This window comes from Phragmites australis, chromosome 19, assembly GCF_958298935.1.
Source record: "Phragmites australis chromosome 19, lpPhrAust1.1, whole genome shotgun sequence".
Classification (NCBI taxonomy): Eukaryota; Viridiplantae; Streptophyta; class Magnoliopsida; order Poales; family Poaceae; genus Phragmites; species Phragmites australis.
In genome coordinates, this window is record NC_084939.1 from 3,414,321 (window position 1) to 3,557,093 (window position 142,773).

The 142,773-nt window shown below is 42.9% G+C and overlaps 9 protein-coding genes, 1 non-coding gene and 1 pseudogene across 18 annotated transcripts; 3 read left to right on the forward strand and 8 right to left on the reverse strand.

Moving 5' to 3' along the window:
* Positions 1–611: 611 nt before the first annotated feature.
* LOC133901052 (GATA transcription factor 19-like) lies at positions 612–3,240 on the reverse strand. Its single transcript, XM_062342351.1, has 6 exons — positions 2,980–3,240; positions 1,884–1,958; positions 1,641–1,771; positions 1,404–1,511; positions 1,199–1,304; positions 612–766 (listed from the first exon to the last, which is right to left on the reverse strand). The coding sequence occupies exons 1-6, from the start codon at positions 3,238–3,240 to the stop codon at positions 713–715; spliced, it is 735 nt and encodes a 244-aa protein (XP_062198335.1). The 3' UTR covers positions 612–712.
* A 1,067-nt stretch (positions 3,241–4,307) lies between these two features.
* LOC133899946 (ubiquitin C-terminal hydrolase 12-like) lies at positions 4,308–19,896 on the reverse strand. Of its 2 annotated transcripts, none has more exons than XM_062340994.1 (32): positions 19,651–19,896; positions 19,368–19,449; positions 19,067–19,217; positions 18,801–18,958; positions 16,628–16,893; positions 16,334–16,552; positions 16,148–16,256; positions 15,954–16,069; positions 15,520–15,618; positions 15,021–15,130; positions 14,234–14,308; positions 11,270–11,348; positions 11,016–11,162; positions 10,849–10,929; positions 10,633–10,752; positions 10,355–10,477; positions 9,510–9,587; positions 9,313–9,398; positions 9,097–9,205; positions 8,857–8,925; positions 8,654–8,764; positions 7,958–8,013; positions 7,684–7,861; positions 7,485–7,586; positions 7,334–7,405; positions 6,613–6,678; positions 6,382–6,447; positions 6,172–6,255; positions 5,965–6,078; positions 5,455–5,529; positions 5,284–5,370; positions 4,308–4,807 (listed from the first exon to the last, which is right to left on the reverse strand). In XM_062340994.1, exons 1-32 carry the CDS (start codon positions 19,669–19,671, stop codon positions 4,766–4,768), a joined length of 3,351 nt encoding a protein of 1,116 aa, XP_062196978.1. In that variant the 5' UTR covers positions 19,672–19,896; the 3' UTR covers positions 4,308–4,765. The 2 variants fall into 2 exon arrangements, with proteins under 2 accessions (XP_062196978.1, XP_062196976.1); XM_062340992.1 differs by having other exon boundaries at positions 5,965–6,081.
* Positions 19,897–21,338: 1,442 nt separating this feature from the next.
* On the forward strand, positions 21,339–25,125 carry LOC133900462 (uncharacterized). Of its 2 annotated transcripts, none has more exons than XM_062341618.1 (7): positions 21,339–21,828; positions 22,363–22,467; positions 22,544–22,702; positions 23,505–23,666; positions 24,132–24,248; positions 24,339–24,446; positions 24,526–25,125. In XM_062341618.1, the coding sequence occupies exons 1-7, from the start codon at positions 21,442–21,444 to the stop codon at positions 24,955–24,957; spliced, it is 1,470 nt and encodes a 489-aa protein (XP_062197602.1). In that variant the 5' UTR covers positions 21,339–21,441; the 3' UTR covers positions 24,958–25,125. The 2 variants fall into 2 exon arrangements, with proteins under 2 accessions (XP_062197602.1, XP_062197603.1); XM_062341619.1 differs by having other exon boundaries at positions 21,340–21,822.
* Positions 25,126–36,851: 11,726 nt separating this feature from the next.
* Positions 36,852–38,658, forward strand: LOC133900432 (uncharacterized). The gene has a single exon (XM_062341578.1). The coding sequence runs from the start codon at positions 37,073–37,075 to the stop codon at positions 38,471–38,473; it is 1,401 nt and encodes a 466-aa protein (XP_062197562.1). The 5' UTR covers positions 36,852–37,072; the 3' UTR covers positions 38,474–38,658.
* A 13,878-nt stretch (positions 38,659–52,536) lies between these two features.
* LOC133900105 (sialyltransferase-like protein 5) lies at positions 52,537–56,593 on the reverse strand. The gene is made up of 11 exons (XM_062341230.1): positions 56,273–56,593; positions 56,108–56,190; positions 55,308–55,394; positions 55,134–55,211; positions 54,972–55,063; positions 54,679–54,880; positions 54,312–54,402; positions 53,842–53,900; positions 53,586–53,734; positions 53,389–53,470; positions 52,537–53,310 (listed from the first exon to the last, which is right to left on the reverse strand). The coding sequence occupies exons 1-11, from the start codon at positions 56,391–56,393 to the stop codon at positions 52,924–52,926; spliced, it is 1,431 nt and encodes a 476-aa protein (XP_062197214.1). The 5' UTR covers positions 56,394–56,593; the 3' UTR covers positions 52,537–52,923.
* A 3,695-nt stretch (positions 56,594–60,288) lies between these two features.
* On the reverse strand, positions 60,289–70,419 carry LOC133900106 (replication factor C subunit 1-like). Its single transcript, XM_062341231.1, has 22 exons — positions 70,090–70,419; positions 69,826–69,963; positions 68,762–69,262; positions 68,609–68,676; positions 68,382–68,457; positions 68,233–68,294; positions 67,997–68,148; positions 67,520–67,680; positions 67,247–67,435; positions 67,037–67,158; positions 66,746–66,953; positions 66,216–66,269; positions 65,846–66,015; positions 65,111–65,201; positions 64,163–64,344; positions 64,023–64,062; positions 63,805–63,929; positions 62,633–62,705; positions 61,989–62,081; positions 61,181–61,427; positions 60,827–60,886; positions 60,289–60,730 (listed from the first exon to the last, which is right to left on the reverse strand). Exons 1-22 carry the CDS (start codon positions 70,090–70,092, stop codon positions 60,597–60,599), a joined length of 2,949 nt encoding a protein of 982 aa, XP_062197215.1. The 5' UTR covers positions 70,093–70,419; the 3' UTR covers positions 60,289–60,596.
* Positions 70,420–72,445: 2,026 nt separating this feature from the next.
* On the reverse strand, positions 72,446–76,910 carry LOC133900107 (protein WVD2-like 4). Its single transcript, XM_062341232.1, has 9 exons — positions 76,484–76,910; positions 76,161–76,404; positions 76,015–76,073; positions 75,853–75,911; positions 75,328–75,405; positions 75,149–75,239; positions 74,977–75,048; positions 74,788–74,895; positions 72,446–73,185 (listed from the first exon to the last, which is right to left on the reverse strand). The coding sequence occupies exons 1-9, from the start codon at positions 76,715–76,717 to the stop codon at positions 72,751–72,753; spliced, it is 1,380 nt and encodes a 459-aa protein (XP_062197216.1). The 5' UTR covers positions 76,718–76,910; the 3' UTR covers positions 72,446–72,750.
* Positions 76,911–89,373: 12,463 nt separating this feature from the next.
* LOC133901054 (receptor kinase-like protein Xa21) lies at positions 89,374–98,635 on the reverse strand (annotated as a pseudogene).
* On the forward strand, positions 92,567–92,705 carry LOC133901118 (small nucleolar RNA Z247). The gene has a single exon (XR_009906653.1). It is a non-coding gene; the product is annotated as a small nucleolar RNA Z247 (small nucleolar RNA).
* A 25,006-nt stretch (positions 98,636–123,641) lies between the features above and the next one.
* Positions 123,642–128,637, reverse strand: LOC133900087 (receptor kinase-like protein Xa21). 6 transcript variants are annotated; one of them, XM_062341197.1, is made up of 5 exons: positions 128,418–128,637; positions 128,188–128,269; positions 128,001–128,107; positions 124,432–127,110; positions 123,642–124,283 (listed from the first exon to the last, which is right to left on the reverse strand). In XM_062341197.1, exons 3-5 carry the CDS (start codon positions 128,038–128,040, stop codon positions 123,922–123,924), a joined length of 3,081 nt encoding a protein of 1,026 aa, XP_062197181.1. In that variant the 5' UTR covers positions 128,041–128,107; positions 128,188–128,269; positions 128,418–128,637; the 3' UTR covers positions 123,642–123,921. The 6 variants fall into 6 exon arrangements, with proteins under 6 accessions (XP_062197181.1, XP_062197179.1, XP_062197183.1 ...); XM_062341195.1 differs by having other exon boundaries at positions 124,432–127,367; XM_062341199.1 differs by having other exon boundaries at positions 128,001–128,122.
* Positions 128,638–129,593: 956 nt separating this feature from the next.
* On the reverse strand, positions 129,594–133,902 carry LOC133900088 (receptor kinase-like protein Xa21). 2 transcript variants are annotated; one of them, XM_062341203.1, is made up of 3 exons: positions 133,476–133,902; positions 131,205–132,314; positions 130,013–130,995 (listed from the first exon to the last, which is right to left on the reverse strand). In XM_062341203.1, the coding sequence occupies exons 1-3, from the start codon at positions 133,885–133,887 to the stop codon at positions 130,628–130,630; spliced, it is 1,890 nt and encodes a 629-aa protein (XP_062197187.1). In that variant the 5' UTR covers positions 133,888–133,902; the 3' UTR covers positions 130,013–130,627. The 2 variants fall into 2 exon arrangements, with proteins under 2 accessions (XP_062197186.1, XP_062197187.1); XM_062341202.1 differs by having other exon boundaries at positions 129,594–130,995; positions 131,205–133,902.
* Between the last annotated feature and the right edge of the window lie 8,871 nt (positions 133,903–142,773).

Below are 142,773 nucleotides of genomic sequence, written 5' to 3' on the forward strand. Positions count from 1 at the left end.
ATCGGATGTCAGACAACGAGAGTTTGCACGGTTGCACCGGATGAAGCGTATGCACAGAAGATTTCGCCGTTTATGTCCGGCACACTGAAGCAGTGATGATCACTTGGACTATCTGAGACGATGCAGCAATGTCCGGCACACAAAAATGGAATAAAAATTTGACGACGACGCGCTAGGTAGGGGTCAAACCTACGGCCTTCTGCTTAGGAAACAGACGCTCTATCCACTGTGAGCTACAGGCGCTTAGTACCTGGTAGTGATAACTAAATTGCTAAATTAGATTCCATCATTAGTCATGGCAATGGCACACCAATTGCCGTGAACATGAACGGCCAGAAATGGTGATATCTGGATCAAGTTAAAAGTGCGCATGGTACTAGTATTAATCAAGTTACAAGAATTTGATGTGTCAAATGCATAAGCTATAATGTAGCACAGAATCATCCGACCACACGACGATAACAAAAGACTAAACCCGCAGTCAGCATCGGTTCATGTTTAACTCGGTCTTGAACAATGGTATTCTGCCTCACTGCATGAACAGAAGTAGAGAACTGCAGCTACAAGATCTCCTGTGTAACTATATTCCATGGTTAATTTCGTCTTCCAAGTTTCTACATGCACTCCAAGAAAGCAAAAACTCAATCAAGCAGTGCCACTGTTATGATGAACCATGAAGCTGTTTGGTTAGATGTCTGGCGCGCAAGCATCTTCACCGACAACTGTTCCCTCCGCGAGTTGGACCCGTGAGATTTCTGATCTTCCTCTGCAGTTGAAGAAAAAAACAGAACGTAAATTGATGTTGTCTCGGATCGCCAGTGATGATGATGCACGACGGCAATGGTCTATGGAAGCACCACTGTTGCAATACTAACATGATTCTCAGCAAAATTGGGTTCTCTAGGCATCATTTTTGTAATTATTCTGCAAGTGACATTTACATATTCTAGTAAAGTATATATAGCATCAGCCAGTTACTAACTAGTTTGCACTGAATTTCGATCAGAAGTAATAATCCATGCATGCATATATTTATTTTTGTTCTAGTTAAGTACTAGTACACAATCCAATTATTATAATTACGTTAAAAAAGGGAAAACATATCATGCATATTGCATAGCCAATAGAAACATTCACGCAAAGAACAACTCAAGAATTTTCAAGACAAATAAGGGAGAGGCATGGAAGGAGCACTAACGGTTTTCGCCCACATCAACCCACAAGCGTTGCAGAGTGTTCTATATCCATCTGGACCGCGGCGCATCATCGGCGTCACCTCGTTGCTCTCTCCGCAGTTGGCGCAGCTGCACGGATAAAATCATGAGAAGTCAACAACGCAGCACTGACATTGCAATTGCAATGTAGCTTCAGAACTAATCCCCATGGAAGCATTGGCCACTCACAATTCAAGCTCAGTTGTCTCCCTTTGGCGGTGGTGTGCAGCGGCGGCAGTAACTGAATTGTCAGTTCCCGTACCTGACGACACAAATTTCCCTCTCCTACGTGCAATCCTGAACCAGCAAATGCGCAAGAAACAGCAGATAAACACCAAACTGCATCTGTGTACTGTGCAACACAGCCGGCACAAAACCAGTCAAGTCACTTGCTGAGCTGCAATCGATCATATGTATATAATATACCTTGAAGCGATTTCCTTTCGGATGGAGTAATCGGCCTTCACGTCGAATTTCAGCAGGCTCTTCCTTTTCTCCCGGTACCGCGTCACGGCCGCCATTCTGTTGAAGTCTTGGGGCACGACAATAGGCTGCACCTGGTGAAATGTTCAGAAGATTATTTCATCGGTTAGGAGGGAAACACCTACAAGGAATGTTGTTTCATGCAATTATTCCCAGATGGGTCAAAGGTGATACAATTTGGTTTACCAGGTGAGTGAGTTGTGGTTTCGCGCTTTGAGGAGCAATTTCATAGCCGTTTAGAAGACAGAGGATGGTGTCAACCTGCGTTACAGGCTAACAGTGTTGTAAGTATTGCAATCTGGCTTTGACCGAAAAAAATTCTCGCGGTCCTATATTTAAAGTAAAACCTTTACCGAGAATGACAATGTAAAGTGCGTGGTTTCAAAGTATGCCATTGGTTGTGATAATGGCATGTAGATTATGGTACCACATGTCAGTGAGACACCTAATGGTGTATATCCAAACCTCGTACTTTGTGGTGTCATATATCAAAATTTTCGGAAAAAAAGAAGAGGCGGAGACATCATACTAGTTGGCAGTTACCAGCGACAAAATGGTTGAAAATGTTGATTACATTCTATTCAGGGACCAATTTTTGCAAGGACAGTGAAGTGCAGGTACTGAACATTGCGATAGTACAACGAACGCAGGAAGAGGTGAGCTCGTTATGATCAGAGAAGACTAATATGACGCGAGAATTAGCACGATCAGTTTCTAACTGGTCATATTCATGCACTCTGCAGTCTGCACATTGCAAGAACAGGAAAACTAACTCGAACTAGCTACGACTGATTAAACGGCAATTTGGTATCTCCAGTACGCAATGCCACAGCCCTCAGGTAGAAGCTGCTTAGATCATAAGCATCCAAACGATGTGAATCAGGCGGGGATACATTTAAAATCCCACTGAAGAAATCAACGTCTAAGACTGACCTGAGTCTCTAATCAATGCTAATTGCCAATGCATGATCAGAGTTCTCGCCTTTCTCAGGTGGCCACGACAATAATGTATTGACAAGAATGTTAGATAACTCGAATAAGATCAACTGATGAAACTTGCCAATTGTCCACGAACAAAAGTTTCTAAAACAATGCTATCTTTCCCCAACACCTGCCGAAACAAATCGATACACTAGCAAAGAATGAAAAAAATTCAAAGGCAGATGGAAAATAATGGAGAAAACATGCCAAGAAACAAGCACAACTGGAGCAGAACCGACTGATCGGTAATTGATCAATCAATTTTGAGCTCTCGCCAAGAAACCAACAACCCGCTCCTCACCTTCTGCGGCGGCACGGAGTCGAACACGTACGTGTGCCCTTGGTAGACCATCGACAGCCGCTCCTCCTCGCCGCAGCCCTCCACCTGCGCCTTGGCCAGCCGCTGCTGCTCATCCTCCTCCGCCTCCACCGCCGCACCGTACGCGCGCAGGCCGCCGTCGTCGTCGAGACCCTGGAGGTAGTCCGGAGGGATCACAATGTCGTAGAAGGGGTCCATCGCCTCGCCTCCGCCGGCAGAGCTCGACGGCGCTGGCTGCTGCATCGGCGGGCGGGTGGGTAGGGGAGCAGCGGCGCGCGCAGCACACTGTAGCTAAGCTAGTGTCGTCAAGCCCCGGAGGAGAGTGAGTGAGTGAGAACTGAGAAGCCGCGGTAGGCTTCAACGCCAAACGCGTGCTGCATGTGAGGTTGTCAGGAGCAAGGACGGCCCTTGGATTACGAGTGGACGGCTGAGATTGGAGGCCCGCGAGAGATGGACAATTTTCGTTTCATATGTCGGGCATGTTTGGACAGAAAAGAGGGGATTGCTAAAGGGGATTTTAGAAGTGTACTAAATTTTAATCCATGCAGACTCTTAGTTTTTAGGTGTGGAAGATATTTTCTCGCCCGAAATATTTTCACTTTAGTTTTTGCCGTACGAGTGGATCCATGTGCATTTCGATACATTATGGAACGGGTATTCCAACGTGAATCGAACATAAGCTCTGCAAAAAGTTGTTGGAGGCGGCAAGAGCCCAAGACATTCACACTTCAAAGCCACGCACCACTGGGCATGGAAGCTGGTCGCAAGTTGCCCGGGCTCGGCTCTAGATCGGCTTGCAAAACTAACAAGCCGAGCCAAGCTGGACTGCGTGCTCGCAGTCACAGGCTTCTTGGGCTTGGCTCGCTACGGGCTCAGCTTGCAAAATTAATGAGTCGAGGAGACAGAGACCAAGCAGACACGAGCAGCTCTCCGGCGAGGCCAGACAACCACGCCCCACCCTTCTTCCACCCACCCCCGCCTCCACCGGCAGCACCCTCCCCACTCTCAACCGCCCAGGCCTGGCATGCGCGTCACCCACTGCGACCATCGCCGCCGCCACCGCCGCCTCCTCTCATCACCAGTAGCTACCCTAGCCGCTCGCCATGCCACCACCGCGGCGCTTCAAAAGAATTGGACAATGGAAATACCGGATCGACAATGACGCAACAGACTACAGGTAATTTGTCAAAGTGAAACCCCTCAAATCAGAAGAATCTGAAGATCAAAGGCACATGTAGAAGGAATGGAGCTCTGGGTTTCACTAGCTGAAACACAAGTTTTGGTCGCATTTCTGAGATGGGAACTGAAAATTGAAACCAAACATCAAACCAATTATACAGCCTCCTTCCATTGTTAACATATTACAAGACAAATATCTGGTTTGTTTTTTTGGGTCGGCAAATATCTGGTCGATCCCAAGATAAAACTATACCCTTGTATACATGCCCCCCTACCAAAATCTTATGTACCCAACTTCGCTCTAAAAATGAAGCAATATCTACCCTGGAGAAGGGGGAGGGGGTGCTTATACGCGACATTGCCCCGAGGGAAAGATGGAAAATCTTGGAAAATTCATTGTCATGGAGCACAAAACCAAGTGAACTGCAACAGATGGCGCCCAGTAGCACGGAATAGAGGGCCATGGGCACCCCAAATGGCCAAAACTTCTGACGATTCCCCCCGCCAGTCTAAATTCCCGATCCTCCCTTTCTGGCAGCGGCTTAGATCAGAGGCCTTCGTCATGAGACCAATCCAATTATAAGAAATTTCAATTGTAAATTCTGACTGGCTTCTCATATGTGTGGCGGTTCTGCATGTAGTTGAAACCATCAAAACAAAGTAAAGTTACATTAAGAGTATGCCTTCGTAATTGTTGGAAAATGAACATAAAAGAACATAGGAATGTTACAGTGAAGTGCATAAAAAAAGTTGAAAGTGCCGATGTGATTATGTGAACATGCATGCAAAAGTTAGACAAATGCTCTCAGCAAAGATCTGCCAAATTTTCTACAGGTGTCATTCTTGGGTGGCAGCAAAGCTATCTATTAGTTGGATATACACTAAATGCCTAATCTTAAACATTTTACAATGTTGACCCATGCTGGGCAAATGAGTTCAAGCATAGATTCAAATAAAAGGGACAGAATGTAAATCCTAAAAATTATCAAGCAAAATATCCTTATCCGTTCAGTGAAAATTGCAATAACTGCAAGGAAGGCCATGATAACATGCAGCTACCAAGACCACAATTTGCTTAAAACATTTCACAACAAGAGAGCTGCGTACCTGATTCACTGTATAGGCCCTTTTTGGTGCAGTGTCAGTGTGTTCCAACCCAAGATATTGCTCCCAAGCTCCATAAACATCTCTCCTCTGTAGTAATTGGAAGAAAAAGGTCAGGGAAAAAACAAGTGCGCGGAAAGAACTAGAGAAGAATGTAGACAATTAATAATTTACCTGAAAACAGGCAGGTACAACATCAGAATCCTGGAGGTAATCTGGGCGATTCATAGATATGAACGCGAATTTCCACTGGTCACATGAATATTAATAATAGGTATATTAGTTCTGTACCTGTATAATATGCAATGCAACTCAAGGTGAAAGAAAAGAAAAGACAAGAAAAGAACCAGAACCCTAATGAAAGATCCAAAACCTTGTCCGGAAGTTACAAAATCAAGATCTACAATTGAATATTACTATGTTATGCTTTTTATCTTGGCTCCAACAATACTTGACAAACGCAAACCATTATATAAGAGATAAAGTATGTGCATCTAATCCTCTAATAATCAATGGGACTTTTTCTGAAGAATGACTGGTAAACTGAGAGTGCAGTATGGCAGGTGAACTCTCTGCTCAGTACAGCAGAACCAAATGATCAGAAAACTTGGTACTGTTTGTGTTTATTAAAATAGTATCACCCATTACTTCATCCATTTAAAGAAACTTCAAGAAATGGATCACCTTGGAAAATTCCTCGTCAGGAACTTGTAGTTTACTCTGTATGCGCTTCTTGACTTCTGTTAAAGTCTCACCTTCATGAATCACAAGCAAAAATGGGTCTCCAAAGTTCTGGATCTGCTGTAGGTCAAAGGAGCACCAACTGCTTGGGTAAGCAAATCATAAATATTAAATAGCTATCTTCCAATACGATTTAGTCAAGTGCACTACCTGATTCTGATTAGGATCTTTCATGAAGTGATAAACATGAACTAGGCGGTCGTTTGGGCCGATATTTTTCTCCTCCTCTGGAATCTAAGACAATAGATAAAAGCATGTATGAGGTTACTTGGAACTTTCCAGATTAAGGAATGACAATCACCGAGTGTAACATAAAAAATTCCCCTTAAAAAAAGTATAGCAGACAAAATCATTACGCACCTCCTCAGCACGTAGCGTCCAGTATTGATCATTTATATTCTCTATCTTCTCGTGAAGCGGAAAGATCTATGGAAAAAACTTAAATTAGCAATAGCCATGACTAATATAGTAAAATAAAATATTCTTTCTAAAAGAAGAATTCATTACTATAGTTCAAAAAAATAGACGTCTAGAAGAATAAAATTGTAAGAACCATAACGCAACCCATATAACATCCAAATGCACAAGTACCTTATAAATCTTGTGGTAAAAGACTTCTAGCAGGCGTAGTTCAGCAGTAGGGCTGGATAATTCAACCTGTTGATTAGAAAAATTAAGATTTAGAAATGGTTCTTCAGGAAATAAACCACAAACTATCCAAAGAAACATAACAAGCCACTTTGCAGTTGCCAGATGCAAGTGATAGTGAAGATAAGAAATAATAAGTATGGCCAATAACATTTTCCTTCTTATTACAGTTTGATAGCAAGGTATAAATGATAATACAACAAGTATGATCGGACTCTTTAACCAACCAAGATTAGCACTCCCTCTGTTCCTTTTTTATTAGATGTTTTAGAAGTTTAAACATGTTCTTTTATTTGATATTGTAAGATTTCAAGAAGAGACAAGCCTACATCTTCCTAGAATGCCCCCACACCTCCTTTAGTGTTTGCTACATTCTACAAGACTCAATCTATATGTTCATTAGTCACAATGGGTGATTGAGGGGGCAAACAAATTTGAGGTGACAAGGAATGCACTTCAGTAGGGGCATACCACATAAAATAATCTTGTGTGCACAATCCGAAACATGAAAGAGAAAAGGAATGGAGGGAGTACTAGGAAGGGTCTATGGATGTATTCAAGTCCAATGCATTCGTGTACCTTAGTTCCAATAAAGCGTATGTGGTCACAATACTAAATCACTCACAAAGGGACTGAAGAGAAAGTAGGAGTAATAAGTAATAACCTTAGTTTTCAAGTCATTAATTACATCAGAAATGGTGCTATTCTTTGGAAGTCTGATGCTATGAATGACAACCTGGAGAAAGGATATCATGTGAAGGTATACATAATACATTAGGCAGCAAATAATTATGCGCTTTGCAGAAAAACAAAACCTCGTCCTTTGTAGCATGGTGGAATGCAACTTTAAGGGTTTTCAAGAACTGCAGTTCTGGCAGTGCAATATCCAGCACTTCATAATACAAGATGTCAGACGTCTGTAACAGACAGATAGTGCTTCAGTAGGAATTCCATTACATTTTAGTTATGCAAAAATCATGCTCATATTGGCCAAAAGAAATGACAAAGGTTAACCTGATTGTAATGGATGAGCATGTCCAATAGATGCTCCACTCCTCGATATTTGATGGGTTGTGGTTTAGGCTGCTGAGAGTAACAATTATGGGATGTAAGCCGAATTTTCGTTGGATCATCCAAACCAAGCTGCCGAGCAACTCTCTCAACAACATCATCATAGGTATGAAGCTTTGACCTTAAGGAATGGAAAATAAAAACCATATACAGGGTGAGATATTTAGTCAATTAAGCAATTTAAATGAATAATCAAGTACAAACTGCAAACCCTCACAATTCTAACGAAAAATCATCATCCTTGGGTTTCTCCAAAGACCGGAAGTGCACAACCTGCAGAAAACATAGCAGTTACTTGAGCAACAGGAAGAGATAAAAAGTATAACAGTGACCAAAAGATAAAAGGTAAAAGAGCCGCATTATCCTGAAAAATAAACCATGTTCTGACAAATGAAAGTAGAGTAAACAAGCATCTAATAAATAACTGATAAAAAAGGAAAAGGGATGTGAGGGCGTTGTGGACAGATGCCCCTGCAGCAGCATATCATTAGGGGGCAATTCAATGGAAAGGCAATATCAGGCTATGGCAGAAGGAGAGGCAGCAGAGGCTCGGTAATGATATAATGCAGCAGAGGCTTGGTAAGGGTATCATCCCTAAGGTAGTTGACCATGGTTATTATTAAGCTGGATACACGTCTTATAAATTAAACATGGTACACTGGATAGATTAGTTCCATTGGAAGAGAAATAAAGCTGCGAGTAACTAAAAATCTTCTCTAAGGATATTCAGAGTGACATAAAACATAGAAGAAATAATGCAAAATAACACCATAAGTAGATATGGAAAAATCACGAGCAATAATAGCTTACAAACAGAAAAATAGAAAAATCATACGAGAATCGGAAGAACAAATAGAAGTCTTATACCAACAGCTAAGTATTGCAATCAAGTTGGGCACACAATATACCATACCTGCCTATTATGAACATACTCCAGAAATGAAGGAACATCTGGATATCGCACTTGTGTATCATAGTCTGCTCTTGGTGATTTTTGGAAACAGACAATGTCCCCATCTTCAAGCTACAATGTTGGGAAATCTTGGTAATAATTCAATAAATAGCAGTTTAATTTGAATTATGCATCTCTTTGGATAGAAGAAGCTTGTTGACAACCTGACTAGAACGGAAAGTGAGTTTCTTGTCAATAATTTCACACATCACATTTGGCTCAAACTTAATTTCCTGCATGTACCAATGGAACAATTTAAGCATAATACTCCTCATAAGGTCATCATGGCCAGATAAATTATTTCCTCACCCCGCCCATCCACAAAAATGCATGTGTAACAGAGAATGCTTCCAGGGTCTGTCGTGTGGACAATAAATATATTAAATCATGAATACAAATATTACCTCATAAAGCTCAATTTCTTCATTTGGAGAAAATCCAGCCATTTCGTTTAGTTTTGCCAGGATTTCTGAAGGTTTGCCCAAGGCCTTCACGAAAAGCCTCCCTACAAAACTACATCATGAAAGAATGCCATGAGTCATACACTGAATGCTAGGAAAGGATGATGAAGTGGTACTTAAGAAATATGATGATAATGTCAATTCAAATAGAAGATGTACCAAAGTTCTTCCTTGTCTGGGTTGTAGAGCTTGAAGAAAAGAAGAATATCTTCCTTGCTCTTCTCACGAGGGAGAGGTCGCATATCCTAAATGAGTAAACAGAGATAGGTAAGCACTTGACAGCTGAACACTACAGCAGATACTAAAACAAGAAACATACAGAAGAGGAAGCAAGAACAAGTACAGCATATCATTACCAGCCCAAGTTCTACTTCCAAAAACAGCTTCAGCTCAGCATTGTGTGCCTTATTTGATACCTCCCTCAGCTGTCCCACCTGTGCAACAGAAAACTTGTGATAAGATTTATTCACATAAAATTGAAGTGTGACCAATACAGAAAGAACAAAAGCAATAAACAACAATGCATTGTTCCACATAAAAAGGTGCAAGGCTCCAATGTAGTAACAATTCTTGCTACAGCATCGTAGCAGTAATGCATAATGGATTATTACAGAGCTGATTTTTCGGAGGCAAAAGACTTTGTATAACCTAAGCGTAACAATTTTTCTGAAAATAAGGGTTCCTTTTCTTAAATATATCCACTCAACCGACTGCTGCCATTATTCTAACCCTTAGTATGAAATATGTGGTATATCCAAATGAGTGTATTTAAAAACTGCATCAATCCTTGAAAATGATGAAAGATTTTCACGTGCTTTGTGCCGCTCCTCTTTTACTATTACTACATCATATCGCAATAGAGCATTGGTAGAATGCATGACATGAATCCTAATACTTTATCGTAGTAATGCCCATCAGATCTATAACAGACTGTATATAAAAATATCTTTTGAGATTTGCACAAGCCAAACTGCATATTTGCAATAATCTGCAACTGTTAAACCTTTCTTCAAGCATTGGTTCTATAGTTAATTAGTTATATAGATATGCACTTTCAACTTACAGGGCCCATTTTCTGTTCTCATTTCATTATTATTAACATTGACATGCAAATAAAAAATGTAAGTTGAAGCACCACTTTCCAAAGTATCTGCAGAATAAACCTATCAGTTCCAACACTTCAAAGCAATGAATAGCTCACAGATTGTGTTTCCTCATGAGGGGCCAATGGACGATTAGGGCGGTATGTATGGTTTTGCCTCTTCGCCCACAACCAGAAGCGCTGAAACTGCACTGGGATACCATATTCCTTGGCAACTTCCTCCTGTTAAACAGTTCATTGAACAACAGTTGAATAACCAATTAATTCCAAATCCAATTCCACAGATGAATAACTAGAACCAATTTATATTCCAAAACTATAATAAGAAATAATTGCAACCAAATAAGAAGTTGTGCAGAGTTCTGGGGGCACATTACCTTGAAAGAACTAAATGGCAATTGCTTCTGTATTCGGAAACTACAGACTTTTTCATGGTCCACCAAGTCAAAATATATATCCTTCCCAATTTGCACCTTTAAATCCTCATCTCGAGCTACCTAGATTATTTTTTCCAAATAGAGCGCTATAAAAAACAAACTCCAGAAGATTCCATATTGTGAGGAGATGAATAGTAAAGAAACATAAATCCGGACCTTAATGATGGTATAGAGATGAGCTTCAGCTTTTTCTTTCTTTTTGTGTTCTTTCTCTTCTTGTTCTTTCTTCAACCTTATCTGCATATTCACAGTTTTCAACCAAACTGTACCAAATGAAATCCATGGTATTAAAATGTAGGGAGAATAATACAGATTTTACATACCCTTAAATGCTCAGCAATGTCTTTCTCATCAACAGTACACATTATTTTCTCCTTGTCACTCTCACGGATATAAACAAGCATATATGCGTTTGAATACTTTGTGAATTTAAATGGGGTGTTGTTGAAACCAGGGTTTATTTGGGGTAACTGTTTAATCCAAAAGTGAGAGAAACATAAACGATGGTGATAAGTAGATGAAACAAAAGACTTTAGCAAACATTTATCCTTGAATAACAAAAATTAACAGAACTTACCTCTTCTTCACCCCCATATTGCTCTTCAAGGGCCCTCTTAGGATCTTCTTTTGTTACACGCTCATCATCAAATTTATACCTGAGAATGACATGCGGCAAAAAAATTCAGAAGTATACCATGAATTGAAATTGTTTACAGGGATGTGCAGATCAGGCAGCATAGATTGCTTGACATGAAAAAGAATAACATTTTAGCAGCAATTAAATAATTAAGTAGAAATTACACTTTTCACCAAATTTCATTGCAGGAAACCCTAGTGTTGCATACCTCTACAATCTGTGGAAGGATTTCAGGGATAGGGATTGGATTCGGAGGGGTATAGGTTGAAAGGGGAAAAGGTCGAGCAGGGCGCCGAGAATGGGGTAGCTAGGGAGCCGCAGAAGAAGGGAGATCCAGGGTGCTGAGGAAGAAGGGGAGATCTAGGGTTCTTGGGAAGGAGGTGAGAGGTAGAGAAGGCCTTGTAATCTGTTCGACCATCCCTCCAGCAAGCTCCCAGTCTTATATTCCGCTTCTTCTATATTGCCTTCAAGTGGGGCAGACCCTGGTATTTTGGGCCATTTGCTCACCAAGCCCAATAGCCCAACTTTTTTCCAGGTTACCCACAGAAAGAGTCATGCAGGTGATATTTCCCTCCTCCTCCCTTAAGTTGCTTACCCAAGCCTACAGTGAGGTCCTGAATTGTGCTTTGTAATGATGCTGCCAGGAGGTTGATGTAGTTAGTCAAAATGATCCATGTCACAAGGACAACTGTCAAGCCACATGCATACCATGCACCTCTGGAAAGGACCAAACTTCAGCAGAAAGAAGTATGGAGCCAAATGATAAGAATAGCAACAACTGGGCTTCCTTAGGTCACTATGCATAGGTTGTGAGAAGCACCATAGTTATTACGGCGGTAAGGCAAGGCGAGGCGCCTGACTACCTTCACACCTTTTAGGCAAGTATGGCATGAGGCGAGGCGAGGCCATACTCACTTCACATGAATGTACAAACACAGTTTTTTAAACAAGAGCAGTGCACAACTAATAGCAGAACACAAGTACACATAATAGCAAGCAGAGCAGAGCAGTACACAAGTAGACAACTAATCCTCCTCCCGACACCTCCGTGACTAGCAGTACACAAGTACACAACTAATAGCAAGCAGAGTAGTAGAGCACGCAAGCAAAGTAGTAGAGCACACAAGCAAAGCAGTACCAGCAGGCATGGAGGAGTGGAGCAAGTCCCAATCCAGTCCAGTGGACAGTAGAAGAGGAGCTGTGCCGGCACCGCTGCGGCCTGCGGAGGAGTCCACGTGCTACAGCAGGGGAGCAGATTACAGATCCGGCGGACTGAGGCACTGAGCAGAGGAGGGCACAGCAGGAGGCAACAGCGGCGGACTGCAGAGGAGGGCAGGAGGCGTGCTGGACTGGAGTGTGGAGCACCGGAGGAGGTGGGGACTAGGGAGGTGACGACAGACCAACGGAGGGCGGACTGAGCAGAGGAGGGCCGAGGGCTGTGGAGGCAACGGCGGCATACTGGGCAACGACGTCGGATCTGGTGATTGGTTTCTAGTGTTCTTTCTAGTCTTCTGGAGCGATGGTGGCGCGTACCCTCCAGAACTTTCCTCGCGCGCTCTCTCTACCTCTTTCTTTTCTTTTTCCCACCCGAGCTCCCTCTTCTTTCCCTGCACACGCTCTCTGCTTCCCTGTGCGCGCTCTCTATTTTCCCATGCGCGCTAGTTCGGCCTTGCTGCGACCGCCTTGAGAAATATGGCATCCCGGCGCACTAAGGCGACGCCACGAGCGGCGAGGCGGACGCCATACCCGAATTAGGCGAGGCGACGGCTGCGGCGAACACCACCGAGCACCTCAACGCCTAGGCGTCGATTAGGCAACGCCTTAATAACTATGAGAAGCACATTGTACTAACTGAAGCACTGCTGCCATTGGGTCACTAAAACAAGAATTTATCAAGAAATTGAAAGTCTCTGAAATTCCATAGTGAAATTTCTTGTGCTGTTCTTGCTTCAAGGGATACGACTAAGTCTACTAGAACATGCACCAAAAGACCCATAATCTGTGCAGGATAAGAAAAAACTATCGGGGGATATCTGTTGTCTTCTACACCAGAAGACAGCATCCCCTCTGACAAGCTCAACAGTCATGCTCCAGTGTTCTTTCTCGACAATATTTTCTTACTCCTTGGGTTTTCTACAACATTTTTCTCACTCCGATGGTTAAGTGAATTTTTTTTAGCAAAATCTGGATTTTTGCAGCTTATGTTGCATTATCTGGGGGAAAGATAATTTCCTAAAAGTATGTATGGTATTCAAGTGGTTCATATGCAAGTGGTCACTAGTGGTGCAGGGTGATTATCCCCTGAATTGACATCCACATCCAGTGCCTGAAAAAATGCACTGACCGAGGACTAACTGAGCATATTACTCTTTTTAGTAGGATATTAGTATTTTACAACATATGATTGACACTGTCAGTGTATGGGGATTTGTGGAGTATATGCAGCCGAGAGTGCAATTATGTAACGTACTGAGTATAATCTTATTCCTAATCATAATACACACCATACATATTGGGATGAGTGTCAAATGTGTATTCTAAACAGTGTAACTAACTCTAGTGGTAGCCAATTGGTTATAGTTGCCAACTGGAAATCTCAGAACCAATTTAATGGGTGGTTTTCCCATAGCCAACTGGTTATGGGAAAACAGGCATGTGGAATGGGGCTTTACTCTATGTGAGATTACCATAATTCAAAATTGCAAAAGAAACCCCCTGTCATTCATTGGTAGAGGGGAATTACCGGCACGTAACAACCACAGATCGCGGGCAGCTAATTTTTGGTCTCCAATTTATACCATTAGGCACAAGTGACAATGAACAAGAAAAATGCAATAAAATTACCTAGCAACTAGTTAAGTAGTAGTGTGCAAAACACAAAAATAAGTCAATACAAAAGCCTACCATTGCTCAGATAGAGTTGGCCGTATGAATGCATAGTAGTGACCACCATGTACCCCACCACTATGAACCAGAACACTGAATAAAAGCAGATAAACAGGATTAGTACACAAGAAAAAATGCAGGAACCAAGTGTTAATTTAGGTGGTGGAGGAGAGAAATGGACAGTGAACTGTATGTTTGTATTGAGCAGAGCACAAAGGGCACATATAGTGTACACGAGATGAAACTCTAGACTAGAGTGAAATACGTAAACCACCCTTAACTCATGCATGGTACTACAAAAGTACCCTTGAGGCCTTGACACATTACATTACCACAATATACTATTACACTTAAGTACTTAACAGCAAGGACCTATAAAGTCTCTAAGCAGAGCACTACTATTACAATGAAAAATGTGTTTGTAACAAACTGCCACTGGCCCTCTACACAACAAAATATGAGAAAATTGTGAATGTGTGCCATGATTATTTGCAAGATTTGCCTAAGTTGTGTACGGAACTCTGCACGTACATGTGGCTGCATTGCACATGATCAGCCAATTTCTTCAAACTTTTGTCCAATTAAGCGTAGCATAGAAGCTTATGCTCAACATAGCATGTCAACGAAACAAATAGATATTTTTTTAGATGGAACAGCTAGTTACTGTTGCTAGGATTCTCTGGTACTCAGAACTCCCAAATACCATAACAAAAAGAACATATGGTATGGTAAAAAAAAATTGATAATAAAGCCACACAAAGATCTTATCTTACAGTGAGTGGAATGAGTAACTGAAAGCCATTACCTGTGAAGAGTATAAAGGTTTCTTGTACTTCGATCTGCATCTGGAGCAAGGTATTTACCATCATCTCTATCCAGATCGAGTTGCAGAGGGAACTCATAGCGATCATTAATCTGCGCAAGCAAGCGTATAACGGACATGACCATCTCAGAACTGGAACAAAGAGTTGATCTTCAAAACAATTTGATTGAAGATAATAGCTATGCACATTGCCGGGGCTACCTAGTGTGTAAATTCTGCAATTTTCTTTTGTGCTTAAAACTTAGGGAAAATTGGTTATAAACCACCGAAAGATCACCACTTTAGAAACATACCACCGAAAGATCACCACTTTAGAAATATACCACCAAGAGATCTCAGTTCATTTATTTACCATTGAAAGGTTCCTCTGTTTAGATTTATACCACTCTGTCCACTTGGGCATAACAGGTCTTACATGTACATGAATAATATAACTAACTGAATAAAGCATTGAAAGTGAAAAGTTATCACCAGAACAAACCTTAACCATGGTATCTCTCATATAATCATACTCAAAGCGCTTCAACTGAAGTTGCAAAACAGGGGGGAAATCGAGGAAGAGAACGCCCTTTTTTGCATCCTGCGATATCAAGATTGAATCCAGTCACCAAGGCAGTTTCAAAATGAACAGCATAAAAAAAAGGTTCAGATACAAACTTAATACATCAAATAGAAAAAAAGAAACTAGATGCTTAAGCAAAAGGTTCAGATACAAACTTAATACATCAAATAGAAAAAAAGAAACTAGATGCTTAAGCCATATGGTATGCAGTCTGCAGATTCCCTATATGGTTATATATTTCCTATCTCCATAAATGAATATATTGAGGATTAACATGTCATGTAAATATCTTAACAAAAACACCAACTCTAGTTTAAGTTTCCATCTTAACGGAAAGCAGGATATTCATTTACCTGTAAACCATGATTTTCTGCGTGATACTTGTTATCACCCTCTAGACGTTCAACTTCAACATATTTATCAAACGACGAATACACGTCGCGACAACCTTTGACATCAAGTTGAAGGTCTGCAAGGCCATACAGCATTAGCTACTCAACAAAGAATGCTACACAACTGTAAACCCAGTATGAAAGACAGCACATACCATAAAAGGACTCCTTCCTGCTAGATTTATAGTCAACATTTATACACTCAATGTAATTGATGTGGTGACCTTCAAATAATTGCTCAATTGTTCCTTCTACAACAGTTCCCTAAGGAGAAGCTAAGTTAATAAAAGCTAATGTGCACTATAATGTCTATACATGCAAATTTCTACAAGATATGCCACCTTCATCTTGTCCTCAAGTTTCTCACACAGAACTCTGTTGAGCTCTTGTACATCATGCTGCATGAAAGAATCATAAGTGTCCCATCCAAAAGATTTGGTCAACTCTTTTGTAGCTACACTGCTGTCACTATACTGGAGCTTGTAGAAAAGGCTCTGCAGCGCCAAGGGAATACTTCCAGATGGCATGTCATTTTCAGTGGTTGGCATATGATACACAGCCTTAAAGCAGAAAAAAAAAATTAGTGAAATGGATTAGGACGAATGTCTAGAATGTAGTAATGCAGGGTCCCACACCTTCCTGAAGTATGGTATGTGGTACAGTGTTTGTAGAAGAGAGTTCATGTAACAGGTAGCTCCTTGGTTTTTCAGACCGACATAACCTGTTTCCTTTTTTGAGTCATATGCCCAATAGTCAACCATTTTGCGGACAGCAACCTCAGCCTCAACAATAACAGTATCATTCACAAGGAAACCTTTGCTTGGATCATAGAGGTCACTCAAAGGCATAAAAGATGTGAAACCCCAATCACTCTCACGAGCATTAAATTGATGTTGGGTATCTGCAGACAGAAACGCAAACAATGTGTCAGTGCTAGAATCATCCAAAGAAACTAGTGAGAAACCATTAGCAAACAAAATAAATCGAGCAGCAGTCATTAGCATCAGTAGACAAGTGGCATTATGCATATTAATTAATCAACTACAAAAATGTAAAAAAAAAAAAAAAACAGTGTCATATGGCACTTGCAAGCATTGGGCTTACGACCCAGATCGCATAGTAGGAAATGAAACAAAAGTTCGTAGCAACAATATCCAAGTAACCACTCCATCATTCATCACGAGACAGCATGCCGTATAAAAAAAAGAAAAAAATTGCAGATGAACTGTTACATAGAGATACTACCCACCAGAACTGTGCATAATTGAACCAAAATTCCAAACAAAGGAAAGGAAAGGACTGCCGTACAGACTCTAGGTTACTAGCACACACATGCAAACTATCATATCCATCCATGAGTTATAGAAGAGTGAATTGCATCGCACGTCCTCAATTGTAACGGAGTACCATTTAAGTCCATAAACTTGACAATTAATCATGTTCCCTAAATTTTTTACGGAGTACCACTGAAGTCCATAAACTTGAAAATTAATCTGGCAGGACAATTAACTTGCAAAACCAAGTCACTTAAGTCGTGTTGGCTTTTAATTTAGCTAAAATGCAGATGCACATTGAAATTAAATTTATGATGATAATGATGCTGTCATCATGTGAACCCAAATTGCAGAACTGGTCACCCCCTAAACAATTGATATTTGTCTAACACACCTATTATTGTAACATACCACCTAATATAGCACTATATCTTTGAATTTCCATATGAATCATCAAATTGAATGACCCCCGTGAACCTTTGTTAAACTGCATGTTGCGAAAAACAGTGTGCGCTCATTGGACAAATGGGATATTGCTAAGTAAGTGATCGGAATTTAACGAACGATTATGTACTCTTTGGAATATATCTATTTATATCCAAACTGATTAAGACAAATCTGTTTATTAAGGTTGTGAAAAAATATCAATACTACGAACATAATTTGCCATAATTAACTATTACGGCTATACTTCATTTTTATGGTATACAATCTCAAACCTCTATGCAACATTACGAACTAACTAATTATCATTAATGAGCAAAAGCATTCTATTTTTAATGATTAAAAGGTAAAGTGGCCGATGAGCCACCCTATACAGCTGATTAATTGTTCAATGTCATTAATAGCCCACCTTTATATAAAATGTGATGATTTGACCAGTTCTACTGAATAATCAACGATCAATCGACTAAGAACGCAATTTTTTACAACAGTTGTTTTATTAGTACGCTAACAATTGTAGTCAACTACAAAGTCTTCTAAGTGGTTGAGGTTGCAAGTTTGGAACTTTATTGGGGCTTCATTACAAATTTAGGGGCACAAATAATTAATTTTGAAATTCAGAGACCTGATACTCGGCTACTAGTTCACAGATCTCGGATGCAATTTACTCTACCAAAATATAATAACAAAGATTAATTCAACTAGATCTCTACTTAAACACACATCGGGATAATTGATGCAACCATGTCAACAAGATTTCCTACACTGGCCATCCAACACGAGACCATAAAGTTGAAGGCAACAAAATTATAAGATATATATGGTTACCTGGCACATTTATCAACCTGGTGCAAGCAAAATCTTTAAAATCGGCAACCTTTTCCATACACTGTCATAATGACAGTTTATAGGGGAATAGCAGTGTGTTCAAACCCCTTTACTCTGATGTTTATATGTGCTGTTTTCTGGATTACCCCCTTTAAACTTATGTTCTTCCCTTTACTTTCTAAAAATTTCTCTTTCCCCCTATATTTAACGGCACATTCATAATGCAGAGCTGTTGACAGCACAGCATGAAGCAAGACTACACCTTTGTGTATCGTATACTTCAGCTGAATCTGGTTTACAACAGCCAGGCTAAACTGAGCATAGCGGCTCCAACCATACGGGAGGTTAGCTGAGTCAGCAACGTCCAAGTACATCGAGAAGTGGTCCACATTGTTCCCCTTGGGGAAAATCAGCACACGCCTGCATGAAAATCAGGTGGTGTTATGAATACTCAAAAACATCGTAGGGAAAGGAAAAAACATTCCAAGGCTGCCACACGTAGAACAAGTGAAGGGATCAAGAACTCACCATTTGTACCCGCCAACGACAAATACCTCGGAGTATTGCTTCTTCCCATTGAACCGGGTGAAGTTCTCAATTGTCCACGTGAACCGCGACGTCTGTGGGTCTTCAGCTGGCTGGCTCTCAGCTGTGCTCGCCACCTCCGTCTGCGCCACCACTGCCAGCAGACACCAAACGTCCTAGTATTAAGAATCAGAATCACACAAACACACAAACTCGCGAGCCTCACACAGCACATTGCCAAACAGCATACCACGAATCTTATAGTGAAGCAAAGCAGCAAACGAGAAATAGTGGGGCACGGTACCTTCCATGGGCTGGGCCTGGGCGGCGTCGGCGTCGGATGCGGCGAGCTCCTGGTGGGGCACGAGCATCTCCACGTCCTCTTGCTGCGAGCACGGGGAGCGAATGGGGGAGGGTCAGATCCGGCGAGGGGGCATAAACCCTAGGGACGGAGACGGAGGAGCGCCACACCGATTGGGGGCTCGCCGGGCGGGTGGCAACGGTGTAGTGCGGCCGCAGGGAGGGGGAGATCGGGGAGCGGAGAGAAGGGGGAGGACGCGCGCGTGCGTGCGGTCGTGCATACGTACCTCAAGAGTAGGAGGAGTCATGGAGACGACGAAGTCGCCTTCGGTGGCGACGGCGGCGGCAGTGGCAGTGGCGGTGTAGAGGTAGGCGGGGCCGGAGACGGCGACGGCGACGGCGACGACGACGGCGACGGCGGCGGCGGCGGCGCGGAGGCGAGTAGGGAGGGGAGTACGGGTACGAGTATGGAGGACTTGGGAGCGTGGAAGGCAGATGGAAGGGGTAATTTGGGGATTCCAAAAATTGAAACAATGATTTTGGGCCTTTTCATTATTTCGTTTGGGTTTTTACTTATTAATTTTTTTCCCATTTCAACTATTTCTGATTCTTTCCAATAAAAAACTAATTCTTTTCTTACCCTATGAAAAATCATTAGCCGCTCTTTGTGATAAGAAACTTGTCTATTTGGTTTAGTAAATTCTTCGCCAGCGTTACACTCGTGACTTGAGTGATTTTAGTAGAGATGGTCATTTTTTAAGATGATTGGGTGCCATCTTTTAATTCATATTTTTGGTGCGCAAAGATGATAATGATCTTTCAATCCAGAAAAGAAAAGATTATGCTATTCTTTCAGAGAAAATAAGAAATATTTGTCCCAAATAGAAAATGCAACATTGTCAAACAAAAATTGTGCACATTAATATGTTGTCTCCTCATCAAACTGAAGCAATTGTCTCAAAGTAGCTTTTACAATATTGTAATTGTACTAGTTTTATAAATACTTACAACATAAGATTTATTTTTATATGTTACAATACAATCGTTTCACTACTACTTACATTACAACATAAAATTGCTTCACGACTACTTATAGATTGAATCAATGTTGCATTCTAGAACCATATTAAGTCCAACATGCACTGTTTTTTTAACGAAGGAGTACATTGGCAATGGTATCGAGTAACCTGCAGATGTAATTGGAAAGTTATATATTATTTATGTAGTCTATAAAGTTAGACAAATCTAGAAAATATGGATACATCGGTTGTGCGGTTAGTGCTATACAGAAACGTGATTGCCATCCCGTGCAGTGTACTCTACCGTAACAGCTCGGAGATATCGATCGCTTCCCTCCCGACGCACGTCGAGCAAAAAGGTAAATGTGGAACAACAGCTCAAAACTACGACACAGTAGTTCCAAGAGAAAGGAAGGAGTGAGAATATCCGTTGAAAACTCTTTTCTCGTGTTCTAGCCTAAACATCCCCAAGTCCTTTTATACGCAGCAATTGCCCCCTGAAAACTGCTGCAATAACATTGAGAAATAGCCATGGTAATTACTGAATTTTAACGCGCAATAATATGATCCAATGCAGCCTCATCAAGTCACCAAACGGACGAAATTAAACACCTAGTAATCGATCAATTAACTACTAGTTAACTCATCAATTAAACATGTTATGGTTGACACAAAAGAGAGAAAAGAAACACTTTCGAATTTTCAGAAATTTGGACCCCTCCGTTAGCCTAATTCCAACAGTTTACATCAGCTGGAGCAGAGTTAATAAACATGAGGCATCCTAGCCGTCGATCGGGCATCCCACGCTAGACTTTTACGTGCTCCCCCCTGTGCTCCATCTTCGCCAACGCTGCTGCCAGCTTGCAGCGCATCGCCCTCTGACGAGGGGGCCCCACCTCCACATAGACACGCGCTCCCGGGCCCGCGCGAACAGGCGAACCCAACCCGGCCCTGGTCCGACGCACGCTGGCGAGGGCTTCACCTCTCCCCGCGCCGCCTCCGGATCGAACGCCCACTAGGGTTTGCTCTGCCTCTCTCGCGCCTCGCCTTCCGCCGCCGATGGCCCAGCGCTGGCGCTCCAGGGTGCGGCGCGACCCGGACCTGGACGAAGACGGAGGCTCCCCGCCTTGGTCCCGGCGGCGGGGCGACGAGGAGGACGAGGAGCTGGGGAACGAGGACCTCAGCCTCGAGATCGTCGCGCGAGCCGCGCAGCAGAACCGGCGGCGGCGCGGGTCGGCGGGATTGGCCGACGTGCTGTTGCTGTCGTCTGGCGACGAGGAGGAGGTCGACGAGGGCGCCGTGGTGGAGCTCGGCGAGGCGGCGGAGCCCCTGAGGAAGCAGAGGAAGAAGCAGCGGCGCAAGCAGAAGAAGAAGCAGCGCAATGAGGCGACCGGGGCGGCGGCGGCCGCCGCGGTCGCCGTCAAGGAGGAGGTGGAGGAGGTAAGCGTGAGTCTTCCCCCTTGCTCTTGCTCTTCCCTTCTCTTGGTCGTTTGATATGACGTCTCTAATTCAGCAGCTGAGTGCATGGAGGGTCCAGAGATCTTTTTTAGACAACTTCGTGTCGAAATTAAGTTGATTCGGGAGCTGTGTGATTGAACTACCAGTCTGCCTGTAATCTAGGCTCAAAGAAAGCTACTGAATCATTTGGATCTAGAGCCAAAAAGTGCACATTGATTAGACTATGCTAGTCCTGCTGTTGCCGGGGGATACTGGCTGAATTTATTTTGAAGTTTGTCGAAAGATAGCTGCATTTTTTGTCCTGTATTAGTAAGAATAACCGGATGAAACCCAAGTAAAAGAACTCACTTTTTATTTTACTTATGAATTGAGTAACGGATTGCAAACCTTGACATGTGAAAATAGTGAATTTTATGTTGGTGACTCAGTAGCTACGTTCTGTGTTCCTTCTTTGGGAACAAAAATGTAAGGTTGATGTCCTGGAGAGGCATTAATAAGTGGATTTGTCCTTTTTGGCTTCAGGTTGGTGGCACCCAGGACGGACCAATTGGGACAGCAGAATCGGTGCTAACTGAAGATGGGGTTGATGTTCCTGCATCCGACAATATGGTTCTGCGGAAGCTTCTTGTAAGTGCCAAGTGAATTTCTTGTATCTGTGCAACTGACATAAACTGTCCGTTATGTTACTTCTGCTTATGATCAGCGTATACCAAGATACTTCGATCCTGGGGAAACTTTGTTGGCGACTTGCTTTAATTGTGGTGAGGAAGGCCATGTAGCTGCAAACTGCCTAATGGAAAAGCGGAAGAAACCTTGCTTTGTTTGTGGATTGTTTGGGCACAACGCAAAGCAATGCACACAGGTTGGTCTCGCTAGATCCGAGGGATTATCGCTTGGTGACTTGGGTATGTCCATTCATGCCCTCGACGAGCTCAGGCTATTTAATTTTCATTGTTTGAGTGTAATGTTTCTGTGTTGCAGCTTTTCCAACTTGTCCTTTTTAACATGTTCACCTTGTTTTGGTTCAAATTCATGCCATCATTGAAATGTGGTATGAGATCATCAAGAAGTGTACCTTAGGCTTGTTATGTGGAACATTATTTGCATTCTGTTTAGCTCCCGCATCCCTATTAACATTCGTATTTAAGCAAGAACAAAATTAAGTACATTTTAGGACAACCATGATCATAGTTAATTACTCATTTATTGTTCAAATTACACTGCATGTGAAATAATTGCAGAGCGTATGTGTCCTTCAAGATTGGTCTACAGTTAAACTTTGGTTTAAACAACTCTATTGTACTCATCATGCTAGTTCATACTTCTGATTCCAGTACTTTATGCTTTCCAGCTCTGTTCGCCCAGTTTGTTGTTCCTATTCTCATACTTGTTCACACCATTGAAAGGGAGTGATACTGTATTTCATGATATATAATTTTCATTATCACGCATGTGATATATCATATTTGTTTATTTTACTATCTCTTGATTTTATGATAATATATTTTTTTCAAAGCTGATTACTTGCTCTAATTTCCTTTGTCATGCCTGTTCTGCTAGTATAAGCTGTATTGTTGCACTTTTCTTGATTTGCACAGTGGTTCTTGCTGGTGGGTGGCATTGTCAAGCATTGTCAAGAATAAAAATGTTAATACTTTTCACAGGGTCAAGACTGTTTTATCTGCAAAAAAGGAGGTCATATGGCAAAAGACTGCCCTGACAAGCACAAGAGGAACAACCAGCAATCCACTTTGTGTTTAAGATGCGGAGAAACAGGTCATGATATGTTTGGATGTGTCAATGATTATCCACCGGATGATATTAAGGTCAGTGCTTATTTTCCTTGTTTTCACGTATTTGTTACCTTGTTGCCATGAATGAATGTTTGTTCGTTCGGTTGCCTGATTAAGCATAAAAGGTACTGTGTTGCCTCTAGTGCTGGTCTGAAGGAAAAAAGGCATATAATGAATTGTATCTGAGCTAGTCTTTTCTTTTCGACTGCAAATTGTATGTGAGCGAGGTGATTATACTGTAGGACACATGTTTTTGTGAACTGGATGAGTATTATACCAGGCCTTCCCTACCATTCAATGGTAATCCGATCCATGAATTCACATGTACAATTTTTCAATTTGCAACGTGTATTACAAGATAAAATAGGTATTTTCTGTACTTATGTAGTGCTACAGTCTCCCAGCTGCAAGTTTAGATTTGCTGAAGTCCTAGACTCCTAGTCATGAAATTGTGTAGAAAAGCTTCCCACCTTGATGCCTGTGTTTTGGATTATGCAGGAAATAAGATGCTATTTGTGTAAGCAGAATGGTCATCTATGTTGTGCCGACTTCTCTGATAATTGTCCTAAAGAAATCACCTGTTACAATTGTGCTCAACCTGGTCACTCTGGTTTGGTAAGTTTTATTGTTTATAAATTATTCCTTCCACTGTTTCCATATGTTGCTTCTCGTGGCTGGTGATTGACATTGAACCTCATCTTATAGGGATGTGCCAAGCAACGCAGGGAAACTATTGCTGTGACAACTCCAACCTTGTGCTACAGATGTGGTGAGGAAGGTCATTTTGCACGTGGCTGCACAAAGATTGCCAAGGTTGTTATACACATCTCACAAATTGTCTGCTATAAGAATTGTTAGTGTATTTAAATTGTGAATGTTTTTTTTCCCGCAGTCCGATCGGTCGAAAGGCGAGTCATCATCACATAGTCAGAGAAAGGATAAAAGGAAAAATGATTTCAGTGCTAGATCAGCTCCTTATGATTCCCGTAAATCAAGTAAAAGGAAAAGCCCCCATTTTGAGGAAAAAATGGATACACCTCGGCATAAATCCAAAGCTAGGGGTGGTTGGAATGGTGGTGATGATCTAGATGATCTACCATTCAAGTACAAATCCAATGGGTGGGCTTCTCCATCTACTCCCAAGAAGCCATACAGTAACCACCAATACTCCTCTAGCCGTGACTACTTCACTCAGTCTTCACGAAGGCACAACCATGGTTATGCGTCACCGGGCTCAAATTATTCATCAGGTGCAAGGAAGCACGGGTTCTCATCGTCAAGATTCACCACCAGCAACACCCATGTCCGTTTCGGAAGAAGTTAGCTGGATGCGTGTTTCTAATTATGTTGTTCCTTCAACAATCGATTATCACCACTTGGGGATGAACTCAACCTGTAGGTTCATTCCCTTCAAGTGTTGTTTGTCTTTGTGATTATACATATTGCGGTTCCATTCTGCTATGACTCTAAGCAAAGCTTTCTTGGTGTTGTACTCCGATGCCTGGCTGCTGCAAACCAGCACCTGTAGACTGTAGCTATCCTTCAGCCTCCAGGGCTATGCATCACAGCATCGGTCAAGTGTTGTCTGAAAGGAAAGGCCAACGCTTCGTCAACACTGATGGCGCATTACATGCGAGTCGCATCTCCTTGGTCACGTTTTTCTCATCCCAATCATTGGGCGTCAGTCCAAGAAGTTTTTAAGTGCAGTATTTTTTCTTTAAAAAAAATCCTTGATCAATATACAGTGTGAAAAAGTAACTTTTTTAGGACTGAAAAAGTAAACTTTTAGAGCAACCCGCCTCTAAGATCATACAAAGTCCTCTGCTGACGCATGGGTAAAAAGGAACTCACATGTAAAAAAAAACCATATTTTTCACTCTGAAATCTTTCGACAGATAAAAAAAAAAAGAAATACTAGACCATACTCTTTTCTTTTCCCCCTTCCTCATTGCTTATTTCCCTCCAAATCCTAGTCATCTTCCCCTCCCAGACAGTAGCGTTCAGCTTTTAGCTCCCTGAGTAGAATCCGTGGAGTGATTCTCTAAAATGAACTAGAAGCTGGTGAGCTAAAGAAAGCAGCTTCTCCTGATTCATTTCCCGCACAGAATCACTTCCTGCATAGAGTTTATTCTAGAGAATCACTTTCAGCCACAGAATCACTTGCCCCAGAGAATTACTCTCTGCAGAGAATTTGAATCAGAGATAGCTCTACCAAACATACCCTTAGTTATGAACAAGTAATTTATATCGTCTAAGACTCCATTTAGTATAACTTCAGAGAGGATCATCACAAAGTACAGTAGAAACTACCGGCCGCATGCCAGAGGCCATCAAACTGAAGGTGCTCGGCGCCACGCATCAGCGCCACGCTGGGAATGAACATTACGGCCAACACTTGCGACACCACCGGCGCCGACGTGCTGGTGCAGCAGGAGGTCACTGACGTTGGAAAGTGGAAGTGGTTGCCGGTGACCGTGGCCCGGTGGTTCTTTTTTTCCCGGGCTTTGTTCTACATAGTCTTGCTCGTCGGCAACAAGAATTAGCCAAAATAAACTAAAAGGAAAGAGATGCTAGTTATTTCGTGCTTGCACTGATCAAAGTAAATGTATAAATAGCTCGTCGACAGCAAGAGTAGGCCTGGGGCTTCTTGTGCAGAGCACTGTTTTATGTTGTCATGCTCCTCGGCAGCAAGAACAAGAGGAGGGTGAACTAAAAGATGGACAGATGCACTGGAGTTTAGATACGTCGCGGTCGTGTAACAATGGAGCGATTAATGCTTTTTTCTTATAGAAAGATTTCTACAAACTCCTATTGATATGTATAGTGTACGTCCATGTACCACAATTCTACTCCGTCGTAGAGCTTCAAGAGATGTCCCGTGCCTTCCCCGCAGCTCGCTGTGCTTCTCCACGACGTCCTCCGCGAGGTCGCCCCTCCCGAGCCCGACGAGGGTCAGCGCGAGCGCACTGCGACCCAGGAAAACTCGGCTCTCTTCGATGGCGTTGGGGTTTTCCAGCGACATAGGCATGGCCACACCCGCCGCGTCCGCGGCCACGTCCATGTCCCCGCGCTGCTGCCAATCCGACATGACGAAGTGCACGCCCAGCATCTCTAACTCTGCATGCAGCCACGACGACGTACACATCGTATTCGCCCGCAATCCATCTTGAACACGTGGTGCTGAACGCGGCCCATGTGTGGTCGGCGTGCTGATCGTGCGGTGATGCCTTGCTTGCACCACCGACTGCGCGACCTGGCCAGAGCCGACCTTAAGGTTGAAAAGCCTGGACACGGCGTGCACAACGATGTTGTTACGTCTTGGGACATTCTTGAGGTAGTTTTGGGCCTCTGGTAGATCTGGAAGGGAGGGAGAGGAGTTCGGAATGCGGTGGCACTCCAGCGAGCCACGGCGTGCAGTGGAGGCGGCGTTGTAGCGACGACTAGGAGTGGTCGGTATGTTAAACCGTGACCTGCTACGGACGGTATTTGAAATACTGACCACCCTAGGTCCCTCATGACCATTTGTTCTGACCTGTATAGCCCAGATCAGGTGTGGGTTGCACTCGAGCTAGTTGTCAGGGCATGTACAACGAGGGGACATCAGCTGTCTAAAAAAGGAACACCTAGAATTTTATTTGATACGAAGGAAAGAGAAATAAGACAGAGAAATATGTCGTCTATTAATTAATAGACGGTCTAAAAGACTAGACAACCAGTCTCATAGACAGTATTTCTCTCATTGTATGGATGTCGTCTGTTATTTGTGGTAACTTTTCACGTGTCATTTAATAATTGATTATTATTTAGATTACTTACAACCAACCCACACAATGACTTATTATATTATCTATATATGATATAGAATCGTATTACAGACAACAGCCATCTGTACCACTGCACATGCCCTCAAGTAGATGCGGAAGTTGGACGATGCCACCTCGTTCCCCCCAAACAAGGGCTTCCTCGGCCGACAGAAGGTCATCATTCCTCAACATGGAAGCCATGTTGAGAGGCGTGCGTGCCCATGACAAGGCTACCGGGAAGAGGACGATGCATCTGGACGAGATGACTGTCGACAAGGGGCCGTTCCTGAAAGGCATGGTGTGTATCTCGTGTTCTTGCACAAACAGCAAGAAGGTGTTGTGGGTGCACAGCGAGGCGCAGTACCTGCGCCGGAGCTACCTCAAGCTTCTTCGTGGCCCCATGCTGCGTGATAATCCAAGCCTGGTGTAGCTCGACGCGTGCTTCGCTCTGATAGATTGGGAGACGACCAGGAGCCCAGGCTCGGCACGGTGGCGACAAGGCTGCTTAAGGCCAGAAAGTTTCTTTGTGTGATGGCCGATTCCAATGCGATGCTCGCGTGTGCTGCCGATTCCAAGGTTGATGCAGACGTTGCAGCTCTCCTGCACCTGGCCACGCGCGCCAACTAGCACTGGATGGGAGCATCTCGTGATGCATGCCATGTTCAGGCTTTTCAGAGCTTGATGGCCGCCGATCAAGCCACCACGACGTCAGGCAAAGTTGCTTTCGCGAATGCGTTGTGGCCATGGAGACGACCATGACATAGGAGAAGGCGAAGGCGAACATGTCCATATGCAGCACGCCTTGCGTTGCGCGCAACCTCGCAAGTAGGTCGACAGGTACTCGTCACCAGCACAGCCTCTACATGGTGGGTGTGGTTTAGAGATTGCACTCGAGAAGGCTGCCAGGTTGGGCGCGAGTGCTAGGACGGACTCCCACCAAAGGAGCACGAGCACCTGACCACGTGTTAAGTAAAACCTGCTCGCGTTTAGCTAGAGTATAGTGTCTCATTTTAATTAAGAGCACAATCAATATGTTGCTCATCATGCGCGTCGTGGACCGAGACATGCATGTTCATGCCGAGTTTTAAGTTCAGTTCAGAGTCTCCGTCAGGCGAGCTGGTTAGTGGCGGAAATAGCGTGGGGGATGGCACACGTCTGGCCCTAGTCATGGCATGAATGTCAGCTAAATTAGTTGTGTAATCAGTCAATAAATAGATGGAGAAAACCCCCGCAAAGGCTACAGCTTCAAGCAGCGCAAAATCGCTCTCTGAATTACACTTGGTGTCCTGTTAGTTCATCAGATACGGTAGCAACTAAAAAATATTCAAGCTTTTGTCAAACATTCAGTTAGCAAGCGCAATGCGAGCGTGAGAGATTTTCCAACAATTAGTATCAGAGCATGCCCACCCACCACCCAACCTACGCGATGTCCTCCTCGTGGGTTCCGACAGGTGCCGGGTCTCGAACTGCCCCATGCCAACAACACCAATGATCTCCATCCCTGCGTCGATTACGACACCGTGACGGCAGAGAACGGGAGGTCATCATCCAGCGTGTCGTGAAAGAAGTCGATGAGTCTGCGTCATATCCACTCCTCACAAAGACGACTTACGATGACTGGGTGTTGATGATGAAAGTCATGCTCCAGGCGCATGGTTTGTGGGATGCAAGGCTGAGCCGCAAGAGATGATTTCGATGCTGGCCATAAAGAGGATTGCGAAGGAAGCTTGGAACTCGATGAAGACAATGCACATCGGCTTGGATTGAGTGCGCAAGGCAAGTGCTCAGAAGCTCCGCAAGGAATTCGAGAGCATTGCCTTCCGCGATGGTGAGTCAGTGGATGACTTCGCCATGCAGCTCACCGGCGTCGTCAATCAACTGGAGATATTGGGGGATCCGGAGCATCAGCACTAGATCGTTGAGAAGTATCTATGCATCGTGCCATCCAAGTTCTCCCAACTCATGTAGTCAATTGAAACCTTGCTTGACTTATCGAAATTGACAGTGGAGGAGGTGATCGGCCAACTAAAAGCAGCTGAAGACTACTTTGAACCACCGTCGACTATTGGCACCAGTGGCAAACTCCTGCTCAACAAAGAGGAGTGGGTCGCGCAGATGTAAGAACGACAACAAGGAGAAGGAACATCAGGTAATAGGTGTCGTAAGCCTCCTCGGAGGAAAGCGGCCGAGAACAACAACACCAACTCGGTCACTAGTGTCGTGTGGGACACTTCAAAGGATAAGTGTGGAAATTGTGGGAAGATCAGTCACTGGGAAAGGCAACCGCCATCACCATCAACAACACGTCAGCTCCAACCATCGCCATCAATGGTGCGTCGTCACCGTCGCAAGCTCCGCTCAAGCTGGTGGGGGCCAAGGTGCTCACATACCTGAACAGCGAGGAGGAGCGTGCCAAACCACATGACAAGAACTTGATGCGCGTTCACCGAACTAGACGTGGGAGTTTGTGGGATGGTTACATTTGGTGACAGGTCAGTGGTTGACATCGAGGGCTGTAGAACAATCATGTTCAAAGGGAAGGGCGATGAACACCACACACTCACGGGGTGTATTACATCCCAAGGCTCACTACAAACATTGTGAGTCTTGGCCAGCTGGACAAAGGAGGATGTGAGATCCTCATCGACGGAGGAATTTTGCATGTTTGTGACTAGCAACGTCGACTCATCATCCGTGTGCAATGATCAATCAACCGGCTGTGCAAGCTGTGGCTCACGATCGCCTAGTCAGTGTGCATGTCAGCTCACAGCAATGATTTGCAATGGTTGTGGCATGAGCGTTTCGGGCATCTACACTTCAACGGCCATCGCAAGCTAGCGCACCATTGCATGGAACGAGGTCTGCCCCAAATTGACCATGTGGCACAACTCTGTGAATGATGCATCATCACCAAACAATGTCGAGCTCCCTTTCCCGCGAAGGCCAACTATCGCACTGAAGGACTCCTGGACCTCGTCCATGGAGATTTGTGTGTGCCTATCACGCCCGTCACCCCCCCGGTGGATGCTACTACATCCTCCTACTCGTTGATGACTGGAGTCGGTACATATGGGCGACGCTCCTTATCGCGAAGAGTGAAGCACCAACAAATTCGACAGATCCAGGCTATTGTGGAAGTGGAGATCGGTCAAAAATTGTGCGCACTCCAAACCGATCATGGTGGAGAGTTCACCTTCGTAGACTTCGCATAATATTGTGTGGACCTCGGTGTGCAGCACCAACATTCAGCGTCGTATACTCCACAGCAGAATGACATCATCGAGAGGAGAAATGAAACAGTGTTAGCCACGACACGAAGAATGTTGAAAGCTTGAGGTGTGCTGGCTGAATTTTGGGGAGAGGCAGTCGCTACAGCTGTATTTCTCCTCAATCGGTCAACATTTGGTATTCAGGGCCAAGGAGAGGATGCCGAGGGAAGCAAAGAGTTTGTCTTCATCATCCGGCGAGCGACGCCTGCTGCGAGCTGATCATCTACGTCACCGGTGGTGAAGAGGGAGAGTGCGGTGACGATGTCATACTTGTAGCTCACCCACATGAACTACACAGTTTGGGCAATGAATATGTGTGTTGCTCTTCAGACTCAGAACGTGTGGGAAGCTATGGAGTCAAGTGTCGCGGAGTACTAGAATGATCGGATAATATTGTATGCCATCTACTAGCCCATGCTAGAGCAAGTGATGCCTTCCCTTGTCGGGAAGGACACGACAAAGGCAGCGTGGGAGGCGATCAAGCCGGCGCATATGGGACACATGCGTGTGCACGAGGCCAACTTGCAAACCCTCAAGAAGGAGTTTTAGGGGCTGAAGATGGAGGAAGGAGAGACCATGGACGACTTCGTTGGTCAAGTGACGTCGGTCGTCACTGGCATCCGTGTGTTGGGCGTCACCACGGTGGAGAAATTGATGTTGTTCACAGGTTTCTCCGTGTTGCCCCAGCGTGCTACATCTACATGCAACTCATCATCTCCATCGAGCAGAGTGTGGATTTGAAGACCCTCACCGTTGAAGACCTCATCGGGCGGTACAAGGCCTACGACAAGCTTGTTTGAATTAGTTTCGATAACCTGAGGGAGAATGAGCATTTGTTGCTCACGTGCACGCAGTGGGAGACTCTTGACAAAGAGAAGAAAAGGTAGAGAAGGAACGAAAGGGAATCATGACCGTGGTGGTGGCCGTGGCAAAGCTAGAGACGACCTTGGTGGTGGCCATGACGATGACAACAACGATGGCACCAGCCACTCCGACAATAGTGAGCGTAAGTCGGATGGAAAGGAAGATAAATACTATAACTGCAGAGTTCATGGACATTTTACCAAGGAATGCCGTAAGCCAAGGAAGGAAGATACGCTCCTCGCGATGGCAGCCGATGAGTCGTGTCTTCTATCATAAAGTTTAGAGAATCAAGTCAAGATTAGAGGAAAATTGTTAGCACTAATCTTGAGTAGTTTGTGATCACGGCATGTTAGCTTTTGGTTAGCACGTCATGTTACTTGCATGTAGGCTTCTTTGCACGGGGGCTTTTTGCATGGCTCAGACGTGCGGTAGTGCAGCGCCCATGCCGTTAGTTGGCTGACGTGCGAGAAAATGCCGGTAGCAGTTCGCATGGCACAAAGCCTATCTTTCCCTGCGCGAGTTCTCGAGTCCAGGTGTTTCGCGTGACTAGTAGAGCTCCAGCGGAACCAAGTACCCACATATCTCGCCGTTGATGTGGTTCACCGACACGTCCAGGCGTTGCAGTGCAGGCAGGGTCGCAGGGATGCCGACCGTGTCGTTGCCCTGGAGGCCGGTCATGTTGCCGAGGGCGTCGGGATATGTTAGCACAAAAAATACATATTATTCTATATTTCTGTTTAGGGACACTAGAATATCCAATGCGAAAATCGTCTAACTGTACTGAACCGGAGTCTCAGCAAATTTAGAAATATAATCTGACAAAACACAAAGGCTATGTGTATTAGTCTAAAACTTCTTATTCATGAGAGAGATAAAACATATATCAAGAGACAAGAGAGGCATATATAAAACGAGACACAAGAGAGAGACAGAGAGAGATAAAAACAGACCCGTTTGCAAAGATAGATTAACATATACAAAGAAACAAGAGAGATAGAAAGCAAGATAGAGAGGAAAAGAGAGAAACAGAGATAGAGATAATTTTTATATACAGAGAGAGAGACACAGCTAAGAAGCATAACTAGTCAACAATAACAAAATTCAGTAACACCATGTAACTCTACGTAACTCACAAGAAGCACAACTAGACAACAATAACAATATTAAGTAACACCACGTAACTCTACGTAACTACCAAGAAGACATATTACGTAAACTAACAAGTACACTACGTAATTGAAGACACACAATGTAACTCACACTACATAACTGGAAGCCCACAAAAGCTACGTGGGCATTTTACAAGTAGCTCATTTTTCTTCTTCTTCTAGGCTTGTTGCATTCAACTTTGGCTACCTTCCAGTAGGAGATAAAACAACAATCACAATAAGTGTTTTTTTTGTCTATATTGGGCATTCAGGTGAAAGGTAAATGCCAATAGCTGATATTGTGCCCATGTACTGTAAGCTCTGCTGTGATGACCTTGCTGTTAATTTTATGCTTGTTTCTAGCGATTATTCATGCAGGTTTGTTGAGCTGGTTGATTCCGAGTGGGATAGGCGGGCTCCCTATACACCATACACAAGCAATGGATATACGCAGAGATGCTTGAAGGTAGCCACGCAGCTGTGTTCGGTCAGCAGAATACCCTGGAGGAAGCAGTGTCAAATGAGCTTGCTCGCTAATGCCGAAGAGGAAGTGTCTTGCAATGCACATGCCCTTTTTGTTTCTTGCTGCTATTGTAGCATGATGTTTAGGTCTCTGTTTTGCAACAGAACTCACTGAAATTCACATGCTTAGGTAGCACAAATGTGGGAGCTGGCATATTTTTGTATGAAAATGAGGTGATCTCTTTAGATAGTCTGTTGCTCTTGTGTGATTATGTGCTGGTGAAAAACCCTTTTGTCGGACGGCCAGCAGTGCAGGTCAGTGCCGTCCTGCTGCATTCTGAAGCCTAGATCAACAGCCTCCAGCGTCATGTGCCGCACCGTCACAACGATTTCAGAGCCGATGCCTCCTAAAGCTTCATCAGTACAGGTGGTGGTTTTTTCGACCGGTTTTGCACCGTGAAACCAAACCAAACAACGGTGACCTGGCAGTCCAACTTGCTCTCAGAGAAACATCTTTATATATATATATATATACAGTATCACTGTCGGTTCACAAGCTCTAACTATAGATCAATCAGTGAGTTGTTAAGAACCATCAGTGATACAACACTGTTGGTTGGTATTATATGGACCAGCAGTGATAGTTCTTTGTCACTACCGGTTTTGTTATTGGTCGCCATCAATAGTTCTTTGTCACTGCTGGTTTGTGACACAAACCGGCAACGATACTTCTTTATCGGTTGGTGTCATAGATCAGCAATGATATTTCTTTATCACTGCTGTTTCATAAGCTCAATTGATAGATCAATGATTTATATGATGGACAAGTACAATAGCACTATAATGTTGGATCATATGTAACTGAGTAATTCATTACATTGTATTCGTATTATCTAAAAACATAGATGGTCTACATATGTGCTGCATTTTTACACTGTTTGTTAACTCTTGGAGTTGTATTGTTGCCTTTCGTACAATGACTCAATCAGCTTCTACCCCCTGTTCAACTCGAAGATAATCTCCCTGTTAAAATAAATAGAACAAAGAACAACGACCAAGATATAAAATGAGATGAAACTCTTCTATACTTCGAAAAACAAAATCTCCAAAGAAATAAGTGGAAAACAAATCTTTGTATAGAAGTCTATAACACTAATATCAAAGATATTGTTCTCGCTGAAAACTAGATCATTGACAATTTGAATTATGATGTTTGGTATATCATCTTACGGAAATTTAGAGTGAATCATGTAAGTGGAAGCACAACTATGTAATTGAAAGCATAACTAGATAGAGAGAATCAAAGGAGGGGAGAGACACATACAAAGAGAGAAATAGAGAGAGAGGGAGGAGAGAAAGATAGAGATGGAAATAGAGAGAGAAATAGAGAAATAGATAGTGAGGGAGAGGAAAAGATAGTGAGAGAGAGGAAAAGATAGAGATAGAGAGAGCGACGGAGATACAGAGAGACATAAAGACAGAGAAAAAGTTACAGAGAGAAAGGGAAAACAAAGAGATAGAGAGGGAAATATGGAGATCGAGAGACATATAAATAATATTTTTTATGTAGCTTTCTTCTTATAGATAATTGTCAGATCATTTATCTTTCTTGATCATTTAACTAAAACAGTGAAAGATCTTTTAAAACATATAGTTAGATGAAAAAGAAAGAAGATGTCACCAGTTTTCTTCATACAAAAATTTGATAATCACCATCCTTGCAATACAGATAATCAAGGAAAAGAAACCAACTGAACTTCAGATAAAGATAAAGAAACCAGTGGTGGCCATGCCATATAGGGAAAATCAACTATAGAAAAATTAGCCATTAGCAACTTACAATTGAAATATTAGAAAATAAATATTAAATTATGAGAAAAAGAAATTAACCATAGCAGCTTTATGCAGCGCAACAACACCGTGACTCAATCAAAACATTTATTCACATAGAAGTAATTAGTGGTCTCGCTCATTAGCACAACCTTAAAAAAAGTCATATCTGAATATCAAAAAAAAAACTGAATAAGTATTATAGTATTGCAGGGATTGGTTCATTAACACAAAAAGCAAAAAACTCATATAAACATGCAGTTTGCCTAGGCATATAGAGATACACTACACTAAAGATGCAGATACAAAGATGAAAAATGGGAAATACATGCAGCACCTTTTCACGAGTATACATGTTTATCTCTATTACCATGGGATTTGCCAGTGCAAATCATGTTTTCTACTACACATCAAACCATGAAAAAATGCCCATAATTATAGAGAGCTATGACTAAATTGAACATACTACGTGCAACACGCAGCGGCACATGGCGGCATCGCAAACAGAGGCTGTACCGAGGCAAAAGTAGGAGGGAGGTGCATCACCGGAACAAGTAGCGAAACACAACTACAGAGGCGGCGTGCTGTAGTGGCAGTGGCAACCAAACAGCAACCGGTCAAGACACAGATGCCTTGCGATGGCCAAACAACACAAATTTGGTAAATTTAGCTCTACTAGCAATAGAACAGGCAAAATCACCTCACATATTTGAGGACAACACTGATCACACAGGGTCTCAATTTGGGATAGAGTGGAAGAGGAGGAAATAGGGTTAGGGATTAACTTGACGGATTGCAGTAGGAGGGAGGTGGGTGTGGAGGGCAGAATTCCGATTGGCTTGCTATTCCATGAAGAATGTTCCTCACCTAAACTCACTAGTCCCATCGCCACCATAAAAAATCACACAAATTAGAAGAGTAGAAAACACTAATTATATTAACAAAGTAAGTAAATGAACTTACTGAAATGCAGAAACAACTTGTTGCATCTCCCATGCCTCACTACTCGCAACAAACAAAAACCCTAACAACGAAATTAACCAAAAATATAAAGAAACCATATGAGAATGGATGGGGGAGACGGGGATGAGATGAAATCAACTATAAACATGCTTTGAGCTGCTCTCTACCGGCACACACTACGACATTGTAGCCAGTTCTCGCTCGAGAAATGTGACGAGTACAAAGCCAACCCATACAGAAATTATAATTAGGTCTACTGGACTAGGTTAAATCGAGCTATTTTTTTCCTCAGCTTTGTTATGGGTCTCTAACCCAAGCCAAATAACCATGGTTTTCTACTAAACTGCTAAATCGCGCGTCCTTCTCTACTAACCATGTCCCCTTCTAGCCTCCCGACTCGCCTTGCTGTAGCCATCAGAACTTCCGCCAAATAGATTTCTCAATCTCTAGATTTATTTATTTATTTAAGGGAAAATTAAGACAAATCAGAACTCAATCACGATGTGTCACATCATTATTTGTAAAGTATTTGTAATAAAAAATTAAGTACTGACTCAAAAGTCTATACTGCGGGTTTCCACTAAACTGCCTAACCAACCACACGAGGTCTGGTCGAATAGAACCATGTCCCACTCCCTATCGTTCTTGCGAATCCCATTCCCCGCTTCTAGCCGCCGGAGACGGTGAGTCCTCATCGACTCAACCGCCGGCAGCCTGACCCTATGTCCCGTCCGCCTACACTGCCGCCGGTGAGTGCCCTTGTTTTCAGTTTCAGTGCCTGCGGAATCAGAGCCGGGATTTTCGCACGCGGGGGAGCACTCGGAGTCTCATCTCTTTCGGCGCAAATTTGGTACGAGCTGATTGGAAGGTCCGAACCTTTTTCGGGGTAAGTCCGTGTTCCAAACAACCGTTCTTCGATTCGGATTTCAGTCACTAGTTGAATTCGGAGTTAGGGACCCGTTGATTCGGTTGTTGATCTATAAATATAGAGCCACGAGGCTGCCCTCGGTGTGCTTCTCCCAAAGATCGAGTTTTGGCCCCCGCGGCAGGAAGCGACTCATTCATCTTCCGCTAGAGAGATCCTATTTTGGTTTGCCCCAATGGAGATGTTTAGCAGAGACGGGGTGATGAGCCTAGGCTTCCTGTGCCGTCTGGTCTTGCGAGCTTTGCCCAAGATCTTTGCTTTTTCTCCCACTTTACTGAAGAAAATCCATAAAGTTGATGAATATGTTCATCCACCTCTCATGGAAGAGGCTACGGCGAACAGCGAATCGCCGGAACTGCCTGAGGATATCCTGATGGACATCTTTGCCCTGTTGGAGATCCCTGACCTGGTGCGCGTGGGCTCTGTATGCTCCTCGTGGCGCGCCGCGTACATCAGCCTACATAGCTTTGGGAGGTACAGGCGGCCGCAGACACCGTGCCTCCTCTACACCTCTCAAGCTGATGGTGACAACGTTGCCTGCCTCTACAGCCTGTCAGAGAAAAGAGTCTACAAGTTAACACTCCCGGAGCCACCCATCCGCAGTAGGTATATTATTGGGTCCTCCCAGGGCTGGGTGGTTACTGCCGACGAGAGGTCTGAGTTGCACCTCGTCAATCCGATCACTGGTGAGCAGATCGCCCTCCCGTCCGTGACCACCATCGAGCAGGTGAAGCCCATCTATGACGATGCAGGTGTGATTCAGCAGTATGAGTTGTTACAATACTATGGAGAAGAGGTTATTGGAGACCCATCAATCCATGCTCTCGACAATCTGCGTGACAAACTTTACACCAAGGCTTTTGTGTTTTCTGATTCCTCCACTGGAAGCTACATTGTGGTCCTAATCCACAATCCTATTTATCAGCTTTCATTTGCAAGGGCAGGAGATTCTAAATGGACCTGGCTGCCGCCAAATGCGGAGTATGACGATTGCATCTATATGGATGGCCTATTGTATGCATTAACATCTATGTGTGGGATCGATGCTTTTGATCTTACTGGCCCTACTATCGTAAGGAAGGTGGTTATGGATGACACGAAGTACTATATTTATGAACACTTGTACATGGCTCAGGCACCATCAGGCGATGTTTTGCTAGTCTCGAGGGAACAGGATGTCGCAGTTGGGGATGATGAGGGTGAGGATGCTCCAGAGCGTGACATTTCAGAGATCATAATGGAAACTAGGAAAATCATGTTATATAAAGTTGACATTGCAGCAAAAGAACTTGTGGAAATTAATAGCATTCTTGACCATGTGTTGTTTCTTGGGCTTAGCCAGTCGCATTGTCTAAGTGCTGAAGAATATCCACAATTGAAGTCAAATCATGTTTACTTGACCGACAACGAAAGAGGCATTGCATTTCGGAAGAGCAATTGCCGTGATATGTGTGTTTTCAACTTGGAAAGTAACAGCATCGAAGAAATTGTGTCTCCTGAGAGTTGGTGCAGCTGGCCAGCTCCCATATGGATTACACCCAATCTGACGAAGATGTGCTCAGGATTGAATGAATAATTATCTGTACTATAATTATGTAGCTGTTTCCTGGGATGTGGTATCTTTTGTTCAAATATAATTGTATGTCTATGATCAGCAGAATAAAATAGGAACGAATAGGTACCGAGTCTGGGAAACGTTGTCCCATTATGATTCAATTACTGTATGTTGAGTTTATTGAAGGATATTTCTTGTTTCAAAAATCTGAATTTCCATAGAGTTATCAATATGTAACACTTAGATGTCATGTTTGTTTTGAATATGTTTCGTTGATGAATTGGCTTTGTTTTGGTGTGTTTGTAGCAACTGGTGGCAGAGCACTACTGAAACATGTTTCCTGTTTTGTGGGATGGTGGCTGATGAAAGAGGTAAAGGACGTGTTTATGGGATGGGCATTCAAGATTCTGCTATAGGAAGCAGCTCCTCTGTTATGGCAGAGCAATACTGATTTTTTATTTTAATTTGCATTGCAATTTGATTACTGCACGCGACATGTTCAATGAAAGGCCTCGTATTTGTCCTTCCTATAGAATGACTGCTGTGTCAGAAGATCTTGGTTGATTTTGCTCATGTAAGAAACAATCTTTGCTTTCTGCAGATTCTGCATCATTATTTAAACTAATTGAATAGAGGTTTAAGTTTGCAAGGAAGACGCAATTTCTTGTAGGGAGCTCCCTGGGTACGCTTGTTATGTTTCGACACTACATGTGTTACAGATATGAGCTATGCATATTTTATTTCTTAGTGAACTTCATGCTTTGGCATAAGTAGTTTTGAGTCTGATGTCCTAGCCAAAGTAACAGTCAAGTCTGAATTGTGCAACATTATTTTTGCTTTTGAGGCATCTAGTATCTAGGTAAAATATCTTTGCTTCATGTTTTGTTCTATATACGTCATGAGCTATGAAGTCCAATCAATAATTTTTCTAGGTTGTTATCCTGATAGCTTGTAGATATATATTCTACACCTGAAGAGTAATTAAGGTAAGCCCATAACTAATTCACGAGAGAAATATTTTGCTATCTCACTACGAGTATATCACATAGTTTCTGAGAAATGAGACATTGCACATCAAGAGGACATTATTACAGATTTATTCACATTACAGCACACAATGTCAGTTTAAGACTTTTCCCTCCATGTTTAGTTCAGTTTATGATGGAGTCTAGTCTGTTTAATTCTTGATATGTGCTGTTTTATGATAATATCCTTGGAGTTGATCTATTGTTTCACATGTTCTGGAAAGAAAATATTCGCTCTGCTATTCTTCTCATGTTTAGCCTCCTTTGGAAGGTGCTAGTTCAATACCCATTCCATTTTGCTTAGAAACAGTGACAAAAGCTTTAGTTTATTGTGCTCCTCTTTTGTTTAGTAGCGCAAAGTGGTATACTCGTTTATTTCTGAACAACTTCAGTTGAATTTGTATATCATGATTTTTTTTAGCTATTTTCATCCTTACTCTAATAAGTTTATTTATCTCTTTGTTTTGCAGGACCTTATTTGCAGTGTCTGATGGCTACAGTATGACAGCTCTCGATGGCGACTAAGGTTGTGAGCAGCGACCCAAGTTTTTCGGCACTTTTGGTGACCACTTCCTCATGCTCAGTGATGGGCGAAATGGTAGCACTTCTAGTAGAGATGCTATAACTGTGTTGAATTGTTAAAGCTTGGTAGCTTGAAACAATTTCTGCTGATCTGCTAGGCTTGAAATTGATCTTTGGTGACAACATTTGATCGAGCAATTCCACTCACAGAGCTTACAATAAGTGCAGATTATAGTGCTTGATAGTCAACTACTCAGCTTGGGCAACATCAATCTTAGCTGACTGGTTATTTTGGATGTTTGCCGTCTGCTTCAACTTGCAGAAGTATTCTTTCAAGATGATTTATGTTGTCAAAATTGACTAGGTTTGGTGAGTACGTGTGGTGTTTATACCAGTCTGATTGCTCTTTATGATCTTTTATTACTTGACACGTTAACTTGTAAAAGATTTGCTAAATGCCTAGCCATGTAAGGGTCACATGCTTAGTTTTTTATATTTGTTTTTGTCATTTGCGTACCAGAATAGCAGGAGACAAGGGCATGCCTACCAGTGGAGACAAAAATACACGTTTAACCCATGCAAATCAAGTCAATCCAAGCCAATCCCAAATATGCAATCAAACAAGGGATTAATTCCAAGGTGAGTGGGAGGAAATTGGGTGGTGGGAAGGTATCACCCAAACCCCTTTGGATTATTTCTCCAAGAAATTATACCCCCAACTTGCCAAAGAAGCCCCGGGGGGGGGGGGGGGATATCGCAGGCTGTATGTGTGGATAGTGTGTTTATAAGTCGCCACAGATTGAACCAAGAAAGGGGACGAACTGATATGAATGCGATACGAACCCTTCATCCCAAATTCCTCTAATTCTACCTCGATTTCTACCTGCTTCCTATCCCAAACTCTGTCTATGATCTTATGATCGTAACACTTGAGCACCAGGAAGAATATTTTTATCACAATGAAGCCAAAAGGCAAGTTTGTCATACTGCTTTCTAATGACTGTGTCGTCCTCTGTTGCCTCCACTTGGACAATAGCATACAAGTTCAAGTTTCCATTGATCTTTGCCTCTGCTGCACAACAAACTTCACAGATAGTTAACAATTGTGATAGTCCTTCCTAACTAATTTACACAAAAGAACTCACTCTCTGTGCACAAAAGCTGCCTAGGGAGCCACTATGTAACGAAGGGAATCGGGAGAGAGAGGTGTGAGGAATGACAATATCTCTGTACTCCTAAATCCTGTGTACTCCTCCCCAGAACCTCTGTTATGCTTAAACCCTCCCTCCTATATTCACAATTACTTCCTCGGATTGTTCTTGTGTTCGTGCTTAATTGGGATCGTAACATTCTCCACTTTTGTGACCATCATACCATAAACCCTAGCAGCATACCGACACCAATTCCTCATATCCAGACCAATGTGAATCGTTCTTCTACTGAATGAAGCGCTCACCCTTCACGCATCATGACTAAAATTTGAATGTTTGATCCTATGACTCACGCCCACACGCGAATCGAAGAACAGGGGGAACCCAGCGGGGTGAGCATTCAAGTTCCATGGTACCGGTGCCCGTCAACCTAGACAAGTAGGGAGCAATCCAAGAAAGAAAGGGAAATGATGTGTAATGGTGTGGGAATAGGGTGACTACCTGGAGCATGATGGTGCTGGGTAGAGATGGAAACGAGTAAAATACCCGCGGGTAGATGATGTCCAGACCCGTACCCGCGAGTGGATTTCTAAACCCGTGCTTGCGCCCGTTACCCGTCACGGGTAAGAAATGTTACCCGTGCCCGCCACTCGCGGGCATCTCATACCCGCGGTTGCACCCGTAACCTGCATGCTAGGATAATTGGAGCGGGTTTGTAAGTAATTAGAGCGGGTTTATGGGTAATTAGAGCGGGTTTATATACCTAGTGATGACTTGGGTCTACATATAAGATGATTGAAGCGGGTTTACGGGCACATGTATGTATTTTTCTTGCCCGTGACCTTTTGTCCATCGGGTTTATTATCAAACCCGTACCTGTACCCGTGGGGAAACGTTGAAACCCAAACCCGTACCCGTCGGGTTTCTTATCCGCGGGCACGTGGATAATTCCTACCCGTTGCCATCCCTAGTGCTAGGTGTTGTTAGTTGACTGGAGTGATCAGCGGTGGCCGGAGGCCGAGGGGGGGGGGGGTGGCGGCTGGGGCGTGGGAGTGATCGGTGGAGGGTGGGCCGTGGAAGGTAGTTAATAGTATTCTTTTTCTTAGAGCTCTTTTACGATGGTCCATACTATATAGCGGTAGGAGGTAATATAAATATAATCCGACGATCCACGTAATTGAATATTTTGGTGATTGTGACAATTTTGTTAAAATAATCCACCGTGCTTTTGCTAATAGGAAGATCGACGCCGCAAACGTCGGATCGCTAACCCTAGTCGATGAATAGCAAATGAACTCTGATATCGAATGCAGATTAAAATATTAAAACGGTAATAAAATATTACTCTATTTAGAGACATATAACTGTAATTAATTACTTTTATGGTACGTATTTTTCTCCTCAAAGTAACCCTAATACTCACATATACTACCAGTGAGAAATGAGTAGTATCATGACTAATCTAGACCATTAGATTCTAAAAATAGATGGCTCACATTAATTTTAGACTACCGTAAAATTTCTCTTTTCTTATTAACTCAACAGTCAACTATCTAAGGTAAGGAGACTTCCATCTTGGAGAAGAAGCAAAGTCTTTGGACAGGAGGAGTTTCTACACATGATCAGGAGCCGCCGCGAGACATGGAATTGCGCAAAGCCGAGCTCATCCTCCTGGACCAAAGCTGAGGGGATACAATACAATCTCCGCGCCTGGGCCGTGCGCAGCATGTTGGGCCGCACAGAAAAGAAAAAGAAAAGAAAAGGGACACTGGGCCGTACGCAGCATGTTGGGCCGCACAGTCCGTCAGCCCGCAACCTCCTATTTCTTTTCCCCCCAATTCCCGTCCTCTTCCTCTCCTCCCTCCCTCAGTCCCTCCCTCCCTCCCTCCAGTTCCGTCCCGTCTCGAACCCAACGGCCGAGGCAAGAACCCCGCCACCACCACCTCGCCGCGAACCAGAAAGATCACCGCCAACGCCTACTCGTCGAAACCCCTTGTGCCCCGCCGAAGAACATCCCCGGCAGCGCCCGTCCCCGCCGCACCAAGAACCACCGCCTTGCGCAAGGTCGGTTCTTGACTGTCCGGGATGGCCCAGAGCCCTCGCCATCGCCGACGTGTGCCGTGGTGGTTTCGCCCTGACCTGAGGAGGCTGGCGTGCCTCGTACCAAAATTTCTTTTGTCGGGAGGGGGATGGCTCCTTTCGACAGGACGGGGGTGCGTGCATCGGGTTGCCGCGGAGCTGCACCGGGCTGCCGCGGCGCTGCGCCGGGCTGCCGCGGTGCTGCGCCAGGCTGCCGCGGCGCTTCGCTGCCGGGCTGCACTGGGCGACGTGGGGGCACGCGTGATCGAAGCGCCGCCCGCAGGACCAAAGAAACGCAGGAAGAACCGGCGCGGACGGCACAATCGGACCGCGCGACCCCAAGAAAAAGGGCCCTCGTCGCCGGGTGGCGACGCCGCACCAAGAAAGGAGGGCCTCCAAGAAGAAGGAGAGGGCTCAACATCGCCGAGGGGAGAGCCCGCGGGCCCCACAGAGCCCAGCGCCGACCACGCCGCGCTGCTCGAGTGCTCCTCGTCGCTTGCTGAAGTCAGCTGTGGCCCCGCGTCCCCCAAGTCCTCCATGCTACTCCAAGAAGCTTCATCTTCATCCCCCCTGCATGACGAGGAAGGATGGGAATTGGTTCGAAGCAAGAAGAAGAAGAAGAAGAAGCTACAGCTTGAAAAGGGCATGGGCAAGAGGAAGCTCCACTCCGAGGTCTCCGCATTCATTCCTCCTCAGGTCGAAATCATACCCCCGCTCACTTCTGACCATACTCAATTGCTCCTTTGCTGTATGTCTACACTGAATGTGGAACAAAACATTCTGTCTCCTATCGATGGAGATTTCTTATGCTAACTAGAACAGGCATGATGTCTGTATTCTAAGCCAAACTTTAAGGCAAGAGTGCTATTGTTGCAATGTAGATTCCATGAATACAGTTTCTAAGTTGCAGGCATGAAAATTTGTGATGACAAAATAGGGCGATCTGGGGAAGTTAGGGCTGTTCTGTACTGTCGATATGACGATGAGATCTTTTAGTTGGCGTTTCGGTGGCACTCATTGGAGGCACCTAGGGGACATTTGGGGATTAATCCATGTACCTTTCTGCCTCATTCTCAGATCAATGTGCTTGCTTATCTTAGTTGGTCTTTTGGATTGATCCATGTTGTCTCTGCAACTTTATTTTATTATCTTTTTATTTATGTGCGATTGTTGATGTATAAATCATTGCAATGTTATACCTGCGTGTACTAGAAGCGGTCACTCAAGAATTGTTCATTGAAATCTATGTGTTTCTTATGCAGTGTTGTTATTTAGCACCACCTGAGATAGCACATCTCAATCCTTGAGCTATTATTTGTCCATGTGTGTGCAACAATAGTTCATAAAGGTAACATGTATCAACCTCCTTTAATCTGCTATATATGTGTTGTTGTGGAACCTGTTATCTCTGAATATAATTGGGTATGCTGGTATAATTAGGTGACTGATAATCTGATTGAATCATGCATATCTACTTAAATAAAGTATTTTAATGCAGAACAGTTACTATGCTCTTATGAAAAATTAATACTCTATCAAGTTGCAGAGGATTATTTGTAGGCCCAAGTCACATGTATCTTGCTTTTTGTTAATTCTCTTTCCTTTGTTTTTTTTCAAAACATTAGCAATCAATTGGTGTTTTGGGGTAATTGATGTTTAAATGCAACTAATTTAACATACAAATAAAATATTTTCAGTTTTTAAGTTCAATTAACTCAGTCCTTGGTGTCAAGATCCCCCATCTCCTCCTTTGCAAAGGAGTGAGCACATGTTTAAGTAGAAATGCTTCAAATGTGCTTCACATTTGGTTATTGTTCATTTTTTTTCTTTGAGTTAGTTCAGTTAAGTGGCTGTTCAATTAACTTTGGGCTATCCATATCTATTTGCTCAGTTAGTAGAGATTTCCATATCTATTCACTTAGGTAATACTTTCCACAGGGTAAATATTGTTTCATATGCAAAAAAAAATGTCATATGGCTAATTAGAACTAGGCATGATGTCTCAATTCTAAACCAAACTTTAAGGCAAGAATGCTATTGTTGCAATGTAGCCTCCATGAATACAGTTTCTAAGTTGCAGGCATGAAAAATGGTGATGGGAAAAAGAAAGTTTTTTTTGAGGAAATTAGGACTGTTCTGTTCTGTTAATATGGTGATGGGTTCTTTTAGTTGGCTTATCAGTGAGATTCATTTGAGACATCTGGGGGACATTTCGGGATTAATCCATGTGTCTTTTTTGCCTCGTTCTTGGATCATTGTGCTTGCTTATCATGTCTGGTCTTTTGGCTTGATTCATGTTGTCTCTGCAAGTTTCCTTTGTTATCATTTTGTTTTTGTGTGATTGTTAATGTATGAATTATTGCAATGTTATACCTGCACGCACTTGAAGCGTGGAGGGGTGATCTTCGTGCATTCCAAGTCGTTTTTCCTAATACTAGTATATTGAGGGTGAGTTCAGTTAGTTGTGTTTTCCATGTCTGTTCACTTAGTTAATACTTTGCACAGGGTAAAGACTTTCTAGGAAAGAGAAGGTGGAATACTCAGCAGCCCAAATTAACTTTAAGATGTGAAGGAACAAGCCGAGGTCATCCAAAGAAGGTTAAGGTCAGTCCTTGTTTGTTTTGCCTGTTAAATTCTCATCTTTCTCTCCGATTCCGGTTTGTATGTTGGCTTCCTTGTTGATTAATTACAAAGAATGGAAGAATTTATAATTTGACTATTTGGAAATGTGTTAATGCTCCCCCCCCCCCCCCCCTGATACGTAGTTGATAAAGGATGAGGGGTATGGTATTGATCTCTTATTTGCCGAGGAAGCGGGTGACCCGGAGATGGAGCGGCATGGATTATATTCCAGGGATGTTTCAAGATGCAAAGGCTTCACACTCTGTCTAATCTGCTATCTCAGTGGTAGTAAGAAAAAAATTGAAAATGACAATGAAAAGGTAATACACTCAAACTGAAGCATTGTTTAGCTATAATGTAATTAGCATATTAACTACATTGTCAATTGTATTATTTAGATGAAAGGTCATTGCAACACTGCTCACCAAGGCTATGGAATTATGTGCAACAAGAGTGGCTGCATTGCTAGAGCAAAAACCAAGCGCGACATCGGCTTGCATGAATATGTGTGTCACAGGTTGAAAAAAAGGTAAATAAAGTTCTCTGGTTAAAAATAAGTCATTATTCAACACTATTAAAGTACTAACCTAAACATGCTGTAAATCTTTCAGATTGGCGGCTGGTGGACCTTGGATTGCTTAGCTGATGCGTCCAAGGGATGCAGTCTGATGAGAGTTAATCATTCAAGCTATGCTGAGTTAACAGTTTGCCTTACTCAGAAGATCATTCCTTTTCGCTTCAGTCGTTGCTTCTGCATCGTGATTTGATTGGCTCCTGCTGTGGAGCCTGAACAAACTCTTGTGAATCGTGTTACTGTTTGCTTGGTATAACTGTATATAACAAACATATGATTGTTACAGTGCAACTGTGCAGAATCTCGAATGCACATTCTGAACGTTGTAGACTGTCGTGTGTGGCGACTGAAACTCAGTTCTTTGCTTTGCTTTAGTAGACTTTACTGATGAGCGTAATTGAATGAACTCTAACAAAGCATGCTTTTCTTTGTTTGATTGATCAACTGCACATTGGTTAAAGAAATCCCTATTGCAAAGGTTGCAAGGGCTGTTTTCAGTCTGTCAGGAAGTGTGCTTGGGGATTATCCTGTCAGGTTCTGGCATCCAGTCAGTTGAGCATTTCTGCTGAGGGTAATCAACATTTCAGGAGTCCACATGTCTGTAGTCTGATCATGGGCGTGAAGCGTCTGTGCTAGGCAGCCTAGCATTGTACTCTCTGTACTGTCTGCAGTTGCATTTCTTTTGTGACTAAAATGCACTTTATATCTCATATTTTGCTGAAATGCTGCTACGCGGTTGGTTTACTTGAAAGCATTCTGTTTTCCCAATTATTATGCTGGGGTTTCATGGTACCTCATAGCTATGCAAAGGCATCAAGTGCCAATTACAAAAAACTAGTCGTCTAGGCATCTACCTTTTTTAATTTATAGCTAACAATTGGAATGAAAATATAAAAAAATAGAATGGAAATTAATCTCGTACTCCATGCCGAAACTACAATTCATAACTAGTAATTTCATGGAATTAGATCTGTTTTAACATGCTTGTGCATGTCAGCATGTGCTATCCTTTCAATGCAATATATCACAACTTTGTCCTACTGAATGAATGTGTACGATAATGAGACAATATCCTATTTTTCACAAATTTATTATTTGAGTATCCTGAACAGGGTTTACGTTACCTAACCGAGCTCCGGCGGTAACCGAAAATGCGCGATAACCGCGGTTACCGGTCAAAAATTCAAAAAAATCGGAGAAAATTCATTTGGCAAAATTTGAATTTTGGAAAAAAAAATCGCGATTTTAGCTGTTCGGTAACCGCTCGGTTTTGATCGGTTACCGAGTGGTTTGGATCGGTTACCGAGCGATTTTCTCGTATTTTTGAATTGGTCGGTTCCCGAGCGGTTTGGGTCGGTAACTACTCGGTTTTCTCGATTTATCGAGCGGTTTTATCGAATTTCAGTGCAGTTCAACAAAAAACCCAAAAAGGGCTCAACCTTGTAAAATCAATAACTAATTCATCTGAGCTTCAAATCAAGTGAATTTTTTTTGGCTTCCTTGTAACATGATCTACATGATAAAAGTATTTATACTCATAAAAAAGTTCAAAATTTTCTGTGAGAAATTGTATTTGTTAAACCAAGTTAAATGCATAGTTTACTCTTTGCTAATCCAAAAATCATGAAACTAATTTTTTTAGTCTTCTTACATGATCCTATGTCTTTTAAAAATACATGAACTCATGAATTAGTTATTGTAACATGCATGATTGTGTAAATGTGTTGCGACTAGATTAATTCATAACTGACCCATCACACCTCAAAAATTAGTGAAACCACTTTCATTAGCTTATTTGTACTATGATTTACGTAGAAAAAATAATATTAGACATGAAAAAGTTAATTACAGTGCTGTTTCTTAACATATTCACTTTATGCTTGTGAACTTTGTAAAAATCATAGAGAATTTAATAAAACTCTAAATAAAGTGAAATCAATTTTAAAGATTATCTTAAAATACGTTTTATACAAGAAAAATATGTGTTTGCATGTTACACTTTTCCTTAACGTGAGTTAATAACTGAGCCGCACACTTCAATTTTTTTCATTTTTTTAAAACTTTCTCCCTATAGAATATGATGCAAACGACATTATTTTTGAATTTTTTTTCACAGAAGGTCTTAAAATTGTGTCTAGTTTTTTGTAAGATTTTTTTGAATTTTTGAATTTTTTTATTTTTTCGAATTTTTCGAATTCAAATTTCGATTACCGTTCGGTTTCTGAAACCGGACCGGACCGAGAAGGACGGTAACCGCGATTTTTGGGCGGTTACCGAAGGTTTTTTGAACCCTGATCCTGAATCACAACCTTTAAGAAATTTGTACCACAAATTCGTATACAGTTAGACCTTACACAAATTAAATTTCTATTATTGTAGTAGTCTATTAGACATTGAGTCTAGATTTATGCTCCAAAAAATCGTAATCTTTTCCAGAGAGTCATTTTATGGATTTATTCTTCATTTTTTTAATAGTAATAGAAATAAATATATATGTATATTTGTGCTTGACATGAAGCCTTTTTACTTATCTTCTAAAATATAAGTAGGTATTCATGATTCATGTTCAAATCGGTTGCTAAAGCTAAATTTGACATGAATCCTTTAATCATGTTTCCTATACGTCACACGATTGAAAATCGCCCAACACACAGTCGATAGTGTTGGCATAGATTTCAGTGATGGATGATTCAGGGAGAGAAAGTTTTAGGGTTTGGGATATGATGTGAACCCGGGCTTAAAGGGAAGCCCGGGGTAGCGGGCCGGCCGAGCGTTGGTGTAGTGGAGGACACGGGATGGGGCGGCGAGGTGTGTTAGCAATCCAGAGCAGAAACATAATCAGAGGTAGATGAGGAAGGGATAGGTCCGAAGCCGCGGCAACCAGTCGTGCTTGAGTTCACCATTCTTCTTACAAGCATGTTCTTTCTTGTCTTACATGCACGGTTCTCCTCTCCTTTTAATTCACTCCACTGTAAGTAAAACAAAAATAACTAACCCTATTACATGGGCTGACAGACTTAGCAAACCTATTCAGTGTTGGTGATATGCCCTAGAGGCGATCGAGTTTACGGATTGGATCTGCTAATGGGATTTAATGCTGATTAAAGGTCCATTAGGGTTTAGAGTCATAATAGGCTTTAATGTTGATTAAAGGTCTATTGGCGTGCTCTATATAAGAATAGGCAGGAGCCAAGGCGCATTGAGTTTTTTCCGAAAACAGATCTTGCCACCAAAACCCTCGCTGCCTCCTATTCCCGAACTCCCTTCGAAACCCTAGCCGGGCGTGCGGTGCTAGCACACCGGCGCACGGTGATTCCATCCTTGTACGTGTGGATACCGTAGAGGCGCTGCTACTATTGCGGTGCTGATCTGCTCGGGACGTGCTCGGGGGTACTCGGGTCCTGCTCAGAGGTACTCGGGTTGTGCTCGGGAGTACTCGGGACGTACTCGCGAGTACTCAGAAGGTGCTCGGGACGTGCTTGGGACGAGGTTGACGATCGACTGCTTGACGCGCACGATGTTGGTCTGCTCCAACTCTTCTTCCGCTGCACTGCTCGTCAAGTGGTAACGATTCATGACCCCCTACTCGCATGGCTTCCTGGTTGAACGCGGTAGAGAAAATTTATTTTGTGCTAGCGTAACCTACCCATTACCCAACAGTGGTATCAGAGCCATCCTGCGTAGTTTTCGATCTGGATCAGTCACATATAGAAGATATGTGATAGAAATAGATTAGATCTATTGTTTTCTGATCAATTCATTTGATGGATTGATCAATGCACGGTTGGTTTGGTGAATTAGAGATCGGATGAGATGCCAGTCGATGAAACCACATAGCCAAAAAGATTAGCTCGATCTCCCACCTGGTTTTGCGTGCGACTTGCCCCTACCGGCTGGAATCACCATCGGGGCTAACTGCGTGCATCGCGACATGGTCGGGAGAACAGCAGATCGAGGTCGTGTGTGCTGTCATCGTTTCTGGAAAAACCTCACGCGATGATCAATGGGATTGATCTAATGGAAATTGAGGCATTATGAATGACTCAGAATTGGCTCGATACGATCGATCCGATGAGATTTTCATAGCTATTTCATAATTTCATAGATGCGATCTATGTATTTCTGAGAGGTTGTAATAACATGATCCCATCACGACATTAGAATTCGATTCTACGCTTAACTCGTTTTTGCAGAGAATGTTGTGACTGGTATGGCCTTGTGATATGTGATGCATGCGTGTAATTTTCATGGCCTGCGTGTCATGTTTAATTGCAGCCCAAGGCTGTCACATTATTGTATAACGGCCTGCGTGTCGACTTGTGATGCTTCTTCTCATGTAATTTATCTAGTGCTATTAGGTGTAATAGACTAGAAGAAGATCATGGAGATTTGAAGCATGATGACCCGGAGGACAGGAACCGTGGCGATGGAGATCACCATGTGAAGGGTCATACTATGTCACAGTTAATATGATTGCCTGTGATGTTTTTATGTTCCTGTCATACTATTATTTCATGTTTTATATGTGGTGGATATGATTTTCATGATAGAGTAGTTTCCTTCAGAAAAATGAAGAGTAATTGATGCCCTTCCAATAGCTGCACCTACAAAGGTTTTGATCATTGTGTGGTAGGTCTGCCAAAGCAGGGTGCCATCATTTATCTCAACCAGTTAGAGTGGATGTCGGACATCCACACGCATAGTATTGGTTTACTTGATAAAGCTATCAAAACGATTTTGGGCTTTGGGGCATGGTGTTGGGCGCCGGGGCATTCGATGCCACCCAACAAACAAGAGTCACATAGGGATGTGATTAGCAAGGCGTTGCTTACCTATGTCACTGATTTTCTAGCAGTGATGCCAAAGCTCACTAGAACTTAGTTGAATATGGATCTTGATCCTCTATATGTTGTTAGAGGGAAAACACATATAGTGGAGTATCTTTTGTTAAATTGTTTAATAGAAGATTCACATAGGCATAGTGTTGAACCTGCATTTTCTGTTGTAAATTATGGCACCAGCCGCTAGTAACACTTTCAGTTTTAATTTGCGATCGATTCTTGAAAAAGAGAAGCTTTCTGGAACAACTTGGGGTTTTCTAGGGAGGTAGACCCATTATTTTCATTTTCACAAGAACAGCCAGGTGATATTACTGCCAATGAGAAAGGAATTATTCTATGAAATTTCAGATTTGCATTACAACTTACAAGTTCCTGACTATCTTTTTATTGATGTTCATCCAGACAACTGTTTTGATGATACCCTTAGATGTTAGAAGCAGTTCATTTGATATTGTTTAAGCTTCTAGTAACTTCAGGCTTGAATCTTAGCCAACATTTCCCAAACAAGTTCTTATAAATACTATTCATGTATAACTCTCTTATGTTGTTTAATAAGTTGGTAGCATATAATGCCTCGTAAACAGATGGTACCTAAGAGTTTAAATTGGACTAAAACTAAAGGCATATTCATTATCTGGTTTAGAAAAGTGTCCATATAAATAGGAATATGTAACACAAATCACACTTCAGTTTTTAACGGTTGTTAGGCCAATTTCAACGGAGTCGGCAAACCATCCGTAAAACACTGTGTTTGTTACTTTTGCCGATTATGGTTCCCGTATTATACTCCAACAGCTACTTTGTGAATTCAATTACCTCTATCTTTTGAAAAAGAAACAAACTTTGCTAGAGAAATACCAGGCACTCTATTCGGTTAATGATTATTTTTGTTTCGTTTTAATATTGATATAATCTTTAAAATGCAACCTTTTGACCACCAATTTACACTGCATTATAAACTTAATAATAGTGTAATATCAATTAACTATTTTTTAAGACATTTATCTGGCTAATCTATAAATATTCACGAATATACAATTAGTAAAATATTGCTAACTTTGACGGCACACATTTCAAAACTGCTCTTATTTTTGCCGAGACGATTACATTTTTTCACTTAAAAGTGGGCCACACTTGTCAGTCACCTCTATCCTATCCCTCTTCCTCGTCCTTGCTTCGCCCCAAGAAACTCTCCACTGCAGCAGACGCGGCAGTGGCACCAAGGACGCAGCCGCGAGGACCGGCCACCGGCGGAGGCTCCGTACGATGGTATCGAAGCGGCTTATACATTCAAAACTACACTTCAGGATTGAGAAATGGCATGTTGTCTCAACATCTAGTTACAGCTATGTCAAAAGTGAGAACGTCTAATGTAGTGTCCACATAACATCCTATTTGACAGCTTAAGCTGCTGTGCCTAGAACAGTAGAACTAGCTTAACAACCAATAAAAGAATGTTTCCCGCTCCAGGTATGATGAATCCTTAGCCGTGCTTTGGAGTTGATGCTTCCCGAGATTTTACAAATCTGTAAACTAAATTCTGCAGATTCAAACAGCCGATGCGGTTCTTGCTATGAAGCGTCCATTCCATACCACTGTGAAACGAATCCTACAAGGGTCAGAGTGCCATCTTCAGTCCAGTTTTGGTGCCGCTGTCTTAACTAGATGAACGCTGGTGCCTCACGCAGACAAGATCATCCAACTTGTTTCCGTCCATCTTGTAGAGCGATACACCACCCATCTGGATATGGTGTTCCTGAGCCTCCCTTCTTAGCCTCTCGAATGGGAGCAACTCCCACTTGCTGTAGTTTGAATTCCTTCGCGTTTTGCTCATATCTGAAGTCCCTGATACTGGTCCATAGTCAGGGTCAACTGTTCCCCATACCTTGCAATTGCTAAATGGCCCTAGTTCATCTGGCTGGCCAGTTTCATGCTTTTTTAGACGAAAAGCTGCAGCATGCGCTCTTCTGATCTCTTCCTTGCTTGGTATGTCTGACCAATCTTCCACCCTTTGAGCTCTCATAGGGGAATGGATTCGAATCACCTGCATACAGGTAATTCGTATTTAAGTCAAGATAAATCTACTCATATAAATCAGAATGAGGACATGGTTGAGGTTTACTCCAAGGCACTCCAGCAGTTGATAATAAGCACGGCCTTGCAGTGGATTGTGCCCTTTCCTAGGGGCTGAGAAGTACCGTGTCCTGAAATAATGGAGTGGGCAGAATATACATTTGTACAAAATAGCATTGGAAAAGATAGTGCCAACTGCCATGTCAATCTAGAAATGCTCAGCAATATAGCCATGCATTAACTCACCATTCTGTGTAGCCAGGATCAACTGTAAAACCATACATATCAATAATATCGCACATGGAAAGGGCCAGTTCTATAGACTTCATGCCTGTTCCTTTAGCGCCTCTTCTTAGGACTATACCTTGAAAAAGGTAGACAGGATTTGGAAGTTCCTGCAAGTAAAAAGAAGTCTTATTGTGACCTTCCATGAGTCATAACTAAGTAAAATATAGTTCATATGACAAACTCGGCTCAATGAAACAATATGCAAATCTGCTACCTTTATCACCGCATTGATTTCTTTGTGAGTCAAACTTTTAATAATAAGCGCCTCATCAGCTGCAAGGGCAAGCGAGACAGTCACACATCTTGTTTCAATACCAGCCCTCGAATGGTAGACAAAAATGCCATTCCACTGGTGTAAACTCTATTTGATAACATCAACTTCAAAACTATAATTTGGACTTGTGGCAGAGCATCCTTTCGAAAAAAATTGTGGTAGAGCTATTAGGTGCATTTTTATTACAGTTTGCAGACATTTGTTAAAACAAATGCACTTGTATATTATATAGGTCTACGATCAATATTTGTTCACATAGCTCAACAAGATCACTCTTCAAATTTTGAAACTAGAGATGATAAAAATATGATTATTTCCTGTTGCTCCCTTTTTTTAATTGAATAAACTAAAACCCTATTAAGGGAAAGAGGCAAATAGTCAATTGGAAGAAATCAGGATTACAGCATTACAGGAGCCCTTCAGTATTGCTGCCATATTTCGAGCAGCACCCCTGACAACCAGTCGAAAGTCCCTTTTCAACCCGACATGTTTTGCATATTTCTGCAGATGGAAACATAACGAATATCAGTAAAAGACAGTTATGCCACATCGATACGCGAAAAATATATAATTGCCAAGATGGAGCTCTTAGATGACACATAGCTAACAAGAAAAGCAAGGTGCTGAGCTCAGTAAATAAGAATAAGAACAGATTGGCAGCATAATATGAATCAAGGAACTCTGAGGCAACATGATGCCAAGAACAGCATAACGAAAACAAGCTGGTCAGCATAAGTTAAGCTTGAATGAATTTCGTGAATTGCCCAATGTGGTTACCTTATTAACAGGTGCCTCATTGTCCCGAAACACAGCATCATGCGCATCAATTTCTTGTCCAAACTCCGTTTTCAAGAGATCCCCTGAGTTACCAACAACTGCACATGTTGCAAACTGGCGTGGATGGAAAGGGGGTTTAGCGGGCAGCAAAATACTAAGAAGCTCATCACAGAGAGTATGATTGTAGCATTTGTCAGCACCACTGCACATTTTGAAAAACAAAAGAACTTTTACCAGTATGCCGATTAATTTCACTTTAAAAGGAAGAAAAATGCAACAAAGATCAAGCTTACAGCTGTGCGATCCTTTTAGCTGCATAGTCCAACCATCCATCAGGTCTCACATCCAAGTATTCCCTTGTCAATACAGTTGTCATGTTGCGGTACTGCAATCATTTTATTATTAACACAAGCATATATAGTAACAAACAAGTTACTCAAGAAGAATGATCTAACCTGTTCCCACAGTAGGATAGTTTCGCAGACATCATATTTGTATTCTAGAGGTTCAAAAATTTTGAACTGGGCATTATACTGCAAAAAAGTTAAAAAAAATATTATCACAAATGAATCTTTGTCACATGATTCTGGGTGAGGAACAGTTGGCCATGAACATGGAGGAATACTGACCCAGGTGCTGTTGGTTCCTCCAGGAAATTTAAGGACCAGCTTGCAATGATCAATAATATCTGCTGTGAGGCCAAGTCCCCTGCTTGCCTAAACAAGTATGAGACTTTAGAAGAAGCTAGAAGATGATCAAACAACGGGAGGCAAAAAAAAAAAAGCAAACAAAGTTTGCACTTCCGATCTGGGAAAATGTTGCATAGTAGTCAGACGACTTTTATTTCTTGAGAAGGTTTTAAATGAGCTTAAAGTGGTTGCACAGGGTGGCCATTTTTCCGTTTGTACTTATGTAGAAACAAAAACACCAAACAATAACATATCAATAAATCTCAGGCGTGTTTCTAATCGAGGTAGTAGTTCGCTAATTATGTTTGCAACAGAATGAACACAAATCTGCCAACGTACAACAGTCTCTACCAGGTATACCAAAAGCATCCAGACTACCAACATGGACCTTGCAGCAACAATTACAAAAGGTAAATACTCATAGCCATACTCAAGGAACACTCTTCGCTTATCACAAGAGACACATGAAACCATAATAACTTATACGAATAGCGTGAATCTATGGTAGAGAGATCCACGAAGATTTCCTGACAATATCTGTGTCACTCCAGCCCGCTGGATACCGACAAATGATTTCTTGTTCCAACGAACGTGCCTTACCGCGATTAGAACATAGTAGCTAGAGCACCGCAGCATAGAAGTGAAACACTTAGCAGTTAAAATGCGCAGGAATGAGATCAAGAATTTGACGGCCCGTGTGGAACCCTGAAAGGCTAAGACGATTGGGTGCACGTACGTACCACGCACTGCTGGACGCGGGACTGGAACCCCGCGAGCGCGCGCACGTCGCCGGCGTCCAGATCCAGCTTCCTGCCCGGCGCCCCTGCGGAAGAGCCGTACCCGTTAGGGGAAGGGAGCTAACTAGGGTCCGGGAATGCGGGAGGGGAGGGAAGTGGGGGACGCACCCGGAGCGGCGAAGAAGGAGGACTGGATGGAGAGGACGGCGAGGCAGAAGGCGAGCGCCAGCCCCAGCAGCAGAGCCACCGTCGGCCGCCGCTGCGCCGCCGCAGCCGACATCCTCGTCATCGGCGGATCGGAGGCGGCGCTCCGGTCGAATCTGGGTTGCGAGAGAGTGAAGGCTCGCCCAGTTCGTTAATTAGTTATACTATGCACGGAGGCTAAATTTCAAAAAGTTGTAGATTTTAAAAATCTACAAATTTAAGAGTAGATTTAAAAACCACACGGAATATAATTATAACGGTAGGAGAATGCACAACTAGATCAAAAGTTTGTGAAACCCCGGTCTAACCAAGTCATGGATGATGAAGGGGAGGAGCTCTATGGCAGGTGCTTTATGAGTTGGGAAATTTGGATTTTTGGATTTAGGGTATGTTTGGATGAATACTTAGAGTCACCCTGCTAAAAAAAATAGTGTTGATCAAGTAAGTGTGCAGGTGTTTAGATTAAGGCTAAAATAAATAGTTAGATGGTAAAAGCTGAATTATGATTATAATTTAAAACTAAAACAAACAGTAAGTTGTAAAAATTAGATTGTTACAATCTAATATTCAGATTGTACCAATCTATCAATCTATTTTACATTAGCTTATTAAAGTCCACAATTTAGCTTCTACAATCTAACTTCTTAGAATCTACAAACTGTTTTTCACAATCTTCAGCTGAAACAAACAGACCTCAACACCCAAGCTTTGGCTCGCCCAGGCTAGCATGTGCTCTTATATTTATTTTCACACCCATACGATGGTGAAACGGTAGCGGCAAAATACTCCACCAAAATATTGGCCGATCAACGTTTGGCTAAGCTGACACAGACACCATCCAAACGTGCCTTTAATGTGTTGTTTGGTTTGAGGAGTGATGATCAATCATCGTCCGACTCCAATCTAGCTTGCTAGTTTGGTTTGAGGAATAGAATAAACCGAGTTATCACCATATCATTTCTTATTTTTACTATTTAAAAAATACATAGTAGTTTCAGCATCACATAGGATGTCCTGCCACCCATCCATCTCTTTTCCTCCGACAGATGAGCCCCACGGCCTCATCCCCGCTCTCGCCCCCCATCCTTCCTCACCACACCACATCGTCCATGGTACCCGCACTCCAAACCTTAGCCCCCATCGTCGGTGAAGCAGAGGAGAACGATGAAGCGGAGGAGGGCAGGACGTTCTAACCCCAACAATTTGTCGTTCGCAGTCGCGCCCGCGTCCTTCCTTCCCACGCTGCCTCCCCCAGGCACGCCCCCGCCCGGCTGCGTGCATGCCTCCGCCTCCCTTCCCTCCTCCCCTCTTCCGCCGCCACACCGACAACCTCCTCCCCTCCCTCCTCACCTCCTCCGCTCGATCTGGTCATGCCGGATCCGCTCAATTCGAAGGGAGGCATTGGAAGAAAGATAGGCGATGGCAGCGGCAAAGGCGAACGACAAATCGTTGGGGAGGATAGCGTTGGCATACAACGAGGTGCAGACGAGCTGCTTCCACCACACGCTCCCGCTCCCCTCCGTCCTCTACTCCTTCTTCTCCCTCGTCGACGGGCCACCCAGCTCTGCTACCAAAAATCCCGGTTATGACCCCCTCTCCCTCCCAATCTTGCCTCACTCATTGATCCTTCTATCTGCTCATTTTGGCCTTACGTTTGGTTTCGATCTGATCCACATAGATGAGATCGCAAAGCTGTTCCCAAACTAGTTCGGGTAGCCGTCGGCGGCGCTGATGCTGGCCAAGGAGACGGTGGAGGGGAAGCCACTGAAGGTTGGGGTGATGCTTTCCGGCGGACAGGCGCTTGGTGGGCATAATGTGATCTGCGGTATCTTTGGTGAGGGCTATTTGATCCGTTCTAAGTGCCATGAATTGTTTTCAGAATTGTGATGAACAGTAGCAGGATAAAATTCATCATTTATGGGTGGCTAATCTAAATGTGGTTAGAGAATAGGATTTTCTAAGAGTTTATTTACCTTTCATTATCAACTCCATTATTTGTAGGGATATTTTCACTGTTTCCTAGCAAAGGTATATATATATTGACATATATCTCGTGGGATCATCTGGGCTGGGAATGGGATTCTTGTTTCAACTTTTGGATTTGGAACTGATGATGATTAGCTGATAAGTTTTTACTATTGAGTATTGACTAGGCGAGTTATGTTAAGTAGGTTAAGATGAAATGTGCCATTATTCTGATATATTCTCGTCGATGGCTATGTTTGTCTTGGTTTAGATTTCTTGCAGGATCGTGCAAAGGGTAGCATAATGTATGGATTAAGGGAGGTCTGGCAAAGGTGATGAAGTGCAAGTACATCGAAATCAATACGGACTTCATATATCCCTATAGAAACCAGGTTATCCGCGCTCTTCATGACCTTAGCTCAATGATATGCTTTTAGTTGTGGTTGGTTTGCAAAGTCAAATTTGGTTTAGGTGGGAAAGTAGGTTGTGTTCAATTGTTGCATGTAGGTATCTTTCTAATGTTCACTACAAATCTCATAAACCATACTCTTTAGTTTGCTATCAATGCAGACCATTGCCTTGAAGATGCTAGGCGACATAGTGTTCTTGATCATTAGGTATATTTAAGTTCGTTAGCATTGAGAAACGAGTTAAGAGCAGTTTTCTTTTATGTTTACAATATGGTGGATTTGATATGATCTGCAATGGAAGGGATAAGATTAAAACACCAGAGCAGGTATGTCCTTTATGTCCAAGCTTCTTGTGTATATGCTTGCCAGATATCTTTTGTTGTAGACTAAAGAACTCTCAACCATGGACATATCACGCTGGTAATCGCTACATAAACCATCTCGGATTTGTTATGCAATTTAAGCAAGCTGAACATACAACCAACAAACTTGACTTAGATGAACTTATTGTTATTGGAGGTGATGATTCAAATACTAATACGTGTCTTATCGCTGAATACTTCAGTTTGGCTGCTAAGAATGCAAATCACTTTGGTGCTCCATTCATAATGTTCTTTATTTATCACTTTTATTGCTGTGAAATAAGTTTTGGCAGGTTGTTGATTTTTTTCTTACAATACTACATTGAATTATTACACGATACTATTATTGTTTATGTTACATATATTCCTATTATGCAACTAGTAATAATTATATTGAAAATTCTCTTCTTCACAAGTAAATTTAGTAATATGCAGCCCTTGCTTAGTGAAAGGCATCCTTGTGTAGGGCAAAGAACTTGAAGACTCCTGCTATTAGGTGTCCAAAGACTATTGATGGAGATCTAAAATGCAAGTAGGTTTCAACAAGTTTTAGATTTGACACTACTTGCAAGGTACATGTTCCTGGTCCATATAATTCAGTGTCAGATTTGTTTTTTTTTTAAGTCACAAAATTTCTCGTATCATTTCATACCAAATTACGAATTATTGAGCTAAGAGGTAGTTACAACATAGAACCACTCATACATCTATTGATATAAGTAATAGTTTTTACATATGTTTAATGTCATCTTGTATAATTTTTGTTTCTATTACAACACACATGTACTAACTAGTAAGCATATAATTAGTGTAAATACGACGGATTTAGAGTCATCCACCGCCAAATTCATAATGACAGTGCAACATGTGCACTCGTGTTCGCGTGGAAACCATCCTCGGCTAAGTGCCAATAGCCAAGCAACCTTGGAACCTAGGTATTCCCTGTTTTTTCTGATGTTATCTCTCAGTTTTGATGCTTTCTACTGCATAAAAAATCCTGAGTACCAGCATGCTAAGGTAGCAAGCAGTAGAAGCAATTATTCTGAAGACAGGTAAGTTCCCAAATCCAAACCAAGAGCCCCGTTTGCTGATCAATCATCATGCACAGAGCTAAACACAATACCTAACGCATGCCACGCATTTTTGTTAGTCTTCCTTGATCCAGTTACGACTCAGCAATTGCAATTTACAGTGAGTAAACAAGAAGCATGCAAAGACACAAAAGAAGAAAAACTGCATCATATCGAGGGAAAGCCGATGGCTCGTAATCTTGTTGGCACACAAATTCTCAACAGAAACCAGCACACACACCACATTAGGTTCTCACTTGTCAGCCTGGAAGTCGCCTACGTGCGTACAAATATCGGTAACAAAGCATGGACGCCCCTGGAACATACAAAAGGAGCTGATACCGTTGCCTAGCGCCCACAGAGGGTGTTGGATGGGCATATATACACGGTACTACAATCAAAACTTTGAACCTCACCCTGCTCCTTATTACCAAGGGATCCCTGTCCAAACTAGTCGCCAGTTACTGGCGGCGGATGTCACTTACCTATTCCTCTTCCCACCTGAACCTCCCGCGGCCTTCCTACCAGACCCAGACGCTCTTGGTCTGCCGACAGGCGCCTTCTTTGCACCGGAGCCATTCCCGTTGCTCTTCAGGTCCAGCTGGACTTGAATTCCTGGGAGGACAAGGTTACAACATGGTTACTCAAAGGTTCGGTGCAGCGTCCACAGAGGGATGGATAGGCCGGCAGTAAATGCCCAAGTATGAGAACCTTTCTTCTTATCACTCTGCAGGTCCAGCTTCGGCTTCAAGTCACCAGGCAGAAGTTCATCTGAAAGAAGATAAAAAAACAGCAGTGATTAAACAACAATTCCTATACTGCAAAGAGATTATTTTTTTGGATGCGAGTTCCTATAGCATGCTACTGAATAACACTACTAGTAGCACAACTAGCTATTCAGCGGCTATATGGCTTCTCTAAACGATTGAAGTACATATGTACGTGAAGATGGTATGGCACGACACAGTTGCCTCAACAGATTCATTTGATCCTAATACCCGACACATTACTCAAACACAAAGGCCTTAATCTGATTTATTGGTTTAATGGGAAAGGAACACATACCATTATTTTCAGTATCAGATAAATCCTCCTCATCAGCTTCAGGTGATGCTAATCCATTTTCTTCAGGCAGACTCTCTTCCACTGGCTCCAAGATTGCTGCCACCCGTTTCTTCAAAGGTTTTTTAATGCCTGGAATATTTATCAGATCTGCTGATCGAACAACACGAGAACTACTTCCTTGTTTGTATGCCTTTGTCAAGGCACTTTTAACAGCAGGTTGAATACCATCCATAGGATTTGGATGACCCTACAGAAAGAAAAGGTATTCAGAGCCACCATGACAGAATAAGTAAAACAAGTTGACTTGACTAGGGACCACCCAGCATGAATACTTCCAATACATTATTTTCAGCATTGCATTTAGCTAACAAGTAGATAGTACCCTGTTTTTGCTGTATTTCATATTTCCCTCTGCATTCTCCTTATTCTATTCCAAGTTTTTTTTTTTTTTTGCTGTTTTCTTCTATTTCATATTCAAACTACCACATGCTTGCCAATTCCACATAAAAACTCTCATGAAATATTTAGGGTTCACATAACACGCTGACTCTATGGGAGCAAAGCGCACAGGATAAATACAATAGTTGAACAGGCTACCGTCTAGAACACGTTACTGAAACCAATTTAAAAATGATAAATTGTCATCAGCGCAGTGGATCACACAGAATTACCGGCCAACTACCATCTAGAGTGAACATTGTCAATGCAAATGCAAACCTTGTAAACTTGTCACCATTAAAAGGAATGGTCAAATGAACATGACATTCGAAGGAATAAATACCAGACTGCTTTTAGAATAATTGCCAACCTTAAATTTGGATACTTCAACAATTGTGTCAAAGTCTTCCTGGCTTAAAGAGTAGGTGTCCATAAACTCCACCACTTTTTGAACAGCTTCATCCTGGATGTAATTGCAAATATAAGATTTCCAGTAGATTGCTCAAATAAAAATATCTACATCGGAAATAGTATTTGAGATTACTGCATTACGAAATAAGAGATAAAAATGGTAGGTTAATGACTCAGGAATCAAGCAACTTCATGTTTATGCAAAGTGTAGACAACAGTTCTGCAGATTTTTCCTAACAAAAGAAACAAAAAAAGAGTCCTAACTTCAAAATATTATACGAGAGACAGTTCTTCCAAACTATGCAGCTCAGAGTTCAGATAATATGTAACAGTGTGCTTGAACCAGTGCCGAAGGTGTCATATAATATTTTATTGGTTAATCTTAAATTCTTGGTTCAGTGGGAGTTCTTAACGAAATTTGGTCTCATGATTCATCAGGTTCATGGCATTTCAAGACAAGTCCGAAAATACATGACAAAGATGGCACCAATTCTGTAATGCCTAATAATGCCCTGGAGATTATTATCATCATGAAATGGTCAAGAATGATGAAATACGAGGAAAGGGGAGTTCATTCATAAAGCACAAGATGAAAAATAATACCTTCGGCATTGTCTTCAGCGGGTCAGTCAGCTGTCTCAAGAGCAGAGTAAGGTAATCGAGCCTCAATGTCTCCCTGCAGTCCTCAAAAGAAAACATTCATGTGACGAAGGTTGAACATCATTCAACTATTCAAATTTACAACACTGATGAAAAAACATGCACGGATTTGTCTATGTTAACCACACCAAAGGTCCACGAACCAGTGGTTATTATTTCAGATCTCATGGTTTGGAATGGAAAATTGTAATCTTTTATCTTGAAGATCTTATCCAGGCAGGTTAAGCAAAGCAAGGCCTATTTAATTTGATCACTGTGATGGGCACTTGTTTACAAAGCAGTTATATCAGAAAAGAAACATGATACGTCCAGCAACTTATAATTGGCTGCTAGCTGAACAAAATTCCATGAAAGTTTCAGCGCCCATAAAATTTTCTAGCATAGCGAAGATAGAAGGTAGCATTAAGGCCCTTCTCCTATATCACACTGAGTGTTCGGTACCATTTTGGTTGTCATGGATTCCAAGTGCTAAGCAACTAGTCAAAAAGCTGTTGAAGAGCTGAAAAGGCTTGGATAGAGTTTATTATGCTCAAGAAAATGTAAGACACCATTCCGTACCATGTTCCTGCAGGGCCACAAGTACCAGCGTCAACATGGTTCCCTTTTTTTTGAGACCAAGTGTTAACATGGTTCCTGATGGTTTCAGAGCATATATGGCTTTTACTCTAACCTCGAAACTTAACTAAATAAAATCCAGCAGGAAACAATCCGGTTTTGGAGTAACACACCACCAAATTTACCAAGCTATTCTGTTCATCTTCACTCAAATCACTCAAAATGGCACTGTGAAACAATGTGTTCTATCCAAAGACTCAAATGAATGCTTTTGGACTGGCTAATAAACAGTTCAGCTCAGGTCAATTCAACCTGGTTAGCCAAACCAGTACCCCATAGATGGAATAGAAGTCATATTACGAAAATATATTTCCCTACGATAAAATAATATCCAGATCCTAAACTAGAAAAGATAGCTGGGGTTCGCCCAAAAATAAATATATGCAATGAGGAAAAATCACCAAAGAAAGCTTAGTATATTGCTAATGTCAGGAATTGGCTAGGCATAAGCCACCAAAGAAGGCATAGGATAGATCTCAAGAATGTGTAAAAGAAACTACCTGTCTAAGTTTGCATGCTGGGAGGCAAGAATATGACTATGGACATCTTCCAGTAGCCTTTTGTTTTTGTTAGTGGTTGAGTACTTTCCCAACCATCCACCAAACCTATTAAAGTTTCGCTCACCCTGAAAAATTATTTGTTACCCAATTCAATTTAGCCCAATAAACAGAAGTAAACTAGACACTAAAAGAATCTATAGTTAAGGTTTGAACTTTACTGCTTCAAGGATTTCTCTGTTCCCATGCATCAAAGCAGCACTGGAAAATGTGAAAGAGGTTAGAAAACCAGGTCGGCAAATTCAAAGTAAATCAATAATTATACCACCATATATTAACCATATGCCTAATCAATACTTACGGTACTATAGATGATGCAAAACAAGCAGCTTGGGACAACTGCCACTGTCGATATCTTCTTATTTGTACATTAACAATATCACCGTCCGCTATAGACTCAGCGGCCCGGGCAAGAGCATTCATTCTTTTAACTCCACTTTCATCCTTCCCAATGGTGTTAGGCCGATAATTGATATAATTTTCCTATAATGGGGCACATTTTACATGTAAGTTTCACAGGCATTCTAATTTCCAAGACATTTAAGCGTGCAAGAGAAGAAAAAAACGAGAATTTGTAGGATCCAGGAGCAGAATGCAATACTAAACTGAAACAAATAGAACTTAACAACATTGGACTAAAATCACAACAGTAAAGATCGTAGCAAAAAAAAAACTATATGATACATGTTTACACAGTTCTAATACCCACTGATTCAGCAAACAGCTGGATTTCTCTTCGTATGATAGCTGAAAATGTATAGAAAATATGAATGCGAGCATCCCAGCTTTCAAGGAAAATGGCACTGCCATAGGCTTAGATATAATACTACATTTATTATGAATAATGCCTTATCATCTCAGTTCACAAAAAAAAAGCCTTATCATCAACAAACTTAGATTATTAACAATAAGTTATCTGATGCACAAAATTAACTAAAATACCATTTCAACAAACAAACAAAAATAAGTAGCTGATAGAAATACAGGGACTGCTAGTAAGATGCTTGTCAAAATTGAACCAAGATAGGATACACATAAAATTAATCAAGCTGGGGACTTGACAACACAAATGAGGTTTCAGATTTAAAAAACTATGTTGCAAGCTGTGACATGTTATTATTAGCATAAGAATAGGTAGCTAGCATACGGTATATGGAAAATAAATTTGTAGTACTCAAAAAAGGATCTCGGAACAGAGAATACATAAGGATTAACATTCATACAGAGAATTGGCATCAGTATTCCAAACCTGGATAATCAGGGGAACTAAATCAGGATCGCTCATGCCAAAATCAATTCTCTCATCCATCCGTAATCTCCCACCATTGAAACCAAACAGCCTAAAAGTTTGATTAATATCCGTGAACAATATCAGGACAGTAGTCAAAGATGCCAAAAGAAAAAAGAAGCATAAGTCATTCAAAAACTCATGTAATTGTGACCCCACTGACATTAATTTGACAGCAGAGAGCATGTAGTTAAGTGGAAAAAAAGTTGATTGTGCTCAAATCCCAAGTCAAAGGTATAAAGAGTGAACTAGCAGTTTAAAGGAAGTAAAACAGTTCCAACTTCCACGTGAAATAAAAGCATTGTGGTTGTGAATTGCCCAGTCTAGTTGACAGTACTGCACGTACTTAAGAAACATGTACTTTTTTCAATCTAAAATCACTTAATCCTCTAGGGCAGATAACTAGTACAGACACAAACTTTTTCCTTTAAAAACCATCAAGTGAAGATTACTATGTGCCTTTCAAGTGATAATACAGTGGAGAAACCATGGAATTTGGTTGTAAAATCAACACAAATTTTAATATACTTACTTAGCTAAAACTCTCATCCTTCACATCTGAAACTAAATGACTTGCTTGCATATTAATGAATAAAAACACGGGGAGATCCAAGAAAAGTATAACAAGAAAAAGAAAGAAAATAACTCCACAATGATATTTTGATATCGAAGAAACTACTAAAGAAGGTACAATACTTGTCAACAGCTGTAAAAGGAGAAATATCTTCATCTTTTGCACTGCTATTAAGTCGCTCTCTTATATCATCATATTTGACCACAGACTGAGAGAGGCTCATATACTGCAAATGGTTTAGTGCCATGCGAATATCCCCATGCACTCTTTCTGCAAGCTCTTCCATTGCATTCTAGCAGATAAGGAAACCACATATTATTATCATGGTAAGTCCACCAAACAGAGAACCACAAGTAGAAAACAATGCTAGAAACACAAGGAAGAGAAACTATAAGCGCCACTTTTCCTTTATTTAATTGTCTTTTTTTCTGCTTATTTCTTTTTCAAAGTTTTGATGAAAGTTTAGAAGCAAGGAACTGTAGAGGAGCATACCTCTTGAGCTTGAATACCTTCCTTTTTGGCAATTTCCATCAATCTCTTACCCATCTGTTGAGTAAAGAAGTTAGAACCAAGAAAAAAAGAACATTCAAGTCACAAGTAGAAAATTGATAATTCTTCCCCTTCTTAGTAATGATGCATTTGTATATGTAGTGTAAGCAGATGAGAAAATTACAATAGCAAGATCGTACTAGTCAATGTGCAACTTCCGACAGATAATGGTCAGGTTTTCTATCAATTAGAGCAACTGTACACAAACAGCTATGTCAGTTTAGAAGTTTACAGTATCCACAATAAGTGGCATGATCAACCTAGTGGATAACCAGTCCTTGTTAGATTCAGAAAGACACCAACTACAGACTTGTTTCCTAGATAACATGAATAGCAGCACTGCAGCAGGCTAAAATACATTGCACATGCCTAGATATAACAAGAAATAATAAGGAATAGGGTGCTAGTTTTCAGTCATTCAAGGGAATATTAATACTCTGAAGGTTAGTAGACCGAATGTGGCAAGAGATAACCTGTTGTTTTGTTGGTTTTCTGAAGTTGAGCAGCAGGCAGTAATTCACAAGGCTCTTCAATTTCTGGCTGTAACGGTCATTACAGATGCATATTATAGGAATCTTGGATATCTTGATGCTAGCAATAAGATCAGCAACACCACCTCTATCTCCAGCAGACATACCATCAACTTCATCCATGATTAGTACAGCTTTAGGATGTTTTGACCTGTGGAATTGTTGCCCAATTAATATAGAAAAAACAAAATACAGAGTCCACAAAAAGTTCATGATCCATAATGTGGTACCAACCGATTGTCACTATAATTCAGAGTCGCGTTGCTGATAAGCTCTTTGATAGAATTTGATGTACTCCCCCCAACACCTTTCTCGATCTTGGAGTCTGCTTTACCACGGCTATCACTTGCATTAACCTGTTTACGAAGTTTACAAAAATTATTGTTTGAATTCATGCCTGAAAGGTTAAATAAGGAACAAACAGTGCAAAGAATATAAAAATACCTCAATGGCCTGCAACCCAAGCATCTGACTGACTACTTTTGCGGTTGTAGTCTTACCAATACCCGGAGGTCCACTCAACAACACAGCCTTTTTAGCTCCACCATCAGCCTGCTTCCTTCCCTTACCCTTTTGGCCAGAATGAAGGAATTGTGCGTCCCAACTTTTCAACCAATCATGAAGTTGTTTGACCTATATATGAAAGTACATACTAAGATACTGGTGCATTGGTGCATGTAAGATGTAACCAACATAACCAAAAGCAGAACCACTCACCATTGATTGGTTGCCAACTATGTCATTTGGAACTTTTGGCCGGTACTTTTCTGTCCATTGCATAGAACCACGGTCAACATTCTTGGACTTTTGCTTGTCCGTGGAGGCACTTGCAACATCACTCTTTGGAGCAGTACTGTTGTCCACAGCACTTACTTCAGCTGAATATTCCAAAACAAAGATACTGATAAGTATAACCATAAGAAATGTTAAAATCGGGAAAATAAGTATGAATGCGGGTTGATTTACTAGAGGATGCGAACATAACAGCAGGCATCAGAATTGCAGGATTAAGTTAACATCCAGTCATCCACAATGATAAACTTAGAAGATACAATGAAGACACAAGCCATGTCTCAGATAATCAGATTCAAGCAACTGTCCTTGACAAAAAATAAAGTATTAGATTATACTGAGCAGGATCCTGCACGTGCTATCTAACTATAGAAGCATTAGAATTTAGAAGTTTCAGTCCACCTCGTTTTTCAACTTTAACTGGAGAGCTCTTTGACGGTGATTTCTGTAGCTTTTCAGAATTGTTGTTGCTTTGATGTTTATTTACAGGAGCCTTTGTAGGCTTCGATTTCCGAATCATATCAAATAGACCATCTTCAGTCAAGATCGGGACACTGCAAAATGTGTAAGCACATGTGAAAAATGACAGCTAAAGCGATTTCACAACATACTTTTTAAATAAAACTAGAAAGCAATACCCCAGCTCTTTTGCTTTGTTAGATTTTACTCCACCAATGTCTTCATCAGCCAATAAGTAACTCTGTCAACAAGCAATTTCGGCAAATAAATATATAAATAAATAGGGCATTAATAATTTCATAAACAGGTATTCTACTAATATACATACCGTCTTTTTACTAATCGAGCCAGTCACACGGCCCCCATAACGCTTAATTAGATCAGCTGCTTCCTCACGTTCAAGACTGAAAGTATATAGAAACTTATGATGATTTTCTGGCAGCATCATCTCAATCAGGAAAGTTTAAAGTACTTAAATACTTGTATGCATAGGCCATTACATAATCATAAAACATAACACTAAATACAATCGAATGAAAAAAAAAATCAAAGCACCTGTCAAGAGTACCACTTATGACAAATGTCAGACCAGATAAACAGTCAGGGGCACCTTCTGGGACCTCCTACAAATTGCAGAAGATGAAATTAATAGTTTAGGATTGAGTTTTTGAGTTTTTCAGACAACAATGATAATAATAACAAAGTTACCTTTTCTCCTTTGTGAGGAGGATCCTTCCTCTCACCAAAATTCATGAAACCTCTCCCACCCCCTCCTCTACCTCTTCCCCCAGGGGCTGCTCCTGCTCCTCTTCCCCCCCTTCCCCTTCCCCTTCCAGCTGCTTTGGATGGAGTCTTGGCATCTTCATCCATCCTGTCCTCCTCGCCATCATCGACACCAATGGTCTTTGCAGAGGCTTCAATAATAGATTCAACCTTAGGCTTCTTTGATGGCGGTGGCTTCACTGGAGTTTTCTTTTTTGAAGGTGCCACGAAGTCATCGTCGTCTTCTTCATCCTTAGAAATTTTCTTTGCTGGCAAAGGCTTGCTGTCTTCCTCGACTTCATTGCTGCTTTTCTGAATTTTTCTTTTAGCCGTACTCCTCTCGGTACTTTTTCCCACAACAGCATTGGCCATTTCAACATCCAAGTCTTTTTCTGTTTTGGACGCAAAGTAATTGCTTGTCTTTCTTCTAGCAGAAGGATCAGGCACCTGGTTGATCCAGTATGCGATATTAATAATGTAAGAAACTTGTGCACCGTCAAATAGTGTATATAAATGAAAATTAGAGAAAAAACTGTAGTCATTGGCCAAACCAACCAACCGGGATCATGCAATGACACAACCAACATAAAAGTGGATAAATAGTTTCCTTCTATTATATTATGGAGCAGATACAAGAGATGAAATGTTGAAGGTAATTCATGAGCCTTGTCAGTTGTCACCAGTGTAACCTAACTTCTAGACCAAAACCAAAACCATAACTTCCACATAGTTTGAAAGAGCCAGGACTATCATCATTTATCATTGGTTTGGACAAAAAAATTACAATTTTAATTAGCACAAGAATTATGAATCACCACAGGGTACAACACGTCCATCGGTCGCAAGAAACACATTTGACCAAAACTGAGTCGCTGAGCCAATCCACAACATCAAGCATTACACAGATATGTCTACATGTCTCCAAGAAACAAACCAATCTAAAGCAGCCATAAGAGGGCAAAAATTACGAACAGAGGTCAAAATAAATAATAAAGGGGCCAGCATTCTACCGAAGAAGAAGGCGCTGGCTTTTTCTCTGGAATGCTGAGCACCGGCTTCTTCTTCTCCCCCGCCCCAGAGGGCTTCGCGGCGGCCGAGGCGGCATTCTTGTCGTGCGGCTTCATGAACCATTTCCTGATGTCCGACGACTGCACCAAGAAACCAAGAAGAGAAAGGCTCAGCCGCCCAAGGACATCAACACAAATCAACCCTTCCCTCGTCGAATCAAGAACCCGCGAAGGAAACCAGGCGCGAGAAGCCAAGAACTCACTCACCATCTCCTACCAGGAAAAAGGCCGGATCTTTCCGGACCCGGAAGACCGCAAGGCTCGAGATTTCAAGATTCTTGGCGCGATTAGGGATCGTGTGGGGAGGAGCGGGCTAGGTCATTGCTTCCCCCGCCCTTATCTAGCCGTGGCGCCACCACTGACCGGATGCGGGGGAGGTGAGGGGAGGGGGAAGAGGAGACGGGGAGGAGAGGAGGCGACGGGGGACGCTGTTGTGCGCCGGAAGACTCGTCTGCGGCGCCGTTTGGCGGAGGTTTTGGTTTGGGGTTGGGTGCCGGCGTGCGGCGGTGAGGTGGATGGGTTTGGGGAAAAAGGGTAACCAGCGCGCGGTTCTCTCCAGGTGGGTCCACTCTAAAATAACGTAATCTTAACACGTGGTCAGTGATCATATCACGACGTTGTTACGTCAGAGGATATTTTTAGTATGATAGAATAAAGGTGTGGCAAAAAAAAAAATTGCAGCATTAAGATTTGCTCTTTGCATTAGCATCTTCTCTGACAAAATTTAGGGTTAGTTAGAATTTAATTGTAACTTGTCAAATATTTTTTATGGACGGCTAGCTCTTCAGAGACGTCGTCGGCATCAAGATAGTTTGATGGGTAACAATAGTGACGGTAGAGTAAGGAATATTCTGAATTAGCGATAGAAGAAATGGCAGTGTCGCTGGAATATAAGGAGGAGAATAAAAGGGAAACGACTAATTAAGACCACACATATATAAATAAATATAGAGGTTAGATAACCTTATGTTTAGGTAGGCTTGTACGTATAGTCAATGGTCAAACCAATTTCCTTCCCATTCATTAACAAAATACATTTAGATGAGTAGGAAACTAGTTTATTTTCACACCATCCGAAAACAATTTGGATCAAATTCACAAACTAGAATGAGCCTCTAAAGAAGTTTAACATGTTGGTGCTCGCTCTCCAAATTAAGAGCCTGTTTGTTTGGGTTTCTGCTTCTGATTTTTCTGAAAAATTGTGCTTTTGGTTTTTCTGAAAAGCTGCTTTTGAATTTTAGTTGTTGGGTTTTACAATAATTTTTTGTCTTCTCAGCACACTACTTCTCAAAAAAGCTACTCTCAGTTAGCTTCTCAGCTTCTAGTTCCTCAAAAGCAAATTTCTGGTTTCTCCAGAAGTCACTTTTTAGCAAACTCGTTTGTTTGGGTTTCTAACTTCTGAGCTTCTGACAGAAGCAGAAAACAGAAACAACCTAAAACAAAGAGGCCTTTAACTAAACTTGTGACTCCTTTCCACCTATGCTCTATGTCTCTTATCCTTGCTAATATAAACATCAACAAATGTCAAGAATCCATTGACATGAGGTTGTATATTATTTGTCAAGCTTTTTTATTAGGTTTACTAGTCCCTTTAATCTTGATGGTCAACTAGATAAATGATGGGTACATGCTACATAGTAGGAACAGGATCACCACTTGTGTTTCTTTAGCGAATGGTGAACTAAGTAGAAGGTGTGCGCTTGAAATCAATAAGGTTTTAGGAGCACAACGGAAGAGAAACTAAGAAAAGTATAATGGGACAATTTGAAGTAGCATTCAACTATGTATGACAGTGTTAACACTAGTGACAATATTGGAGGCTATGGAGATTGGCGGGTCTTATGGCGAGGGGAATTGTGATGACCTAAAAATATTAAAAATGGTTGAAACAACACAACTAGAATATCTCTTTAAACTCTCTAGCTTCGAGTGGATACTAATGTATCACTGGCTGCCCACAGGCGAGCTGCCACAGCCCGATCTCCTTCTTGATCATAGTGAAGACCTGTAGAGGTTACATCAAAAGTATATTTAGGTCCCATTTGACATTGCCGTGGCTTTTATAAAGCACCTATTGAGGTTATTTTTTCATGTAGCAATTAGAGAAACACGTTTCATATGGTTGTATTTAGCGTAATCTTCTGACTAAATTTCACTGTGGAGCATAGCAAGTCAACAACCAAACGCTAGGCCCTTTGATCTTGTATCTCTAACATCAATTCTGCGAAGTTATATTCCTAAACATGCATAATAATTTAGCACCAAAAATTCAATGGCGAGACATTTGACAGCTTAAACTTTTAAAAAAAATATGTATTGTCTTTAAATGTTACTGCAACAATATGGTAAAACAAATTGCCAGCCAACGCTAATCCAATATAAATGATGGCATGTCTTGTGGTTAACAGCCACTTGAGAACTAGTTACTACTAGTGTAATTTCCAGAAAAGAGAAATGGATTGAAATATGACGATTCCATGTCAGACACCAGTCAAATGGGAGAGCTCATGTTAAACCAACAACAGTGATCAAGACAGTCCCCACAGAAAAAAAAAAAGAAGGGTAAAAAGGGACAAAGAACACCAACTTATAGCACAAAATAATCCACATGTTGCATTGACGTCCTGCAACCAATCCTAGGATGTCCATTGACATACAAATCCAATATACACAAGACTGAGAAATTTAAACATGAACAAATTATCAAGCAATATACAGGGCATGCTCAATGACAAGCTGAAAAAAAGGATGTCTACTCCGGAAACGATTACCCCGCGTCATTTTGAGCGATTCAACTTTCAATGAAGCGCACACCCTCACTATTCACAGAACTGCAAGGAGGAAATAAATAGCAAAATGCGCAATCAATCAACCATGGACTGGAACTTCATTTGAAGCAACCAAAGGGGCAGCCAGATCAGGTCTTGTTGCTTCTCCGACATTGTGTTCGACAGTGAGCTCTTCTGGAGCAGGGGGTTCTGAAGGGTTGTCTTGCACTTGTGCAACCTTTGCTCTTGAAACCTTAGGTTTTGAGTTCGAGGTTTTTGTCTTTGTAACCACGGGTCTTGTTTCAGCCTCTGTGGTGGAAGACACTTGGGATGGGATTTTTGTGACTGATCTCTGAACAGGTTTCCTAGCAGGAAGCCGAGGTTTGTTGCTTTCCACAACTTCAGTTACCTTGGCCAAATTTGCTGTGCTCCATGGGCTTTCACATGATACAGAACCATTTGCAGAAGCAGCAGTAGCAGAACTGGCTGGCTTGTGCCGACCAAGCTTTGGTGACCTAGCACGCGTTGGGGGGATCTGCAAAAGACCACAACATCAGCAACTTTATTTAGGGGTGCCGAATTTTTAATGTGACAAGATAAATGTGTACAATGTAAGAAGCTCATCAACATTTTCTATACAAACTAATACATAAATGCACAAGGAAAAACACTCAAACATCAATAAATAAGAAACTGAATTTTAACAAAATGTGAACCCACATATCAGCCGAGGAATGAGAAATTGTGTACTAGATCCTGAAACATGTATGGCTTTCTAAACTAGTAGGAAGAAATAAATTTGACAGATGACAACTTCCTGTGAAATGGCAGGACTGATTTTGCTAATATACGTATTATGGAAAAGAATATGGCTCGGTTTGAACTTTGAAGTCCCATATTAAGGGGCTTCATTAAATGCATATCTTACTAATAATCCAATCACAAATTCCATCTCAATGGGAAAATTGAAATTGACACACAAAATAATTCAGGCAATCAAATATATGAATAGAGATGGGAAACATATATTGGCTACGTGGAACTTGTAAGAACTACTTATTATCCAAATAGTTTGCCAGACAAAACACCAAGACCTATAATAGAAGCTCTAGTTATATACTACTAATGTAAGAGCCGCACTTGATACATTTATCCAGATCCAGCAACACACATGCAGCACCATGCTAACTGGCTCATAGTAAGAACCTGTCGCATATTTATAGGCACTCAGCAAAATTCAAGTTTACAATTTCACAACAGGATCATCCAGTGGACCAATAAAGGTTTAGGATCACAAATGAAACCTGTAGTGTTGATGTTGTATTGAAATTTGTAAAAGAAACAGTACAAAGTGAAGAAGAACATAAGACAGTGGACATAACTTTGATTACGTAGAACCACAGTAAAGGGTTAAAAAGTGAAAGTAATTTTCATACAGATAGAGAATACCACCATACTTAGCAAGCAATTTAATTGTTATATTCAATATTCCGTAATTCAAGTAAGCTGAACTTTTGAACTACATATCTACATCCCTAATGTAATAGTGCATAGGAGTATGACTCAAATCATACAACTCTGATGAACAAAATGCAAAGGTATGTTTACTAAACATACAACTCTGTCGAACTCAAAGCACAACTCAAATCACCTAAGCACAGAGAATCAATCAAAATGAATGGAGAGATTATGTCAGCAAATAAAATTGAGCTCAAAATGCAGCTGAACATCATGGAATAAATTTAATCATGCTAGTTTTCCTTCAATTTATTCCGAATCACCACCTCTAACGAAAATCTATTTCAGTTTCTCCACTCTTCAGTCTTCACAAGTGTACATGAAACCTAAGCATGTCGCAACTAAAACATATTTTCATAGAAATTCTGGTAATGTAAGGCACAGAGAGACAGTTGGCAATGCCTCTTTCATCAATGTAGCAACAAGAACAAGAATTTTACAGATTATTTTTTATCTTGTGACAAACAGACCATTCACAATGCACATGGAAACTAATTAAACCATGCTCAATGTAAATCTTGCTATTCAAAGAGAAATATAGGATGTACTTGAATCACATGGAACCATTTATTTTGAATGTACCAGCAACCTCACTACATCAAGTGAATCAACTTGGTACCTTTTTCAACTCAACTTTAGGAGGCTGCTCCTTGTAAAAACTTGGCATAGGTGTTGCTTTAAATGTCAGGCTCTTCCTAAGCAGTTTGATCTCAGCCTCTTGGCTCTCCTGTGTATAGATTAAATTTAAGAACTGAAACATACAAATATCCCAAAGATTTTACATAAATAATATGAAAGCAACTCTCACCTTAGATTTTTCCTGCAAATTTGTTTGTTCAAGCTCCTTTGCATGGATTTTCTCTTCAAGTTTTTGGAAGAACTGGGAGTAAGGAACAACGGCAGCCCTTTAGTACAAGAAAAGGAAAACCAGACAAAAATATTCATTACTCCACAATGCAACTGAGGAAATTAGTGCCCACCTCCTTCCGCTTCTCAGCACGCTCCTCCAATCTGAAACTAAAACCAGCAGCGGCACTCGTGCGAGCTGCTGTACGGGGAGTATTGGTACTTCTGCAACACAACGCCAAACGATAGCATTTTGCATTGATGTCACGGGGAAGAATTAAGCAAATATTACTATATCATGATGAAATCTTACGATGTGGTGGAGCGCACATCATCCTCTATTTTCCCTGGTTGCGTTTGTTTCAATGGTTTGGCAGTATTCTCCTGTGAACTGTTATCAAATATCAAACATGTCAGAAAAAGAAAACACTAGGCTGTGTGAGTTTGAGAGTTCAAGTGCATATGTCCCGGTCTCATTTGTATCACAAAACGGACCAAAATTTAGGCATTACAATTTAGACGGCTTGAAGCCTAATTACATCTCATCGAGAATTTAACCAACTACAGACAGGTCAGACAGAACATAAAATGAAAATAACATCTTGATCCTGAGATGTTAAACTGCAGTAATATCAGTACCTATCCTTGTGATAAAAAGTATAATGTTTCTTATCAATCAACAAGCGTAACATATATTGATCTATTGATTAAATCATTTTTTGCAAGCTTCAAAATGGAATGAAGACCCAAACATTGGTAATTTGACAACAATCGAAATTGGCATCCAAAGGCAAGAAAACACAATCTAAATCTAGATTGGCAGGAGTCCAGCACTTACTCTTGGACTGCAGGAGAAGCACCATTTGAAGCCACATCCACTGATCCAGACTTGACAGGCTAGGCCAAAGAAATTTGAACCAAGTCATACCACAATGCAACTAAAAACAGACAACGAAAATATCAAGTTTACGTAACATATCACTCAAGGATTGTGCTTTACCATCGACCGGCGAGCAACAGGTGTCCTAGCCGAATTCACCTTCTTCTCCACTGCCCGGCCTGCAAGCAATTCAATTCCACCCCCAATTCAGTAAAACCTGAGACCACCCTATCAGTACCCAACCTAAGAACAAACACAACGCTGACCAGCTGCTGCTTCCGATCCATTGGGCACGTCGCCCTTCCCCTCCGGCTTCGCCTGCTTCGGCGCTGCTGCTACTGCAGCAGCAACGCCTTTCTTGGCGCCTGCCGCTTTTGTCGCCGGGAAGGAGGCGCTCTGCGAGAGAAACCCGGGCTTCTTCCCCTTCGCTGAGGCGGTGGCAGCCACCTTGCCGTTCTGTACCTTCCCTTTCCGCGCCCCGCCGCCGGCCGCGTCCCCGGATCCACCCTTCTGCGGAAGGAACCACCACTATCAGTAACGGATCACCACTCAGTACCGCAGAGGAACCAGAGTTCAGCAACCGCCGTACCTTGGTCGGCGCCTTGGCCTTGGCCGGCTCCTCCTCCCCCACCGTTACGGCTGGCGCCACCGCCTCAGATCCGCCCGCCGCTGCCGCCGCCGCTTCCCCGCCGGCGAGATCCCCCTGATCGCCGCCTTCCGCCGCCGCGCCGTCGCCGGGCTTCACGACGACGTAGTCCTCCCCCTCCATCCCATTCTCCGCCTCGGCCGCGGCAGCGGCGCCCTCGCGATCGCCGTCCTCCATCCCCGCGTGCGGCCCAGATCCGCTCCGAGATCCGCCTCCCCCGGCTGCCGCTACCTACCACGGGCGGGCGTCAGTGCGGGAGGATGGAGACGTCCCCGTTGGCCTGAGGATGGAGACGTCTGGTCGGAGGCGGCGCGCGAGGGAGGTGGAGGCGACCACCCACCCACCCACCCACTGATGGCGCCGGGCTGGCAGCAGCCGCGGCCACGGGGCAGGAGTGTAGCGATGGAAGGAAGTTGGCGAGAGGGGGAGGGGTTGGACCTGTGGAGACGGCCAGACGGGACGTCGTGGGGGGTCCACGTGCCAGAAGGGTTCCGAGTAAAGGGCGCCGCATGGACGGTTCTGCCCCTCGCGTGATGAAAATTTCATTAGCTCATGTGGACCCACGTCTTATTTATATTTTGATTCATACCAGAGTAGTGATGAAAAAAATATACGAATTAGACAAGAGAATTAATAAATAGATAGATATCAGATAAAAGATGAACGATCGAGATATATCGTACATCAGTACGGATACTAAGTTGCATTTCCTCTACGTCTCGCACGGACAATAGCTATAGTACTGTTGCAAAACTGGCAGGCTGACTCGTATTCGAACGAACGGATGACGTACCCATAGTACCCGTAGAGATTTATGAACTAATAAAAAATTCGTACTCAAGATTTGTGCTGTTTAAAAAAAATCCGTACTCAAGAATTGTAATAGTAGAAATTTCGTATGAAATGAACTATGTGGGCGGGTTTATTTTCATGGCCTAGTGTTGTATTTCGGTTGTGCAGTTTATTTTACTGAACATATATGCTAACCCACGGTGGAAACCGGTTTCAATTGTCCCCTTCAAGTCTAAGGCCAATGCAAAGTGAAGACGGAACACAAGAGGATGGAGACAGAGCAAGAAAGGGTTGAAGAGTTTAGTTCTCATTCTTCATTTTCTGCTCGAGCCTACCCTTGATATTGAAGGCAAGAGAATCGGTGTCTAGAGACCGAGTTTTTCTACCCAACAGCCTAGCTAAAAAAACTATATTTGTTCATGTTTGACAGAGCTCTGATTCTAAAAATTTTAGAAGCTGTGTATCCATAGCTTTTATAAATTATTGAAGCTGGAGTCAGTGTAAACTTAGAATATTAAGTAAAAAAATCATGTTTATATTTTTAGATTAAAAACAAATATTAAATTATTTTATTTTAATTTATAAACTCTAGATACAATATAAACACGGAAGTTATGGCTCTACTATACGGCTCTAAAATGAATACTGAAGTTATGACTCTACTAAACAGCTCCAAAATATTGCTAAGGATCCAAAGTCCAATTATCACCACCGTCGTCCTCCGAGCAATAAATCCGGGAGGCCGGGCAGGGGACAATTGTCGCTCCATCGCCGTCACCGGTGGCCAGGGGCAGTCTCGTCCACACCGAGCCGGCCACGTCGCCGCCGCCCGCACCACCGTCGCCGCGGTCGTTTCCACCCTCACCTGCAAGCGAGTGAGCTGGATGTGGACGGCCGGCCGGACAGGCCTTGTCAGCCCATCAGCGCCGGCTGTCATCTTGTCCGGACGCTCGCCGATCCGATTCTTCCCCGTTTCTTTTCCCCCCCTGCACGATGAGGGCCGATGCATGCGTGCGTTGCCTGGTGACGCCGGCGTGCGCCGACGAGGAGCTTGCGGTTGTCCGGATCCGGGGCTCGGCCGATCGAGCAGCTGACACCGGTGGTCCAACCAGTGGAGGCATCCGATCTCCGGCTCCCTGTTCCTGCGTGTCATCTGCCTTCCTGTTCAAATGCTGCCGTTGGTTCTTGCTCAAATTCTTGTCGGTTTCGGGTTGTGTCTCTGTAGTTTCATGACAAGGTAAAAAGGGCTCATGTGTTATCCAATTACTGTATCAAGTGAAATTTCGATCTAGGTTTTTACTTAACCGAAAGGAAAAGAGATAAGGAAAAGTCGACAACACAGACACGCGGGACCTCCTGCAATCTTTTTTAAAAATAAATATTAATGTATGGGAACTAATGTAATGATTCATAGTTTTATGGCGATGCAAAATCTATAGGAATTGACCAGAGAAATATAATCAGATGAGGGTATGTATCTAGCTGCTAGAATATTTAAGGCATCAGGAATGTTTTAGAAGAAAGACATAATAACTATTTAAATCCGGCCAAGCGTTATTAAGTATGCGAATACAACTAAAATCGACTTTGACGATTGGTAAGAGCAATAAAAAGATAAAGATGAATTTTGGTGGCTTGGTCGACTCTAACCATCTCGTTTAAGTGCACGCTTTGGATTTTGGAAAACATTTTCACTAGCCACAAATTTCAAAGGTGACCATTAACTTGCCGGCCTGTCAAGCTGACGGTGTTGGATCGCTATCAAATTTCCAAGGTGAACCATATCCTCAATCCAAATCCATTTGGAGCTTCTCGTAGAAGCTACTAGCTAGCAAATAGCAATACACACGAGATGCAATTGTTTTTTCTTACCATTTCCAGCTTCGCACGGCCGGCCAGCCGGGGAGAGAGGGAGAATGCGACGTGAAGTGGAACATCACTTTATTATATTAAAAATGTATAATCAAGGTGTGAAACGAACCCGGCAGGTGCATGTTATATTAATAAAAAGAAAGCTCAATGAGCTAATATAATCAAGGTGTGATTCGCGCGTACTGTTGCTTCCTACGAAAGAATTAATCATCTGTTGAATAATACTCCATCCCCCTCTCATCCTAAGAGCAAAATTCAAAATTACATAATATATGCGATCGTATTTATCAAAATAGACAACATATCACCATATTTATAATTTTAGCATTCGTATTCAGTATCTTATTTACTGAAAACTAACTTTCGATACACCGTATGAAAAAAATACAGATCCGACCATATTTGGGACATGAGGTGCCGAATATGCCATATTCGGTAACTCATATGCCGAAAATCAGGTGTATTCGGCACATGAGGTGCCGAATATGGTCGGGAACCTCATGTACCAGTTGCGGACACTTTGATGCTATCATTTTATGTCAGGAACCTCATGTACCGGTACATGCCATATTTGGCATATTCGGCATCTCGTGTGTCGAATACACCTAATTTTTGACATATGATGTGATGAATATGGACTACAGTGCTATATTCGGTATCTTATGTGCTGAATACACCTGATTTACGGCATATAAGATGCCGAATATGGGCTACAATACCATATTCTACACCTCGTGTACTGAATATAGTCGGATCCGTGTTTTTTTGGTATACAGTATACCGAAAGTTAGTTTTCAGTAAATACGGTGCCGAATACGGATGCTAAAATTATAAATACAACGATATATTATCTATTTCGATAAATACAGTCACATATGTTATCTAATTCTGAATTTTAGCCTATATCCTAAATATAAATTTATTAGAGCATCGATACGATCTCCGATATGGCAGTTTAACTAATAATATCTATCGGATAATGTCTAAGGAAACTAATGTAATGGTCCATGACGATGCGAATTTTATAGGAATTAATCCATAAAAATATAATCAGATAAGCATATCCACCTCACCGCTCGAATATTTAAAGCATTAGGAATGTTTTAGAAAAAAAGACCGAACAACATAATTAAATCTGGCCAAGCGTTATCAAGTATGCGAATACAACCAATACCAACTTTGATGATTGGTAAGAGCAAGAAATATTATAGGATCGAGAACAATGACTAGAAAAAATGAATAGATGTCTTAACAATTTCTTTTAAAATAGATGATCTTCTCATATTTTATCATCCAACGCACCTCAAAAATGAATCACAATAAAGCTTAACACAAAATGCAAAAACAACAGTGGAAACAGATGAATTCGGAAGTTCCGAGTTGGATCCAAAAATTCCGGCCTATCGAAAGTTCTGGATTGAGACAGGAAGAATAGCCTTGGGATGAAAATTTGAAATAATCTGAAAGTTCCAGTAAGCATTTGGAAGTTCCGGATTGAACAGTTCTAGAGGAAAAGCTATAGCACGAGAACCCAAAATCCAAACTCGAAATCCAATCAAATGTGGTTCAAATCCAATGAATTTAGTCATAGCTTAGCATGTCCGTGGTGAATTTTTTCCCAAAAGTTCTTTTTCAAGAAGATCAAGATTTCACCCTTGATTTTGTGGATTTAGCAAAGAACACAAAAGTGAATCAAGAACACCGGGTGAAAAAATACTTCAAATTGATGATCTAAGAGGTAAAGGAATGTAAGACCCACTTGTATATATTTGTATGTGAATTTTATGCCTCTAGAAATAAGAAAAAAGACTTCACAAGGTGGAAAAAAAATTCATATTTCAACCAAAAACGAAAATCGCAACAAAACACTGAAAACTTGCATCAAAGCAAGAGAGTCAAGAGAAAGAAACTAGAAGAAGAAAAACACAATTATAAAAGGAAACATAAATTCTATTACTTGTAGAGGTCAACCATATTTTAGGTGAATTACAAAGTTTTTCCTCATAAAAGGCTCTCACCTATTACAAAGGCTAAACTCTTATCTCTCTTCTCCTCTAAAACACTAGCATACAAACACAAGGAGCTTACTTAGATGCTAAGTTTCGTTATTCCTAAAATACCCCTTTCTTTTAGTATACTTTTACATACCACCAAAGATATTTTTGTCTATTTTCTCCTCTATTCATCGGACGACCGTGACACCTCCACAACTTAGCTCCGTCCAACCTCCTTGATCGTCCGGCACCGAGCAACCCGCTTAGTCCCAATCATCCCACTGTCAACCGCCAACTTGCATCTATTACATACACATTATGAGACAAGCAAACACATTTCTCCAACTCCATCTCCAGTTAGTCCAAAATCAAAATTCTCAGTTGAAATCACATCCAAAAAGAATCGTGAACATTGAACATCTGAACTTTAACTAAGGTACCCGAAAGTTTCGGATCAAAACCGGAAGTTCTGGTACCTGAAAGTTTTAGGTTCAATCTGGACAGGGGCTCTCTGTTTGAGTTTTCCCATGACGCCGGAAGTTCTGATTTTGGACTGAAAGTTCCTGGTTGGTTGCTGAAACTGAACACCGGAAGCTCCATCGAGACAAAAACTCTGAACACCGAATATTCAACCGAAAGTTCCGGATTTGGACCAGAAGTTCCGAGTTCACCAGAATTAGCACATCAAAGCTCATGCAAAATCAAATATTATCACCAAATAAATACTAATACCAATCACTTATCACATATAAACCAAGATATATTTTAACTTGGTTTCTCAAAGATAAAGATGAAGTTTGGTGGCCTTGGTCGACTTTAACTATCTCCTTCAAGTTTAAGCGCACGCTTTGGATTTTCGAAAACAACATTCAGTAGCCACAAATTTCAAAGGTAATCGTTAACTTGTCGGCCTGTCAAGCTGACAGTATTCGATAGTTAAGCTAGGCTCCTTCATCCAAATCCATTTGTATCTTCTTGTAGAAGCTACTTCCTCTAGTCACAAATACTTGATATTTTGGACAAGATTTGTTCAAATTTTTGAAACTTTGGTCGTCAGTAACTTTTAAAATATTTTATTTGGAAAAAAAATAATATGTGTAGATTTGTTTTGAAAAGTACTTTCATAATCTCATAATTTATTAGAGTTATAATATATTCTAATAGTAAATAACAGTCAAAATCACACCTCCAAGACCACGAAAAGTAGAAAATGTTAAGTATTTTTTTACCAGAGAAGTAATACATGTTAAATGATGAGGACATCCCAGCACTGACCACCAAGTTCCTATCACTAGAGACCAACTCATGGTCAGTGACCAAGAATCTCTAGAACGAAAAGTCAAAAATGTTAAGTATTTTTTTAGCAAAGAAGTAATACATGTTAAATGATGAGGACATCCCAGCACCGACCACCAAGTTCCTATTACTGGAGACCAACTCATGGTCAGTGACCAAGAATCTCTAGCTTTAGAAGACTAGATTCTGGCTTCTGAATACCAGTTTCAAGAATCTACGGTCACACCTTGGCCCCCTGAGCAGAGCTAAAGTCCGACTATTAGAACAATAGGTGAATCTGTTCTTAGGTACTTTGATTAATCTTGATGAGAGCTTTATACTACCTAATGTTAGTACCTTGCTTGTGCTCAGATTTACATGTAAAGAAGATGGTCAAAGATATGATGAGAATGCTGCAAAGAATGAAGCTGCTGCTGCTGATGCATGTTTTTGCTTGTTGGCGAAAGGATGTGTCACAATAACATTGAGAGAGGAGAGGGAGGCCGAGTTATGCACCACAAGTATATTGGAAGATCTTTCAAGACTTCTGGAGACTTTCTTCAATGGTTCTCTATGAAATTAGATCAGTCCTAGCATGGAAAAGGAAGATAGGAAGATTCTTGTTCGATTCAGAATCGATTTAAGTAGCTAGGTAGACTCAGAGGAAAAATTCCATAACTCTTGCATACGGAGTTTGATTGGGCTATATAAATATTCATTGGAAAGCTTATTTCATATCCTTTCCAACGGATCTGGCGCCATTGTTAGGTCGGTTCCAAGTCGATGCCAGTCATCAAAACAATATGTCGGTGAATCTTAAGTTTCCTTGTTAAGGTCTTAGAGAGTCCTAGTCGGTTTTTATTGTCATAGGGACTATATATAGTTGAGTCCACGACCTATGAGGGACATACCATGTTTATTGTAATTGCTTATTGCATCTAAGACAACCATAGCGCTTGTTCTTCCTGTTGATTCGGTTTCTGCCGCAACAAAGGGGAATCGGGTGCTCGTCTTATCAAGATCGTGCTTGCTTTTTTGCTGGGAATTGAGGGTTCGATATCATCCACTTGTGGCCTCGTGGATTGTTCTGCAAGCGTGTGGTTGGGCTAATTCAAAGAGGTGCAAATTCTTGCATTGGCACGGGTGATCACCTATGGTTCATCAGGTCTCACGAGCTATCTTCAATCCTACATCGAGAAGATCGGGCACCCCGTATTATTAAATCTCTATTATATAAAGTACGAGTTGATCCATACGTGCCCCTCCCCTCCCCTTCCCCACCTGGCCTATCTCCATCTCTCGACCACACCAGTCACCTCCTTCGCCTCGCGCTTCACGCATGAACCCATCTCTCTCACTCATTCCATGTGCTTGCGTCTTTGATCCAGCCGCCGCCATGCAACAATGCTCGTTGGCGGTCGCGTCAGCCTTCGCATCCCTGGCGGTGGTTGCGGCGGCTTTGGCATCAGCCGTTGGCGGGGCGGAGCTGGCCTTGATGATGGACCAAGTCACGTGCTGGAGCGACCCCGAGCAGCACATCTGCTCGTTGTCCCCCCCCCCCCCCACTGTCTGATCGGAGGCTCCCACCTCATCCTTCCTCTACTTCTCCGATCCGCTCACTGGTAACGACATGGCCGCCTGGGCTAGGGAACACGATGTGTCCTGGTTCCCCCTTGACCATGAGATCAACTCGAAGATCTACCTCTGGTGAGGCCACCCGTGGAACCTTGAAGTCGACGCCGTCATCAATTCCACCAACGAGGTCTGAGTTTCAAAGGTGCATGAAATTTTGATGCTTGTGTTCCGATCTATGTGGTTTGACTTCTGATTTGTTGATTTTGTAGTAAATTTTCCATTTTTGTTCAGTGATTAGGTTCCAAGCATACAATTTGGTGTTGTCAATTACCAATAATGGTAGTGGTGAAGTAGGGATTGAAACACTTTGCATCAGGGGCATTTGGAGAGTTCCGAAGCATATATGTCCTTGTTCTTGTTGATCTTTTTTCCTGGGGTACTACTGCAGGTAGGGAGCCCCTATCAATTGTATCATTGAAATTTATGATCTGAGGTCATGTTTGTCAATATATCATTATTTTAACTAGAACTGCATTGGTAACCATACATTTATAAGATAATTGACGTGATGAATTATTTCCTGGAAGTTTCAGCTTACTCTGCAGGCTCCACGCTAGACACACGTTGATAAGGTTTTCTCACAATAGTATATGTGGAGATGAAAAAAAGAACATTCATGGTGACCTATGACAAGTAAGAAAATTCCTTTTTACTATATTTGTGATACGGCAGCCTGATATATGCTTCTGATTTTTTTAGTGATATTATGAGAGCAGTTTTGTTTTTTTTTAGTAATATAACATACATGCGGTGAGGTGGACATTGTAAAGTAGTTTTGTTTTTGTACATTGGTGGGAGAAGAATTCAATTTAGTCTTCACCGTCATGTTTTGCACAACAATAATCCTATGTTCCCATTTGAATGGACATAGAACTATGATAATCAATACTAGCTTATATACGCACAACATCTTTTTGATTAGCTGGCCCATTTTTATGGGAGACACATAATAGATATTTATTATATAATTTAAAAACCGTTGCAACGCAAGTGCACTATACTAGTTCTTATTGGTATAGGACTAGAAGTCCTAGTAGACTACTTTACCAACTCCTACACTCCCTCTAGTAGAAGGGGCTATCCGGACGATATAAACGGTAAGAGACACTCCCATTTTAACCTGAATTACTCATTGGAATAAAGCAGTGAAGCCACCACCATACATTGTGTCACTTGTTCTTATTTTACTTGGGATTATCGGGCCATATTGGAGAGTCAGATAGGGAGAGGTCCTAACCTCTGATAACATTATTCAACATGGTATCAGCTTGCTCTACCTGCCGCCGTCATCGACTATGCCATCGTCATCGACCTCACCGACATCTACATGTTGTTGGCACGATCAGATCGTCTGCTTGCTTCCGATATGCACGACATCGAGCATCTACCTGCATCACGCGATCTACCGGAGGCACGCCCTACAATATGTGTATTCGCATCTCATAGAATCACTGTGTCCTGGCCATTGAGCAAGGTAGTTGCCCTAATTTTTCTATACATGCAATACATACATGAACGATATGTTGCTTGCATGCAAAAATACACGATGGGTCCACTAGATTCTATCAAAACCCTAGCCGTCGGCAGAGAACACGTGTGGTGGCTCAAAGGCCACCGCTAGATCCACACACAAACGCATAACCAACGACATCAAAGCCGACAATCTTCCCGATCTCATCGAGGTCGACGAGCGTCGTCTCAAAGAAGACATCATCGTTGAGTCCTCCGCGACCATGGCCTGAACGTGCCGCTACCTCCATCCAAAGTCGCCATCACTAAATCGATGGGTCCGGTGACCCCCCGTCACCCTTTGCGTCCTCCTCACGAGTGACGCCATGAAGCCACACTCCCATGGCTCCAGCACATGCCACCACCTATGCATGCTGCACATGACCACTGTAAGGGCCGCCAAATTCACCTCCCACTCCGACGTGCATGCTTGCATGCGCGCTGTCATCCTCCATGGCGGGCATGAAGACCCGCTGCCAGCCATCACCAACAAAAAGGTGGCCAAGCCCCGATTCGAGGCGGATCTGGCGACATCCACCTCGTCCTCCTTCTTCATCGCCTCCGGCATCGTACTTCGTTGCCTCCTCCTTCAATCCCGCGACCATGCTGCAACACAGCTTGGCCATGACCCTCTTTAGAGGATGTAGATGCCGACGATGTCGCCGATGATGGAGGGTAAAGCGTGCTGATAACGAGTTGAATAATGTTATCGACGGTTAGAACCTCTTCCTCTTCGACTCTCGAACACAGCTTGATAATTCCAAGTAGAACAAGAACAAGAGAAGCAATATATGTTAGAGAGTTCTTTGCTTTATTCCAATCTGTAATATATATAGTTCAAGTAGTCTTCCAATAGGAGTTTAACAAGACCGAGTCCTGACTCCCACCCGCCAACTCAACGAGCTGCTTCTGTGCAGAGGCTTTAGTAGTATACTTCAGCTAGCCGCAAGTCACCTATAGCTGTCACGTGCAGGAAATATGCTGGTTACTGTTCACGCGAACAGTAACCGAGTCCTGCAGCAGTACAGTGGTAGGGCTCCAACGCCGTGATTTAGAAGGAAGGTTTAGGAATTAAAAAATAAAAGAGGTTTTGTAGGAGATGAAATTATTTGAGAAAGAAGATATTTGGTCAGAAAGGAGATAGAATTAGTTTATGAATTGAATAGTAGTCGGTTTAGAAAAGTAATATTTAAAATATGGTATAGATTATCTAGGTTGGTCATATACCCGCTCTATTTATAGAGGGCACATCCAAGAGATAATCAAATAATAAGAATAGTCTAGTCTTTCTTAATATTCTATCTCTTAATCTATAGTATAATCCCTTTTTTAATAGTTAATGCCATCCAACTACTATCTTTCTGATGGATATTTATTCTTATACGATCATAACATTTGCTATAACAATAACAGTTGCCATAACTTATATGAATGATATATTAAAACTCTTACTATATTGACTAAGATTCCACTACATTATGATATTAAGCATTCTGTGCAGACATCTTCAATTACAGACATACGCACAATGATAGGCAAGTTCCTGCAGGCAAAGCTCTCTTCCCGTGGAGCTCTTCTCCATTGCTCTCAAAGCCATGCAGCACCTCCCGTGCCGTCTGAAGCCAGGTACCGGATGCTACGTAGTGCATGCACAGCTTGCAGCACCTCCCGCGCGCCCTTCCTCGCCTCAGTCTCCGCCTCGCTCGTGGACAGGGACGGCGCAGCCGAGCCTGCACCCGCGCATGCGGGCGTGGACGGCGACGGGCGGACATGGACGACGACTAGATGTCGCGGAAGAGTGGACGTGGCCAAAGAGTCAAGAGAGGGAGGCGTTCGTGGTCTAACTCGACCAAGCGATACCAGCCAACCCAAGTGGCACAACGTCATTTAAGGGAAAGGCAACTCCCTACACACGGGTTATCTCGTCCATCTATTATTTTTATATAATAATTATCTATTGATTTTCTTATTTATATTATAATTTTTTCATTTACTTCTTAAGTATGAATCTCATCTTAATATAAATAAACGATTCTGATAGTCTATACGTTTACAAGTGCTAGTGGAATTTTCTCTTCTCATTTCAGGTGGGCTATTGGAGCGTGATTGGTTGTCTGTACGAACGGATTCTAGCTCGGTGAATGCGTATAATCTCAGAGATATACGTGTTTAGCTGTCTGCACGTACTGTTTCAGCCTGTATGAGCGGATGCAACTATACGCCCGCAGCCTGGCTCGGGAGATTCGCGCTTCCCTCCGTAGCTTGGCCGGACGGAGGCAACAGCTTGCATCCGCTCATGCATACGGACCCACTTGTTAGTGTCACAAAATCATTTCCATGTGAGCAACCAATCATAATTTTAACTTTTGCATCCGCTTATATGATCTCATATTTAGTCAACCAAACAGAAACTCAGCTCAATCTGTCAAGACAGATATAACCAACCAAACATTCTTCTTTTCAATACCTTTGCATCCGCTCAGTCTACTTTTTCTTAGCCTGCATATACAGTTCATATGAATAAAAGGACATATGAACAACCAATCATACTCTTATTAAACCCAAATGACACAACCCAATAGCCGTGTAAAACAACCCACTATAGCAACTGATCCATATAACAGTAGCAACTCACAAGCAAGACCAAAAGCGACTCCCTAGCAACTCGCAAGTTGACATGAACAATGCACTAGCAACTTGCACATATAACCGTACCAACTCATATGCATGAACAGTAGCAAATTGCAATGGAAGGAAATGGAGCGGTCGATCGTGGCCTACTGGCATGGCGTCGTTGCTTTGCAGTCTAATAGACTCATCGATTGGTTTTTCCAAACTGCTACTTAGCATAACAGTTGCAGATCATTTTCAAGACTTAACGGTGTCACATGGACTTAAAGATCAGTTTTGCGTCTCAAAGGAAATGGATTGTTCTCGCCGAAAGCCTATTTGAAGAAGTAGGAAATCATGTTCGTAGCTTACAACGCAACTCCAAGATGAATGCAACAAAATTCCCGAGGTCCAAAGGAGCGAGTAACCTTTGAGCAGTGCTGTTACTGTTCTCAAATCGATCATGAGTTGATTTGACTGACAAAAACAATAAAATAGAACAACTGGTCTACCTAACTGGCTTGGCATTAAAAGAGTACGATTGTGTCACCAAATTAACCGATATGGAAAGGTAGAAACCGATTCTTATGAAAAACAAGTTAGACAGCAATATCACCAACATGCTAACAATATGCATGAGGCAACTAGAATTCAAATCGATAACCTTAATCATCGAGTCGTTCTGCTCTACCGCAAAGTTCAATACAAAGTTACAGTGAATTCAATTTCTCAGTTGACTGAACAAGACTTCAGTAGTGAAGGAGACTGAGAAAAAAAAGTTGATACTTTTAAAATTCTAAGTTCTTATCCCTTAAGTTGCTGAACATCTCTACGAGCCCCTCAACAGTTTTGTTAGATAGGTGCTCTGCAATGTACACCAGCTTAGATTCTTCAGAAGTGGCAAGACAAACAACAAACATGAACCTTCAAGATCATCAGAAAGCAAGGAACTGCTGGACAGAAACACTAGACAGCAATACGCTCAAGCAAATACTGTACTTAACAATTGCTCTAGCTAGCGCGTGCTTGCAATTCCTAAGCTAACTGGGGATGCGAACCGGTCTTCGTCTTTTTGCCGCCGAGAGTCACTTCAAGGGAGAAGGAACTGTGGATTGTGGAGTGTGCCATATCCGTATTGTGCATTCCCTACAAGAGAGATTCTTTGATGGCAAGCAGCTCCTTGATGATATCTCCAGTTGGCATCCTACCGGTCGGCATTTCCTCAGAGCAGGACAGTCCAAGTCTAAGTAGTGAAATCAGGAAATCAATCTTTCTATTGTATGAAGGACTTGCATCATGAAGTTCATTATTGAGGCTCAAAGACAGACGCGTGTCAACAATGTCCATCAGTCCATTATGTAGGGCCATCTCAACGTATTCATGAAGGCTCATTCCTTGTGTGAATATGTTATCAGTGGGCCTCTTTCCAGTTACCGATTCTAACACAAGAATTCCATAACTGTAAATGTCTCCATTTGTTGACACCACATTTCCAGCACTATACTCTGCAGCATTAAATGTTTGGAAAATATAAGATATCTTAGGATGCACACAGTTCTAAGTTTAAGGTACTGCTGTAAATTATAGCAGAAAGCAAAGGTTGCATGGCATAATTTTTTTAAAAAAGTTCCTTCTGAAAGTGATCCATAAGTTTCTCCATCAGCATGCTTTATTTGATAATACAGTAATGAACAATAAAGGCAAATAAGCCAAGTCATAAACATAGACAAGACAAAACAGTTCGCTAACCTGGGGCAGCATAACCAATTGTCCCTCTAAATCCCATCGAGCTCGCTGAATGTTGGACAATGGAGCTTCCTTCAACAATAATCTTGGCGAGTCCGAAGTCTCCAACATGGGTTACCATATCAGCATCCAAAAACACATTGCTTGGCTTAAGATCACAATGTATAACAGGTGCTTGGCCACCAGAATGAAGATAATCCAACGCGTAAGCCACATCTAGCAGTATGGTCACTCTTTCTGCGAGATCCAAGTACCTTCTCTGTTTGCTCATTTGCGTCAGGATGTAGCCAGTTATCTAAATTGCCATTAGGCATAAAGTCATACACAATTGCTTTGAAGTCATTTCCTCTGGCATCGACGCTTGCACGAGCTGTAACTATCTTGACGAGATTCCGGTGTCGCATGTTTCGGAGTGCTTCACATTCAGCTATGAAACTCTTGAGTGCCCCAGGAGTTTGAAGCTTTAATACCTTCACAACAACAAGATCGTTACTTTCACCATCTTGACCGTCTAACTCTCCTTTGTACACAGACCCAAATGATCCAGAGCCAGCAAATATGGAGAAGAGAAACCATCTGTTGCTTTCATCAACTGAGAGTATGAGATCAATGGGTGGCCTTGCACGAGTGTTGTTGAAGGGGTTTTGGTTTTGCTTCTCTTGCGCCAGGTTAGAAGTATGTAGAGTGATGAAAGGATGACCAGTGTTGCGACAAGAGAAATAACAATAGGTACCACCACAAGTTTGTGGTTTTTTCTTTGGTGTAGTTGTAACGAACAAGGAGGCAAATGTAGATCAGGTATGCCATTGCAAAGTTTGCCATTGCCTTGGATTGAAACTCCAGAAACATTTGCAAATACACCTACAGTTGGTACTTCTCCGACAAAGTCGTTGAATGATAAGTTCAGAGAATACAGAAATGTAAGGTCCCCTAAGAACGTTGGTATTTGACCTGACAAATTGTTGCTTGAAAGATCAAGAGTTTCAAGACCTTTCAGCTGACTCAGGGCCGATGGGATTCCACCAGTTAAAAAATTATTTTGGAGATAGAGATTCTGGAGAAGTTGGCATTCACCAAGGGATTCACCAAGGGAATTAGGGATTTCACCTGATAATTTGTTCGACTCAGCATGGAATTCTACAATATTTTTCAAATTTCCAATATCTAGAGGTATCGATGCCTCCAACTTGTTATTGGATAGATTCAAACATCTAGAGAGATTGGGAATGCTGAATACCTCGCTTGGAATTTGGTGTGTAAAGTTATTACTATCTAGGCTTAGGTACAGCAAGTTTGTAAGGTTTCCAATAATGCTTGCTATACTACCGCTAAAAACATTTGATCCGAGATCTAAAATATTTAGTTCTGTTAGATTTCCTAATGTCTGTGGGATTGATCCACCAAGTTTGTTGTTTGCTATGAAGAGAAGTTGCAGATTTTGAAACCCACCGATGGAGGAGGGAAGATCTCCTGTGAAATAGTTGTTACCGAGATCAAGAGCTTGTAAGTTGACCAGATTATCAATATCTTTAGGTATGCTTCCCGAAATTTTGTTTGTGTCAACGGCATGACGCATCAGCGAGGTGGACAGATTGGAAAGTGAAGCAGGAAGAACTCCTCCAAAGTTAGAATTACTCAAGTACAACATTTTTAACTGGGAACAATTTGTTAATGCAGTTATGAATTTCCAATCATTGGGTTCTTTAGCTTCAAGCAATGTCTCTGCAAGCAGTACTAGAAATTGGATATTACTTAAGCTTCCAATCTCAGGAGGAATGATGCCACTTATGGGGTTGGCACCAAGCTGAACAGCCAACAGATTGGAAGCATTAGCAATGGACGCGGGGATACTGCCATGTGTTAAACATAGAAGTATATATCTAGATAGAAGGTGATCCCTATTCTTTGGAGCTGCGCCTCCTTGATTTATGTAAGCCCGTTGGCCACAGTTGTGATCTCCCCGATGTACATCATCTATATATATGAGAGATCAAGACCCTAAGGGATTATCCTGCACCAATTACTTCAACATGGTAACAGAGCCACGGATTTTTCTTTGAAGATGTCGGTCACGTCATCTTCTTCCTCCTCCACCACCTCCTCCACCATCTCCAACTCAGCCGCAACATCCACTTTTGCTGCTATCCTGATCCACCACGCCGTTACCATTCGCCTCAACAAAACCAATTTCATCCTATGGCGCACCCAACTCCTCCCGTATTTGCAGAGTACAAAGCTTATGGGCTTTATAGATGGATCCACCCCGGCACCACCAAAGCACGTCGCCTCATCGTCCAATGCGGGTGTCGATCTCGTGCCCAATCTGGCATACGACCGGTGGTATGATCAAGATCAGCAGGTCCTTAGCGGCCTTCTCTCCTCGCTCACCGAGGAAATTCTCCAAGATGTGGTGTCCGCAACGACCTCTAAAGAGGCATGGGACACCCTGCAGTGCATGTTCTCCTCCGCTACGCATGCTCGCACCATCCAGATCAGGGTTGATCTCGTCACCACCAAGAAGCGCGATCTCTCTACCGCCGACTACTTTCGCAAGGTGAAGGGCCTCGCCTCCGAGCTGGCCGCTGCTGGTGTTCCTCTTCGCGATGATGAAGTCATCGCCTACCTCTTGGCTGGCCTCAGCTCGGACTAAGATCTGTTCGTTACGTCCATGACCACCAAGAGTGAAGCACTCACCCTCGATGATGTGTATTCGCATCTGATGTCCTTTGAGGCGCGCCAACTCCAACATCAGGCTGAGATGCGCCTCAATGTTGGCGCTTCGGCCGACTTCGCCGGGTGTGGCGGTCAACAACGCAACCGTGGACGTGGCCGTTCTCGCGGTCGCGATCAGCTTGGCAGAGCCGTGGTCCTCCTACCTCTGGTGGCCATGATCAGCCTGGTCGCCCGAGGCGCCAGATCTGTGACCGTGTTGGTCATACCGCCATCAAATGCTGGTATCGTATGGATGAGTCCTATCAGGACGAACATCCCTCTGCTGTGGTGGCTGCCACATCCTCCTACAAGGTTGATCCGAATTGGTACAGCGACACGGGGGCTACTGATCACATCACTAGTGATCTTGATCATCTCGCCTTGAGAGAGAAATATCATGGTGGGGAAACGGTTCAAGTCGGCAATGGAGCAAGTTTGCCAATTATGCATCTCGGTTCTTGTTCTATTAACACTGCTACTCGCCCTCTTGCATTAAATAATGTTCTTCATGTTCTTGAAATCTCTAAACACCTCCTTTCCGTTCATAAGCTTTCCCGTGATAATAATGTTTTCTTTGAATTTCATCCCTTTCATTTTCTTATAAAGGACCAAGCAATGAAGAAGTTACTCCTGGAAGGAAGGTGTGAGTCCGGCCTTTACCCCATTAAGCCATCTGATGTCGAGTTTCTCAAACAAGCCCTTGTGAGTGTCACTGCACGCCCGGACCAGTGGCATGCTCGGTTCGGCCACCCCTCTACCCAAGTCGTCAAGTCTGTTTTGAGTCTTCAGAGTCTTCCATGTGTCAAGGAGTCGAGTTCTTCAGTTTGTAATGCATGTCAATCAGCCAAGAGTCATCAATTACCCTATAATAATTCGATTCATCATTCTACTTCACCACTCGAACTTGTTTTCTCTGATGTATGGGGTCCTGCCCCTCCATCTGTTGGTGGTTATAAGTATTACATCAGTTTTATTGATGACTTTAGTAAGTTCACCTGGATTTATTTGATGCATGATAGAACTGATGCCCAACACATATTCTTGCAATTCCAGGCTCATGTAGAACGACTCCTTGATACAAAAATTAAGTGCGTTCAGTCAGATTGGGGTGGGGAGTACCAGAAGTTTCATAATCAATTTTTTCGGTCTCTTGGTATAGCACATCACGTTTCCTACCCTCATACCCATCAACAAAATGGCTCGGCCGAGCGTAAGCATCGTCACATAGTCGAAACGGGTCTTGCACTTTTAGCTCATGCGTCTATGCCCATTAAATTTTGGGATGAAGCCTTTTTGACAGCTACCTATCTTATTAATAGACTTCCCACCAGAGTCATTGACAATTTGTCCCCCTTAGAACGCCTCCTCAAAGTCCCACCCAACTATTCTATGCTAAAATTTTTTGTTGTGCCTGTTGGCCTCACCTTCGACCCTATAACAAACACAAACTCTCTTTTCGCTCCAAAGCCTGTGTTTTTATTGGGTATAGCTCTCTTCATAAGGGGTACAAATGTCTTGATATGGATTCCGGACGCGTCTATATTTCGCGCGATGTTATTTTTGATGAATCGATATTTCCTTTCTCCACTAGTCCTTCATCTGACATTGCTAACCAACCTATCTCGTCACCCTCATTCCAGGACAATGGCAGTTTTAATTTGAACATTAACCCTATGCATATTTTGCCTCATGCTAATTTTGTGGATGCAGCACATCCGGACGCAGAAAATCCGGTTGGCTTGGCGCAAGAATCGCCTCCGGGATCGATGCCGACATTCTCTTCTGCAGGTGCTCTGGATTTGCCGCCAGGAATTGATTCGGTTGCCTCGAGGCCTCCGCCGCTCTCCCCATGTGGTGCGCCTCAGCCTCGGGATCCCACATCTCTTGTCGTGCGGACACCGGCTGGCGCTGCCGCCTGCTTGCCCGGCACCTTCCTCGGCTGTTCGGCCCGAGACAGGTTCGCCTGCGCGCTAGGTTGCTGCTGGCCAATCAGATGCAAGTGCACCAGCTCCTCCCGCTCACCCGTACGGAACACGCCTTCAACACAATATTAAGCGCCCAAAAATTCGTACTAATGGGACGGTCACCTATTCTGCTGTCCGGGCTTCTGCTACAGAACCTTCCTCTTATGTTGTTGCTATGGAGCATCCCCTCTGGCGTAGTGCAATGAATGATGAATTTCAGGCTCTTGTCAAAAACAAGACATGGCACCTTGTTCCTCCTCGTGATGGTCTTAATGTCATTGACTGCAAGTGGGTCTTCAAACTCAAGCACAAACCAGATGGATCTTTTGATCGATATAAGGCACGCTTGGTTGCAAAAGGTTTTAAACAGCAGTATGGGGTTGATTATGATGATACCTTCAGCCCAGTGGTCAAGCCTACCACTATTCGATTATTATTGTCTCTTGCAGTATCTCGTGGTTGGTCTCTTCGGCAGATTGATATTCAGAATGCCTTTTTGCATGGTCTTCTCCATGAGGATGTTTATATAAAACAACCACCAGGTTTTGTGGATTCGGGTCATCCTAATCATCTTTGCAAGTTGAACAAGTCTCTTTATGGCCTCAAACAGGCTCCGCGTGCTTGGTTTTCTCGCTTAAGCTCCACACTTTTGCAGTTGGGATTTCAAGCTTCTAAGGCCGATGTTTCTCTCTTCATTTTCAATAAAGGGGGAATTCAGATGTATATTATCGTCTATGTTGATGATATTATAATTATTAGCTCTTCATCATCAGCCACAGATAGGCTTCTTACTCAACTTCAAGATGATTTTGCAGTGAAAGATCTTGGCATTCTTGGCTATTTTCTTGGAATAGAAGTGCATCATACTTCTACTGGGCTTGTTTTGACGCAACATAAATATATTCAAGACCTTCTGTCACACACCAATATGGTCGCCTCTAAAGAAGTTCCCACTCCTATGCTTCCTACTGACAAATTGTCTCTGCACAGTGGTGATCCTCTCTCCGCTGAAGATGCCACAAGGTACCGGAGTGTGGTTGGTGCTCTCCAATACTTATAATTGACACGGCCTGATATCTTGTTCTGTGTCAACCGAGTTTGTCAATTTCTCTCTGCCCCGACCACTGTGCATTGGGCGGCAGTGACGCGCATATTGCGCTATCTACATGCGACCTCCGATCTGGGCTTGTGCCTCACTAAGTCCGGTTCCTCCTTACTGAGTGCCTTCTCGGATGCTGATTGGGCTAGGAATCCAGATGATTGTCGCAGCACAGGCGGTTATGCCATCTTCTTTGGTGGCAACCTCGTTTCTTGGAGCTCTCGCAAACAGCCGACTGTCTCTCGTTCTAGTACAGAGGCTTAATACAAAGCTGTTACCAATGCTACTGCTGAATTGATATGGATCCAAGTTCTATTGCGTGAGCTCGGGATTCCTCAGATACGACCGCCTAGCTTATGGTCTGACAACATTGGCACCACTTACTTGTCGGCTAATCCCATCTTTCATCGTCGCACGAAGCATGTTGAGGTAGACTATCACTTTGTTCGAGAGCGTGTTTCGTCTCGTCAACTTGATGTTCAGTTCATATCCTCCAAAGATCAAGTAGCCGACATCATGACCAAGCCATTGGCGACTACTCCTTTTAGTCAATTTCGGCGCAATCTGAACTTAGTTTCCCACCGTCCAGATTGAGGGGGGTGTTAAACATAGAAGTATATATCTACAGATAGAAGGTGATGCCTATTCTTTGGAGCTGCGCCTCCTTGATTTATGTAAGCCCGTTGGCCACAGTTGTGATCTCCCCGATGTACATCATCTATATATATGAGAGATCAAGACCTAAGGGATTATCCTGCGCCAATTACTTCAACACCATGAAATTTGTTGTGGTCTATTCCTATAAGCTGGAGATTCGGAAAAGCACCAAATGCAGTTGGAGGAATGCTTCCACTTCAAGAATTTTGCTGGACAGTGAATTCTCGTAAAGAGGAAATGTTCCAAATGGAACTGGGGATCAGTCCAGTCAAATTGTTAAAGCCTAAAGTGAGAATAGATAAACTGGACAACTGGCCTAAAGATGAAGGGATAGTGCCAGATAGCTCGTTGTCATCGAGAGAAAGAACCCTGAGGTTTGTAAGGTTGCCCAAAGGAGGGGGTACCTCACCGGAGAACTTATTGTCTTGCAAGTTCAATAGTTCAATCAAAGACAAATTTGCCAAAGATGAAGGGATCTCTCCCGAGAAACCATTGTTCTCATCAACGTTCAAAAGGACAAGTTTTTTCAGGCTGGCACCTATCTCGGTAGGGAACTGACCTTGGAGTTGGTTATCGCTTAGGTGAAGCATCGAGAGATTGGTGCATCCTACCACAGCCACAGGAATTCCACCTTGGAGAGAATTTGTGCTCAGATTAAGCACCTGAAGCCTGCTGAGACGACCGAGCTATTCCGGAGGTATCTGCCCGACGAGGTGGTTGTCATGAAGGTCCAGAATCCTGAGAAAGGATAGGTTGCCCAATAACGGTGAGAGGAGCCCAAGCTCAGCGAGACGACCTTCTCGGGGTGCCGACGGCTGCAAACAACTCCTGGCCATCTGCAGTAGTGGCTGGACGTGTTCCAAGCTGCCAACAAGCCCTCAGAAGGGAACATCGACTTGAAGGAGGGTAGCGCGACCTCATCGGCTGTGGCATTGCTGCTCCCTGGAGACACCAGAGCATAGGAACAGAAGAGCAACAATGAGAAGCAGAACAATGTTATTACTCCACAGACATGACCATAAGGTAGTGGCTACAAGTGCACGCTAGAACATACTCAAGGAGATATCATTCATATTTATATGCTGGTGCCTGAATTAGAGAGTTGTCAAGTCACTGGTCACCTAGCCGCCATTCTTTGGTCAATGTTTCTTCTACATGGATGCATCCAAGAACCACTATCTTTCATCTAGCACCTAGCACTTATATACTGCATAATGGCAAGTGGGAGGACACAGGTTGAGAACCAACCAACCACTTGCAAACGGATGTTCATTCGGTTAAGCAATCAGGTCCGGCAGTACTGTTTTGAATGATAGGATTCCTTTTTTCGTTTTACAAAGTATTGATCAAATTGGCCTACTAGATTAGTCCGTTCAAGCTGAATATGGTCAGACAGTCCCAGCAAGTTGCAGGCCATAAGCCTATCTCCAACAAAGACTTTAAAAATTTATCCTCTACAATACTATTACATTATCATCTAACATTATTACAGCATCTTTTATTTTTTCATCTCCAATAGTTACACTATTTCCTACCTTTCATTACTCTTCTCCTCTTTTTACCCCCACATTCATACTCTACAAACAGTAGTCCGCAAATAACTGTAGCACTGGATTTCTGAATTTTGCAGCTTTCGTTGGAGATGGTCTAAATTGTAGCAGCCTAAATTTTCTGAGTCACAAAAGTCACAAGACATTGCAAAGAAACATCTTTGCGAGTCAAATCCCCCCTAAAGATTCTTCAGAAAACCGTGGTATTTGACATTTCTATTGCAGCACAACCGAAATCACCTTAGTTGAAACAAAGCACCCAAGGAGTACAATAATGCAGTGAAAATAAAGGATACCCAACTGCTTGGATGGAAAGCGAGAGCATAAACAAGGTGTGCCAAGTTTTAGAAGCGGTAGCCATGGAGTTTTTTTTTTTTGGGTCAAGAATCAATAATTTACATTCATGTGGTCTTTTATATTTTTATTTTCTTTCAACATTCAGTTATGAAATGTGATGGTATAATAATGGACAAGAGGTGTATACATCAGAATGCAAAAAACCGAAACTCTTTTTCCATTGTCTAAAAAAACCCAAGTGCTTGGATTACCTTGCCTTGGTTTCTCTTCGTTCCTGAGAGTCCGGACGCCCCCGTCGGCCGCGACACGCAGGCTGACGGCGCCGCCACCTTGCGGGGATCCCAGAGACGTCGCTGGTCTTCTCCTCCTCCGTCCCACATCATCCTGTGGGTGTTTTCTTTCTTTTTTTTTTGGGTGGGGGTGGGGGCTCCCCCGCCGCCGCCCCCGTCGGCGTTCGGCGCGCCACGCCTGGCACGGCTATTGTGAGAAGAAGCACGAAAAGAGAAAGGAAGAAAACTGACAAGCGGGCCCTGGTTGATTCTATGTCATTTACCTTTTACCTTTTACCTTTTACTAGTCAGCGAGGGCGTTGATCAAAGATTTCCCAAACAGCTACTTACGTTAACGTTTGCAGATCAATTTTACTATTTAGCTAGTGTCACATGTTTAATTTGATCATTTTTCATATGAATATGATTTTTTTCTTATAACTTTAAGGGACTAGCAACCACGTACGTGTTTACGCACGTGAATCAATAATACTATGACGGGGACAAAAAGATTTCACGAGAAAAATAATTGAAAAACAAAAAAGCTGGGATTATGAATGTCAATTTATCCCGATTACCTGTTTACCCGTGGGTAAATACACAAATATAATAGGGTATGTGTAGCATTTGATACCCACTAATACGTTCGTGGATAGAAAATACTACATAACGGGTCAACGAGTATGGATATAGGTAAGACGTACCCATACTAACGAAACCTATTTACCCGTGAAACAAGTTTGATATGTGGGCCAACCCAATCCTCCAAATTTTGATTCCTTTCCTAGCACGCCGCTCCCTCTCTCGAGCTCCCACCATGCCCCGCCGCCTCCTCCCAGTCCCAGCCCCACCGATGCCAGCTCCTCTCTGCTCCGCCCCGACCGGCCCTACGCCGCCCCAACCCGTGACACGCCACTTGCCCTGCCCTGCACCGTCGCCGCTAGCGTTGCCCATTCAATCATACCTGTCGCCCCTAGCGGGTGACAGGTTTGGTGCCCGTTCTTCGCCCGTAGGCATTCGCGGGTATACCCATGGGCAAGTAAAAACTAGCAGATACGGGTATATGTGAGCACTACCCGTATCCGTCACATTAGATTGTCATCCCTAGCTAGAATACATCTCTAAAACTTCTCAATTTAAGATAGCGAAAGAAAATAATGGAGTATTAATATCTTTGCATAAGAAAAGTAACTGACACATTAAGGAAAGGAAATGATATGAAATAATGGTGTATTAAATTTTTTAAATACTGATAGCGCTTATTAATTACAGGTATTTGACCTGAAAAATTGTTGCTTGAAAGATCAAGAGTTTCAAGACCTTTCAGCTGACTCAGGGCTGATGGGATACCACCAGTTATAAAATTATTTTGGAGATAGATATTCTGGAGAAGTATAGATACAGACGGTTTAGAGTTGTATTGCCAACCTTCTAACAAAGGATATATCATAGGGGTGTTCAACCTTTCTAAGTCGATATTAGAAAACCTTACAAGACTTACCTAGAATTTCTGGTGAGGCGTGGAGAACGGAAAAATGAAAACTCATTGGATTGTATGGGATAAGCCAACTCGATAAAAAAATAGAGGAGGTATGTGATTCAGAAATATGAAGCTATTCAATCAGGCATTGTTGGTGCGTCAAGCATTGAGGCTTATTCAAAAGCCAGATAGCCTTTGTGCGAGGGTATTAAAGGCACGCTATTATCCGAATGGCTGTTTGGGTGATACTGTGTTCACAGGGAATGCCTCGCCCACATGGCGTGCCATTGAACACGTCTTAGAACTCTTGAAGCAAGGACTGATTTGGCGAGTAGGTAATGGACATTTGATCAAAGTTTGGAGAGATCCTTGGATTCCAAGGAATACATCACACAGGGTAATTAGCAAATAAGGAAATTGAAGAATTAAGCGTGTTTTGGCATTCCTAAATGCGAATGGTGCTTGAGATATACAGAAACTCAAACATTCTTGAAGGTGGATGTAAATGACATTGTAAACATCAAAACTTCATGTAGAGGTGGTGATTATTTTTTAGCTTGGCACCCAGAGAAAAATGGTATGTTCATAGTGCAGAGCGCATACAGATTAGCAGTGGATATTCAGAGGTGAGATAATGGGGGCGAGGCTGCTAGTTTACAACCGGATGGTTGCAACCCATTATGGAATCACATCTGGAAGTGTCCTGTTTCGCAGAAGGTACGCATCTTTGCTTGGAAAGTTGCTACCAATAGCATGGCTACTTGGGATAATAAACGTCGTCGTCTTCTTGAACTAGATGATACTTGTTGTGTTTGTGGAATGGAAAAAAGAAGATGTCTACCATGCTCTATGTCACGGCCCAAATGCTCAAGCCCTATGGAATGCCATGCGCCAAGTATGGCATATGCTGTCGGCCGAGGAGTCGCGAGTCATAGGTACGCAATTGTTGTTAATTCTATTAGATAACATTCCTCAGACTGATCGCATGATGTTACTTATGTTGTTATGACATGTCTGGCATATGCGAAATGAGGTGGTGCACCATAAACTGGCATCACCGGTGGAGGCTTCCCGACGCTTCTTGGAAAGCTATGTCCAATCCTTGTTACTGATCATGTAGGACCCAAATCTTGATGTGGAAAAAGGCAAGCAAATCATTGGATTTTCTTTGGAAGAGCTACAGAAACAATGGCGTGGCACTACATCGATATCCTCAGTGCCCAAACTTTGGTCACGCCCCCTTCCTGATTGGCATAAACTAAAAGTTGATGGTTCTTTTTTCCTGCAGGATGGGGGGCATTGGGATAGTGTTACGGCATAGCTAAGGAAAGGGAATAGTCACTGCATGCATACCAATACTGCATTGTTTATATGCTCTGGAGGCTGAAGAAGTGGCTTGCAAGGAGGGTATTGAATTGGCGTTCCAATATACATTAACACCAATAATTGTGGAAACTGATTGTACCACTATTATTCATCTAGCCACAACTCGAGAAGAATACTGCTCAACCCTGGCCCATGCGGTCAGGGAGGTGAAACTTTTATTCACCGGACAAAGGATACTGGAGATCAAAAAAGTCGACCGAAGCCAGAACATAATTAGTCACGAGTTAGCAAATCACGCTCGTATCCATGGTGCCTCCGGAACTTGGATAGGGCGGGAAGAGAATATTGTTGCTCGTCTAATTCATGACAATTGTATATCTTCTGGTTTCGATTAATATATCCTTTTCCACGCAAAAAAACAAAGGATACATGTTTTGGAGATATAGATTGGAGAGAAAAGGAAGAAAAGGCTGGGTATAGCAAGCATTAGACTGGGGACTAGAGAATTGGACTTTTAGCCTTTTAGAGGAGAGGTGACGGAGGAAGAAGAAGGGTGCCACTGCCATCTTTGTTCTGTTCTTTGATGCCCTTTGCTGCGGTTTTGTTCTCCTTTTGTATTACTTCCTCTTGTCATAAATACATATTGTTTTGAAAAATGTTCGATCAAACTTTTAAAACTTGACTAACAATAACTTTCAAAATATTTAGTTTGGAAACCTTAAAATCACATGTGTAGATTTATCTTGAAAAATACTTTCATAATATCACAAATTTAATGAATTTTATAAATATATTCTAATAAAAAATAGTGATTAAATTTATGTATTGGAGACCGTATCTTATCTAAAATAACATGTATTTATGACCGAATGAGTACTTCTCTTCCCAACTAACCTATGTCAAGTCCTAGCATCAAGGCCCACATACATGACATCATGGGCTCAACTTGAATTTTTAATTTCTGATGTTAACAAGTTGTTATTAGGTCCCCTTGGAACGTAGAAATTCTATTAGCAGAAATGGTGCAATTCCCAATTGATTGCCGTAAAACTCATGAGGTCCACCGGGGCTAAGTAACCCTGCCTACTAGAACTATTCTTGTATCTATTAAGAGTTGTTTTTTTTAGATACCCCAATATAACACGCACACATTTACATCACCACATGCACACACTCACACATCGCCTATTAAAAACCGGAGATCAAGAGTTGGTTTGAGTTACATGTAACACCCCGGGGATCGTCATAAGCCCGGAGTGCTATGAACCTACCTACAAGTCCGTCGAACCTTAGAAAAATTCGACAACTCATTCTTTAAAAAGTGAGATTTAACTGATCATCACCATAGAGATAGACAAATATATATATCATCAACACACTAACCATATATCTAACATTCTAGCAAGGAGGGACATGCCTCCAACATACCACCATGCTCCGGCGATACAAACGTACATCAAAACGACTAAGAGTCATTAGATCAGCATCACAACATAATTAAACAAAAAGGTAGAGGTGTTCATGCAAAAGTCATGCTGCTACCCATCCCGCATGCTGGCCATCGTCTCAAGGCATACTTGGAAAGGTAGCAAGAGTGATATTAAAAAATCTCAGCAAGTGAATTGCTTTAATAAGCTATTTAGTTACAGTTGATTAGACATCCATCTTTAATGAGATAAAAAGTAAAAAAAATAACAATATTTGAAAAACATAACTAAGCATGATAATATAACAACAACCACATGCTATCATCCACTAGCTATGATTCACCACAGCAATATCATGTAAAACAATATTAAAGACTTCTTTGCAATATGAAGAGACAATATCAATGTAATTAAAGTGAAGATATACATTGAATGCATATGTATGCACATGTCATGCTCTTCCTCATCCTTACCCCTTCTTCGGTAATGTAAGGGTGTGCACCATACCCCTTCTTAGGCAACATACAATATTGTACCGATACGGTCGTGAACGTTGCACGGCATAACTTCCAATGTATGACATGCTTCATGGATAAAATGAAAACACAACTTCTAGGAAATGCATATACTTCAAGATTGTATATGATGATACTAAACATCCACAAAGTGACATAACCCGCTTCCTGCACCTCATGAATCAAGAGTCATGTAAACTTCGAAAAAGTAAACAATAAGGCAACATACTCATACTCAGTTTGTTAGAATAATCGTATGTGTTGCAATTAGAAGAGTGGAGGCAACCAAATAACAAGTTGAAGCGTAGAATATCCACTACATTCAATTGTTTTCACCGGTGATGAAGGTGGGCACTAGCTATGTCCTGAAGCGGCATCACCTGAACAATGGCATAATTAGCACCAAAACACCGCAACAACACACAAAACAAAATACACGCTTCCTACATATGATAACCCCCACATACAAGGCATTACTGAAGTCTACGAAAAAAGATCTACCACTTTGCTTGCATGATGTTGGGCGGGGACTTTTTCTAGTTAGGTCAAAGACCGAAGAACAAAAATAAATGCCCGAACTAAAACACATCAGTCAACAACACTATCTATCAATTTCTCCTAAACTGCTTATCTAACATGAACAAGACCAACGCCATTAGAATGATATCGACGAGACCTATGAATTTCATTTTAACCTTATGGTCAAATTCAATTTCATTTTAACCTTATCTCAATTTTACTTTAAGCCACCACACGTGAACGGATCGACCAAACACCCACTCTAACAACAAAATCGATCGTCCTCCACTCAACTACATGCATCTAAGAACTAATTAGATGTCACATTTGTGGCGAAGAAGTTGAATCGACGACGGATTCGGCGTTTTCCCAAAAAAAAAACCTCATCTTTCCTTCTCCTTCTTCTCTTTTTTCTTCTCTTCTTCCCCCTTCCTTCCTTCCTTCCTTCTTTCTTTGTTATTGTTGTTGTTGTTGTTCTTCTTCTTCTTCTTATTCTTCTTCTTCTTCTTCTTCTTCTTCTTGTTCTTGTTCTTATTTCTTTCTTTCTTTCTTTCTCCTCTCTCCCTTGCCCCTTGCCTTCGGTTCCCCTTTGGGCCTTGGCCAGCTGGCGGTGTATAGGTGAGCGGCCAGGCACGGTGCAGTTGGGCGACGTGGGCGATGGTGGTGCCGATGGCGCGGCACAGTGGCTGGGCGGCGTCGAGCCGACGACGGTGAGCTACGGCGGGCGGTGTGGAGGCAGCGATGTTTGGGTGACGATGGGGAGTCGAGCGGCTGCTAGGGCTACAGAGAGCGGCAGGTGAGTGGATGAGGCCGTGTCGGTGTCGTGACCGGCTCAGTCTCAGTTATATCATCGTTTGTTTTCTCTTTTTTTTTTCTCTAAACAACGGTCTAAATTTATTGGGCTCACCATAGGTTCATCAGTGTCCAAACAGGACGTTTAGATAGCAAAACAAAATCGTTTCGACGAGATCTATGCATCTGCGGTTTTCAATCGTCCATCTGAGCCACGGAATCAAAAGTCAAATTTTTGCCACTTCTATGGGTCCTACAGTCAACATCTTTTTTTTTTTCATAAATAATCCGGTATTACATTAGCCTTCAAGGCTAAAAGAGTGCAACTGTTGCCAAAATTGGTGGATATACAACCGAAGAAAGTGAGAAATTTTAAACAGGTCGGACATTCTTTTTCGAGAGCCTGGAGATCTGCACATCTTATATTAAGAAGAACAAGTTGGACATTCGCATTTTTAAAGGGGAAACTTGGAAAAATATCACTTCACAGTGAAAATGCCACTTCGTCAGTACACATGAACAATGGTATTTTTTTTGGTGCAGTGACATTTTTCCAATTTTCCTTTTTTAAAGTGTTGGGAATATCCCTCGCCATTTCTTTTGGGGGGCAATTGGAAAAATGTCACTGCAGTGCACAGTGACATTTTCACTGTGCAGTGACATTTTTCCAATTTTCCTTTTCTTTTGGGATATGCATGAGGAATGCGTTCGTGAAGGAGTGGCTAGATGTGCTGATGATGACCTTCCTGTGCTTTACATTGCTATTGTACAAGGAAGCTAGGTTGTATTGGAACGCAAATTTTTGATAGCAGAAACAAGTAACGAATATGGATCAAGTACTACAGGATTATAACTCGCCAAAAGAAAGTACTAATGGATAATGCTAGTTGCCACCACGGTTCACAAATGCGACGGTAATCGCTCAAAAATCACGGTTACCGACCTTCTCGGTCCGGTCCGGTTTCAGAAACCGAACGGTAACCGAATTTGAATTCAAAAAATTAAAAAATTAAAAAAAATCTTAAAAAAACTAGACACAATTATAAGACCTTCTGTGAAAAAAATTTCAAAAATAATATCGTTTGCATCATATTCTATAGGGAGGAAGTTTAAAAAAAATGAAAAAAAATTGAAGCGTGCGGCTCAGTTATTAACTCATGTTAAGGAAAAGTGTAACATGCAAACACATATTTTTTTGTGTGTAAATCGTATTTTAAGAGAATCTTTAAAAATGATTTCACTTTATTTAGAGTTTTATTAATTTCTCTATGATTTTTACAAGTTCACAAGCATAAAGTGAATATGTTAAGAAACAGCACTGTAATTAACTTTTTCATGTCTACTATTATTTTTCCTACGTAAATCATAGTATAAATAAGCTAATGAAAGTGGTTTCACTAATTTTTGAGGTGTGATGGGTCAGTTATGAATTAATCTAGCCGCAACACATTTACACAATCATGCATGTTACAATAACTAATTCATGAGTTCATGTATTTTTAAAAGACATAGGATCATGTAAGAAGACTAAAAAAATTAGTTTCATGATTTTTGGATTAGCAAAGAGTAAACTATGCATTTAACTTGGTTTAACAAATACAATTTCTCACAGAAAATTTTGAACTTTTTTATGAGTATAAATACTTTTATCATGTAGATCATGTCACAAGAAAACCAAAAAAAAATTGTTTCACTTGATTTGAAGCTCAGATGAATTAGTTATTGATTTTAGAAGATTGAGATAATTTTTGGGTTTTTTTGTTGAACTTCACTGAAAATCGAGAAAACCGCTTAATAAATCGAGAAAACTGAGCGGTTACCGAGAAAACCGAACGGTTATCGACAATGCAGAAAATTTGAGAAAACCGCTCGATAAATCGCAAAAACCGCTCGATAACCGGTCCAAACCGACCGGTTACCGAACGGCTAAAATCACGATTTTTTTTCTTCCAAATTTCAAATTTTGCCAAATGAATTTTCTCCGAATTTTTGAATTTTTGACCGGTAACCACGGTTATCACAAATTTTCAGTTACCGCCGGAGCTCGGTTAGCTCCGGTTGGTAACTTTAATCCTGGTTGCAACTTGCCAGTTAGTAGTGAAACAAAGAACCAGAGAGTATGGAGAGCCTCTGAATTCTGGCACCACAGTGTTACCATGAACATCCCCTGCATTCTCGTGCTCCGATAGGTCTTGCTGCAAGCCTGCAATCAGTGGCCTTCAAAGCACAGAAGAACTTAGCTCGCTTGGGTTTTTCCGATGATGCAAATCTGGCTAACAAAACGTCACTGAATTCGGAAAACAGGGTACTGTGTAGCAAATATGACCTTTTTACGATATATATATATATATATATATATATATATATATATATATATATATATATATATATATGGGGTTTTAGTGATTAATGACAATATAGTCAATAAGACTATATATTTATCAAGTATATGCTTTGGTAGATTTTATTGATGTAATACATGAAGAAGTCGTTGCAGTCGGGATAAAGATTGATTGAATTGAAGAAGTCCCAAGAAAAATGACATCACCGGATGGTCCGGTGTTCAGCATAGTGCACACACCGGAGCATTTTGACTTAGAAGAGTTTCGACAGTTCAATACACTAGATAGTCCGGTGTTAAAGAGAAGTACACACCGAAGCATTTTCTAGGAGCGAGTTTTTCAGTGCTAAAGAGCTTTGAACTCACCGGATGGTCCGGTGATAAAGAGAAGAATACACCGGAGGCTTTACCGGAGGATTTTCTAGAAGATTTTCAGAGGTTTGAGAAGTTTTACACACCAGATGTTCCATGATCAGAGGGTTATACACACCGGATAATTGAACAGTGAGAAGTGGCTTGGTTATGCTCAAGCATACTCACCGGATAGTCCGGTGATGGAGTTGAAGATTACATCGGAACATCCGCTGTTCACAAATGAGTTTGAGTAGAGTTCCAACGGCTAGTTTGTACTACTTGACACATTGGATGGTCCGGTGTTTGTGCTGCTGTTGATGCTAGATCATCCAGTGTTCACAGTATGTTTGAGTCGTTAGAACAATGGCTAGTTCATAGGGTTGAGGCTATAAATACCCCCTAACTCGGTCATTTCAATGCGCTGGAGTCCAAAGAATCTCATATACACCTGAGAAGACATCCAAACCACCAAAATACTTAAAGTGATCATCAAAGCTAATTAAGGACAAGATTAGTGAGGGATTAGTGGTATTAGGCCTAGAGAGAAGTGTTGCTGCCTAGAGAATGGATCAAGGAGTGATGCTATATTGTATTGAGTGGTACGTCGGCACCTTGAGTCTTGGTGACTCGCCGTCACCTTGAGTCTTGATGGCTCCAGCTTGTTGACCCTCTGACTTGGTGTAGAGCGGCGACAACATGCTTGTACGGGGATGCAGAGATCCTTACCTTAGTGGCTCAAACTTCGAAGTGAAGATGACGGCAAGTAACCGGAAGAGAGACTTGTGGATAGGTTTTGCCTTGGTGGCTTAGTGGCTCATCTTGCTTGAGACCTTGGTGGCTCAAGAGTCATGACTGAAAGAATCTTGGTGACCGGGGGCTATAACCTAGGTGACTGCTCCAGCGTGAACTTAGCAAAAAAAAAAAAAAAAAACCAAGGTGGAATTCAACATTTTGAAAAGTTTTCAATTTTGATTTTTTTTTGAAAAAGGTTTAATAGAGTATTCAAATGTTGTATTGATGTTGGATATTTAAATTCAACATTACAAAAATCAAAACTTAAAGAAAACAAAAATTCAATAATTTGAATCTTAAATTTCAGACTTTGGTTACGAATTTCAAAACATGAGTTAATATTTCATATTCAAATGTTCATATTTGTTTTTAAAGTTATTTTTTACATTTATTTGCTAAGTCGGTGCCGCTTCATCGGTGGCAAAACCACTTCTAAAACCATCGCAAAGGATTATTTAGATGACATTGAATAGTTTAGAGACCGATACCTGATTTCATACTTCGGGGTTATCCAGACGAGCCTCGGTACTTCAGGGCTAAGTATATTTATTCCTTAACCAACAAACCAAACTCGAGCAAGCCCAGCCCAAGTAGGCTCGGCCCAAGAATGGTACAAGCATGGAGCTTGGCCCAGAGTAAGAGTAACGCATGTAACCATCCTGGACGTCACCAAAATGTATTGCAAGAAGTTCGTGCATCATGTCTCAAAAAAAGTTCGTGCATTATCGTCTCAAAAAAAAAAAAAAAATCGCGCATCATTCCGCATGTTACGAATGCTATAAAGTGGTCGAGGATGTATTCATTGGTATCCATCAAAATACCGATATGTAAGATACTGCAATTGAGTATAAACTTAAGAGAAATTTAGTAACAATTTTATACAAGAACAGAACACCTGTGGCTGCAAGTGCCGTCGACGAGAACACGCCCTGGTGAATGAGACTGTTCTCTCTCTCGGTGAATGAGACAATTGATTGTAAGGATGACAATTTACCCTGTCGAGTCAGGTCCGTACGGATTTCAGACTTGGTGGGAGCAGGTTCGAATGGTAAAATGACCCCGTGAGGCTATCGAATCGAGTTCCGATCTGAGTCGGATTCAGAGCCGGGCAAATGTTGCACCCGCAGGTTCCCTATGGACTCCAAAGATGACCAAAAAATGACCCAATCAAACAGTCTCTCCCCGACTCCCCCCGCAGGCTCGCACGGCCAGCTCGCTCGCACGCCCTCTGCCCGTCCGCTCCGCCTTGCCCGCAGCCCCACACACCCTTCACCGGTCCGCGTCACCTCGCCCACGCATGCTCCGCCGCCGTGCCGCTGTGCCGCCTTGCCCACCTGTCTGTCAGCTCCACCGTGCCACCTCGCCCACGTAGCTCTGTGGCCGTCGTCTCGCCCGCTCTCATCCGCCGTCGCCGTACCACCTCGCCCGCCCGTCCTCTGCCTCGTCCCTGCCCTCTGCGGCTCTTCCACTGCGCCGCCTTGCGCCCTCGCTCAAGCCCTCCGCTGCTCCCGCTCCGTTGCAGTACACCGCCAGGTCCCCCGTTGGGTGCCCTCGCTCGAGCCCTCCATCGTCCTCTTGATCCTCTGATGTACGCTGCCGTGTCCCCGACAGGTCTCGGGTCCCTGCTGTGGCTGGGGCCAGAGGGAGTTTTACATCCAATAGCTATTTCAGGGCCAGATCAGATTTAAGATCGCAGGTTTTAGATCGAGTACGTTCTCGCTCCATCCGGTTTTGATTCTATCCGTTGCCACCTTTAGTTGTTTGTGTAGGGTGACGCGGTAGCAGAAGTGCTGGATACGACACGAAGAGCCAAGGACCAAGGAATAAAAGGAATAGGACGACCAGCTAGCCCATGAAGCCCAAGCCGGAACACGTGGCAAGAAGACTGCCACCAGCGACGACGACGACGACGACTCGCTGCTGATCCAGACGCGAGTTGGGGGAGAGAGAGTACACACAGACACCCAACCTGCCATACAGATTCTAGAGTAGAGTACCCAACACGGCCAGGAAAAGGACGCATCGATCGGGTCTCGCACGCATATAGTGGTGATTAGATGTGTATCAGTGGAACTTCCATGATAACTAAGATATCAGTTGAGCTAGATATTTTTGACCAAACACTAATTATTCTTACTCATATTCAATGAAGAGCTGAAGATACGTATATCGTTCCTACATGACACCCTGATGAGACGAACCACGAGAGATTACTAAGTGATAGTCGGAGGATAATAATAGATATAAATACGCTTAGCTTAGCAATGATAAAACTATCTTTTAGCTAAAACTATAACCAGTACTATCGGGTTTGAGCGTTATTGAATATTTGGCTAAGATTTGTAATTTCGGTTGTAGGTTAAGGGAGATTGGGCCTCAGTCATTATCACTACTACAGAACCGACCTTTTATACCGATTCATCACTGTCAGCTCCTAATGGACATGCAGTGACAGTACATCACTGTTGGTTCATAAGCCGCGCGGGAAGAATCAGTCATCGTGGCTTATGAAGCGATAGTGATAAGGGTCATCACTGCAGGCCGATGGCTTAAGTCGGTAGTAATGTCTAGTTCTATCATCATTGCCGGTTTAAGCCACCGATCGGCACTGCAAGCAGGGCATCACGGCCGGCTGGCTATATGAGCCAGCAGTGATGTCTCGGCTATATAAAAGTTACCCTCTCCTTCTCCAAGCTCAAGCACAACAGAGAGGAGCTCTGTTCTTGCTCGGTGGCAGCCATTTTTGGTCTCCAAGTTCTCAGGGGCTTCAAAATTTTGATGAATCTCATGTCTTAGGTGTTCCAAGGTATGTAACTTCATCTCTAATAACTTCATCTCTAATTTATTTCTAGTTAAATTTTATTTGTTAAATTGCTCTAGATTTTGAAATGATGAAGATAAACATATGGCCATGATGTTTTAAGACAATAGGGATGCAATTATACCTCATTTATGATATGGAAGCTTCAATTAGTATTTTATGGTGGAAAGTGTCTTTATTATTGATTTACATTAGCTATAGGTATGAGCATATTTTTTTTTTGATTTTTAATAAATTAGGAAAATTAACCATAAAATTAAGGTATATAGCAAGTTTCAATTATATTTTTATATTTTAATTAATTAGCAAGCTTCAATTTAGAAATTTTAGGTATGAGTATATTTATTTTTGATTTTTAACGAATTAGAAAAATTAGCTATGATATTTAGGTATGTAGCAACCTCCAATTATATTTTTATATTTTAATTAATTAACATGCTCCATTATGAAAACTTTAGGCATGAGCGTATTTATTTTGATTTTTAATGAATTAAAAAATTTCGTCATGCTATTTAGGTATGTAGTAAGATCCAATTATATTTTTTATATTTTATTTAATTAGAAGGCTCTAATATAGAAATTTTATGTATGATTGTATTTATTTTTCATATTTACTTAATTAGTCCTGTATAAGGGTTGAATAATAATGAAAATTTCTACGGATGGCACCAACAAACACTCATCGGAAGCAGACACGAAAGCATACAAAAGACGACTTTTCTAACCCGGGCTAATTGCCGATAGGAGATGGCGAGATATTTTATTTATTGGTGATTGTAAAACCTTATAGATATTTTGAATATGGATTTACAATAATGATATAATTATAGATGATCAGAAGATGGATGTACGATACGAGTCGTGTGAGCGCAGAGTACAAGAACGGCGTGGAGTATTTCCTGGTAGAAGCTGCGACGCACAAGTTAAATACACAGGCTCAATACATATGTTGTTCATACGTTGATTGCAAAAATAAGAAGCAATCTTCTACCACCCAGCAGATACATTTACAAAATATGGATTAGAGGTAAACTTTCGTATATGGTGGCGATGCGTGCACTTAGTTTCCATTGAACAATTAAAAAAAAGTACCTTTCCCTTTACAAACGTGGGCAAATCACGATTTTATATGAGTAAATTTCACTAAAACTATAACTATTTATATCATTGTAACATAAATAACAATTTCTGAAGTCTATTTTATAAAACTACAACTACTTCGACTCTTAGTAACAAAAAACTACAACTTTTTAGTCTAGTCCCACCTATCAGCCACACATATGTCATATGACTTGGTCCCACCTGTCAACCACATATGTGCTAAAAAGTTGTAGTTCCTTGTTACCAAGGGTTTAAATAGTTGTAGTTTTATAAAATAGACTTCAAAAGTTATAGTTATGTTTTACAATGATACATATAGTTGTAATTTTATAAAATTTACTTATTTTATATAGATGACCACATGGCGAGAGAGCTGAAATCAAAGAGAAAGACTGAGGTACAGGATAATGACTTACAAATATCAAAGATCGGTGCTTCTATGATGTTGTGTCCGAGGTGACTGATAAAAGAGAAAATGTTGCCTAAACAAAGAAGTGAGAATAATTTTTGAAACAAGAGATAGATTGATCGAGGCTAAACACTATATAAGAAAACAATGCTACGTTTAACCATGTAGTTTTGACATGTCTAATAGACACTACAATACTTAACCAATTCATACCATCTATCTACTACTAAAAAAACATTTACCTACACCGTTATTGCCACAGAAGAAGGTATGTTTCCGATATGCAAGACTACAATTTACATTCCTATTTGCAAACCGTTATAAACTGTAATTCTAAAATAATACTATGTACTTTTTATCATAAATTTTGAATATATGGCCAATCCTTTTATGACTTTCACTATTTTATATGTCTTACTCCCTCCAGTAACAACTAAGCATCGGTTTGAATTGCGTGCAGTTAATATTTTTAAACATTTTATGTATTGTGTTTGGATATTTTAAAATGATACGGGTAAATTTATTTTGAGAAACAGTTTGATAATAGTATGACTTTGCTATATTTTATAAATATAAAGTTTTTTTTTCTCTAAATGATCAATGCAACAGAGTATGGTGCTGGGAACATGGTGTCGACACATGGAGACATTTACAGCTATGGAATTTTAGTCCTGGAAACAGTAACCGGGAAGAGGCCCACCGACAGCGAATCAAGACAAGGATTGAGCCTTCGTGAATATGTCGAGAGAGCCCTACATAATACAGTGATGGACGCTGTTGACACAAAGCTCTCTATGGACCATGAAAATGAGCTGCATACCATGGGTGATTCTTCATACAAGAGAATGAATGATTGTGTTGTTTCACTGCTTAGACTTGGAGTGTCCTGCACTCAGGAATCGCCGTCGAGCAGGATGCAAACCGGAGGTATCATCAAGGAGCTGCATGCCATCAAGGATTCTCTCCAGTGAGAACACAGAGCATGAATATGGAAGTTGTGGCGATACAAAAACGTTTCATGGGCGAAACGATGTTTTCCTTTACTTGTGTATGGAGCTGATTCCTGCGGTGGCAATGTGGCACTTTCAGTTTTAGCTATGTACTGATATGCACATCGAGGTACAGTTTCTTTTGTGTTCCTTCCAGACCTACGATAGCTGAGTTCACTAGCGTCTGATGATGCATCCCTGGTTGTATATGGTTTCTTTTTTCAGCGATTTGAACAAATAATTGTCCCATTTTGCTATGGGACAAAATTCAGCACTTTGTCAAATAGGTAATATATCGATGGGTGTTTACTAGACTGATGGAAACTCTCCTGGTGGAAGCCACTGTGTTCCTACATCCTATGGTGAAGTTCTCATGGTTAAATTGTCATGTTCCTATGGATAAACTTTCAAATAATTTTTCAGGGTTTCAAGAAATCTAATTTTCAGGCAACTACTTTTCCACGAAACAAGCAAAATTGACCAATCTTTTTTTTGTCTCTACAAAACAACAATTCTAGTAGTATCCGGCAAAACATCCTGCTTAGATAAATGCTATACATATGGCGAACAATGGGACAATACTATAAATAACTCTGCTACATACCAAGGAGCACATAATTGACATCACAAATTGACCACACTGTCAGCATATATAAGCTGAATCGGGGAGCGATCGGCACATCAAACATTCCAACATTGGAATATGATCCGGCCTACATGAGAGATTCTTTGATGGAATGCAGTTCCTTGATTATTACCCGGGTCAGCATCCTACTCGACAGCATTTCTTCAGAGCAGAACATTCTGGATCTGAGCAGCGAAACAAATCAGTCAATCTTTCTCCTGTATGAAGAATCATTCGCGGTCCGGAGCTCATTCTCAAGGTCTGAAGACAGCCGGATGTTGACAACGTCTATCACTCCGTTGTGTGGACCCAGCTCAACGTATTCACGAGAGCTCAATCTTTTCTTCGCCCTGTTCATCGCCAAGAACCGCTAGATCCCTCAAAGATTCGAGGAGCAGAGCGCGCCGCGACGCTCTCGCCGGACCGCGAGAAACGTCGCCTGCAGTCCGATCGCTGGCCGTATCCTACGCTTCGCACCTCGGCGGGCACCGGTGGCGGAGACCCTCGTCGGCGCCAGGGGCAGTGCGAGAAAGGTAGGTAGAACGAATCAGCCACTGACAGTTCGGTCCCACATTGCAGTGACGGTAACAGAGTGAGGAGCCTGATTGCATCAACCGCCCAGAACTAACGCAGGAAATAAAAAGGCTTCTTCCAGAAAAGTGTTCTTTTCTTTCTAAACTGAAAGTAATGAGCATATATATATATAAAAATTTTATGACAAATATAAATTCTAATGAAGATATTGCCGATCCAATTTAAAGCTGGTCGATTACACGCTATCCAAAATGCCACGTTTTGTGACCGGATGAGTACCCTTTAGTCTTTAGTTCTCTCTACGATGAATGGGTGGAGCTGACATCCGCAAAAAAGGTTCTTCTTCGGCATGTTTTTTTTTTCGGAACGAGTAATTGTCCACGAAGCATTGTATGCTACGAACGGACTAAACTGATTTTCTAAAGAAAGGAATATTTATTGACTCTTATCGTTATATTAAGATAATATAAATATATAAGAGTTTACTCTCGATTTCTGCATAGCTCGGATATACACATCTAATAAAAGAAAAATAAACAAAGCAAGTAGCAAAATACAAAAACTAGAAAAATCAAACGATGCAACTAGCGGGCTATGACGAAGCATCAATCCGAAGTCTAGACTGTCATCCAAACCGGGTAAAGATATCCCTGACCACCCATTCTAGAAGAGTGTATGCCGATGCCACCTATGTTGATGCTCCTGCCACTGTAATACGATTAATGTATAGAGCTATCGTGTACATATATAAATAACTTGTAAATGAGAATTAATTTTTTTCTTATTAAAGATAATATCATTTCTGTATAGCCATATTAATCAACAAAAAATTATTGTCACTACCATTACTTTGCCTTTCCATTGCTTACTAAGACCACGAGGTTAGTTTCCAAACATATATGGAATACTACTCGATGGGTAAAGATTTGAAGCCACTTAAATCATAAACCATGCAGATCTCGCAAAACAACAATAAAAAAAAATTGTACTTGATTGTCTTATTTTTTTTTGACAAAATCAACACTTATGACTACCTTCATTATATTTTGATTAGATTATGTTTTGTTAGAATTATACCTTTGCGTAGGTACCATAAGAATACTTATATTTTTAAAGGTGCCTTTAATTTCTATAGTTGCATGTTTATTCTTGGTACATCACGATGTATAAGTGCACGATATAGTGAATTAATTGATAATTTTTCAGATTTATTTAAATTCCAACGAAATTCATCATGCTCATGTGTTTATAAGGCGAGGGAGCAACTCGTTCCACGATGTTGATAAGGCGAGGGAGCAACTCATTCCACACTATCAATTTTAGTCCGATCAGGTCCCGCCGGAAAAAGATATTTAGTGGGTAAGATTGTAATACCTTGGTAACTGTGTCTTATTTATTTTGTACTATATTATATAAGTAAGGATATTGGTTGCTCAAAGGCGAATTTCTCAGTTAGATATCTTTTCAGAATCTGATTTGTGAGACAACTTTTATGTTAAAGGTACCAAAATAAAGAAAATATTGCTTCACCTTAATCAATATTGCTCACAAATGAGAATCACTTGGCTTCCAGCTGATTTAGGATAGGGCTTTTGATTTCAAATATTTATTTCGTATGAGGTTCTACCAGACCCTCTCTCCGGTCAATATTTTATATAGCCATTTAAATAGTATGGATTTAATTTGAACATCGAGGTCTTATATTCTTAAGCTACTCTGATCTTTAGGTTGACATATGATACTCTATTTTGTTAGATAATTTTTTTTAACTAACACTTTGCCAGTAAAATCTGGGACGAGAGTGCACGTGAAAAATATTGAGAAGCACAGAGACATTTGTTGAAGAACTTGTTTGGAGTGTCTAGGCTCTAGTTTAGAGCCTGAAGCTGCTTTAGGTCCAGGAATTTCATAGAATTGCTGCGATATTTGTACTGATTCTTGTAAAAATTTCTGCCTTGGTTCTTGTGAAATTTCTGCACTCCAAACGAGACTTAGATCTTAAACCATATAAAAATGAACCGCCTCTGAAGCAGCTAGATAAGCATTATTGCCCTATCTAACATCTACAAGGGTGTCATGCAAACAGGTGCATGGATGAACGTCGACAAAATGGTTAGGGACTTGTAATAATTAAAACAATGATAAAGGAAAGTACATAGAGCAATTCCTTTCTCACTGACAAGAAACATATTAGGTTTTACCTCCCTAGAACCCCAAATTTGAATCCTCAAAAAGAAAAATGTTGCAACTGTTATGCATATACCAAAGGAAAAAGTTTTGGCTCATTTAACTCTCCCGAACTATTTAAATTGGGACAATTCACCTCTAAGGAAATTTATCTTTTTTGTTTCTCCCCGTACAATTTATGTTTTAGGTTCTAAACTATTTAGCCACAGTTGAATGTGCTAACAATTCTAAATAGAAACTAGTAATGAAACAGACCACCAATACTAGGAGAAACAATTATGACTAAGCAAGTCCAACGATAACATTAAACATTTTAATATTCGGTTGATATAAGCCTTCAGAGCCATATATATATCTATATACAAGCTAACTAAAGGAAATAAAATTTGATGTGAATGATTCATTGAATTTCATAAGAAGATATAACCATGCACATGACATGCTCTTCTCACCCTTACCCCTCCTCGGGTAACGTAAGGGTGTGCACCGTACCCCTCCTCGGGTGACATACGGTACTGTACCGATACGGTCGCGGCCAGAAGACGACGACAAACTTCCAATGCATGAGATGTATATGTATGACGTGCTTCAAGTATAACCAACATAACTTCCGGAATATGCTTGAGACTTCAAAAAAAAAAACATTGCATACAACACTAATGAACAACTGCAGAATGGCATATCGTGCCTACTGCACTTCATAAATCAATCATCGAGTAAACTTCTGGAAACGTAAACAACATAGTACTCAGCTCAGAATCAGTCATTCAGATTAGATGAATGCACTGCAATTAAAGAATGTAGGCAACCTAATATTAGGTTAAAGCATAGTCATACAATACATTCACTTGCCTTTATCGACGATGAAGCCGGGCACTAGTCGTGACGTGAGGTCACACCACCTGAACAAACACACCATTAGCACAACGACGCCGCAACGACGAAATAAAAGAGGATGCACGCTAATACGCCAAAAGCACCTAAACCAATTACCGAAAAAGAATAACGTCCACGCCATCGGTACGCCTATATTTCGGAAAACTAAACAGAAAACTGTATCACATAAAATGATACACTATTTCCAATTCAGAGTCGAACCAAAGTTCTCACTAATTAGACTTCGCTCCGATGAACGAAAAGAAATACTTCAACTCGGATGTCGTATCTTCGAATCAACAACGATTATAAAAAAGAATCAGACTATTGATCACATGAAATAATACGACAAGAATTGCTTGATTTGATTTAATTCAACCACAAACGTCCAGAAATTACCGAGAAATCGCCTTCGAAAGATTGACGACGAATCCGACGAAATTCCGAAATTTCCAACTTTCCCTTTTTTTTTTCTTTTCTCTTTTTTTTCTTCCCTTTTTTTTCTTCTTCTTTTTCTTTTCTTTTCTTTTCTTTCTTTCTCTTTCCTGGCTTCTTCCTGCGCTGGCTGCTTGCTTCTTCGATCGGTCAGCTGGCTGCTTCGGCCGGCTGGCTAGCGGCTGCTGCTGCTCCTTCACACAGCGATTAGCACAGAGGCACGGTAGCGCGTGTCAGAGTACGCCGGAGTAACGACGGTGAGCGTCGCCGGCGAGCTCTTGAGTTTGGGCGCAAAGCGAACACAGCGAAAGAGACGCAGATTTTTGTGCTGCAATGCGGCAGCATTTTTGTTTTTCATTGCTTGTATTTAAAGACTCAACTTAGGCCGTTGTGGCCACTGATTCAACGCGCGACATGCTCGCGATCCGAGCATACCGCGCCGCGCTCCGCGCCCGGCGCGCATGACGTAGACTTGCCCCGCACGAACGCAGCGTGCGTCAGGCTGAAGACTCGGACGCCTAACTGACGCCTCTAACAAACTAATCAAAGGAAATAATCAGCGTACAAGTTTATTCATCATTTCTCCGCCTAAACCTTGTGCGCCCGCTACTGAATGCTGACGACTCCGATTCTTCCTCGCATCTCCTGGAACTTGACTCGCGCCAGAGATTTTGTCAGGATGTCCGCCAGCTGATCGTCAGTCCTCACGAACTCGATCTTGATTCTTCCTTCAGCAGCACATTCGCGAACGAAGTGATACCGAATTCTAATGTGCTTGCTTCGGCCATGGAGAACTGGGTTCTTGATCAGGTCAATTGCTGATTTGTTGTCAACCCTCAACAATGGCGGCTGGACCTCAGCTCCTAGGATTTCTGACAGCAATCCAGCGAGCCACACACCTTGGCAGGCTGCTGCCGATGACGCCATGTATTCTGCTTCACACGAAGAGAGGGCTACTGATTTCTGCTTCTGTGACTGCCAAGAAATTGGGCTTCGCCCCAAATAGAACAGCACACCGGAAGTGCTCCGGCTGTCATCTTCATCTCCGGCCAAATCACTATCGCTGTAACCCAATAACAACAAATCTTCTGCTTTTCCCCTTGTATACTGAACACCATAATCACGAGTTCCAGCAATGTACCTTAGGATATGCTTCACTGCTGCTTGGTGATCCTCGTGAGGTTCCTCCATGAATCGGCTCACATAATTCACCGAGTGAGCCAGGTCCGGCCTGGTGTGAAGCAGGTACCTCAGAGCTCCAACGATGCTGCGGTACTCTGTTGCATTCACCACCGGCTCGGAACTCTGCTTGGAGAGCTTGAGCCTCACTTCCATGGGTGTGTGGCACGGGTTGCAGTCCGCCATCCCCGTCTTCTCCAACAGCCTCTGAGCATAAGCTGTTTGCCGAATTGAAATGCCAGAATTGTTTTGGCATACCTCAATTCCCAGATAGTAGGTGAGCAAGCCCAAATCACTCATTCGGAAGCGCTCACGCATCTCCTGCTTGAACTTGTCGATGTCGAGGTCCACTGGCCCGGCGATGAGCAGGTCGTCGACATAGACCCCCACCACGAGGGGCCTGCTTGCCGTGCGCCTGGTGTAGGCGGCGTGCTCGTGATCGCTCCTGGTAAAGCCGAGCGAGCTGAGGGAGGCGTGCAGCTTGGAGTACCAGGCTCGCGGTGCTTGCCGCAGCCCGTACAAAGCCTTCCTCAGCTTCAGCACTTGGTCCTCCTTGCCGACGGCGAATCCCGGCAGCTGCCGGACATACACCACCTCTTCCAGGTCTCCGTTCAGGAAGGCGGATTTAACATCCATATGATGAACCCGCCAATCCTCGTGCGCCGCCACAGCAAGAATCATCCGCACAGACTCCATTCGGGCCACAGGTGCAAAAACTTCCTCAAAATCAATGCCCTGTTTCTGAACGTACCCTTTTGCGACGAGCCGTGCTTTGTGCTTGACGACGCGCCCGTGTTCATCCTTCTTCGCCTTGTACACCCATTTCAAGCCAATTGCTCGATGACCTGGTGGGAGATCTGCAACATCCCAGGTGCTGTTTTCCTCGATCGAGCGCAGCTCCTCCACCATGGCTGCCCGCCAGCTCGGTTCACGCGCAGCTTCTTCCACTGAGGACGGCTCCTCAGCGCTCACCACGTGCAGTTCCTCCTGCACCTCGCGGTCTGCCAGACCGGGCACCACCGCAGGTCCCAGGACATTGTCGATCCTGCGGAACCTGAGCGGCGCGTCGTCGTCATGGTTGTCGTCGAGGTCAACTGCGCCGCTTGGTGGGGATGCGAACTCGACTGGAGGTGGTGGTGGTGCCGGCGACGGCGTTCTGCCTCCAGTTTGTGACGCGACCGGTGACGCCGCTGGTGCCGCCTCCGGCTCCGCCTGCGCGCCGCCTGGCGCTCCTCTGTACTCGGTGGTGGTGATGTACTCGAAGACGAGCGGCTCGGTGATGTCGCCGTGGATACCGCCGTCCTTGTCCCAATCCCATTGGGCGAGCTCGTCGAACACGACGTCGCGGGTGACGTGCACGCGCCCGGTGTGAGGATCATAGGCTCGGTAGGCCTTGGATCCGGGCTCGTACCCCACGAAGATCATCTTGGTGCTGCGATCGTCCAGCTTCTTGAGGTGCGGAAGGGTGTTCTTGACATGGATGATACACCCGAAGGTGCGCAGGTGGCCGACGGCTGGCTTCTTCCCGTACCAGGCTTCGAATGGCGTCATGCCCTCGACACTCTTGGTCGGCGATCTGTTCAGCAGGTAGACCGCAGTGGTCACCGCTTCGCCCCAGAAGTAGCTCGGCAATCCCTTCGCCTTCATCATGCTCCGCGCCGTCGCCACGACGGACTGGTTCCGGCGCTCCACGACGCCATTCTGCTGCGGTGAGTAAGGCGCCGTCAGCTGTCGTCGTACTCCCGTCTCGGCGCAGTGATCGGAGAAGGCGGTGGAGTTGAACTCGCCGCCGCGATCGGTGCGCAGGCAGCTCAGCTTCTGCCCTGACGCTGCCTCCGCCTCAGCACGAGCTCGCTTGATGGCGTCGGCCACCTGATCCTTGGATGATAGCAGCATGATCCACATGAATCGGCTGAAATCATCAACCAGTAGCAGGAACATCTTCTTGCCGCTCGGCGTTGGCGGCGTGATTGGGCCGCAGAGATCCCCATGGACCAGCTCGAGGACGCGCTTGGCTCGGAACTCCGCCTTCTCCGGGAACGAGGTGCGCCGCTGCTTCCCGGCGAGACAGCCTTCGCACAGCTGGTCCACCTGCTCGATTGGTGGCATGCCGCGCGCCCACTCCTGGTTCGCCATCTTCTTCAGCGCCGGGAAATTGAGGTGTCCCAGGCGCGCATGCCATCGCCATGCCTCCTCTGTTTCGCGCGCCACGAGACACACCGGCCGTGCAATGGTGGCGTTGAGCACGTACAGGCGGTTCGGGGCGCGAGGGATCTTGGCCAGCAGGCGTCGGTCAGCATCCTTGATGCGCATCACCCCGTCATCAATCAGCGTCTGGTAGCCGATCTCGTCGAGCTGACCAACACTGATGATGCTTGTCTTGAGCCTGGGGATGAAGTACACACCTGTGAAGGACTTGTGTTCCCAATTCTTGCAGCTGAACAGCACGGTGCCACATCCCTCAATGCGCACCACTGACCCGTCTCCGAATTTGACGGTGCCGCAGATGCTGGTATCGAGGTCGGAGAATGCCGCGCGCACGCCCGTCATGTGGTTGGTGGCGCCGGTGTCGACGACCCATCTTGCGGTGCTCTTCTCCTCCTCCCCCTCGCCTATCTGGGCGAAGACCTTCTCTTCCAGCAGATGGACCACCGCTCGCGGTGGAGGCGGCGGCGGCGGCGCCGGCGCTGGTGTCGCCTGGATCTCGTAGACTTCAGCCAGCAGCAGGCCGCCCTCTTCTTCCTCCGCCAAATGGGCCTGGCCAGTCTTCTTCGCCTTGGACCTGCAGTCCTTGGCCCAGTGGCCCATCTTCCCACAAGCGCGACACTGGTCGCCAGGCCCGGCCCGGTGCGTGTCCTCGTCACGGCTCTCGCGCCGTGCGTTGTTGCCGGGACCGCCGCCACGGCTCTTGCCACGGCCGCGGCCTCTGCCTCTGCCGTTGCGACCGCCGCCACTGGATCCGCCACGGGAACCTTCAGCATCGCGTACCTTAAGGCGTGCCATCCATTCCTCTTCAGTGAGCAGGAGGCGGCCACTCCCATCCTTGGCAGATTTCTCCGCCGTCTTCTTCCTCTGCTCCACAGCGCGCAGATGGCCTGTAACCTCCTCAATCGAGATAGTATCCAGATCAAGGAGGGTCTCGATGGAGATGGCCACGGACTCCAGCTTCTCAGGGACAGAATGGAGAATCTTCTTCACGACCTCCTTGTCCGTGATTTGATCCCCAAGTACCCGCAACTCATTTGCCAGCACATTAGTGCGGAGAGCGAAATCCTCGACACACTCACCAGGTTTGAACGTGAGATCGGCGAAGTCCCGGCGCAGCCTTTCCGCGTTCGCCTCCTTGACGCGATCGGCTCCGACTCGCATGCGTCGGATCGCCTCCCAGGCCTCCGCAGCAGAGGTCTTGACCGCGAGCCCAGCTTGCATCTCCAGGGGAACGGCACGGAGGAGTGCGGCCAGCGCGTTCCTGTCGTCGCGGAAGTCGCCGTTGCCGTGCTCGATGATGTCCCAGAGTCCTGCCGCCTGCAGGTTGACGCGCATCACCAGGGACCACTCGGTGTAGTTGGTGCGCGTCAGCATCGGGTAGACGACCCCCGCCGTTGTCTTCTCGACCACCCGCTCGATGACAGTGTCGCGCCCGCGGTGGCGCGGTCGGCGCGGTGGCGGAGACGGCGACCTGCGGCAATGGCCTCCAGGTGGGGTGTTTCCCCGTCCTTCCAGGCGAGCAGCTGCGGACATGGTGCCTCGGATCACAGCCCGCTCTGGTACCACTTGTCAGAGTACGCCGGAGTAACGACGGTGAGCGTCGCCGGCGAGCTCTTGAGTTTGGGCGCAAAGCGAACACAGCGAAAGAGACGCAGATTTTTGTGCTGCAATGCGGCAGCATTTTTGTTTTTCATTGCTTGTATTTAAAGACTCAACTTAGGCCGTTGTGGCCACTGATTCAACGCGCGACATGCTCGCGATCCGAGCATACCGCGCCGCGCTCCGCGCCCGGCGCGCATGACGCAGACTTGCCCCGCACGAACGCAGCGTGCGTCAGGCTGAAGACTCGGACGCCTAACTGACGCCTCTAACAAACTAATCAAAGGAAATAATCAGCGTACAAGTTTATTCATCAGCGCGCAGCACCGGCGGCAGCAGCAGCTCAGCGCAGAGGCGGCAGGACGCACAGCCTGGCGCGACGGCGCAGAGCCGACCCAGCACGACGACGGCGCACGGCAGGTGGTGGCGCGGCGCAGCGGCGCGGCGAGCTGCGGCAAGGCGGCGGCGGGAGCTCGGCGTAGAGCACAGCGATGAGCTCGGGCGCGCGACACACTGAGAGAGAGAGAGAGAGAAGAAAAAAGAGATGCGAGCGCTCGAAACCTCTGGATGGATCGAGTGACGACCGGAGCTTTATCTCTTCTCTCTTTTTTTTTAAACAACGAACGGTCTAAATTTATTGGGCTCGCTACGAGTCTCAAAGTGCCCGGAACGGACATATGAATAGCAAAATGGGTTCGTCTCGACGAGATGAACGCAACCACGGTCTCCGATCGTCCATACGAGCCTCGGATCAAAAGTCAAAAATGCGGTCAAATTCCTCTCTCTTTTTTCCTCCAAAAATTCGGTATTACATATCTAGATTCCGATCAAATTATGACAATATTCAGTTTCCATGAATGGAGAACCTTGCTTCATGATGTTATGTATTCCCTACATGAGAGATTCTTTGATGTCACGCAGTTCGTTGATGATGTCTCCAGCTGGCAATCTGTTCGACGGCATCTCGTGAGAGCAAGATACTCCAAGTCTGAGCAGTGAAATCAGGCAATCAATCTTTGTTTTGCATGAAAACTTATCGGCAGACTGAAGCTCATTTTCGAGGCACGAAGACAGCTGGGTGTCAACAACGTCCAGCACTCTACCATGTAGACCCACCTCAACATACTCACGAAGGCTCAATCCTTGGGGGAATTCGCTATCAGTGGGCCTCTTCCCAGTTACCGTTTCTAACACAAGAATTCCGTAACTGTAAATATCTCCATGCGTCGATACCATATTTCCAGCACCATACTCTGTTGTATAAAAGTTTTGGAATGTTAAGACCTTTCAATGACAGAAGTCATATAGGACAGAAGGAAAAAAAAACTAAAGTTGCAACGTACCTAGAAGCAAGTAAAGCCAAACAAGTAAAACATAGAGTAGAATACATGTTAGACTAACCTGGGGCAGCATAACCAATTGTGCCTCTAACTCCCATCGAGCTCATTGACTGTTGGAGAACTGAGCTTTTCTCAAAGAGAATTTTAGCGAGTCCAAAATCTCCAACATGGGCTACCATATCAGCATCCAAGAGCACATTACTTGACTTAAGATCACAATGTATAACAGGTGCAGGACCATTGCAGTGAAGATAATCCAAAGCAAAAGCCACATCAAGTAGTATGCTCACTCTTTCAAGCAGATTCAAGAACTTACGCTCTGTTTGCCCATTTGCGTCAGGATGTAGCCAACCTTCTAAACTGCCATTAGGCATGAAGTCATACACAATTGCTTTGAAGTCATTCCCATTATTATCAATACTCAGGCAAGCTGTAATTATCTTGACAAGATTCCGGTGTCGCAGGTTTCGCAGTGCTTCGCATTCGGCTACGAAACTTTTGACTGCCCCAGGAGTTTGAAGTTTCAGTACCTTCACAGCAACAAGATTTGTACTTTCACCTACTTGACCATCTAGCTCTCCTTTGTACACGGAACCAAATGACCCAGAACCCAACAAGTATTTTGCTGAGAAACCATCTGTTGCTTTCACCAACTGTGAATAGGAGATCAGTGGGTGGCCTTGCATGGATGTAGTTGAAGGGATTTTCGTTTTGTTTCTTTTATACCAAGTTAAAAGCTTGTAGAGCAATGCAAGGACGATTAGTGTTCCAACGAGAGAAATAACAATAGGAATCACTAGGAGTTTATGTTTATTCTTTGGTAATTGTAAAGGGCATGGAGGCAAATGCAGATCAGGTATGCCGCCACAAAGTTTGCCATTGCCTTGGATTGAGATTGCAGTAGAATTTGCGAAAACACCAAAAGTTGGCACCTCTCCCATAAAATTATTGAACGAAAGGTTGAGAAAAGATAGCATCGTAAGGTTTCCTAAGAACTTGGGTATTGGACCTGACAAATTATTGCTTGAGAGGTCAAGAATTTGTAGACTTTTCATTTGACTCAAGTGTTCTGCGATATTACCATTTAAGATATTATTCTGGAGATAGAGATACCGGAGACCTTGACACTCACCAAGGCTGGCAGGAATTTCACCTGATAATTTATTAGACTCTGCATGGAATTCTACAAGACTTACTAGATTTCCTATTTCCTGTGGTATTGATGCCTCCAAGCTATTATAGGATAGGTCCAAATCTATAGAGAGTGTGGAGATGTTGAATAATCCACTAGGAATTGGGCCTACGAAGTTATTGTTACTAAGATAAAGCTCCAACAACTTTGTCAGATTTGCAAGTGTGTTTGGTAACCTACCGCTGAAGGCATTAGACCCAAGGTACAAAGAAATTAATTCCGTAAGATTTCCTATTGCTAATGGGATGGATCCACTAATATTGTTATCATTTCCAAAGAAATCGCGCAAGTTTTTAAGTCTACTCAGGGACGAGGGAAGACTTCCTGTGAACGAGTTATAAGCGAGGTCAAGGACTTGTAGGTTGAAGAGATTACCAATATCTTTAGGTATGCTTCCTGAAATTGCATTTTGTGAAAGGGAGAGGTATTTAAGCGAAGTGGAAAGACTGGAAAGTGAATCAGGAAGAAATCCACTAAACTCACAGGTAGCCAATACTAAAGCCTCTAGCTGGGAGCAATTTGCTAGTGAGGTCATGAATTCCCAATCTTTGGGTTCTTTGGCTTCCACTAAGGTGTCCGTGAGAACTAGTTGATTCAGGTTTCTTAACCTTCCAACTTCTTGGGGAATGATGCCACTGAAACGATTAGCACCGAGGACAATTATCGACAGATTGGAGGCATTAGCCAATGAGGAAGGGATATGGCCGTGGAAGTGGTTGTGATCCATGTATAAGCGTTGGAGGTTGGGAAGAGTATAGAGTGCATTAGGAGGTATGGTTCCACTTAGCATATTTCGTTGGACAGAAAGAACCCCCAATGATGAAATGTTCCAAATAGAAGTGGGGATCGGTCCAGTTAAATTGTTCAAGCCTAAGCTAAGCACAGATAAATTTGGCAACATACCCAAAGATGATGGGATACCTCCTGAAAGCATGTTCCTAGATAAATCAAGATTGAAGAGGTTTGTGAGGTTGCTCAAAGCAGATGGTATCTCACCATATAAATTGTTGTAAGACAAAAGCAAGAACTGGATCGATGACAACTCAGCAAGTGATTGAGGGATCTCTCCCGACAAGATATTTTTTTTAAGATACAGATGGACAAGATTTTTCAAGCTGGTACCTATCACAGTTGGGATCTCACCTTGCAGGTGGTTACTGCTCAGATCAAGCACCATGAGGTTGGTGCATCCTCCTATCGCGACAGGAATGCTTCCTTGGAGCGAATTTGTGCTCAAGTTGAGCTCCTGAAGCTTGCTGAGACGACCGAGCTCCAGCGGTATCTGCCCGACAAGGTGGTTGTTGCCAAGGTCCACCATCTTGAGAAAGGATAGGTTTCCCAAAAACGGTGAGATGCGTCCCGACAGGTTGGAAGATCCCAACTGCAGTGAGACAACCCTGTTGGGGTGCCGTCGACCGCAAACAACTCCTGCCCAGCTGCAGAAGTGGCTGGACTTGTTCCATGATGCGAGCAAGCCCTCAGATGGGCTCGACATCATGGACTTGAAGGAGAGTAGCGCGAGCTCGTCGCCTGTGGCATTGCTGCTCCCTGGAGACACCACCAGAGCATGGGAGCAGAAGAACAACAAAGATAAGCAGAAAAATGTTATTGCTTCCACCATGAGGAAACCAGAAGAACACACTTGGCTTCTCATAATGATATTGTTTCCGCAGGAAGGGAATTTTTTTAAAACAACTGCAGGAAGGGACTTGGAGTGCATATTTATATACCTCTGGTCAGTGGTCTAAATAGGAAGCTGTCAGTAGTGGTCACCCAGCCGCCAGACTTTGGTCAATATTCCTTTCCTATGGGCGCAAACAAAACCATCATCTTTATCAAGCTCTAGCACTTGTTACATGGCACATTGCAGTATTGGCATGTGGGCTGGTAGGGATTGCCCAGCAGCCAACCACTTGCAACGGATGCCCACTGGTTTCTGCAATCAGCACTGCACTTTTGAACAATGGGATGCATTTCTTTCTTTTCCAAAAACATTCGGCCTGTGTCATCTATGGTTGGCAGTTTGACACTAACTATAGCTTTTCAGAGCCTCATGTTTTGAAAAGGCACCATGGATCAATTATTGATCAAATTGGCCCAAAATTCTGAACAATTTAGCAAATTTTCCATATGGATTATCAACAAAGTCGATCTCAAGCAAGCCCAGTGGCTAGTCAGGTTCAGCTTCACTCCATATGATTACCCCAGAGTTCATACCACAGCAGAAGCTAGAGCAAGAACACCTTGGCTTGAATAGTAACATTCAGCAATCGGCACCCAAAAGTTCGAACAGCCTAAATTTCAGAACGCTGACATTGAAAAAAAAGAAACACTTCGTGATTCTAAACATGAGGTACATAAATCGATCATTCTTGTGAATACATCCAAGATCCTTCATAAGGTGCTTAAAAAGAAAGACAGGGGTCAATAGTGCTTACCCTCGTGGCATCTTTTCTTCTGACAGGGACGAATTGGCATTTGAGGGAAGACGGAGACAGCCCAGCAGACACCCACTTGCAATTTGCAAAGGATGTCACAGGTTTTTCTGCAAATTGCAGAACTGGTTTGGGGTTATGGCCTTATGGGAACCATTTCTTTAGTTACTAAGCATCTGGCCCTTGTTACCATTGGTCGGCACTAATCTTCCTTTTGAGGCCTCGTGACTAGATGTACAATCGTCAGACAACTTACAGGGTCGCCAGAAATCCTACAAATATTGAGGCATAGAGATCATGCAGTGGTTTTCAGATCACAACATATCCTTTAGAAACCGCGGTCTTGGCACCATAACGAGAAATTTACGGCATCCAAGTAAAATGCGGTAAAATTCGGGAGATCACAGTTCAGGTGCTCACCCTCGATGGCATCTCATCTTCACCAAGAACCGCGAGACCCGGCGGCTTTGTAGCCTAGTCCCCGAAGGCTCCCTCAGAAGCCGCTCCGATACAGCCGTACGGAGCCTCCGCCGGCGGGCGATCCTCGCGGCCGAGTCCTTGGTGCCACCGCTGCGTCTAAAGCAGTGGAGAGTTTCTCGGGGCGAAGAAGGACGAGGAAGAGGAATAGGAATAGAGGATAGAGGTGACTGACAGGTGTGGCCCACCTTTCAGTGAAAAAATGTATCCCTCTAGGAAAAATAAGCGCAGTTTTGAAATGTCTGCGTTAAACTAAACAAAATTTGACTAAATGTATATTCGTGAATATTTATAGATTGGCCAGATAAATGTCTCAAAAATAGTTAATTAATATTTCATGGTTATTAAGTTTGTATTGTAATTTAAATTAATGGACAAAATGTTGTACTCCCACCGTTTCGTAGTATTTGACACTTTTAATCAATCACGGAGATTTAGTCAATCATTGGTAAAATATTTTATGATCAAAATACTACTTTTATGATTTGTATTGAGTTACACGAATAACGTGATGAAATATGAATTGATAGGGGCAAAATAGGAAAGAGTGGTAAAAAATGCATTGGAATACGTGAAATGCTAAGTATTTTGAGAAAATTCTTTTAGTCAAAAGTGATAAGTATTATGAAATGGAGGGAGTATTTTAAAGACTATATCAATATTAAAACGAAACAAAAGAAAAAAATAATCATTGACCGAATGGAGTGTCTGGTATTCGTTGGTCAGTGTGCTAGCTACGAGCCGAGCTCGAGGTAGGCTCTAACCTCTTCTTAGGTCTATTTGGTAGAGTTTTTTCTGATCTAAATTCTCTGTAAAGAGTGATTCTCTATAGGAAGTGATTCTGTGGTTGAAAGTGATTCTTTAAAATAAAATATATGGAGAAAGTGATTCTGTGCAGAAAATGAATTAGGGGAAGCTGTTTTTTTCAGCTCCTCAGCTTCTAATTCATTTCAGAGAATCACTCCCACAAATTTCACTTAGGGAGTTAAAAACTGAAAGCTGTTGTTTAACAGAGCTTCCTGATTACAACCGAAAAACTGCTCTGAGAGCTCAAACAGACCTTAATGATTTGGTAGTGCTCCTGCCTTGGGCTTTCGTGCCATATATTTCATTTTTTTTATTTCTCTTGCAAAGTTTGTTTCTTTTTTCAAAAGATAGAGGTAATTGAATATACAAAGTGCAAACTAGCAACCGATAAAAACTGAAGTGGACAGAGATACAGATGGTGTGATTTGTGTTACGATATTCTTATTTATGTGGACCTACTTTTCTAAACTAGATAATGAATATACCCTTAGTTTTAGTCATGGGCGGATCTACCATATAACGAGTGAGGGCAAACTTGTTTTTCAGTGAGGTTAGCGTTTTTTCTAAAGTTACAAAGGAATAATCATTGTTATGCCTCTGCTCAATTTTTAGGTTAGAGCCGTCCTTGATTTTAGTCCAGTTTAAACTCTGAAGGTACCAACGGTTTACTACCAACTGATTCAACAACACAAGAGAGTTATACGTGAATAATATTTAGAATAACTTGTTTGGGGAGTGTTGGCTTATGATTCACGGCTGAAGTTGCTAGAAGCTTAAACCATATCAAATGAACTGTTCTAACATTTAAGGGTGTCACGCAAACTGTTGTTTGGACAACCATCAATAAAAAATGGTCAGGAACTTGTAATGCAAATCTGAAATTTCACAGAACAATTCGTTTCTCATTGACTGTAACAGAACCTAGATGTTCTTGTAAAAAATGAAAATAATTGATCTACCTCCCTAGAAAATCGTGAAAATGGATAGATCCTTTGATTTTGTTCCCATAATTTTGTTTATTAACTCTTAACATTACAACAAGATAATACAACCGAAAAAGAGTTACTCTCAACTTCTACATACCCGATGCACATAGCCAACAGAAAACTAAAAAGAAAGAGCAAGAAAGGAAAACATGTAGCATAGATAAGACCAGCGCCAAGGCTAGGGTGAAAGGGCCTCGATCCGGAGCCTAGACTCACATTCAAATCGGGTAAAAGAACTCCTTGACCATTCGCTTCAGATGCGCATACACCACTACTATCATATCTTGGTGTTCCTATCACTGCAGTATAAACCACGTATGAAATCAACATGTACAGTTATAGATAACCTGCAAAGAAGAGTTAATGGATAGATCCTTTGATGGCAAGCAGCTCCTTGATGATATCTCCGGTTGGCATCCTACAAGACGGCATTTCCTCAGAGCAGGACAGTCCAAGTCTAAGTAGGGCAATGAGGCAATCAGTGTTTCTTTTGTACGAAGAATCACCCTCACCCGCATCCTGAAGTTCATTCTCGAGGCTCAAAGACAGACGCATGTCAATAACGTCCATCATTCTATTATGCAGTGCCAGCTCCACGTATTCACGTAGGCTCAATCCTTGTCCGAAGGTGCTATCAGTGGGCCTCTTTCCAGTTACCATTTCTAACACAAGAACTCCGTAACTGTAAATGTCTCCATTTGTTGATACCACATTTCCAGCACCATACTCTGTTGCATTCAATGTTCAAAAAATATCAGATATCTTATGATGTGCACAGTTCTTAATTTTAAGTTACAGTTGTAATATTATAGAAAAAACTGCAGGTTACATGCCATTAAAGTACAAATTTTTCCTTCTGCAAGCCATCTATATGTAAGTTTCTCCATAAGCATGTTTCATTTGATAAACACGGAAATAAGAGAAATATTAGGCTAACCTGGGGCAGCATAACCGATTGTCCCTCTAAATCCCATCGAGCTCGTTGAATGTTGGACAGTTGGGCTTCCCTCAACAATAATCTTGGCGAGTCCAAAGTCTCCAACATGGGCTACCATATCAGCATCCAAGAGCACATTACTTGACTTGAGATCACAATGTATAACAGGTGCAGGGCCATCGCAATGAAGATAATGCAACGCGTAAGCCACATCAAGCAGTATGGTCACTCTTTCTGCGAGATCCAAGTACCTTTGCTCTGTTTGCTCATTTACGTCAGGACGTAGCCAACCTTCTAAACTCCCATTAGGCATGAAGTCATACACAATTGCTTTGAAGTCATTCCCTCTAGCATCAATGCTTGCACAAGCTGTAACTATCTTGACAAGATTCCGGTGTCGCATGTTTCGCAGTGCTTCACATTCGGCTATGAAGCTCTTGAGTGCCCCCGGGGTTTGAAGCTTTAGTACCTTCACAGCAACAAGATTTGTACTTCCACCATCTTGATCGTCTAACTCTCCTTTGTACACAGACCCAAATGATCCGGAACCCAGCAAATTGGTAGGCGAGAAACCATCTGTTGCTCTCACCAACTCTGAATAAGAGATCAGTGGGTGGCCTTGCATGAATGTTGTTGAAGGGGTTTTTGTTGTACTTCTCTTGCGCCAGGTTAGAAGCATGTAGAGTGATGAAAGGATGGCCAGTGTTGCAGCAAGAGAAATAACAATAGGTACCACCAGAAGTTTATGTTTTTTCTTTGGAAATTGTAAATAACAAGGAGGCAAATGTAGATCAGGTATGCCACCGCAAAGTTTGTCATTGCCTTGGATTGAGGTTGCAGTGGCATTTGCAAAAACACCAAAAATTGGCACTTGTCCGACAAAGCTATTGAAGGAAAGGTTGAGCTTATAGAGCATGCTAAGGTTCCCTAAGAACTTGGGCATTTGACCAGACAAATTGTTTCTTGAGAGGTCAAGATATTCTAGGCCTTGCAACTGACCCAGGAGTGATGGAATGCTACCATTTAAGATGTTATTACGGAGGTCGATAATCTGAAGAAGTTGACATTCACCTAGGGTGCTGGGGATTTCACCTGATAATTTGTTCCACCCTGCATAAAAATTTATAAGACCATTTAGATTCCCGATTTCTTGTGGTATTGATCCCTCCAAGTTGTTGTAGGAAAGATCCAAAGCTAGAAGTGTGGTGATGTTGAATAATTCGATGGGAACCGGGCCTAGAAAGTTATTGCTTGAAAGATCTAGTATCTGTAACTTTCTCAGGTTTCCGAGCGTGCTTGGTATCATACCGCTGAAGGAATTTATGCCGAGTCCCATTTCATTTAGCTCTGTAAGATTTCCTATGGTCAACGGGACTGAGCCACTCATGTTATTACCAAATACATAAAAAAGAGCCATGTTCTTAAGCCTACCCAAGGAAGAGGGAAGAGATCCTGTGAAAGAGTTCTCAGAGAAGTCAAGATATTGCAAGTTTATGAGATTACTGATATCACCAGGGATGCTTCCTGAGATTGTGTTGTCATTAATGTTGAGTTGTATCAGCGAAGTGGAAAGATTGGAAACTGAGTCAGGAAGGACTCCACTAAACTTGCTTACACCCAACTCTAAAAATTGTAACTGCGAGCAATTTGTCAGTGCGACAAAGAACTCCCAGTCTTTGGGTTCTTTAGCTTCAAGCAAAGTTTCCAGGAGCACAAGCTTTTGGAGTTTTGCCAACCTTCCAATCTCTGGAGGAACAATGCCGCTGAAAGAGTTATGGCCGATCTGAACAATCCACAAGTCAGAGGCATTACCTATCGACCTGGGGATAGGGCCATGGAAAAGGTTGTGGTCCATGAATATGCTCTGCAGATAAGGAAGGTTACTGAATGCATCTGGAGGTATGGATCCATTCAGCATATTTTGCTGGACAGAATAGGAGGTTAGGGTGGAAATGTTCCAAAGAGAATCGGGGATTGGCCCACTCAAATTGTTAGCACCTAAGGTAAGCCGAGATAAACTAGGCAACAGGCCCAAAGATGAAGGGATAGCTCCTGACAGCATATTGAAGTCAAGATGAAGAACCCTGAGGCTGGTGAGATTGGCCAAAGCAGGTGGTATCTCACCAGATAATCTATTGTAGAACAGAGTTAACTGCTCCATCGATGGCAAGTCCGCCAGCGACCGAGGGATCTCTCCCGACAAAGAATTTCCACCAAGGTTCAGATAGACAAGATTCTTCAAGCTGAGTCCAATCTCAGTTGGGATCTCACCTTGGAGCTGGTTGTAGCTCAGGTTCAGCGCCTGAAGCCTGATGAGGCGACCAAGCTCCGCAGGTATCTCACCAACGAGCTTGTTGCCGCCGAAGTCCAGCTCCCTGAGAAAGGACAGGTTGCCCAAGAATGGCGAGATGCGCCCCGAGAGGTTGAAGGAGTTCATGTGCAGCGAGACAACCCTCTCATGGTGCCGACGGCTGCAAGAAACTCCCGCCCAGCTACAGAAGTGGCTGGACGTGTTCCATGATGCCAGCAAACCCTCGGATGGGCTCGACAGCATGGACTTGAAGGAGAGGAGCGCGAGCTCGTCGGCCGTGGCGCTGCTGCTGCTTCCTGGAGAGACCAGAGCATAGGAACGGAAGAGCAACAACGAGAAGCAGAACAACATTATTGCTCGTGCCATGACCATGTTGCTAACTGAAGGATGTACAGATGAAAGCTTCATTCTTCAGATTGTTTCGCATTTATATGCTAATGTCTAGATTCGGGGGTGGCCAAGTAACTTCAGTGGTCGCCTAGCCGCCAGTCTTTCGTGTAGCTCCAAAATTTTATTATATGGCATATAATATATGGCATATTGGCAACTGGGAGCCAAAAGTATACATAGAATAAATTCGTATTTGCGTAAAAAATCAGGATGTGGCCAGTCACTGGTTATCTTGCTACCAGTCTTTGACGGCTGGACGTTCAACAAAGGTCCTTGGTTATAAATTTATCTAAGAACCGCCGTGTCATGACCGGACTCACGTACCAGAGAAGAAAAAAGAAGGAGCCGACATATAAGGAAATAAATTAAACTTAGATATATATAATAGTTAGCTTTTCTTTTTGATTACTATTCGGTTTAGAGTAGGTTTCCTAGTAGGTGGCTATCCGAATCAGATTAGGAATTGATTTTAGGTGCCAGCTCTAGCTATTTATGCAGAGTACACGACAGTCTTTGAGATCAAGCAATATATCAAAGTATTTCCCTCTTCTCTTTGTCCTGTCTCCTTGGTGCGTCGTTGACCACGGCTCCGCCGCGCCGACGAGGGCCAGGACCACGTCCTACTACCAGCTTCAAGTATCATCTACGCTATAACCCACCCACCAACCTATACGTCCGTGACAACTTGGTATCAGTTAGCTCTGGTTCTGATCCTACGTCATCGATGGAAGCTTTAACCAAAGCCATCAACGACATGGCAGCAACGATCGCCGAGCTAACCAAGAAGGTGTCGGCTTTGGATCCGCTGGTGCCCATTGCTCCAATGCTCGAGGCGCTGCCCGCCAAGGTGTCCAGCCTTCAGGCGTCCATCACCGAGGAAGCACAGCAAGTCCATGCTTTGAATTTGGCTGTCACGCGCCCGGAAGCTAATCGCCCTGCCATCCTGGATCCCGATGACACTCGGCAGCTCACCGACATCCGCGCCAAGGCGCCTAAAGATGATGGCATTCTGGGGCGCGGTGAACAACTCTCGTCTGGCTTGATCCATCGGCCGCTGTCGGGAGGTTTCGGGGGTTCGCACCACCACAACGACGATGACTCCGGCGACGTCCGTTTCCATCCACGTGCCAAATTGGATTTTCCAACCTTTGATGGAAAAGAGGATCCCCTACCATGGCTCAACAGATGCGCTATGTTCTTCCGGGGCCAGAACACACCGGAAGATCGAAAGGTTTGGTATGCCTCTTTGCATCTCACCGGCGCGGCACAGTTGTGGTACTATAGACTTGACTTAAACTCGGGCACACCGTCATGGCGTCATTTCGTTCAGCTGGTAAACACTCGTTTTGGCTCGCCCATGACAAATAGTCCACTAGGCGAGATTGCAATGCTGAGGCGCACAGGCACCGTCAACGAATATTGTGATCAATTTCTCATGTTGGCTTGCCGGGATGCTGAATTGACCGAATCTCAACAAGTGCAACTTTTCATCTCCGGTTTGGTCAATCCCCTCAAGACAGATGTGGCGCTGCACAGGCCGGTTACGCTTGACGACACCATCATGCTCGCGCGTGCCTATGAACAACGACTCCTCTTGCCGGCCAAAGATGATGGCGGGCCACGCAGTGGGGGCCGCTCGTTTGTTCGCTCCTCGGTCGGCAGTGGAGCGGCATCAACTCCGATGACCAACTCGAGCTCTGCTAGCACTACATCCTTGGTTTCCTCTGGTACTGGCAAAACCACGACATTGGCGGCAACTCTACCGCGCAGAAGCCTGAGTCTAGTTGAGATGGCCGATCATCGTGCTCAAGGTCTTTGCTATAATTGTGATGACAAATACACTGCAGGACATTGTTGTAAAAAGCTTTTTGTCATTGAGGTGGTCGGGTTCGACGATGAAGACTCCACGACTGAAGCACTTGCCATCACCGCCTAAGAAGCCAGCCATCTCTCTCCATGCCCTTACCGGCATCAAGCAAACCAGTTGCAGAACGATGAAGGTTTTTGCGCGTATTGGGACAATCATGCTCACAACGCTTCTAGACTCGGGATCTACACATAATTTTATTGACGATGTTGTGGCACGGCGTGCGGGCATACCGCTTCATCAGCGCTCGGGCGTGACTGTAGCTGTGGCCAATGGAGACCGACTTGTGAGCTCGGGCAAGTGCCCCAATTTGGAGGCTAATATTGAGGGAGAGGAGTTTGTTCTGGATTGTTATGCTCTTCCGCTTGGTGGGTATGACATGGTTCTAGGAGTTCAGTGGCTGAGCTCGCTAGAACCGATTTTATGGGATTTCGCTCACCAACGCATGTCTTTCCTTCGTGACGGCAAGAACGTAACATGGATGGGCGCCGAGGCATCTCCTTCACGAACTCTTCATGCTTTATCATCTGAGGCGGATTGTTTGATGACAGCTTTGCTTCAAGAGTATTCCATGCTGTTTGCGGAACCCCAAGGATTACCACCACAACGTTCTCGTAGTCATCATATTCGCCTACTTCCTGGGACAACATCTGTTGCCGTGCGTCCCTACCGTTAAGCCCATACCCAAAAAGATGAGCTTGAGCGACAGTGCGCTGACATGCTTCGCAACGATGTTATTCGTCCCAGTTCTTCGGCTTTCTCATCCCTGGCGTTGCTCATCAAGAAGCAAGATGGATCATGGCGACTTTGCATTGATTATAGGGCATTGAATGAAAAGACGATTAAGGATAAATTTCCGATTCCAGCAATGGAGGAATTGTTGGATGAACTACATGGCGCAAATTTTTTCACCAAGCTTGATCTGCGTTCAGGATATCATCAAGTGTTTATGTTCCCAGCAGATATTGAGAAAATGGCATTCCGAACTCACCAAGGTTTGTTTGAGTTTCTTGTCATGCCTTTCGGTTTGACGAATGCCCTGGCGACATTCCAAGCTCTTATGAATGATGTGCTTCAACCATTCCTCCGGCGGTTCATGCTCGTATTTTTTGATGACATACTTATATATAGTGCATCTTGGTCGGAGCATCTTTGCCATGTGCGTTTGGTCTTACACAAATTGCAGGAGCGTCATTTGTTCTTGAAGAGGTCAAAGTGTTCCTTTGGGGTGCAATCTGTGGCATATCTTGGTCATGTAATCTCGGAAGCCGGGGTGGCCATGGACCAACAAAAGATCCAGGCTGTGCTAGAGTGGCATGTACCTTCTTCAGTTCGGGCTGTGCACGGGTTCTTGGGATTGGCCGGATACTATCGCCGGTTTATACGTGATTATGGCGTCATAGCAGCCCCACTTACTAAACTTCTCAAAAAGGAGTGATTCTCTTGGTTGACAGAGGCAGAGAGGGCGTTTCATGCATTACAAAATGCTCTCACATCAGCACCGCTATTACAGCTGCCCTCTTTTGACAAGCCATTCGTTGTCGAGTGCGATGCGTCTGGATCTGGTTTTGGTGTGGTGCTACATTAGGGAGGTGGGCTGGTCGCTTATTTCAGTTGCGCCATAGCTCCACGTCATGCCAAGCTAGCAGCTTACGAGCGTGAACTCATTGGATTGGTGCAAGTTGTTCGACATTGGCGCCCTTATCTTTGGGGACGTCCGTTTGTGGTACGCACCGATCATTACAATCTCCGTTTTCTTTTAGACCAACGATTGTCTACAATTCCTCAACATCAATGGGCAAGCAAGTTGCTGGGGTTCGATTTCTCAGTATAATACAAGCCCGGAAGCACCAATGTTGTAGAAGATGCCTTGTCCCACTGAGACACAGATATGGGAGCATCGGCAATGGCTTTGTCTGTTCCTCAATTCACTCTTTTTGATGATTTACGCGCTGAAATTTTGGCTGATGCTTGGTAGCCCTGCGCACAAAAATTATGGCGGGTGAACAATAGGGACAGTGGGGCGTCACCGATGATTTAATCACGTTTGGTGGCCGCATTTTTGTTCCAACCTCGTCACCGAGCTTACCGGCGATTCTAGCAGGAGCTCATGGTATGGGGCATGAAGGGATTCAGAAAACTCTTCACCGTTTGAGGGCTGATTTCCATGTTCCCACGGACCGGCAAGTAGTGCAAAATTTTGTTCAAGCATGCGTGACTTGTCAGCGCAACAAAGGAGAGCAGCTCTAGCCCGTAGGTTTGTTGCAGCCATTGGAAATACCTTCAGCTGTGTGGGAAGATATTGCTATGGATTTTGTTGAGGGTCTTCCTCGCGTCAACGGGAAGTCAGTCATGCTCACGGTCATTGATCGCTTCTCCAAACATGCTCATATTATCCCATTATCTCATCCTTATACAGCTCACTCAGTGGCCTGCGTGTTCTTTGATGAGGTGGTCCGCCTTCATGGGATACCAAGCTCAATTATAAGTGATCGTGATCCGGTTTTTACTAGCAATTTTTGGGGCGAGCTCTTCAGGTTAGCCGGGATTAAACTTCAGCTCAGTTCGGCTTTCCATCCTCAATCAGATGGCCAATCGGAAGCCGCCAACAAGATCAAAATTATGTATCTCTGTTGCCTTACGGGTGATCGCCCTCGCTAATGGCTTCAATGGTTGGCTTGGGCTGAATACTGTTATAATACTTCATTTCAAGCCCCCATTCGGACATCGCCATTTCAGGTAGTTTTCGGGCGTCCTCCTCCTTCTTTAAGGGCATATGAACCAGGTGAGGCGCACCTTCCTGCAGTTGAGCGTTCTATCGCTGATCGAGATGAATTTTTGGCTGAGATACATGAGCGTTTGGAACAAGCACAGCAGCATTACAATCACTATCATGATCGCAAGCACAGGGAAGTGCAGTATGAAGTTGGTCAATATGGTTGGCTTCGCCTATTACATCATCCTGCTGCATCTTTGGAAGTTCGCAACCGCAGTAAGCTTGGTCCTAAGTACTATGGGCCCTTCAAGATCATGGAGCGTGTGGGTGAGGTGGCTTATCGTCTCCAATTACCAGAGGGAGCAGGACTGCATGATGTTTTTCACGTCGGCCTTTTGAAACCTTTCCATGGAACTCCTCCAGTAGCGCCTCCGGTACTTCCTGCCATTCGACATGGTCGTGCTTGCCTCATACCTGCTGAAGTAATCAAGAGGCGTTTGGCTTGAGGTCGCCAAGAACTTTGGTGATATGGGAAGGACAACCTCCAATTGAAGCTTCCTGGATCCTGCTTGATGAGTTTCGTCGCTTGTTTCCCATGTTTCATCTCGAGGACGAGCTAATTGTCCAGGGGGGAGAGATGTCATGACCGGACTCACGTACCAGAGAAGAAAGAAGAAGGAGCCGGCATATAAGGAAATAAATTAAACTTAGATATATGTAATAGTTAGCTTTCCATTTTTTATTACTATTCAGTTTAGAGTAGGTTTCCTAGTAGGTGGCTATCCGAATCAGATTAGGAATTGATTTTAGGTGTCAGCTCTAGCTATTTATGCAGAGTACATGCCAGTCTTTGAGATCAAGCAATAGATCAAAGTATTTCCCTCTTCTCTTTGTCCTGCCTCCTTGGTGCGTCGTCGACCACGGCTCCGCCGCGTCGACGAGGGCCAAGATCACGTCCTACTACCAGCTTCAAGTATCATCTACGCTATAACCCATCCACCAATCTATACGTCTGTGACACGCCGCCTTATATCCAACCAAGTTGTAAACTTTGCAGGAGCATACGACATGTGTGGATTCATTTATCTTTGTAAGAGTTGTTATTGTCATGCAACTCACAACATTTATTTGTTCTCCGCACAAATTAAGAGGTTGTAAATTACTACGAGACAATTGAAAAGACAACCAATTATAGACGTCATCTATTAAATCGTATCAAGATTACGTATCAATATATATAGCGGCATATTAAACGGCACCAATGTACTTGCCATTACAAGGTTCAACCATTAGCTGCAAATGCGGTGCCAATAAATAGCACAAGTTTATAGAAGAAAATTAATTCGAATGAAACTTAAGGACACAATCTATTAATAAACATATATCCATGCTTGAGGAATATCTTCATGACAGTTGTCTCCAGAATGCGGCATGCCTACTTTATCCTTATAATGTCCCGGATTTCAACAAACTCAGATCGCTACCGACTCTCATCTAAACCTAACAAGTCCGAAAATTATAAGAATTTTTGGCAGAGTTTCCCATATATTTACTGCTTTCATGGACAGCAAAACGTATTCATCATAGGCAGGGTAGATATAAACGGAAAGTAAACATAACTGTCTAAAAATATTACCCAAAATATCTCACGAACTCGTTACATTACACCAAAAGCAGCCACGAGCTACAAACTGACCAAAATAACCAAGTATGGTGCTAAAGGGTTATAAATACAACTATAAAATGATTTAAGTGTGATCACTTGCCACTACGTGATGCTATTCCCCCTTCCAAACATATCGTGAGCAGAGGTACCTGAAAACCAAATGAAATACAAGTGTGAGTAAAAACACATAGCAAGTACAGTTATAAAACCAGAAGTACGGACACATCAACCGTGTCAAAGAAGAACGGGAAACACTGAGATTTTTTCCTTTTTCTTGAAAACAACAAGAAGATAATAGTTGCCGTCGATACGGACCGTCCTGAATTTCCTTTGCATTTACCGGTAAAGTCGAGCAAATGGGGCCAGCACTCACTCATAGGATCATGAATATAAGAATCAAATTGCCTGGTAACATCAGACCATGAATGATAGATAAACTAGAACAACTTGAAACTAGAATACTCACATTAACTAATTCTTGAACTTGAATCATATGAATAAAAAAAAATTCAAAAATTGAATAAACACAATTGAAAGGGATCAGCAAAACATTTGTCAAGCAAGACAAGCTAATCATGGGTTCATCATGCACTTGCCTTAACCATAGCGAGAAGTCGGTCTCACATTGCTAGCATCAACGCTTCCAAAACCTAAGGAACAAGATCATACTCAAAAGTTGTCCCAAATGATCACGTGACTAAACGTTGGATGTCAGAACTTCTCTCTCTAGCCGAACTTCAAAATCCCGATTCTACCTTTTTCTCGGGAATTCAACTAACACATGGGGTTGCTTGCTGACCGAGATGTAACACTCGTTCTGCTTAACCAACGATAGCAAGGGATTACAACTGAAGCATCTTCAGGGAATTTCCTACAACTTTGCATTTATGACTTAGGTGACATCTTACTCTAAGTAGGTTGAAAATCGAATTGACTTACTGCGTCGAGGAAAACCTACTAGATAGCACACTGATTTGAACAATTCTCCTAAATCATTTCTCCAAATCGAACAAGATCGCGCCACTAGAACGATATTAATGAGACCTACGACCGTCACTTTAACCACAAAGCCGAAATTGGCCCTACTCATTGCCAACCTTCGAATTTACGCTTGTGGCTAGACGGTCAAGCTTCCACTCTCGCGTCCAATGACAAAATTAACCGCCAAGCTATCGATAAGCATCTAGGGATTACAAAGACATTACCCTCACCGCGTGAATCATGAACTGATGATAGATCTGGCTAAAACCCCAGAAAAAATTCCCTTCTTCCTCCTTTCTTTTTTCCCCCTTTTCTTTCTTTTCTTTTTTCTGTCTTTCCTTCCTCTCGATGCTTGCTTCCTCCTTCTCTCACCGCAGAACGGCGCAACAGCAGTAGGGACCAGGAACAGGTAGCTTCGCTGGCCAACGACGGCGAGCTCCAGCAGCAATGACGAGCTCTAGCAGCGGCGGATGGCAGTGGGGCCATGCAGCCGAATGGCGCGTAGCACGACGCAGCGCGAAAGGCGAGTGACGCGACACAACGGCGATAGCGCGGCACGAAGGGCGAGTGTGGCGGCCGGCGCAAGCTGCGATTATGGCGACCGAAGGCGGTGGCCTGCAGTGCGGCGGTGACGGCGCAGAGGGTAGACGGTGGCAGCTCACAGCATAGCGACCGGGCGAATGGCGGCGCTATGGCGACGGCCGACGCGGGCAAAGCCAAATGACGGTGGCTTGGCTTTGGCGAGCAGGCGAGGAGCGGCTACTCAGTGGCTAGGGTTAGGGTTTTGGGCCGGTCTAGGCTCGGAGTTTTATAGGTGACAGTTGACCACTCGGTCAGTATTTTTTTTTTGGAATATTACAATCCTCTCCCTTGCCGACTCCTAACAGGTGTTCACTGGGTTTTGCAACCAACACTACGGTTTTGAACTATGGGATTCATTTCTATCTTTTTATCTAGCCCTGCACTAATTCTAACTTCTAAGAACTGCATCATTAGATCATCAATTGTTAGTCAAGAAATTCTAGGGTTCAGTTAGGTCTAGCTTGTAAGACCCCCGGTTTTCGGGATCTCCTGTGCCTCCAGTATCAGTCCTAGTTTCCGCAAACAACTCCTGGCCAGCTGCAGTAGTGGCTGGACATGCTCCAAGAAGCCAGTAAGCTTGACGGACTTGAAGACAGCATGGACTTGAAGGAGAGGAGAGCGAGCTCGTCGCCAGCCGTGGCATTGCTGCTGCTGCTGCTGCCCGGAGGGACCCGAGCATGGGAGCAGAGGCACAACAATGAGAAGAAGAAGAACAATGTTGCTGTTCATTCCATGAGGAGAAGTAGCTGCAAGAACTGAACTGGATACAGCTAAGTGTTTTGACAGATGCGAGTTAGAAAGGGATTGTATAGAGGAGCAATGTCACATACTCTAATACTCACATGTGCTACATATGAACACACTCTTGTACCTTCACAACACAAGGCTTTGAAGTTTGAGTGTGGAACCGAGTTCCCTCTTTTGACCTGTCTTAGGCCATATCCAACAGCGCCCTTTTTTCTGGTGGTACACAGATTTGCCGATCGATCTCGCCTGCAACTGGCATCCAGCAGATGCGGCATCAGCTTTTATAGGGATGCGGCAGGGAGTCATACG

Excerpts from the sequence above, each read along its gene's own strand:
- LOC133901052 (XM_062342351.1), bottom strand. The coding sequence starts at position 3,240 with ATGCAGCAGCCAGCGCCGTCGAGCTCTGCCGGCGGAGGCGAGGCGATG. Across the intron at positions 1,512-1,640 it reads CGAAAGGAAATCGCTTCAAG|GATTGCACGTAGGAGAGGGA; the intron begins GTATATTATATA and ends TTGCTGGTTCAG. Across the intron at positions 1,305-1,403 it reads GAGACAACTGAGCTTGAATT|CTGCGCCAACTGCGGAGAGA; the intron begins GTGAGTGGCCAA and ends TTATCCGTGCAG.
- LOC133899946 (XM_062340992.1), bottom strand. The coding sequence starts at position 19,671 with ATGACTCCTCCTACTCTTGAG. Across the intron at positions 9,588-10,354 it reads CTCATGAGGAAACACAATCT|GTGGGACAGCTGAGGGAGGT; the intron begins GTGAGCTATTCA and ends TCTGTTGCACAG. Across the intron at positions 7,587-7,683 it reads TGCTCATCCATTACAATCAG|ACGTCTGACATCTTGTATTA; the intron begins GTTAACCTTTGT and ends TGTCTGTTACAG.
- LOC133900462 (XM_062341618.1), top strand. The coding sequence starts at position 21,442 with ATGGCCCAGCGCTGGCGCTCCAGGGTGCGGCGCGACCCGGACCTGGAC. Across the intron at positions 21,829-22,362 it reads AGGAGGTGGAGGAGGTAAGC|GTTGGTGGCACCCAGGACGG; the intron begins GTGAGTCTTCCC and ends TTTTGGCTTCAG. Across the intron at positions 24,447-24,525 it reads GCTGCACAAAGATTGCCAAG|TCCGATCGGTCGAAAGGCGA; the intron begins GTTGTTATACAC and ends TTTTTCCCGCAG.
- LOC133900432 (XM_062341578.1), top strand. The coding sequence starts at position 37,073 with ATGGAGATGTTTAGCAGAGACGGGGTGATGAGCCTAGGCTTCCTGTGC.
- LOC133900105 (XM_062341230.1), bottom strand. The coding sequence starts at position 56,393 with ATGACGAGGATGTCGGCTGCGGCGGCGCAGCGGCGGCCGACGGTGGCT. Across the intron at positions 55,064-55,133 it reads CTATCCTACTGTGGGAACAG|TACCGCAACATGACAACTGT; the intron begins GTTAGATCATTC and ends AAATGATTGCAG. Across the intron at positions 53,735-53,841 it reads AAATCAATGCGGTGATAAAG|GAACTTCCAAATCCTGTCTA; the intron begins GTAGCAGATTTG and ends TTTTACTTGCAG.
- LOC133900106 (XM_062341231.1), bottom strand. Across the intron at positions 66,954-67,036 it reads CTGAATTATAGTGACAATCG|GTCAAAACATCCTAAAGCTG; the intron begins GTTGGTACCACA and ends ACAATTCCACAG. Across the intron at positions 61,428-61,988 it reads TTGAAGTATCCAAATTTAAG|GGTCATCCAAATCCTATGGA; the intron begins GTTGGCAATTAT and ends TTCTTTCTGTAG.
- LOC133900107 (XM_062341232.1), bottom strand. The coding sequence starts at position 76,717 with ATGGAGGACGGCGATCGCGAGGGCGCCGCTGCCGCGGCCGAGGCGGAG. Across the intron at positions 76,405-76,483 it reads AGGCCAAGGCGCCGACCAAG|AAGGGTGGATCCGGGGACGC; the intron begins GTACGGCGGTTG and ends TTCCTTCCGCAG. Across the intron at positions 75,240-75,327 it reads GATGTGCGCTCCACCACATC|AAGTACCAATACTCCCCGTA; the intron begins GTAAGATTTCAT and ends GTTGTGTTGCAG.
- LOC133900087 (XM_062341195.1), bottom strand. The coding sequence starts at position 127,282 with ATGCACTCCAAGTCCCTTCCTGCAGTTGTTTTAAAAAAATTCCCTTCC. Across the intron at positions 124,284-124,431 it reads AATTGGTTATGCTGCCCCAG|AGTATGGTGCTGGAAATATG; the intron begins GTTAGTCTAACA and ends TTTATACAACAG.
- LOC133900088 (XM_062341202.1), bottom strand. The coding sequence starts at position 133,887 with ATGGTCATGGCACGAGCAATAATGTTGTTCTGCTTCTCGTTGTTGCTC. Across the intron at positions 130,996-131,204 it reads AATCGGTTATGCTGCCCCAG|AGTATGGTGCTGGAAATGTG; the intron begins GTTAGCCTAATA and ends TGAATGCAACAG.